This window comes from Procambarus clarkii, unplaced genomic scaffold (genome assembly GCF_040958095.1).
Source record: "Procambarus clarkii isolate CNS0578487 unplaced genomic scaffold, FALCON_Pclarkii_2.0 HiC_scaffold_279, whole genome shotgun sequence".
Lineage (NCBI taxonomy): Eukaryota > Metazoa > Arthropoda > Malacostraca > Decapoda > Cambaridae > Procambarus > Procambarus clarkii.
The window spans coordinates 108,589-252,767 of NW_027189312.1; the positions used below are offsets into that span (position 1 = coordinate 108,589).

The 144,179-nt window shown below is 42.8% G+C and overlaps 1 long non-coding RNA gene across 1 annotated transcript; it reads right to left on the reverse strand.

Annotated features, from left to right (window-relative positions):
* Positions 1 to 6,229: 6,229 nt before the first annotated feature.
* On the reverse strand, positions 6,230 to 99,765 carry LOC138361284 (uncharacterized). The gene is made up of 3 exons (XR_011226901.1): positions 99,446 to 99,765; positions 96,822 to 96,864; positions 6,230 to 6,272 (listed from the first exon to the last, which is right to left on the reverse strand). It is a non-coding gene; the product is annotated as an uncharacterized lncRNA (long non-coding RNA).
* Positions 99,766 to 144,179: the final 44,414 nt, after the last annotated feature.

A 144,179-nucleotide genomic window follows, 5' to 3' on the forward strand; every position in this document is an offset into this window, starting at 1 on the left:
TAATATCAAACTTCGAATACGAGCATAGAGCCAGAATTTGGCTCCAAAATATGACTCAGGCCTCGAAATTGAGAAGTTTGGGATATTTTGAAAACTGCAGGGGAGTTTGGGACAAATATGACCAAATGCCGCTTTCAGTACTTGGGATATGTTGGGTATAAAAAGTCGCAATTTCAAACTGCGAATACGTGCAGAGAGCCAGAATTTGGCCCCAAAATATGGCTCAGGCCTCGAAATTGGGATATTTCGAGAACTGCAGGGGAGTTTGGGACAAATATGACCAAATGCCGCTTTCAGTACTTGGCATATGTTGGGTATAAAAAGTCGTAACTTAAAACTGCGAATACGTGCAGAGAGCCAGAATTTGGCTCCAAAATATGGCTCAGGCCTCGAAATTGGGATATTAGGGATATTTTGAAAACTGCACGGAGGTTTGGGACATATGTGACCAAACACCACTTTCAGTAGTTGGCATATATTGGGTATAAAAAAGTCGCAATTTCAAACTGCGAATACGTGCAGAGAGCCAGAATTTGGCTCCAAAATATGGCTCAGGCCTCGAAATTGGAATATTTGGGATATTTCGAAAACTGCATGGGAGTTTGTGCAAAATGTGACTCATTGCGGCTTTCAGGACTTGGCATATGTTTGGTATAAAAAGTCGTAATATCAAACTGCGAATACGTGCATAGAGCCAGAATTTGGCTCCAAAATATGGCTCAGGCCTCGAAATTGGGATATTTGGGATTTTTCGAAAACTGCAGGGGAGTTTGTGCAAAATGTGACTCATTGCCGCTTTCAGGACTTGGCATATGTTGGGTATAAAAAGTCGTAATATTAAACTGCGAATACGTGCATAGAGCCAGAATTTGGCTCCAAAATATGGCTCAGGCCTCGAAATTGGATTGTTTGGGATATTTTGAAAACTGGAGGGATTTTTGGGACAAATGTGACCAAACGCCGCTTTCAGTACTTGGCATATGTTGGGTATAAAAAGTCGTAATATCAAACTGCGAATACGTACAGAGAGCCTGAATTTGGCTCCAAAATATGGCTCAGGCCTCGAAATTGGGATATTTGGGATATTTCGAAAACTGCAGGGGAGTTTGTGCCAAATGTGTCTCACTGCCGCTTTCAGGACTTGGCATATGTTGGGTATAAAAATTCGTAATTTAAAACTGCGAATACATGCAGAGAGCCAGAATTTGGCTCCAAAATATTGCTCAGGCCTCGAAATTGGGATGTTTGGGATATTTTGAAAACTGCAGGGAAGTTTGTGCAAAATGTGACTCACTGCCGCTTTCAGTACTTGGCATATGTTGGGTATAAAAAGTCGTAATATCAAACTGCGAATACATGTAGAGAGCCAGAATTTGGTTGCAAAATATGGCTCAGGTCTCGAAATTTGGATGTTTGGGATATTTTGAAACCTGGAGGGAGGTTTGGGACAAATGTGACCAAATGCCGCTTTCAGCACTTGGCATATATTGGGTATAAAAAAAGTCGCAATTTCGAACTGCGAATACGTGCAGAGAGTCAGAATTTGGCTCCAAAATATGGCTCAGGCCTCGAAATTGGGATATTTGGCATATTTTGAAAAGTGTAGGGGAGTTTGTGCAAAATGTGACTCACTGCCGCTTTCAGTACTTGGCATATGTTGGGTATAAAATTCGTAATATGAAACTGCGAATACGTGCAGAGAGCCAGAATTTGGCTCCAAAATATGGCTCAGGCCTCAGAATTGGGATGTTTGGGATATTTTGAAAACTGCAGAGGAGTTTGTGCAAAATCTTACTACTTGCCGCTTTCAGGACTTGGCATATGTTGGGTATAAAAAGTCGTAATTTAAAACAGCGAATACGTGCAGAGAGCCAGAATTTGGCTCCAAAATATTTCTCAGGCCTCGAATTTGGGATGTTTGGGATATTTTGAAAACTGCAGGGGAGTTTGTGCAAAATGTGACTCTGCCGCTTACTGGACTTGGCATATGTTGGGTATAAAAAGTCGTAATATCAAACTGCGAATACGTGCATAGAGACAGAATTTGGCTCCAAAATATGGCTCAGGCCTCGAAATTGGGATGTTTGGGATATTTTGAAAACTGGAGGGAGGTTTGGGGCAAATGTGACCAAATGCCGCTTACAGTACTTGGCATATGTTGGGTATAAAAATTCGTAACTTAAAACTGCGAATACGTGCAGAGAGCCAGAATTTAGCTCCAAAATATGGCTCAGGCCTCAAAATTGGGATTTTTGGGATATTTCGAAAACTGCAGGGGAGTTTGTTCAAAATGTGACTCACTGCCGCTTTCAGGACTTGGCATATGTTTGGTATAAAAAGTCGTAATATCAAACTGCGAATACTTGCATAGAGCCAGAATTTGGCTCCAAAATATGACTCAGGCCTCGAAATTGGGATGTTTGGGATATTTTGAAAACTGGAGGGAGGTTTGGGACAAATGTGACCAAACGCCGCTTTCAGTACTTGGCATATGTTGGTTATAAAAAGTCGTAACTTAAAACTGCAAATACGTGCAGAGAGCCAGAATTTGGCTCCAAAATATGGCTCAGGCCTCGAAATTGGGATATTTGGGATTTTTCGAAAACTGCAAAGGAGTTTGTGCAAAATGTGACTCATTGCGGCTTTCAGGACTTGGCATATGTTGGGTATAAAAAGTCGTAATATCAAACTGCGAATACGTGCATAGAGCCAGTATTTGGCTGCAAAATATGGCTCAGGCCTCGAAATTGGGATGTTTTGGTTATTTTGAAAACTGGAGGGATGTTTGGGACAAATGTGACCAAACGCCGCTTTCAGTACTTAGCATATGTTGGGTATAAAAAGTCGTAACTTCAAACTGCGAATACGTACAGAGAGCCTGAATTTGGCTCCAAAATATGGCTCAGGCCTCGAAATTGGTATATTTGAGATATTTCGAAAACTGCAGGGGAGTTTGTGCAAAATGTGACTCACTGCCGCTTTCAGGACTTGGCATATGTTGGGTATAAAAAGTCGTAATATCAAACTGCTAATACATGTAGAGAGCCAGAATTTGGCTCCAAAATATGGTTCAGGCCTCGAAATTGGGATGTTTGTGATATTTTGAAAACTGGAGGGATATTTGGGACAAATGTGACCAAACGCCGCTTTCAGCACTTGGCATATGTTGGGTAAAAAAAAGTCCCAATTTCAAACTGCGAATACGAGCAGAGAGCCAAAATTTGGCTCCAAAATATGGCTCAGGCTTCGAAATTGGGATATTTGGGATATTTCGAAAACTGCAGGGGAGTTTGTGCAAAATGTGACTCACTGCCGCTTTCAGGACTTGGCATATGTTGGGTATAAAAAGTCGTAATATAAAACTGCGAATACGTGCATAGAGCCAGAATTTGGCTCCAAAATATGGCTCAGGCCTCGAAATTGGGATGTTTGGTATATTTTGAAAACTGGAGGGAGGTTTGGGACAAATGTGACCAAACGCTGCTTTCAGTACTTGGCATATGTTGGTTATAAAAAGTCGTAACTTAAAACTGCGAATACGTGCAGAGAGCCAGAATTTGGCTCCAAAATAGGGCTCAGGCCTCGAAATTGGGATATTAGGGATATTTTGAAAACTGCACGGAGGTTTGGGACATATGTGACCAAACACCACTTTCAGTAGTTGGCATATATTGGGTATAAAAAAGTCGCAATTTCAAACTGCGAATACGTACAGAGAGCCAGAATTTGGCTCCAAAATATGGCTAAGGCCTCGAAATTGGAATATTTGGGATATTTCGAAAACTGCATGGGAGTTTGTGCAAAATGTGACTCACTGCCGCTTTCAGGACTTGGCATATGTTGGGTATAAAAAGTCGTAATATCAAACTGCGAAAACGTGCATTGAGCCAGAATTTGGCTCCAAAATATGGCTCAGGCCTCGAAATTGGGATATTAGGGATATTTTGAAAACTGCAGGGAGGTTTGAGACAAATGTGACCAAACGCCGCTTTCAGTAGGTGGCATATGTTGGGTATAAAAAAGTCGCAATTTCAAACTGCGAATACGAGCAGAGAGCCAAAATTTGGCTCCAAAATATGGCTCAGGCCTCGAAATTGGGATATTTGGGATTTTTCGAAAACTGCAAAGGAGTTTGTGCAAAATGTGACTCATTGCGGCTTTCAGGACTTGGGTTATGTTGGGTATAAAAAGTCGTAATATCAAACTGCGAATACGTGCATAGAGCCAGAATTTGGCTCCAAAATATGGCTCAGGCCTCGAAATTGGGATATTTGGGATTTTTCGAGAACTGCAGGGGAGTTTGTGCAAAATGTGACTCATTGCCGCTTTCAGCACTTGGCATATTTTGGGTATAAAAAGTCGTAATATCAAACTGCGAATAAGTGCATAGAGCCAGAATTTGGCTCCAAAATAGGGCGTCCATTAGGGAGGCTCCGGCCTCCCCCGGTGCTGTGAGCCCCAGGGTAGCTGCAGTGAGCACACACTGGCCCAAAAAAGCCAGCTGAATTCAAAGATGAGCTCCAGGCGAGGTGTGGAAAGAAAGTCCAGCCAGGAGCGTTCAATCTGCGCGCCAAGATGGTCGACCTTTCGGGCGGGAATCTCTTCCACAATTAAATCTTTTATTGTAGAGCTGTTGACAACATACTTTTATCTCAACTTAAGTTTTCGCCACGCATAATTTTTTCTCATTTGGAAAATACATTATCATCTTCACTATAAATGACTACTATAGCGTGTCATTTCTGCTCACAGTCATCTCTAAATGAAATGATTACAAATATTTCCCAAGACATAAACTGCCTCATCCAGCCCGCCTCTTCCCTCATTCCAAATCCACAAACCCAACAACAATCCTCCAACTTCATGGGAAGGTCAAGCTTCCCATGACCTTGGAGTCATTGGATATGGGTTTGTGGATGACCTGACCTAGCAGTTTATGCCTTTGGGGAGATCTCCCCCCCCCCCCTGGCATATGCATTAATGATATATAATGCATATGCCAGCCAGTCCAAGTCTGAAGATAATTCTTCTTAAGGTTCTTGAGATAATTCTCCTATCTCTCAATTTATTCTTTACCTACTCTTCACAGCAAGTCTTTGTCACCCACATTGAACAATATTCTAAGTCTTCACTACCCCAAACTTGCCTCACTACCCAGCTTTTTCCTTACCATACATCTTTGCTACCCATCATTTGGTTTGTATTAAACATTCAAGGTTAAATGTTCGCCCTTGATCACCTAGCAGCAATTGAGGATACAGATGTAAGCTGATTGGAGAGTCGCGTTCTGAGTGTAAACTAGTAGAACGTAAGTCAAGAAACTGCAGATGGCCTATTGTCCTGCACGTGGCACTTCCTATTTATATCCACCTACACTCATTCATATACGTCTAACCTAAGCTTCAACCTATCGAAGATTCCTATGCCTATTATGATCCAGTAATATGGATCCAGTGATCCAGTAGTATGAACCACAATCGATTTGAGAATGGTCCAGGACGGACCGAAACGTCGTCGTCCCTTCACCTTCTAGTGTGTGGTCTGGTCAACATACTTCAGCCACGTTATTGTGACTCGTCGTCTGCACAAGATCCAGTAATTTGTTCCACAAATCCACAACCCAGTTACCAAACCAGTATTTACCCAGGTATTTCCTAAATCTGAACTTATCTTCATTTAAAGCTTTATCAATAGCTTCCTTGTTATGCCCATTCATCCACTTGTACTCTTCAATCATGTCAAGTTAAGGTTTTTCCAACATCTCTTTATACGGAAGCTTTCTAATTTACGGGATTAACTTTGTCATCCTAACTGACGTGTTCTAGTGAATTATGTCCATTCTTTAGTATGGCGATCAAAACTGAACTGCATAATCTAAATGGGACCTAAAAACAATACGTTAATAAACCCAGCCGACTTATTGCTAACTCTTCTATAAATAAATCTATGGGAAAGAAAAGCTCTCAGCCTGCTAACAAGAGTGTACAAATCCATAAGGGCCGGGACGAGGATTCAAACCTGCATCCGAGAGCATCCCAGACGCTCCTGTAATCGACTGAGCTACGACATGGTCAAAAGGAGTGGAAACCGAAGTTCTACTGAACTTACTGGGTCCTGCAGCCTCTCCGAGGCGCAAACCAGTGTTAGTGTAACAAGAATGTGAAGTTTTCTACGTCCATCTAGTTCCACCCGCTCCTCCCCAGAACTAGTTGTTAAATAAGCACTTTACCTTGACTCCTCTGATCCAACACTTGTCCACACGTGTCACACTTCTGAAAAAATATTTTTTACATATATTTAGGGCAAGTATAAGTAATTATCAAAAGAATGCACCAAACCAGGAAGGCTATGTAGCACCAGGGTAAGTATAAACAGTTTATTTCAAATACAATCGAGTAGGAAAATATAATTATGAATTTCAAGAACACTGGAACCAATCACTGGAAAAGGTGAAACTGCAATGGAGATTAATTACAGATTGTAACAACAATAGCGAGTAGGCAAGACTGCAATAGCCTAACGGAATACATTTTTGTCTTGGACTCATGAGGCTATGGTAAAGCATCAATGTTCTTTTAAAGTTACATAGAAACACATTATCTTAATAGGGTTTTCCACTAAAAACAAACCTTTAGCTAATCTTAGATAAACGTACTGTGTATTATTCATTTATTTAGCTGTGTATTGGCCTAAATTATATAAACAACATGCTTAAAACCTCTCAAGTACAGTATATGGTCCATGAGCACCAAACCAACGTTAGAAGTCTAGTGGTTACATTGTCAAAAATAAACATTTACAGGTGAAACCATTTTATATCGCAGAGTAAACAAGATGGAAACAATTATCTTCCACATTTATTTGCACAATTGCCATCCTGATATGACCACTCCATCGCCCTAGTCGTTAACACACTAAGTGCAGGCGATGAGTCACAATATCGTGGCTGAAGTAGTTTGACCAGACCACACACTAGCAGGTGAAGGGATGACGACGCTTCGGTCCGTCCTGGACCATTCTCAAGTGGACTTGAGAGTGGTCCAGGACCGAAACGTCGTCGTCAACACACTAAACAATCTAGGGTGACTTGTTGCTAAACATTACAAGTCACCTTTAGCTTAGCTACAAGACACGTTGTGCATATTATCAAACTACCTTTAATGTCATAATGCAGCAGTTTGCGCACTCAAAATACATATAGACAAACTCCTCAGGAACCGTAGGGGAACCTTTGACAAGCCGCCGGCTTCCTGTTGCCGTAGAGGGCACTATGGAGAAATGGTGGCCCTCTGGTAAATTTAAGTCAATATTACCTAGGAGTTATGATGTACCAGCCATTGAACATCTGGGACTCAGTTAATATGAAAACAATCCTTAAGAATAGTTAAACGAATCTTTGACTTAAACGAACAACATTGAATATTCAACTGTACGAGTCTCTGTTGTGGTCCCATCTGGCCTACTGTGTCCTAATATGGAAACTTCACTTCAAAAACACATCAATGATTTTCCGCTTTGGAGAAAGTTCAAGACAGCAACAACAATCATGCCAGAACTTGTTCAACTGTCACTACCACGAATCTTTGAAGGACTAACACTATAAATGTTTAAATTGTTATAGAGTTTGATAGATTACCCTAGAAATTTTCCTAGAAATTACCTCCTTAATATTATCTGTTAGATTAAGGCCCTGCCCGAAGCGCTATGCGTATTAGTGGCTTTACAAGAATGTAAACACATCATGCTATGTACTCTCAGAAACCCAATGTAACTTCTTGTAGATATATAAATAAATAAATAACAGCCGAGGCCTTTGTAATACTATTTTAATGCATTGCTTTATAATTTGTAAAGTCTTTTAGAGAAGTGCTTTGTATTTATAACCTCCAACTTGGTCAGTATTACAAATTAAACAAAAAAAAATGATAATACTGACCAAATTGGAGGCTATTAATACAGACCACTTCTCTAAAATGCAATATTTGACATAGACAGGCTGGACAACAGCTTCAAGCTCAACAAGCCACAACGTAACACAGAAAATAGGTGTGTTGTTCCTCTCATATTGGGGATTAATCCATGAACCCGCTCAACCACTCAAGTCGTAAATGCCGAGTCATTCCTCTTGTTCACAATATACACACGACAAATCTTCAATAAAAATAAGAGGGGGGGGAGTAGGAAGGCTGACCTTTGACAAGGCGCCGCCGTCCTGTCCCCGTCGAGGCCACTGTAGATGGTGGCCCTTAAGTCAATTCATCATACGAGCCCTTCTCCTTCCATCATTCTGAATCATGCTCATCGTACTAACCTGCACTCCCCTAATCCTCCCCCCCCCCACCACCATCTTCACACAATCTGTGGCCAAAATTTCTAGTTTCATTCAGATTTTCATCAAAATATGTCGAAGGTCTCTCTTTGGGTTGTTTTAAGGTGCCTGACAGCCGAGTGGACAGTGCTTCGGATTCGTAATCCTGAGGTTCCGGGTTCGATCCCAGGTGGAGGCTGAAATAAATGGCCACTTTCTTTCACCCTGATGAACCTGTTCACCTATCAGTAAATAAGTACCTGGGAGTTAGGCAGCTGCTACGGGCTGCTTCCTGGGGATGTGTAAGAAAAAGAAGGCCTGGTCGAGGACCGGGCAGCGGGGACGCTAAGCCCCGAAATCATCTAAAGATAACCTCAAGATTGATGGCTAGCTACTGGCATGGCTATTAAGGCCACCACAAGCGCCCTAATGACTTAACTAGCGGGTACACCTATGGCTGCTGCCACCTGACAATCTCCTCTATATTTTGTTTAAATACATAAAATATACAAAATAATAAGGAATAACAACATAAAACATACCCCGAACAATCCTTTCTATATAAAGATATCTGCAACACAAATTTATTTGCACACTAGTAATCAACATGACCCTTGCCAGGCGGCGGCTGGTCGACAACTGAGCCACACGTTAAGAAGCGGGACTCCCAGACGCGCCACTCACCCTTACTTCACCATAATATCTAAACTGTCAACCTCTAATACAGTTAAGCATCTGACCACCAGAGGCGCTACTGCTCCCCTGTTATTACGCCATCCATATAATGATTGCTCTCATTATTCATTGCAACGTTTAAATACATTCATGTTCTGTAGTGACAGTGTCAGACCTCGAAGGAAGAATTGAAACACCCTTCTGAAGATGTATTATTAAATACGAAAATACTTAAGGAAATTCCTGTTTCAATTCTTCCTTCGTGGTCTGACACTGTCACATTTTTCATTACTTTTTAATTGTCGTGATTTACACGCAGATTTTGTAGTGTATATACGACAACTTCAGAAAAGTAATGAGTAGTGGATTTAGTCTAAACAATAATATATGCGTTTTGTTTTTAATGCCAAATTATCTGGCAAATATACATTTGGAGATGTAGCCCAATCCTACCTGTACCCCAATCCTTCCTGTAGCCCAATCCTGCCTGTAGCCCAATCCTTCCTGTAGCCCAATCCTGCCTGTACCCCAATCCTTCCTGTAGCCCAATCCTGCCTGTACCCCAATCCTTCCTGTAGCCCAATCCTGCCTGTACCCCAATCCTTCCTGTAGCCCAATCCTGCCTGTACCCCAATCCTTCCTGTAGCCCAATCCTGCCTGTAGCCCAATCCTTCCTGTAGCCCAATCTTACCTGTAGCCCAATCTTTCCTATAGCCCAATCCTTCCAGTAGCCCAATCTTACCTATAGCCCAATCTTTCCTGTAGCACAATCCTTCCTATAGCCCAATCCTTCCAACATGCCCCCAGCAAACACTCGCTATCCAACATGCCCCCAGCAAACACTCGCTATCCAACATGCCCCCAGCAAACACTCGCTATCCAACATGCCCCCAGCAAACACTCGCTATCCAACATGCACCCAGCAAACACTCGCTATCCAACATGCCCCCAGCAAACACTCGCTATCCAACATGCCCCCAGCAAACACTCTCTATCCAACATGCCCCCAGCAAACACTCGCTATCCAACATGCCCCCAGCAAACACTCGCTATCCAACATGCCCCCAGCAAACACTCGCTATCCAACATGCCCCCAGCAAACACTCGCTATCCAACATGCCCCCAGCAAACACTCGCTATCCAACATGCCCCCAGCAAACACTCGCTATCCAACATGCCCCCAACAAACACTCGCTATCCAACATGCCCCCAGCAAACACTCGCTATCCAACATGCCCCCAGCAAACACTCGCTATCCAACATGCCCCCAGCAAACACTCGCTATCCAACATGCCCCCAGCAAACACTCGCTATCCAACATGCCCCCAGCAAACACTCGCTATCCAACATGCCCCCAGCAAACACTCGCTATCCAACATGCCCCCAGCAAACACTCGCTATCCAACATGCCCCCAGCAAACACTCGCTATCCAACATGCCCCCAGCAAGCACTCGCTATCCAACATGCCCCCAGCAAACACTCGCTATCCAACATGCCCCCAGCAAGCACTCGCTATCCAACATGCCCCAGCAAGCACTCGCTATCCAACATGCCACCAGCAAGCACTCGCTATCCAACATGCCCCCAGCAAGCACTCGCTATCCAACATGCCCCCAGCAAACACTCGCTATCCAACATGCCCCCAGCAAGCACTCGCTATCCAACATGCCCCCAGCAAACACTCGCTATCCAACATGCCCCCAGCAAACACTCGCTATCCAACATGCCCCCAGCAAACACTCGCTATCCAACATGCCCCCAGCAAACACTCGCTATCCAACATGCCCCCAGCAAACACTCGCTATCCAACATGCCCCCAGCAAACACTCGCTATCCAACATGCCCCCAGCAAACACTCGCTATCCAACATGCCCCCAGCAAACACTCGCTATCCAACATGCCCCCAGCAAACACTCGTTATCCAACATGCCCCCAGCAAACACTCGCTATCCAACATGCCCCCAGCAAACACTCGCTATCCAACATGCCCCCAGCAAACACTCGCTATCCAACATGCCCCCAGCAAACACTCGCTATCCAACATGCCCCCAGCAAACACTCGCTATCCAACATGCCCCCAGCAAACACTCGCTATCCAACATGCCCCCAGCAAACACTCGCTATCCAACATGCCCCCAGCAAACACTCGCTATCCAACATGCCCCCAGCAAACACTCGCTATCCAACATGCCCCCAGCAAACACTCGCTATCCAACATGCCCCCAGCAAACACTCGCTATCCAACATGCCCCCAGCAAACACTCGCTATCCAACATGCCCCCAGCAAACACTCGCTATCCAACATGCCCCCAGCAAACACTCGCTATCCAACATGCCCCCAGCAAACACTCGCTATCCAACATGCCCCCAGCAAACACTCGCTATCCAACATGCCCCCAGCAAACACTCGCTATCCAACATGCCCCCAGCAAACACTCGCTATCCAACATGCCCCCAGCAAACACTCGCTATCCAACATGCCCCCAGCAAACACTCGCTATCCAACATGCCCCCAGCAAACACTCGCTATCCAACATGCCCCCAGCAAACACTCGCTATCCAACATGCCCCCAGCAAACACTCGCTATCCAACATGCCCCCAGCAAACACTCGCTATCCAACATGCCCCCAGCAAACACTCGCTATCCAACATGCCCCCAGCAAACACTCGCTATCCAACATGCCCCCAGCAAACACTCGCTATCCAACATGCCCCCAGCAAACACTCGCTATCCAACATGCCCCCAGCAAACACTCGCTATCCAACATGCCCCCAGCAAACACTCGCTATCCAACATGCCCCCAGCAAACACTCGCTATCCAACATGCCCCCAGCAAACACTCGCTATCCAACATGCCCCCAGCAAACACTCGCTATCCAACATGCCCCCAGCAAACACTCGCTATCCAACATGCCCCCAGCAAACACTCTCTATCCAACATGCCCCCAGCAAACACTCGCTATCCAACATGCCCCCAGCAAACACTCGCTATCCAACATGCCCCCAGCAAACACTCGCTATCCAACATGCCCCCAGCAAACACTCGCTATCCAACATGCCCCCAGCAAACACTCGCTATCCAACATGCCCCCAGCAAACACTCGCTATCCAACATGCCCCCAGCAAACACTCGCTATCCAACATGCACCCAGCAAACACTCGCTATCCAACATGCCCCCAGCAAACACTCGCTATCCAACATGCCCCCAGCAAACACTCGCTATCCAACATGCCCCCAGCAAACACTCGCTATCCAACATGCCCCCAGCAAACACTCGCTATCCAACATGCCCCCAGCAAACACTCGCTATCCAACATGCCCCCAGCAAACACTCGCTATCCAACATGCCCCCAGCAAACACTCGCTATCCAACATGCCCCCAGCAAACACTCGCTATCCAACATGCCCCCAGCAAGCACTCGCTATCCAACATGCCCCCAGCAAACACTCGCTATCCAACATGCCCCCAGCAAACACTCGCTATCCAACATGCCCCCAGCAAACACTCGCTATCCAACATGCCCCCAGCAAACACTCGCTATCCAACATGCCCCCAGCAAACACTCGCTATCCAACATGCCCCCAGCAAACACTCGCTATCCAACATGCCCCCAGCAAACACTCGCTATCCAACATGCCCCCAGCAAACACTCGCTATCCAACATGCCCCCAGCAAACACTCGCTATCCAACATGCCCCCAGCAAACACTCGCTATCCAACATGCCCCCAGCAAACACTCGCTATCCAACATGCCCCCAGCAAACACTCGCTATCCAACAGGCCCCCAGCAAACACTCGCTATCCAACAGGCCCCCAGCAAACACTCGCTATCCAACAGGCCCCCAGCAAACACTCGCTATCCAATATGCCCCCAGCAAACACTCGCTATCCAACATGCCCCCAGCAAACACTCGCTATCCAACATGCCCCCAGCAAACACTCGCTATCCAACATGCCCCCAGCAAACACTCGCTATCCAACATGCCCCCAGCAAACACTCGGTATCCAACATGCCCCCAGCAAACACTCGCTATCCAACATGCCCCCAGCAAACACTCGCTATCCAACATGCCCCCAGCAAACACTCGCTATCCAACATGCCCCCAGCAAACACTCGCTATCCAACATGCCCCCAGCAAACACTCGCTATCCAACATGCCCCCAGCAAACACTCGCTATCCAACATGCCCCCAGCAAACACTCGCTATCCAACATGCCCCCAGCAAACACTCGCTATCCAACATGCCCCCAGCAAACACTCGCTATCCAACATGCCCCCAGCAAACACTCGCTATCCAACATGCCCCCAGCAAACACTCGCTATCCAACATGCCCCCAGCAAACACTCGCTATCCAACATGCCCCCAGCAAACACTCGCTATCCAACATGCCCCCAGCAAACACTCGCTATCCAACATGCCCCCAGCAAACACTCGCTATCCAACATGCCCCCAGCAAACACTCGCTATCCAACATGCCCCCAGCAAACACTCGCTATCCAACATGCCCCCAGCAAACACTCGCTATCCAACATGCCCCCAGCAAACACTCGCTATCCAACATGCCCCCAGCAAACACTCGCTATCCAACATGCCCCCAGCAAACACTCGCTATCCAACATGCCCCCAGCAAACACTCGCTATCCAACATGCCCCCAGCAAACACTCGCTATCCAACATGCCCCCCAGCAAACACTTACAATACTATACCAACACCAGCGGACCTTGATATAAGCCTAAATGGAAATAAATAATGGGTCATTCCTGAACTCGTTCAAAAAATATGTGCCAAAAAGGAGAAATAATTAAAAAAGGGAACTAGATGAACGAAACATATAGTTTAATGAGCTTTGATAACTAAGCAAACCCTCTGGAGAAGGTATAAATCTATGAACATCATTGATTATGATATATGACTGAAAACTCACACCCCTAACTCACAGTCGCATATAGTCCTGGGGACCATTCAGGCTTGTTCGCATTATCATATATATATATAAAAGAGCACTAAACTCAGCCACCCAGAAAACCCGAAAATATGCCAATTACTCAAAGCGGCGATGGGTCACATTTTACCCCCGCCCCCCCCCCCCCCCACCTCCAGTTTTCAAAATAACCCAAGCATTCCAAATTCGAGGCCTGAGCCACATTTTGGAGCCAAATTCTGGCTCTCTGCACGTACTCGCAGTTTGAAACTACGACTTTTTATACCGAAGTTTAATGTTTAATGAGGTTAATTATATAGTTGATTGAGGTTTGGTAGCATATTCCTTTTGGTAATCTGACGCCAATTTGACGTTAGATGAGGAAGGAGGAGCATTGAGTGTGGTGATAGTTGTCTGAGGGTGGAGGGCAGAGTGAAGGAGGGGTTACCAGATACGTCTGGTCGCCGTTACAATTTACCATCAAAATCGTTACTAATGTAGTCATTTCATGATCATTTGAGGGTTTATCTAAATATTTACCACTCGTTTCGATATACTTTAAGCGTGAAAACGCCCAAAATTCTTTTAGGACTTTCTTGCAAAGTGGTAGATGGAAACTAACGACTCGAGAACAACCCTTCCAGCAGTTCATTTAGCTCTTAAAACACCTCGAACATATAATTACGTATATTATTCACGCAGTAGCCACACACTGCAACGAATATTAACGTGAAAACTTCACATACAATGGTATAATGTTGAATAGATTAACTGCATGTACTCAGTCATTTTGAATAATTGTGATTTTGTGCAGTTTAACTTCCCCGCTCCTGTGCCAGGTAAGTCCACTACGGGCTCACCATAGCCCGTGCTACTTGGAACTTTTTGTTCCAAGTAGCGAATCTTAAACAACAACAACAAGTTTAACTCTTCTTGATGAATGAACTTTCGTCAGTCATTTGGAAGAGACTAACATTATATGACGTTATTTTAGGTAAGGGAAGACTTTCATTGAGTTGACAAGACGAGAGTAGGGAGGAGATTCACAAGCACCCACTGGTCTGAACAAACACCCACTGGTCTGAACAAGCACCCACTGGTCTGAACAAACACCAACTGGTCTGAACAAGCACCCACTGGTCTGAACAAACACCAACTGGTCTGAACAAGCACCCACTGGTCTGAACAAACACCCACTGGTCTGAACAAACACCCACTGGTCTGAACAAACACCCACTGGTCTGAACAAACACCCACTGGTCTGAACAAGCACCCACTGGTCTGAACAAGCACCCACTGGTCTGAACAAACACCCACTGGTCTGAACAAGCACCAACTGGTCTGAACAAGCACCCACTGGTCTGAACAAACACCCACTGGTCTGAACAAGCACCCACTGGTCTGAACAAGCACCCACTGGTCTGAACAAACACCAACTGGTCTGAACAAGCACCCACTGGTCTGAACAAACACCCACTGGTCTGAACAAACGCCCACTGGTCTGAACAAACACCCACTGGTCTGAACAAGCACCCACTGGTCTGAACAAGCACCCACTGGTCTGACCGAGCACCCACTGGTCTGAACAAACACCAACTGGTCTGAACAAGCACCCACTGGTCTAAACAAGCACCCACTTTTCTGTGGCTCTCTTTGCTATCTCATCAACTACCTCATTCAACAGTATTCCCACAAGTGAAGGGATCCACATGAATCTTACTTTATACCCAGTTTTTTTCTAATTTATTGACATTCTCTCTACACTCTATCATCACAATATTCTGGTATACTGGGTGCCTGCTATTTAAAGACTCTAATGCTCCTCTACTGTCAATAAGAAGCAGGCATTTTTACCGCATTTGACTACTTCTTGTAGCCTACTTCCTGCTAATACACCTTGGAGTTCAGCCTGCGTTGAAGAGACTGTCAGTTAAGCGGCGTCCAATAACAGTATCTACAGTGCCGATGTCAGTGTACTCCCTGATCAAGACTCCACATCCTGCCTTCCCATCCCTAGCTACTGACCCATCACAATATACATGTAGAGTGTTTTCTGTAGGTAATTTTCTAATTATACAATCATATGTTGCCCTCAGCTCTCCTATTTCATACATTTTTTCTTTTGCAAGGGAGTAATTACTACATCTACATTACAATCCTCCCATGGTGGTGTGAATTGTCTCTTGGGCACAGCAATACACTCTGTAATAACATCATACTTTATAACATTAGATCATAAGGTATTCATATATACTCTCTTCTTCATCATACACTGTTCACTACTTCTCACCTTTTGAACCGAGAGGATTAATTCATTAGCTCCCTCACCTCTCATTAATCTAATGGCAGAGGTTACATTTATCTCTACAATTCTATCCCCAATACTCTACAGATTCAACTCCATCCTCATTGTCAACTGCAGGGAGGTTTGGGACATATGTGACCAAACGCCGCTTTCAGTACTTCGCATATGTTGGGTATAAAAAGTCGTAATTTCAAACTGCGAATACGTACAGAGAGCCAGAATTTGGCTCCAAAATATGGCTCAGGCCTCGAAATTGGGATGTTTGGGATATTTTGAAAATTGCATTGGGGATTGGGACAAATGTGACCAAATGCCGCTTTCAGTACTTGGCATATGTTGGGTATAAAAAATTCGTAATTTGAAACTGCGAATACGTGCAGAGAGCCAGAATTTGGCTTCAAAATATGGCTCAGGCCTCGAAATTGTGATATTTGGGATATTTCGAAAACTGCATGAGAGTTTGTGCAAAATGTCACTCACTGCCGCTTTCAGGACTTGGCATATGTTGGGTATAAAAAGTCGTAATTTCAAACTGCGAATACTTGCATTGAGCCAGAATTTGGCTCCAAAATATGGCTCAGGCCTCGAAATTGGGATGTTTTGGATATTTTGAAAACTGCAGGGGGGTTTGGGACAAATGTGACCAAACGCTGCTTTCAGTACTTGGCATATGTTGGGTTTGAAAAGTCGTATTTTCAAACTGCGAATACGTGCAGAGAGCCAGAATTTGGCTCCAAAATATGGCTCAGGCCTCGAAATTGGGATGTTTGGGATATTTTGAAAATTGCATTGGGGATTGGGACAAATGTGACCAAATGCCGCTTTCAGTACTTGGCATATGTTGGGTATAAAAAATTCGTAATATGAAACTGCGAATACGTGCAGAGAGCCAGAATTTGGCTTCAAAATATGGCTCAGGCCTCGAAATTGGGATATTTGGGATATTTCGAAAACTGCAGGAGAGTTTGTGCAAAATGTCACTCACTGCCGCTTTCAGGACTTGGCATATGTTGGGTATAAAAAGTCGTAATTTCAAACTGCGAATACTTGCATAGAGCCAGAAATTGGCTCCAAAATATGGCTCAGGCCTCGAAATTGGGATGTTTTGGATATTTTGAAAACTGCAGGGGGGTTTGGGACAAATGTGACCAAACGCTGCTTTCAGTACTTGGCATATGTTGGGTTTGAAAAGTCGTATTTTCAAACTGCGAATACGTGCAGAGAGCCTGAATTTGGCTCCAAAATATGGCTCTAGCCTCGAAATTGGGATATTTAGGTTATTTTGAAAACTGCAGGGGAGTTTGTGCAAAATGTCACACACTGCCGCTTTCAGGTCTTAGCATATGTTGGGTATAAAAAGTTGTAATTTCAAACTGCGAATACGTGCAGAGAGCCAGAATTTGGCTCCAAAATATGACTCAGGCCTCGAAATTGAGAAGTTTGGGATATTTTGAAAACTGCAGGGGAGTTTGGGACAAATATGACAAAACGCCGCTTTCAGTACTTGGCATATGTTGGGTATAAAAAAGTCCAAATTTCAAACTGCGAATACGTGCAGGGAGCCAGAATTCGGCTCCAAAATATGGCTCAGGCCTCGAAATTGGGATATTTGGGATATTTCGAAAACTGCAGGGGATTTTGTGTAAAATGTCACTCACTGCCACTTTCAGGACATGGCATATGTTGGGAATAAAAAGTCGTAATTTCAAACTGCGAATACATGCATAGAGCCAGAATTTGGCTCCAAAATATGGCTCAGGCCTAGAAATTGTGATGTTTGGGATATTTTGAAAACTGCAGGGGAGTTTAGGACAAATATGACCAAATGCTGCTTTCAGTACTTGGCATATGTTAGGTATAAAAAGTCGTAATTTCAAACTGCGAATACGTGCAGAGAGCCAGAATTTGGCTCCAAAATATGGCTGAGGCCTCGAAATTGAGATGTTTGGGATATTTTGAAAATTGCAGGGGGGATTGGGACAAATATGACCAAATGCTGCTTTCAGTACTTGGCATATGTTAGGTATAAAAAGTCGTAATTTCAAACTGCGAATACGTGCAGAGAGCCTGAATTTGGCTCCCAAATATGGCTCAGGCCTCGAAATTGGGATGTTTGGGATATTTTGAAAACTGCAGGAAGGTTTGGGACAAATGTGACCAAACGCTGCTTTCAGTACTTGGCATATGTTGGGTATAAAAAAGTGTAATTTCATACAGCGAATACGTGCAGAGAGCCAGACTTTGGCTCCAAAATATGGCTCATGCTTCGAAATTAGGATATTTGGGATATTTCGAAAACTGCAGGGGATTTTGTGCAAAATGTCACTCACTGCCGCTTTCAGGACTTGGCATATGTTGGGTATAAAAAGTCGTAATTTCAAACTGCGAATACGTGCATAGAGCAAGAACATGGCTCCAAAATATGGCTCAGGCCTAGATATTTTGATGTTTGGGATATTTTGAAAACTGCAGGGTAGTTTGGGACAAATATGACCAAACCCCGCTTTCAGTACTTGGCATATGTTGGGTATAAAAAGTCGTAATTTCGAACTGCGAATACGTACAGAGAGCCTGAATTTGGCTCCAAAATATATCTCAGTCCTCGAGATTGGGATGTTTAGGATATTTTGAAAACTGCGGGAAGGTTTGGGACAAATATGACCAAACGCCGCTTTCAGTACTTGGCATATGTTGGGTATAAAAAGTCGTAATTTCAAACTGCGAATACGTACAGAGAGCCTGAATTTGGCTCCAAAATATGTCTCAGGCCTCGAAATTGGGATGTTTGGGATATTTAAAAAACTGCAGGGAGGTTTGGGACAAATGTGACCAAACGCTGCTTTCAGTACTTCGCATATGTTGGGTATAAAAAGTCGTAATTTCAAACTGCGAATACGTGCAGAGAGCCAGAATTTGGCTCCAAAATATGGCTCAGGCCTCGAAATTGGGATGTTTGGGATATTTTGAAAATTGCATTGGGGATTGGGACAAATGTGACCAAATTCCGATTTCAGTACTTGGCATATGTTGGGTATAAAAAATTCGTAATTTGAAACTGCGAATACGTGCAGAGAGCCAGAATTTGGCTTCAAAATATGGCTCTGGCCTCGAAATTGGGCTATTTGGGATATTTCGAAAACTGCAGGAGAGTTTGTGCAAAATGTCACTCACTGCCGCTTTCAGGACTTGGCATATGTTGGGAATAAAAAGTCGTAATTTCAAACTGCGAATACGTGCATAGAGCAAGTAAGTAAGTAATTATCAAAAGAAGGCACCAAACCGGGATGGCTATGTAGCACCATCAAATACGCAAAATAATCAGAGGGCGCTAAATATCACCAAGGATGCCAATACGAGAACAAAAACGCATAAGGCGAACGATATCAAAAGTATCCGAGTCACCAAGAATTCTATCGAGGGACAGGTGACCGCGAGGGGCGGTCGGAAAGCAAGACACACGCTCGTCCTGGAAGTCAGGACATTCAAGAAGGACATGCACGACCGTAAGAGGGACAATGCAACTAGGACAATAAGGAGCAGGGCGGCGCTCCATCAAGTGACCATGGGTTAAGCGAGTATGGCCAATACGCAACCTCGCCAGAGCTGTTTCCCACCACCGGTTACGGTGGAAGGAGGACGGCCACGAGGAAACACAACATTTAAGAGTACGTAGCTTGTTACCAGTAACAGACAACCAAGAAGCCTGCCAACGGGTAAGGACTGAGGAATGGATAACTGGGTAAAAGTCGGAATACGGAATGCCTTTACGAGAGATGGGACAAGAGCGGACAGCTTCCTTAGCGGCAGCATCCGCACGCTCATTTAAAGACACACCAATATGGCTGGGAACCCAACAAAACTCAACCGACTTAAATTTACTGTGAACGAGAAACAGCCAATGCTGGATCTCGACAACTACTGGATGAACCGGATTAAAGGACCCGAGAGCCATGAGGGCACTACGAGAGTCAACAACAACCACAAAGGAAGACTGACAACGAGAAAGCAGGAGACGAAGAGCATAGAGAATAGCATAAAGTTCTGCTGTAAAGATGCTAGTCTCCGGAGGCAAGCGACACATATAAGTGCGATCAGGAAAAACAACAGAGTAGCCAACACCGTCCGCTGACTTAGACCCATCGGTGAAGACAGAAACGGAGCGGGAGTGAGAAGAAAAGTGCTCGAGGAAAAGGCGTTTTAGAACCGTAGGAGGGGTAAAAGCTTTAGTGATACGGGTCAAGGAAGTACAAAACCGCGGAAGAGGGACCCTCCACGGGGGCAAAGAAGGAACAACACGAGGAGAAACATCAGAAATACGAACGGAAAGAGAATCCTGTAGGCGAGATAACCGGACAGAAAGAGGGAGGTGGTGAAGAGGAACAGGAACCGCAGGAGGGGTAAAAGTTAAAGCACGACAGAGGCGAGAGGAAGGATGTTGCAAGGACCGCGCAAGATAGCGAAGACAGTAGCGATCACGGCGGTCCTGGAGAGACAGGAAGCCAGTGTCAACATACAAGCTAAGGACGGGAGTCGAACGAAAGGCACCAGAACTGAGGCGCAACCCAGTATGGTGCAAAGCATCAAGACGGCGAAGAGTAGAAGGAGAAGCAGACGAGTAAGTAGGGCAACCATAATCGAGCTTAGACAGGACGAGAGAGGAATGTAAAGCAAGGAGAGTGCGCCTATCTGCCCCCCAAGAAGTATGGGACAAGACCCGAAGGAGGGTAAGGGCCTTAGAGCACTCAACACGGAGGTAAGAGATATGGGGAGACCAAGACAAACGAGTGTCAAGGAATAACCCCAAAAGCTTCGCGGAATCTTTGTTTTCAAGGGGATGACCATAAAGTGACAAAGAGGGACGAAGAACAACCCGTTTCCGCGTAAAAGTCATGGCACAAGTCTTAGAAGTAGAGAACTTGAAGCCATGACCTGTGGCCCAAGACGACACGGCATCAATTGCAAGTTGAAGCCGGCGTTGAAGGAGAGGCGAATCATCACCCTGACAACAAAGGGTAAGATCATCGACATAGAGAGCGGAGAAGACACCAGAAGGAAGAGAGGAAAGAAGACCATTGAGGGCAACCAGAAAAAGAGTAGTGCTCAGAACACTACCCTGGGGCACACCTTCGTATTGCTGAAAAGAGGGAGAGAGAGCGGTACCAAGGCGCACCCGAAAGGAACGACGAGAGAGGAAGCTGCGGAGAAAGAGAGGGAGATGACCACGAAGGCCAAAAGAATGAAGTTGAGATAGGATATGATAACGCCAAGTGGTGTCGTAAGCCTTTTCTAGGTCAAAAAGGACGGCAACAACGGAGGTCTTCGCAGCAAAAGCAGTACGAATAGACCTCCAAGTTCACCAGGACATCTGTCGTGCTGCGGCACTTGCGGAAACCAAATTGAGAAGGGGAGAGGAGGTGATGGTGTTCCAGGAACCACATCAGACGAACGTTAACCATACGTTCAAAGAGTTTGCAGACACAACTTGTGAGAGCAATAGGGCGAAAGTCCTTAGGGGAAGTACCCAGAGACCCCGGTTTGCGAACAGGGAGGACAACGGCATCGAGCCAGTCCTCAGGGACTGACGACGACTCCCAGATCCGATTATACAGACTCAGTAAATACTGAGACGTGCTCGGAGGGAGATGGCGAAGCATCTCATAATGAATACCATCGGAGCCCGCCGCCGTAGAACCGCAGAGGGCCAGGGCAGAACGAAGTTCAGAGAGAGAGAAGGGATCATTATAGGGAAGCTGAAGATGAGTGCAGAAATCTAAAGGACGAGACTCAAGGACAGGTTTACGAAGAAGGAAAGATTGGGGAAGATGAAGACCAGAGCTAACAGAAGAAAAGTGGGAACCCAGTTCGGAAGCGACCTGCAACGGGTCCGCCACAAGATTATCATGGAGGTGAAGGACCGGTGAAACATCGGGAACGATCTTACCCGCTATCTTGCGGATACGCTTCCAGATCTGGGATCGAGGGGTCTCGGACGTAATTGTTGAGACATAAGATGCCCAACATTCACGTTTAGCCGTACGGATGGCCCTACGGGCCACCGCACTCGCTTTCCGAAAGAAAAGAAAAGAATCGGTCGTCTGCCTACGGCGGTGCCTCTTCCAGGCTGCACGCTTTCAGCGGACAGCCCGAGCACAGTCCGCATTCCACCAGGGAACGCACTTCCGTGGACCCCGAGAGGAAGAGCGAGGAATAGAGCGGAGGGCAGCGTTGAAGACAGTGTCATGAAAAAGGAGGAGAGCGCGAGAGAGAGGCAGAAGGGTGAGGTCAGGGAGAGCAGCACTGAGGGTAAATAGGGTCCAGTCTGCCTTGGCAAACTGCCACCTAGGGAAAGAGAGGGAAGGGCGAAAAGAGAAAAAGGAAACAAGGATGGGGAAATGATCACTTCCATGGAGGTCATCAAGAATCTGCCACGTGAAATCTAAGTAAAGAGAAGAAGAGCAGAGAGAAAGATCAAGACAAGAAAGGGTGCGAGTCCGAGAGTCCAAATGAGTGGGCTCACCAGAATTCAGAAGAGACAGGGAAGAAGAGAGGAGAAACGGCTCAAGGAGGCGACCCCGGGTATTCGTCAGAACGTCACCCCAAAGAGAATGACGACAATTGAAGTCACCCAGCAGGAGCACAGGCTCCGGCAAGGAGTCCAGGAGGTGTTTCAAATCAGGAAGAGAGAGCGGGACACTCGGGGGGAGATAAATGGAACAAACTGTGTACCATTTCCCCACAAAGATACGAGCAGCAGAACAATGGAGAGGCGAAGGAAAAAGTAAAGGAACAAAGGGAACATCAGCCCGAATCAAAAGAGCAGAAGAATTAGAAGCCCCAGCAATGGCTGGGGGGGGGGAGAGAAAGGAATAGCCACGAAAACGACCAGGACGAGCACCAAGCGTTGGCTCCTGGAGACAGACACAAAGGGGCGAAAACCGCGAAATCAGAAGTTGGAGTTCGAGGAAATTGGCGTAATAACCTCGAACGTTCCATTGAAGAATGGACAACGACGAGAAGAGAAAGGACAAAAACAGAGAACAAGGAAGAAACAAAGGCGAAAGAGCAACAGAGCACGTTAAAGAATATCAGGGTCGGGATCAGGGTCAGCAAAGTCAGGGTTAGGGGGCATGGGTAAACTGAGCAAAGACGGAGGGAAGGAAACGGGAGAACAGAGCAGAGGTGGGCGGGCAGGGTCTGGAGGAGGAGGAAGAGGAGGAGACAACGGAGAGGAGCCGTCAAGGACAGCAGCAGGAGGAGGGGGAGTAGAAAGAGGGGAGCGCACCCCAGCAAGAGCAGCAACCGAAAGGGAAGCAGGGGCCAAAGAAACCTCCATAGCAGGAACAGGGGGCGCAAGCACTGAAACGGGAGGGGAAGGAGCAACAGAGCCAGAAGGAGGAGCTGAGGAAGAAAGCGAAGCCTTCTTACCCGCCGGGGAAGAGGAAGGAGAGGAGCCAGGCTTACGCTTCTGACTTAAAGAGACCGGTGTCCCAGCAACTACGTACCGGGCAACGGATTCCAGTGTCTCAACAGAAGCCGAACGAGAGCACACACGACGGCCATTAGGAGAGCGATGGACATCCGCCCGCACCGACAGGCGGTGGGGAGAGCCAATAGATAGAGGAAGAGGATGGGAAGGAGGATCGGAGGGGGACGAGGAAGAAGACACAGAAGACACGACAGACCGGGTAGAAGGAAGGGGAACCCCAGACAGAGGACCAGGAGGAGGATCCTTCGGGAGAGAACCCAAAGGAACAGAGGAGGGGGCAGTGGGCGCATCAGGGTCCAAGGCCCGGAAACGGTTGTGAGTCTGAGGAAGGCGGGAAGGACGAGGAGAGGAAGAGCGCAACACGCGAGCATAAGAGATATTAGCATAAGGCGGGAGCCGGCGAACCTGGCGCCTCGCCTCAGGAAAAGATAAACGCTCCCGGTGCTTCAGGTTGAGGACGGCTGCCTCAAGCTTGTAATGGACACACGCACGGGAGAAGGTAGGATGGGCCTCACCGCAGTTGAAGCAACGAGCCTGGGGAGAAGTGCACTCCGACTTAGCCACCACACAAAGGACAGAGAGAGACAGTCCCGGAGCAGCGGAGGGCACCATGCCCAAACCTCCAGCACTTGTTGCAGAGCCGAGGAGAAGGAATGTACTCCTGGACAGAGCACCTGGCACCAGCAAGAATGACAGAGGGTGGAAGGGTCCTACCATCAAAGGTAATCTTCACAACCCGGAGGGGTTGACGGCGACCACCACGAGGGGGACGAGTAAACGTGTCCACCTGGAGAATAGAATGGCCCTGGGCAGCGAGGATATGGCGAATATCGTCGTGGCAGTCGCGCAGGTCCCGAACACCGGTTGCAACATGGGGCGGGAGCAAAATAGTGCCAACACTGGCATTCAACTGAGCGTTCTTCGAGACCCGAACGGGGGTCTCGCCAAGGCAGGATAAGGCAGCCAAGCGGGAAGCAGCATCCTGAGAAGGAGCAGCAACGACACGTGTACCGAGACGAGTGGGGTTGAAAGTAATGGAGGCATCCACGGAATCAATGAGATGTCGATGAAGGGAGAAATCGTCAGGAGGCGCAGAATCAAGAGGGAGGAGATCAAAATATTTGGCCCACGAAGTGGGACCAAACAAGGCTTGATAGGTAGCAGAACTGGAAGGAATCGAGCGAGGGCGGCCGTGACGAGGACGGAGGTGAGAACCCCCAGAGAGAGAGAGGGGTTAAAAGGCGCAGTAGTTACAACTAGAGAAGGAGCCGCGCCAGGGGACGAGGTAGTCACCACTGGGGGCTTGGGGCTCGACCCAACCACAGAGGAGGGAGGGGAGCCAGGGGAAGGAGTCAGAGAGGCCAAAGGAGGAGCAAGGTCGGGGCCCAATGCAGCGGAGGCTACAGAGCCCGGTCTTCCAATACGGACCGACTCGGGGGCTTGGTCGCCCACCCCACGAGCCTGAGAAGGTAAGCCAGAAGCAGCCGAAACAGGGGTTATCATCTTGACGAAATGAAGAATTCACTCACGAATGTGCCCCCACACCCACCATGGAGCCACAATTAGAGGCAGGACACCCAACAAGAAGCTATCGCCGATCTTGTCGGGGCCTCCTAGGGGTGCGTCGTGAGTATACGCCCCACAAACGCCACCTTAAGAAACCGACAGTCCGTCGAGATCGGGTTCAGTAACGAAGTGGAGATTGACAATAAAAGGTTCCCCTCGCTCTCGACGTCGGGTACTGCAGTTCTACGGGTGCATGAGTATGCCTCCTCAAGCACCCGGGCGTCAAAATAGAAGAAGTCTATGGAAGAACCAGAACGAGCAAAAGGTCGGCAGGAAACGGCAAGCAGATAGGAGAAAAGGGGGGAGAAAAACGAAACAGAAGGAAAAGGAAAAGATGCCCAGCAAAATTGGAGAGGACGGCAGCAGGAGCACAAGGCTAGAAAAGGACAGAGGACTGTCCCAAGGAGCATCACATTCCGGCAGCCGCCCACTAAGCCCCCCACACGGCGACAACGAGCTGAGCGGGGAGGGGGTGCATAGAGCAAGAACATGGCTCCAAAATATGGCTCAGGCCTAGAAATTGTGATGTTTGGGATATTTTGAAAACTGCAGGGGAGTTTAGGACAAATATGACCAAATGCTGCTTTCAGTACTTGGCATATGTTAGGTATAAAAAGTCGTAATTTCAAACTGCGAATACGTGCAGAGAGCCAGAATTTGGCTCCAAAATATGGCTGAGGCCTCGAAATTGAGATGTTTGGGATATTTTGAAAATTGCCAAGGGGATTGGGACAAATGTGACCAAACGCCGCTTTCAGTACTTGGCATAAGTTGGGTATAAAACAGTTGTAATTTCAAACAGCGAATACGTGCATTGAGCCAGAATTTGGCTCCAAAATATAGCTCAGGACCCGAAATTGGGATATTTGGGATATTTCGAAAACTGCAGGGGAGTTTGTGCACAAAGTTACTCACTGCCTCTTTTAGGACTTGGCATATGTTGGGTATAAAAAGTCGTAATATCAAACTGCGAAAACGTGCAGAGAGCCAGAATTTGGCTCTAGAATAGGGCTCAGGCCTCGAATTTGGGATGTTTGGGATATTTTGAAAAATGCAGGGGGGATTGGGACAAATGTGACCAAACGCCGCTTTCAGTACTTGGCATATGTTGGGTATAAAAATTCGTAATTTCAAACTGCGAATACGTGCAGAGAGCCAGAATTTGGCTCCAAAATATGGCTCAGGCTTCGAATTTGGGATGTTTGGGATATTTTGAAAACTGCCGGGAGGTTTGGGACAAATGTGACCAAACGCTGCTTTCAGTACTTCGCATATGTTGGGTATAAAAAGTCGTAATTTCAAACTGCGAATACATGCAGAGAGCCAGAATTTGGCTCCAAAATATGGCTCAGGCCTCGAATTTGGGATGTTTGGGATATTTTGAAAAATGCAGGGGGGATTGGGACAAATGTGACCAAACGCCGCTTTCAGTACTTGGCATATGTTGGGTATAAAAAATTCGTAATTTCAAACTGCGAATACGTGCAGAGAGCCAGAATTTGGCTCCAAAATATGGCTCAGGCCTCGAATTTGGGATGTTTGGGATATTTTGAAAAATGCAGGGGGGATTGGGACAAATGTGACCAAACGCAGCTTTCAGGACTTGGCATATGTTGGGTATAAAAAGTCGTAATTTCAAACTGCGAATACTTGAATAGAGCCAGAATTTGGCTCCAAAATATGGCTCAGGCCTCGAATTTGGGATGTTTGGGATATTTTGAAAACGGCAGGGGGGTTTGGGACAAATGTGACCAATTGCCGCTTTCAGTACTTGGCATATGTTGGGTTTGAAAAGTCGTATTTCAAACTGCGAATACGTGCAGAGAGCCTGAATTTGGCTCCAAAATATGGCTCAGGCCTCGAAATTGGGATATTTAGAATATTTTGAAAACTGCAGGGGGGTTTGGGACAAATGTGACCAATTGCCGCTTTCAGTACTTGGCCTATGTTGGGTTTGAAAAGTCGTATTTCAAACTGCGAATACGTGCAGAGAGCCTGAATTTGGCTCCAAAATATGGCTCAGGCCTCGAATTTGGGATGTTTGGGATATTTTGAAAACTGCAGGGGGGTTTGGGACAAATGTGACCAATTGCCGCTTTCAGTACTTGGCATATGTTGGGTATAAAAAAGTCACAATTTCAAACTGCGAATACGTGCAGAGAGCCAGAATTCGGCTCCAAAATAAGGCTCATGGCTCGTAATTGGGATGTTTTGGATATTTTTATAATTGCAGGGGTGATTGGGACAAATGTGACCAAACGCCCCTTTTAGTACTAGGCATATGTTGGGTATAAAAAAGTGTAATTTCAAACAGCGAATACGTGCAGAAAGCCAGAATTTGGCTCCAAAATATGGCTCAGGCCTCGAAATTGGGATATTTCGAAAACTGCAGGGGATTTTGTGCAAAATGTCACTCACTGCCGCTTTTAGGACTTGGAATATGTTGGGTATAAAAAGTCGTAATTTCACACTGCGAATACGTGCATAGAGCAAGAACCTGGCTCCAAAATATGGCTCAGGCCTAGATATTGTGATGTTTGGGATATTTTGAAAACTGCAGGGTAGTTTGGGACAAATATGACCAAACGCCGCTTTCAGTACTTGGCATATGTTGGGTATAAAAAGTCGTAATTTCAAACTGCGAATACGTACAGAGAGCCTGAATTTGGCTCCAAAATATATCTCAGGCCTCGAGATTGGGATGTTTAGGATATTTTGAAAACTTCAGGAAGGTTTGGGACAAATATGACCAAACGCCGCTTTCAGTACTTGGCATATGTTGGGTATAAAAAGTCGTAATTTCAAACTGCGAATGCGTACAGAGAGCCTGAATTTGGCTCCAAAATATGTCTCAGGCCTCGAAATTGGGATGTTTGGGATATATAAAAAACTGCAGGGAGGTTTGGGACAAATGTGACCAAACGCCGCTTTCAGTACTTCGCATATGTTGGGTATAAAAAGTCGTAATTTCAAACTGCGAATACGTGCAGAGAGCCAGAATTTGGCTCCAAAATATGGCTCACGCCTCGAAATTGGGATGTTTGGGATATTTTGAAAATTGCATTGGGGATTGGGACAAATGTGACCAAATGCCGCTTTCAGTACTTGGCATATGTTGGGTATAAAAAATTCGTATTTTGAAACTGCGAATACGTGCAGAGAGCCAGAATTTGGCTTCAAAATATGGCTCAGGCCTCGAAATTGGGATATTTGGGATATTTAAAAAACTGCAGGAGAGTTTGTGCAAAATGTCACTCACTGCCGCTTTCAGGACTTGGCATATGTTGGGCATAAAAAGTCGTAATTTCAAACTGCGAATACTTGCATAGAGCCAGAATTTGGCTCCAAAATATGGCTCAGGCCTTGAAATTGGGATGTTTGGGATATTTTGAAAAATGCAGGGGGGATTGGGACAAATGTGACCAAACGCCGCTTTCAGTACTTGGCATATGTTGGGTATAAAAAATTCGTAATTTCAAACTGCGAATACGTGCAGAGAGCCAGAATTTGGCTCCAAAATATGGCTCAGGCTTCGAATTTGGGATGTTTGGGATATTTTGAAAACTGCCGGGAGGTTTGGGACAAATGTGACCAAACGCTGCTTTCAGTACTTCGCATATGTTGGGTATAAAAAGTCGTAATTTCAAAATGCGAATACATGCAGAGAGCCAGAATTTGGCTCCAAAATATGGCTCAGGCCTCGAATTTGGGATGTTTGGGATATTTTGAAAAATGCAGGGGGGATTGGGACAAATGTGACCAAACGCCGCTTTCAGTACTTGGCATATGTTGGGTATAAAAAAATCGTAATTTCAAACTGCGAATACGTGCAGAGAGCCAGAATTTGGCTCCAAAATATGGCTCAGGCCTCGAATTTGGGATGTTTGGGATATTTTGAAAAATGCAGTGGGGATTGGGACAAATGTGACCAAACGCAGCTTTCAGGACTTGGCATATGTTGGGTATAAAAAGTCGCAATTTCAAACTACGAATACTTGAATAGAGCCAGAATTTGGCTCCAAAATATGGCTCAGGCCTCGAATTTGGGATGTTTGGGATATTTTGAAAACGGCAGGGGGGTTTGGGACAAATGTGACCAATTGCCGCTTTCAGTACTTGGCATATGTTGGGTTTGAAAAGTCGTATTTCAAACTGCGAATACGTGCAGTGAGCCTGAATTTGGCTCCAAAATATGGCTCAGGCCTCGAAATTGGGATATTTAGAATATTTTGAAAACTGCAGGGGGGTTTGGGACAAATGTGACCAATTGCCGCTTTCAGTACTTGGCCTATGTTGGGTTTGAAAAGTCGTATTTCAAACTGCGAATACGTGCAGAGAGCCTGAATTTGGCTCAAAAATATGGCTCAGGCCTCGAATTTGGGATGTTTGGGATATTTTGAAAACTGCAGGGGGGTTTGGGACAAATGTGACCAATTGCCGCTTTCAGTACTTGGCATATGTTGGGTATAAAAAAGTCACAATTTCAAACTGCGAATACGTGCAGAGAGCCAGAATTCGGCTCCAAAATCAGGCTCATGGCTCGTAATTGGGATGTTTTGGATATTTTTATAATTGCAGGGGTGATTGGGACAAATGTGACCAAACGCCCCTTTTAGTACTAGGCATATGTTGGGTATAAAAAGTCGTAATTTCACACTGCGAATACGTGCATAGAGCAAGAACATGGCTCCAAAATATGGCTCAGGCCTAGATATTGTGATGTTTGGGATATTTTGAAAACTGCAGGGTAGTTTGGGACAAATATGACCAAACGCCGCTTTCAGTACTTGGCATATGTTGGGTATAAAAAGTCGTAATTTCAAACTGCGAATACGTACAGAGAGCCTGAATTTGGCTCCAAAATATGTCTCAGGCCTCGAAATTGGGATGTTTGGGATATATAAAAAACTGCAGGGAGGTTTGGGACAAATGTGACCAAACGCCGCTTTCAGTACTTCGCATATGTTGGGTATAAAAAGTCGTAATTTCAAACTGCGAATACGTGCAGAGAGCCAGAATTTGGCTCCAAAATATGGCTCACGCCTCGAAATTGGGATGTTTGGGATATTTTGAAAATTGCATTGGGGATTGGGACAAATGTGACCAAATGCCGCTTTCAGTACTTGGCATATGTTGGGTATAAAAAATTCGTATTTTGAAACTGCGAATACGTGCAGAGAGCCAGAATTTGGCTTCAAAATATGGCTCAGGCCTCGAAATTGGGATATTTGGGATATTTAAAAAACTGCAGGAGAGTTTGTGCAAAATGTCACTCACTGCCGCTTTCAGGACTTGGCATATGTTGGGCATAAAAAGTCGTAATTTCAAACTGCGAATACTTGCATAGAGCCAGAATTTGGCTCCAAAATATGGCTCAGGCCTTGAAATTGGGATGTTTGGGATATTTTGAAAACTGCAGGGGGGTTTGGAACAAATGTGACCAAACGCTGCTTTCAGTACTTGGCATATGTTGGGTTTGAAAAGTCGTATTTTCAAACTGCGAATACGTGCAGAGAGCCTGAATTTGGCTCCAAAATATGGCTCTAGCCTCGAAATTGGGATATTTGGGTTATTTTGAAAACTGCAGGCGAGTTTGTGCAAAATGTCACACGCTGCCGCTTTCAGGTCTTAGCATATGTTGGGTATAAAAAGTTGTAATTTCAAACTGCGAATACGTGCAGAGAGCCAGAATTTGGCTCCAAAATATGACTCAGGCCTCGAAATTGTGAAGTTTGGGATATTTTGAAAGCTGCAGGGGAGTTTGGGACAAATATGACCAAACGTTGCTTTCAGTACTTGGCATATGTTGGGAATAAAAAAGTCACAATTTCAAACTGCGAATACGTGCAGGGAGCCAGAATTCGGCTCCAAAATATGGCTCATGGCTGGAAATTGGGATGTTTTGGTTATTTTGAAAATTGCAGGGGGGATTGGGACAAATGTGACCAAACGCCCCTTTTAGTACTTGGCATATGTTGGGTATAAAAAAGTCGTAATTTAAAACAGCGAATACGTGCAGAGAGCCAGAATTTGGCTCCAAAATATGGCTCAGGCCTCGAAATTGGGATATTTGGGATATTTCGAAAACTGCAGGGGATTTTGTGCAAAATTTCACTCACTGCCGCTTTCAGGACTTGGCATATGTTGGGAATAAAAAGTCGTAATTTCAAACTGCGAATACGTGCATAGAGCAAGAACATGGCTCCAAAATATGGCTCAGGCCTAGAAATTGTGATGTTTGGGATATTTTGAAAACTGCAGGGGAGTTTAGGACAAGTATGACCAAATGCTGCTTTCAGTACTTGGCATATGTTAGGTATAAAAAGTCGAAATTTCAAACTGCAAATACGTGCAGAGTGCCAGAATTTGGCTCCAAAATATGGCTGAGGCCTCGAAATTGAGATGTTTGGGATATTTTGAAAATTGCAGGGGGGATTGGGACAAATGTGACCAAACGCCGCTTTCAGTACTTGGCATAAGTTGGGTATAAAAAAGTTGTAATTTCAAACACCGAATACGTGCAGAGAGCCAGAATTTGGCTCCAAAATATAGCTCAGGCCCCGAAATTGGGATATTTGGGATATTTCGAAAACTGCAGGGGAGTTTGTGCACAAAGTTACTCACTGCCGCTTTTAGGACTTGGCATATGTTGGGTATAAAAAGTCGTAATATCAAACTGCGAAAACGTGCAGAGAGCCAGAATTTGGCTCCAGAATAGGGCTCAGGCCTCGAAATTGGGATGTTTGGGATATTTTGAAAACTGCAGGGAGGTTTGGGACAAATGTGACCAAACGCCGCTTTCAGTACTTGGCATATGTTGGGTATAAAAAGTAGTAATTTCAAACTGCGAATACGTGCAGAGAGCCTGAATTTGGCTACAAAATATGGCTCAGGCCTTGAAATTGGGATTTTAGGGATATTTTGAAAACTGCAGGGAAGTTTGTGCAAAATGTGACTCATTGCCGCTTTCAGTACTTGGCATATGTTGGGTATAATAAGTCGCAATTTCAAACTGCGAATACGTGCAGATAGCCAGAATTTGGCTCCAAAATATGGCTCAGGCCTCGAAATTGAGATGTCTGGGATATTTTGAAAACTGCAGGGGAGTTTGAGACAAATATGACCAAACGCCGCTTTCAGTACTTGGCATATGTTGGGTATATAAAGTCGTAATTTCAAACTGCGAATACGTGCAGAGAGCCTGAATTTGGCTCCCAAATATGGCTCAGGCCTCGAAATTGGGATGTTTGGGATATTTTGAAAACTGCAGGAAGGTTTGAGCCAAATGTGACCAAACGCCGCTTACAGTACTTGGTATATGTTGGGTATAAAAAAGTCGTAATTTAAAACAACGAATTTAGGCCTCGAAATTGGGATGTTTGGAATATTTTGAAAACTGCAAGGGAGTTTGTGCAAAATGTGACTCACTGCCGCTTTCAGGACTTGGCATATGTTGGGTATAAAAATTCGTAATATCAAACTGCGAATACGTGCATAGAGCCAGAATTTGGCTCCAAAATATGGCTCAGGCCTTGAAATTGGGATGTTTGGGATATTTTGAAAACTGCAGGGGACTTTGTGACATATATGACCAAACGCCGCTTTCAGTACTTGGTATATGTTGGGTATAAAAAATTCGCAATTTCAAACTGCGAATACGTACATAGAACCAGAATTTGTCTCCAAAATAAGGCTCAGGCCTCGAAATTGAGATATTTGGGATATTTCGCAAGCTGCAGGGGAGTTTGTGCAAAATATCACTCACTGCCGCTTTCAGGACTTGGCATATGTTGATTATAAAAAGTCGTAATTTCAAACTGCGAATACGTGCAGAGAGCCAGAATTCGGCTCCAAAATATGGCTCAGGCCTGGAAATTGGGATGTTTTGGATATTTTGAAAATTGCATGGGGGATTGGGACAAATGTGACCAAACGCCCCTTTTAGTACTTGGCATATGTTGGGTATAAAAAAGTCGTAATTTAAAACAGCGAATACGTGCAGAGAGCCAGAATTTGGCTCCAAAATATGGCTCAGGCCTCGAAATTGGGATGTTTGGGATATTTTGAAAATTGCAGGGGGGATTGGGACAAATGTGACCAAACGCCCCTTTTAGTACTTGGCATATGTTGGGTATAAAAAATCGTAATTTCAAACTGCGAATGCGTACAGAGAGCCTGAATTTGGCTCCAAAATATGTATCAGGCCTCGAAATTGGGATGTTTGGGATATTTTGAAAACTGCCGGGAGGTTTGGGACAAATGTGACCAAACGCTGCTTTCAGTACTTCGCATATGTTGGGTATAAAAAGTCGTAATTTCAAACTGCGAATACGTGCAGAGAGCCAGAATTTGGCTCCAAAATATGGCTCAGGCCTCGAATTTGGGATGTTTGGGATATTTTGAAAAATGCAGGGGGGATTGGGACAAATGTGACCAAACGCCGCTTTCAGTACTTGGCATATGTTGGGTATAAAAAATTCGTAATTTTAAACTGCAAAATACGTGCTGAGAGCCAGAATTTTGCTCCAAAATATGGCTCAGGCCTCGAAATTAGGATATTTGGGATATTTCGAAACCTGCAGGAGAGTTTGTGCAATATGTCACTCACTGCCGCTTTCAGGACTTGGCATATGTTAGGTATAAAAATTCGTAATTTCAAACTGCGAATACTTGAATAAAGCCAGAATTTGGCTCCAAAATATGGCTCAGGCCTCGAAATTGGGATGTTTGGGATATTTTGAAAACTGCAGAGGGGTTTGGGACAAATGTGACCAATTGCCGCTTTCAGTACTTGGCATATGTTGGGTTTGAAAAGTCGTATTTCAAACTGCGAATACGTGCAGAGAGCCTGAATTTGGCTCCAAAATATGGCTCAGGCCTCGAAATTGGGATATTTAGAATATTTTGAAAATTGCAGGGGAGTTTGGGACAAATATGACTGTTACGACCCTGGGTTCTCCAGTGGAAACCAGAGGTCAAAATTGAGCTATTAAACTTCCTAAGTAGTACAGTTGGCGCATTTCGAATGGAAATTGTTTGTATCTTCCCTGCCAGACGTAAGACTATTATTGTTTCTCAAAGAGCATTTAAAGACTGAGCTGGGGGTTGATTATTAAATAATAACTTAGGCACCAACTTTGCTTACTAATACTTTCTAATCATTCATAAAGTAACAATACGTTGCATAGGGGAAGATCTTTAATGTGCTTAGCTGCACGATCAATTAGGCTCCTTCCGGCACCACGACATGAGGGAGGCCAGGTGGTCGCGAGGAGCTCGCTCTTCTCTTGGCTGGTGGCGTGAGGTTAAGACCTACTCTGTGGCTGTATCCCTACTCTCCTTCCTTCTCCTCTTACTTATTTCCCTTACCTGAAGTTCCTGTACCCTTAAGTTAAGTATTATATGGTGTAAGTGTGCCTACTCTGGTAGTAACGATTGGGGAGACCTGGGGATAGTATTTTGCCAGTGTTTGGGTACCCCTAAGTGTTGTGTTTTGTATTAGGGTCCCACGTGGTTTCACTACCCTAAGCTGCATCCAGCTTCAGTGCTTATCCAGTAGTACTTTACCCTAGCTTGTTATTAGTGTAAACCTTGTATCCTGCCTACGTGGACCAAGGCTTTTAACGTAAGATAGTGTGGTAAAGTTATTATTATTATTGTTATTGGTGTGAGTGTATATGGGGGGTTGTTAACGGGTTAATAAATAAGTACATGAATTACAGAGTATCTCTTCTTCCAAGGTGGGAGCGCAGTGATCAACCCTTAGACGAACATATTTGGTCTTGTAGCAAGTTATTACTACTGTGGATAGTTTATTTTGGGGGCCGGGCCTTTTAGCTCTCCCATATTTGATACTCCTGTCTTCTAACTACCTATACCCCTTAATAGTACCAGTACCCCATAGAAGCCCCACTCATATCATTTATAACAAGTGGGGGCCTGTCCGGGATGAACATTATAAGTGTAAAAAATTAGATTCTTGAGTGCCAAAATTAAAATTTTTTATTTCCGCAGAACGGTTGTGTGCTAGCCTAGGGTCCAGCTCATCTAGCAAAGGACATTCTTGCACTGACTGGACACCTAGCTGGATCCCTTCACGATTAAGGTTAGTGTGGCCTTGTGTTAGGGGCCGTGCAAATTTTTTTTTTCCAATTTTTATTTTTTAATTTTTTCTTTGGCTGGGAGCTAAAATTATTAGTGATGTCTTCTGAAATGCAGAAACTGGCAAGGGAGCCTTCAGTGGTAGAGATAAAGAAACTTAAAAAGTCTAATTTAGTATTGTTAGGCCAGGAATTTGGCCTAGAATTAAATGTCGCAGATAAAAAGTGGACTTTGGTAAATGAAATATTAGAACATTGTATTGATGAACAACTATTGGCAAGTGATACACCTTTATGCCAGCCTAGCCAAGCAGAAAGTGCAACTCATAGGGAAAGTGAATTAGCTTTAGAGTTAGCAAAAATAAAATTAGAGGAGCAAAAACTCAAAACCGAGGAGGCTAGAATTAGAGCGAATGCCACTGGAACTCCACCTGCCGGGGATTCAAACCCCAGGCATTATGAGAAAAAGCATAATTTGCCTGAATTTTCCGAGTCTGACCCTGAAAGGTTTTTCAACCATTTTCAGAGAGTGGCCACGTCCATGAACTGGCCAAAGGAAGAGTGGGTGAAAATCCTACAGGGAAGACTTAGGGGTAAAGCACAAGATATTTTTATAAACATGCCTGACGACGAGTGTTTCGAATATGATAAAGTCAGGGAAGGTATTTTGCGGGCATATGAAATTACTCCTGAAGCTCACCGCCAAGTTTATCGTAACCTTAGGCCTACTCACAACCAACCGCTCACTGAATTTGTGAATGATCAAATTCGATTGTTTGATAGATGGATTCGCTCGGCGAAAGCCGAAACATACGAGGCTCTCAGGAACTTAATTTTAATGGAGCATTTTATAGATGTTATGCCAGAGAACGTATCACAATACATTAAAGGAAGGATAGAGTTAAATTCTAAAATAGGGGATTTGGCCAAGTTGGCAGAAAACTACCAATTGGCGGGCAAAAGGCCCAATAAAAATAATTATACCCCACAGAGTAGCAAACCTTATACCCACAGCCAGTCCAGACCAGCTCATTCTAACCCTTTACCTAATGCACCTTCTGTTTCAGACATAACTAACCCTGTTAAAGTGTCTAGCCCAACGGCACCTAAAGGTGAACCGAAGGGTAATTCTGTTAGTAATGTCTCTTCTCCCCGACGTTTTTGTGGTCACTGTAATCGTCCAAACCACACTATTAGCCGTTGTTGGCAACTGCACCCTGAAAAAAGACCCAATGCTCTAGTTGTGACACAGGGCTTGAGGCTTTCAGAAGGGTTAGGGAGTAAGACCTCCAACCCACAGTGGTTGGACTTGCTTACCCCATTCTTATCGAAAGGGAGACTACTTTTGTCTGAGGGTTCTTCCTGGAAGGACGTGGTGATCTTCCGAGACACCGGTGCCATCCAGACTTTAATTTTAGAGAGTGCGTTGCAAGGTGCCAACACTCTCGACACTGGAGAGGTGGTACTGGTCGAGGGTGTCACTAGTGATACTCGGGCAGTACCCCTCCATAAGGTTACCCTGGAATCTGATTTCCACAAGGGTGTTTGTACAGTCGGAGTCACTCCATACCTACCTTTCCCTAATGTTGATGTAATAGTTGGTAATGATTTAGCAGGGGATAAGGTAGGGGACTCCAGACTGCCTATTATGTTGCCTACCCCTAAGGTTTGCCTGGATCCACCCGCCGCAGAGGATAATGTTGTGTACCCTGCGTGCGCGGTGACCAGGTCTATGGGACTTAAATGTAAGGGCAGCCCTGTGCTTGCCAAGGTGGTAAATCCCGAGGTCACAAGGAGCTTTCCGAGTGGTGAAAACCAAGTGGACCTCGCGGACACATTTATGGCCCGACTCGATGACGTGGCCGAGGACATTGTGGAGAGCCTGCCACCGCCATCTACCGAGAGTAGTGGGGAGGTGGAGAACACTGTTGAGCCTCGGCCAATGGCATCTGACCAAGGCCTAGATGCCTCCTTGAGTGAGTTACAGAAAGCTGACCCCACTCTTGCAGATTGTCATGAAACAGCCGTCTCTATGGAGGAAATTGTAGACGCAGCAACTGGGTACTACTACAATGATCGGATTTTGATGAGAAAATGGAGACCACAGAGTGCTCCCTTGTCAAATGAGTGGGAGGTAGTCCACCAGGTTATGTTGCCGACCTGCTATAGAGAAAGGGTTTTGGCAGCTGCTCATGATGATTCTATGGGGGGACATCAAGGTATTAATATTACGTATCACAAAATTTTAAAGTATTTTTTCTGGCCCAAGCTGAAAAGCGATGTGGCAAAATTTTGTAATGCGTGTATTGTTTGTCAACTGGTTGGGAAACCAAACCAGACTCCACCTAAAGCTCCTCTAAGGCCTATTGTCGTGCCGGAGGAACCATTTTCTCATGTGGTAATGGACTGTGTTGGACCATTACCTAGAACTAAGTCTGGTAATATTTACCTAATCACGATGATGTGTATCACTACTCGTTACCCAGAGGCTTTTGCTGTAAGGAACATCCGAGCAAAAACTGTTGTTGCTCGTATGTTGCAATTTTTTTCCACTTTTGGACTGCCTCGGGTCGTGCAAACTGACAATGGTACTAATTTTAAGTCTGATGTTTTCGAGCAATTTTGTAAGGAACATGGAATAACTCATAAGGTTTCCAGCCCATACCATCCACAGAGTCAGGGGGTAATTGAACGTTTCCATCTAACTCTGAAGCAGATGTTGAAGACATCGTGCGAGAGTTCCCACACCTTCTGGGATGAGAATTTACCGTATGTTTTGTTTGCGGCTAGAGAGGGATTACAAAGTTCACTGGGCTGTTCTCCTTTTGAGTTAGTCTTTGGCCATAAAGTTCGTGGACCCTTGCAAATGTTACAGGAGAATCTGTTAGGGAACGTAACGTTATCCGAAGGTTCGGCTTTCTTTGCGCAACACCACCAGAGACTCAAGGACTGCAAGGCGGCTGCATTAAAGTATCTTGGCAAGGCCCAAGAAAAGATGAAAGAACGTAACGATGCTAAATCTAAGTTACGGGTATTTCAGCCTGGCGACCCTGTCCTGGTATTAAAGCCTCGACTAGGGAACACTATGTCCCACAAGTACGAAGGCCCCTACATTGTGACAGAAAAGACTGGGGACCTCACGTACAAAGTGAGGCACTCTGACAAACGTAACAAACGTCGATTTACATGTAGCTCATACATGTAAATCGACTGAAGAAGTTCCAGGGCCCCAGGCCCATTGCACTAACCAATGTTTCCATTTCCAGTGAGAGAGGGGATGATTGTTCTGGGGACCCAACTAATCTCATTTTTAATAATTCTAGTTCTGTGAATGCTGTGGAGGAACTGTCCCATTTGCAGATGGCCCAACGTGAAGAGGTGCAGTCGTTGGTTGATGAATTCTCCAGTCTGTTCGGGGAGGTCCCGACCCAGACTGATGCCATTTGCCATGATGTCGAGTTGACGGACTACACTCCCATTCGCCTTCAACCCTATCGGATGAGTCCAGAAAAGAAGGCCATCGTACGGAAGGAGGTCGACTTCTTGCTCCAGCACGGCCTCATCCGGCCGAGCCAGGGCTCTTGGTGCTCGCCCTGCCTTTTGGTCCCCAAACCAGACGGCTCCTGGCGATTATGCACCGACTATCGGCAGCTCAACAAGGTGACCATTGTGGATGCCTATCCGCTGCCCCTCCTCGAGGACTGCATTGACGAGTTGGGAAATGCCAAGTACGTTTCGAAATTCGACCTCTCGAGGGGGTATTATCAAATCCCACTCACTGAACGTGCTAAACAGCTCACCGCGTTTGTGACACCCGAGGGTGTTTTTGAGTATCAAGTGTTACCGTTCGGCTTGCGTAATGCCCCTGCCACGTTCCAGAGACTCATGAACTCTCTACTCGCTAAGGTGCCAAATTGTCGGGCGTATTTAGATGATATCGTGCTGTTTGACAGTAATTGGGCTGACCACATAGCTAGGTTACGCCAGTTGTTTGCCATCTTGAAAAGGGCAAATCTTACCTTAAATGCTAAAAAGTGTCATTTTGGCCAAGGCACAGTGACGTACCTCGGTTATGAAGTGGGCCAAGGAAAAGTGTTACCTCGGCAAGATAAAATCAATGCCATTCTGGAGTATCCAGTACTAAAGTCTAAAAAGGACGTTCAAAGATTTATCGGTATGTGTGCGTACTATCGACGTTTTTGTCAGAACTTTTCCAGTGTTGCCACTCCTCTCACAGACTTGTTGCGGAAAGCCGTTAAATTTAAGTGGTCATCAGACTGTGCAGAGGCATTTAAAAATTTGAAATTGATCTTGGCTTCCGCCCCAGTGCTTGCTAGTCCAAGGTTCGACCGACCGTTTAAAATTCATGTTGACGCGTCTGACTCGGGTGCTGGTGCAGTGTTGTTGCAAACTGGGGATGATCAGGTGGAACACCCAGTATATTATTACTCTGTGAAATTCGACAAGGCGCAACGCAATTATTCAGTGGTAGAAAAAGAGGCGTTGGCGCTAGTGTTAACATGTAAAAAGTTCGAAGTTTACCTCACAGGTAATATAGTGGAAGTGTACACGGACCATAACCCACTAGTCTTCCTGACTCAGATGAAGGGTAAGAATAAACGCATCCTCAGGTGGGCGTTGTACCTACAGGACTTCAATCTTTCCATTACCCACCTACCGGGCAGACTCAACGTGATAGCCGACGCTCTGTCCCGGTTGCCTGAATAACATTCATCTGAGCCACAGAAAGCCATTTACCAACTGTCATGCTTTAGTTATTTTTTTTTAGGTTCTCCTGTGACATTAAATATTCCGTGTCCAATTTATTTACTTCCCTGTTCTTTTATTTTTGTTGTGTATGTTTTTTTTTCTTTCAGAGAACTCCTTTGTATTTTTTTTTGCAGAGAAATTGCTTTTGATTGATTTTTTGTTTTTGTCATGTTTTTCTTTTTGTTCTCTGTATACTCTTACAAAAAAAAAATATGACTACTATTCTAGTGGTCACATTTTTTTTTTTCTCTCTGAAGGGGGGAGGAGTGTTACGACCCTGGGTTCTCCAGTGGAAACCAGAGGTCAAAATTGAGCTATTAAACTTCCTAAGTAGTACAGTTGGCGCATTTCGAATGGAAATTGTTTGTATCTTCCCTGCCAGACGTAAGACTATTATTGTTTCTCAAAGAGCATTTAAAGACTGAGCTGGGGGTTGATTATTAAATAATAACATAGGCACCAACTTTGCTTACTAATACTTTCTAATCATTCATAAAGTAACAATACGTTGCATAGGGGAAGATCTTTAATGTGCTTAGCTGCACGATCAATTAGGCTCCTTCCGGCACCACGACATGAGGGAGGCCAGGTGGTCGCGAGGAGCTCGCTCTTCTCTTGGCTGGTGGCGTGAGGTTAAGACCTACTCTGTGGCTGTATCCCTACTCTCCTTCCTTCTCCTCTTACTTATTTCCCTTACCTGAAGTTCCTGTACCCTTAAGTTAAGTATTATATGGTGTAAGTGTGCCTACTCTGGTAGTAACGATTGGGGAGACCTGGGGATAGTATTTTGCCAGTGTTTGGGTACCCCTAAGTGTTGTGTTTTGTATTAGGGTCCCACGTGGTTTCACTACCCTAAGCTGCATCCAGCTTCAGTGCTTATCCAGTAGTACTTTACCCTAGCTTGTTATTAGTGTAAACCTTGTATCCTGCCTACGTGGACCAAGGCTTTTAACGTAAGATAGTGTGGTAAAGTTATTATTATTATTGTTATTGGTGTGAGTGTATATGGGGGGTTGTTAACGGGTTAATAAATAAGTACATGAATTACAGAGTATCTCTTCTTCCAAGGTGGGAGCGCAGTGATCAACCCTTAGACGAACATATTTGGTCTTGTAGCAAGTTATTACTACTGTGGATAGTTTATTTTGGGGGCCGGGCCTTTTAGCTCTCCCATATTTGATACTCCTGTCTTCTAACTACCTATACCCCTTAATAGTACCAGTACCCCATAGAAGCCCCACTCATATCATTTATAACAATGACCAAACGCCTCTTTCAGTACTTGGCATATGTTGGGTATAAAAAAGTCACAATTTCAAACTGCGAATACGTGCAGAGAGCCAGAATTCGGCTCCAAAATATGGCTCAGGCCTCGTAATTGGGATGTTTTGGATATTTTTATAATTGCAAGGGTGATTGGGACAAATGTGACCAAACGCCCCTTTTAGTACTTGGCATATGTTGGGTATAAAAAAGTGTAATTTCAAACAGCGAATACGTGCATAGAGCAAGAACATGGCTCCAAAATATGGCTCAGGCCTAGATATTGTGATGTTTGGGATATTTTGAAAACTGCAGGGTAGTTTGGGATAAATATGACCAAACGCCGCTTTCAGTACTTGGCATATGTTGGGTATAAAAAGTCGTAATTTCAAACTGCGAATACCTACAGAGAGCCTGAATTTGGCTCCAAAATATATCTCAGGCCTCGAGATTGGGATGTTTAGGATATTTTGAAAACTGCAGGAAGGTTTGGGACAAATATGACCAAACGCCGCTTTCAGTACTTGGCATATGTTGGGTATAAAAAGTCGTAATTTCAAACTGCGAATACGTACAGAGAGCCTGAATTTGGCTCCAAAATATGTCTCAGGCCTCGAAATTGGGATGTTTGGGATATTTAAAAAACTACAGGGAGGTTTGGGACAAATGTGACCAAACGCCGCTTTCAGTCCTTGGCATAAGTTGGGTATAAAAAAGTTGTAATTTCAAACAGCGAATACGTGCAGAGAACCAGAATTTGGTTCCAAATAATAGCTCAGGCCCCGAAATTGGGATATTTGGGATATTTCGAAAACTGCAGGGGAGTTTGTGCACAAAGTTACGCACTGCCGCTTTTAGGACTTGGCATATGTTGGGTATAAAAAGTCGTAATATCAAACTGCGAAAACGTGCAGAGAGCCAGAATTTGGCTCCAGAATAGGGCTCAGGCTTCGAAATTGGGATGTTTGGGATATTTTGAAAACTGCAGGGAGGTTTGGGACAAATGTGACCAAACGCCGCTTTCAGTACTTGGCATATGTTGGGTATAAAAAGTCGTAATTTCAAACTGCGAATACGTGCAGAGAGCCTGAGTTTGGCTACAAAATATGGATCAGGCCTTGAAATTGGGATTTTAGGGATATTTTGAAAACTGCAGGGAAGTTTGTGCAAAATGTGACTCATTGCCGCTTTCAGTACTTGGCATATGTTGGGTATAATAATTCGCAATTTCAAACTGCGAATACGTGCAGATAGCCAGAATTTGGCTCCAAAATATGGCTCAGGCCTCGAAATTGAGATATCTGGGATATTTTGAAAACTGCAGGGGAGTTTGAGACAAATATGACCAAACGCCGCTTTCAGTACTTGGCATATGTTGGGTATATAAAGTCGTAATTTCAAACTGCGAATACGTGCAGAGAGCCTGAATTTGACTCCCAAATATGGCTAAGGCCGCGAAATTGGGATGTTTGGGATATTTTGAAAACTGCAGGAAGGTTTGAGCCAAATGTGACCAAATGCCGCTTTCAGTACTTGGCATATGTTGGGTATAAAAAAGTCGTAATTTCAAACAACGAATACGTGCAGAGAGCCAGGATTTGGCTCGAAAATATTGCTCAGTCCTCGAAATTGGGATATTTGGGATATTTCGAAAACTGCAGGGGAGTTTGTGCAAAATGTCACTCTCTGGCGCTTTCAGGACTTGGCATATGTTGGGTATAAAAAGTCGTAATTTCAAACTGCGAATACGTGCATTGAGCCAGAATTTGGCTCCAAAATATGGCTTAGGCCTCGAAATTGGGATGTTTGGAATATTTTGAAAACTGCAAGGGAGTTTGTGCAAAATGTGACTCACTGCCGCTTTCAGGACTTGGCATATGTTGGGTATAAAAATTCGTAATATCAAACTGCGAATACGTGCATAGAGCCAGAATTCGGCTCCAAAATATGGCTCAGGCCTGGAAATTGGGATGTTTTGGATATTTTGAAAATTGCAGGGGGGATTGGGACAAATGTGACCAAACGCCCCTTTAAGTACTTGGCATATGTTGGGTATAAAAAAGTCGTAATTTAAAACAGCGAATACGTGCAGAGAGCCAGAATTTGGCTCGAAAATATGGCTCAGGCCTCGAAATTGGGATGTTTTGGATATTTTGAAAACTGCAGGGGACTTTGTGACATATATGACTAAACGCCGCTTTCAGTACTTGGTATATGTTGGGTATAAAAAAGTCGCAATTTCAAACTGCGAATACGTACATAGAACCAGAATTTGTCTCCAAAATATGGCTCAGGCCTCGAAATTGAGATATTTGGGATATTTCGCAAGCTGCAGGGGAGTTTGTACAAAATATCACTCACTGCCGCTTTCAGGACTTGGCATATGTTGAGTATAAAAAGTCGTAATTTCAAACTGCGAATACGTGCAGAGAGCCAGAATTTGGCTCGAAAATATGGCTCAGGCCTGGAAATTGGGATGTTTGGGATATCTTGAAAATTGCAGGGGGGATTGGGACAAATGTGACCAAACGCCCCTTTTAGTACTTGGCATATGTTGGGTATAAAAAGTCGTAATTTCAAACTGCGAATGCATACAGAGAGCCTGAATTTGGCTCCAAAATATGTCTCAGGCCTCGAAATTGGGATGTTTGGGATATTTTGAAAACTGCCGGGAGGTTTGGGACAAATGTGACCAAACGCTGCTTTCAGTACTTCGCATATGTTGGGTATAAAAAGTCGTAATTTCAAACTGCGAATACGTGCAGAGAGCCAGAATTTGGCTCCAAAATATGGCTCAGGCCTCGAATTTGGGATGTTTGGGATATTTTGAAAAATGCAGGGGGGATTGGGACAAATGTGACCAAACGCCGCTTTCAGTACTTGGCATTTGTTGGGTATAAAAAATTCGTAATTTCAAACTGCGAATACGTGCAGAGAGCCAGAATTTGGCTCCAAAATATGGCTCAGGCCTCGAATTTGGGATGTTTGGGATATTTTGAAAAATGCAGGGGGGATTGGGACAAATGTGACCAAACGCAGCTTTCAGGACTTGGCATATGTTGGGTATAAAAAGTCGTAATTTCAAACTGCGAATACTTGAATAGAGCCAGAATTTGGCTCCAAAATATGGCTCAGGCCTCGAATTTGGGATGTTTGGGATATTTTGAAAACGGCAGGGGGGTTTGGGACAAATGTGACCAATTGCCGCTTTCAGTACTTGGCATATGTTGGGTTTGAAAAGTCGTATTTCAAACTGCGAATACGTGCAGAGAGCCTGAATTTGGCTCCAAAATATGGCTCAGGCCTCGAATTTGGGATGTTTGGGATATTTTGAAAACTACAGGGGGGTTTGGGACAAATGTGACCAACTGCCGCTTTCAGTACTTGGCATATGTTGGGTATAAAAAAGTCACAATTTCAAACTGCGAATACGTGCAGAGAGCCAGAATTCGGCTCCAAAATATGGCTCATGGCTCGTAATTGGGATGTTTTGGATATTTTTATAATTGCAGGGGTGATTGGGACAAATGTGACCAAACGCCCCTTTTAGTACTTGGCATATGTTGGGTATAAAAAAGTGTAATTTCAAACAGCGAATACGTGCAGAAAGCCAGAATTTGGCTCCAAAATATGGCTCAGGCCTCGAAATTGGGATATTTGGGATATTTCGAAAACTGCAGGGGATTTTGTGCAAAATGTCACTCACTGCCGCTTTTAGGACTTGGAATATGTTGGGTATAAAAAGTCCAACCCGTTCTCACACAAGACAGCACATATATGACTTAATGCTTAAAGTCAATATGTTGAATATGAATTAGTAAATATGTGATATATTCCCAGTTACTTTTTTTTCCAAGGCCCAAACTCTTCCTCACGTACCAACTTGCGTCTCACAGTACCCGTCCGTCAACCTAGATAGCAGAATAGTCGTGATTGGTTCAATTATAAGGAAAATTGTACTTTTCAGGTCCCACATGGGTTGTGAAATTTACCTACTATTGTCCATGCTCTTAGAATATTATAGATCAGCTACTTCCTATTGAAGGTTCGTAGTTTTGTTTTGAGAAATATTAGTTGTTCTTAGTAAATTATAATAAGCACTAAAAATTATTACATAGAATAACAGTCCTTCACCAATTAATATTATATACCATAGTTGGTGCTTTACAAATCTTTAAAGGATGTTTTGTAGGAACGCTAACAGAAAACGATGGTTCATTGGAATGTCTATGGGGTAAACTACTCTAAACAGGATGGTATTGTGTCTACTATACCAACTACAGGATCGGTATATTGTCCACTACCACCTGTTAGGTGAGTAAGGGGTGCAATACCACCCACAGGATGGGTATGGCGTCCACTACAACCCACAGGATGGGTATGGGGCTCCAACCACCCATAGAATGGGTATGGGGCTCCAACCACCCATAAAATGGGTATGGGGTCCAATAACACCCACTGGATGTGTATATGGCGTCCATTGCCGCGCGTCGAGCTCGAAAACCGCAGCATTCATCTCAGAACCATGCCTATTTCACGCAGATTCCTTAATAAACGTAAAAGTTTTATATGTCACAAGAAAGATAGAAATATAAGCTTCATTCTAAATACCTTACCATGGGCATATTTAAATTTAAACCGAAGATACGTGTACTTTTATAATAGCCGAGCTCCGACCCCGGACAGATCGATCGACCGAGCAACTCTCTCTCAGAACAATGTTTATTTCACGTGAATTCGTTAGTAAACATATATGTTTTATATGTCTCAAGAAAGACAGACATATAAGCTTCACTTAAACACTTTACTATAGACATATTTAAATTTCTAATGAAGATTATTGTATTTTAAAAATTACGGAGCTCCCACCCCGTACAGACTGAACGACAGAGCAACTCTCTCTCAGATCAATGTTTATTTCACGTAAATTCGTTAATAAACACAAATGTTTTATAAGTCTTAAGCAAGATAGAAATAAGAGCTTCATTTTAAATTCATTACAATAGACATATTTATAGCTCAAGTGAAGATACATATGTTTTTATAGTAGCGCTCAGTAGCTTGTCGGGCATTGAGTGCAGACGCCTACGCACTTGCCGATATATTGTATAATTAACAAAGATACGCTAATAAAGCCTAAAATCTTATATGCCTCCAGAAAGACCGATATATGAACATTATTATAATTGCACCAAATGAAATATATCATGTTCGAGAACAAAGATATATCAATTTTAAATTAAGTTTCGACTCTCTCTCGGGTGAGAGAGATGGGGCGACTCTCGCCCCATCTATTGGAGATTCTGTGCACTAAATACCCAAAGCTACTCAAACCCTCCTAGCATTATTTAAGTAATGAAGTAATATGGTATATTTACTCACTATAATGTGGGTGCTGAATGCAGAACATGAGAAAACATATATTTACTCCAAACTAATATAATTTCATTATGAAATAAGTAGCATCAAAGGAAGTCGACGGTCCAAGCGTCAATGTTGTGGAGCGACTTATCCAAGATATATCGTTGTTTGGAAAGTGTTTGTTGGCATATCCAGTTGTCGCACTTCTCTGCTCAAATTATCACAAATTTAAATTATAATGTTAACAAGTAGAATACGTATTTTTAATAAAATCTAACATAACTAGCCAGAAAACATTTAACATTAATTAAAAAATATATGTTTGGAAGTTAAATCGACTTCATAGGACAATGGTTTTGTTATATATACTCGTTATTCGTTGACATGCGTTCGCTACTTAAACTACCATGTACTGTACCTATGTAAAATCTCCCATGTCTCTTCGCTCATCTCACCGAACCCTACAGGCTCTGTGATATATTGTTTAATTAATTGAGATTCACAAATAAAGCTAATAATTGTATATATTATCAAAAAGGCAGAGCTTAGTTTAGTTCATTTATTATGCACTCCATACCCATCCTATGGACGATAGTGGAGTGTTACAGAGGCGCATAATGGGCTCAGGAAATGAGCCCCACAATTCATATAGCCAAGCAAGTTATAATCTTGATAAGCTAGTTACAAAAGTCAATACACATTGTCACATCAACAATGGGCTCGAGACCGACCACAAGTACAGTTTATAATTTAAGCAACTGACATATATGGAGGGCTAGTGTCACAATTGATATGTTTATCCTACACATAACCCCCTCTCCCCCATCCAATGGGCAGCGGTGGATAGGTTACAATCAAGTTTTTTTTTTGCGTTTTATTCAGAGATTAGGTCTTATTAGGTGAGGAAAGATATTCATATTTTAAAGAAGGCTTCTTGGCTGATGCTCTCCATTGATGGAAAATATACAACCTTTTGAAAATCAATATTAGTTTGATCTAGATATTGTAATTAACGAAAGTATTTATGTCATCAGAAAGGTAGAAATATAGGATACATTTAAAATCCTTTGTCATAAATATAACTGAAGTGAAAACGAAGATATATGCGTTTTGATAGTTACTTGATGGCTTGCTCTGAGAGTGTGAAGCCCTGCACACCAGCCAATAAATTGTATAATTAGTTTCCATAAATTTTAATTAATCTTAAAAATCTATATGTCAGAAGAAAGGAAGATGTAGTCGTTAATGTGACAACATTTAAAAATATATATCTCTTAAGTTAAATAAATAATACCACCTTATCGCCGGTGTCCGGACACATGAAAATTACCTAGGTATCAGTATCCAGCCAGGCGAGGATCACAGGCTGCACAATACTGATAAATTTATGTAATGCACTACTTGTGGTCGATCTCGAACCCATTTATGATGTGACGACTTATAGTGAATTTTGTAACTAGCTCATTAAGATTGTAACTTGCTTAGCTAAATGAATTGTGGGGTTCGGTCCATTCATTTTCTTTCTTTATTATGCACCCCATAATACACATCCCGTATGCGGTGGTGTAAAGGATTACAGAGGCACATAATCGGTTCAGGAACTGAACCCTCTAGTTCGTTTAGCTAAGCAAATAACAATCTTTTGACGCTAGTTACAAAATTATTAATGTACACATACTTATGCATACATGAACATATTCATACGCATACATATATACATTCACATACATATTTAATCACCACCACAAATACACACATCAGTAATCTTTTGTGTCACAAGTGATTCAACAAGAGGCTCACAACAGTCACTATACAAGGCACTTTACATTTATGGTGAGTCACACAGTTACTAGTCTTGCTGCACACCCACCCAACTGGGCGGCAGCTTTACAGTCATGTGCTCCACACCCACCCAACTGGGCGGCAGCTTTACAGTTACCTGGTGTTATTCTTCACCTATATCTTTTTCTGGTTAATCCCTATTTACATTATGCAGTTCAGGTTTCGTCGCCATACTACAGTTTTTAGTTTAGTTAATTTATCACATAATGGGTTCAGGGACTGAACACACAATTTATTTATCTAAGCAAGTTACAATCTTGAGGAGCTAGCCACAAAATTCATAACACATCGTCACATCAACAACATGTGTTCGAGATCGACCACAAGTACAGTTTCTAAATTAAGCAAATGCTATATGTGGAGAGCTAGTGTCACAATTGATATGTTTGTCCTGCACATTTCCACAGTAGTTTGCTTGGGTTTGCTTGGGTACATAGACAAGAGACTGAACTTCAGCACCCACATACAACACATAAAGGGATGCTCTGAGAGAGAGAGAGGGAGAGTAAAAATATCCACTGAGGTCTGATTAAGTCCTTTTGGGGACCTTAATCATTAGGACGTCCAATGATGAACGCAAAGTGAGGCGTATTCAGATGGTATATTGACAACATTCAGCATATCTCATAATGACCTAGTAGTACTTGGTGCACAAATACCTTTTCCAAAGGAATCGCAAAACATAATTAAACACAACTGTACCGTACAGTGTTATATATTTATTTCAGTTTGAACAATTTTTAACATTAAAGAATAAATCCTTTAATTAGTTGAAATTGGTTTTAACATTCGAAATCTAATTTGTTGATGTTAAATAATATAAGGTTCAAATTTATTAAGATACATACTTTAAAAACTATTCTATTTGAAATTTAAATAACATAAAAAGAATACAGAATATAACAAATACCGACTATATAAAAGACCTGACACTTGCAGCACTTAATTATGCTATTGTAACACATTGAAAGTAATAACATTATTTGATTCAGCAAAGCATTTGGTAAGGTTATAATAATAATAATAATAATAATAATAATAATAATAATAATAATAATAATAATAATGTATTAATTAAGTATTTTAAATTATAATTTACAACTTGCTAGCGCACAAAAAACAAATCCACGAATCATCATTACATTCTGTAACACCTACACATGATCCATGGTGCCAAATATTGCAACGTTCACAGCATACCATCAGCTTCAAATCATTTAGCTTTCTGCAAATGCAGTACACTTCCATCGAGCATGACCGGATGATTCGTTTTCTTCTCAGTGTCTGAGCTGCAGGGAATGAGATGAGACACTTTCCTTTAAAGTTCTCTTGAAGATGTTGTCTCATTCTGCATATCATACGAGGTTCACCGGATCTACACCACTTGCAAGTGATGCAGCAAACGCCACAGCATATACCCCACTCATACTTGAGTCCTTGTGTCTGCTGACATTCATTATATTGCATATCAGCTTATCATCCTGGCAATTAGCAAGAGCATACAAGATAACTTCAGTAGATTTGGATGGTAATTTATGCCTGGTGTCGTATATGTTAATTTGTCCAGTTACTCCAATGTTGGAAACGGTGGCCCAGTGACAAGTGACAACCATCAACTTGGATAATTTGAATAAATTCACCAATTGTAACTGGCCAGGAGAGGTCCCGCTACCACGCTGGGTCATGAAGGCCTTCTAGGCTTGGCACAGTTTGTTTGATGAGGTCACATGCAGATTTTATATGAAGGTCAGAGAGCTGTACATTTGTTCCAAAGTTCATTATCTCGTCATTTGTTAAATAATTTAACATTATCGAATGTGAAGCACTGTTATCACTCTCTTTATTGTTGCATTGGTGTGAGGAGTGGCAGTGATTGGTTCAGTTTATTTTTTTTTTTAAATAGGGACATAAATTTGTACTGCAGATACCAGTAACGTTGCACCGTTTCTTTATATATTTTATACTTGGGTTAGCAAGGCGAGACGCTTCTCTTAACGTGATACTGTTGGTATCAAATAGAAATAGTTTTTAAAGTATGTATCTTAATAAATTTGAACCTTATATTATCAACATCAACATATTATATTATTTAACATCAACAAATTAGATTTCGAATGTTAAAACCAATTTCAACCAATTAAAGGATTTATCCTTTTTAAAGGATTTAATTAAAGGATTTGACACAAAAATCAGTATGAAAATTACCTCGGCTGAGGATATTGAAAAACTTCAAGCTGATATTAATAAAGTTTTCGACTGGGCATCAGAAAATAACATGATGTTTAACAGTGATAAATTCCAGGTACTCAGGTACGGTAAAAATGAGGACCTTAAACATAATACAGAGTACAAAACACAATCAAATGTACCCATAGTATTAAAACAGCATGTAATGGATTTGGGAATAATAATGGCTGACGACCTAACGTTTAAGGAGCATAACCAAGCAAATATTGCGACAGCCAGAAAAATGATAGGATAGATTACGAGAACTTTCAAATCCAGGGATCCCATCACAATGGTTGTACTCTTCAAGTCACTTGTGTTGTCCCGTCTTGAGTACTGCTCAGTACTCACTTCCCCCTTCAGAGCAGGAGAGATTGCTGAAATAGAGGGAATACAGAGAACATATACGGCACGCATAGACGCAATAAAGCACCTAAATTATTGGGATCGTCTCAAAGCCCTCCAAATGTACTCACTAGAAAGAAGACGAGAGAGATATCAAATAATATACACCTGGAAGATACTGGAGGGCCAAGTACCAAATCTACACAGTAAAATAACAACGTACTGGAGTGAACGATATGGAAGAAAATGTAGAATAGAACCAGTGAAGAGCAGAGGTGCCATAGGCACAATCAGAGAACACTGTATAAACATCAGAGGTCCGCGGTTGTTCAACGTCCTCCCAGCAAGCATAAGAAATATTGCCGGAACAACCGGGGACATTTTCAAGAGGAAACTAGATTTATTCCTCCAAGGAGTGCCGGACCAACCGGGCTGTGGTGGGTATGTGGGCCTGCGGGCCGCTCCAAGCAACAGCCTAGTGGACCAAACTCTCACAAGTCAAGCCTGGCCTCGGGCCGGGCTTGGGGAGTAGAAGAACTCCCAGAACCCCATCAACCAGGTATCCTTTAATGTTAAAAATTGTTCAAATTGAAATAAATATATAACACTGTACAGTACAGTTGTGTTTGCCTGCCACAGCCTGCCACAGCCTTGAGAGCACGGAGCCTCTCTCTACATTGGCGACCCAGTCTGGCTAAACATTGCGGTACAGTAGAACCTCAAGACATTATCAATACAGAAAAGTATTTGTATCTGGTAACTAGTCGAGCAGAGAGCCATCATCCAACTGCATTTTGCGATCGGCCCCACCCCGTCTGGGTGGGTGTCGGTTCAGGATCTTTGTTTTCTCTACTGAGATGACTAAGCATAGTTCCTGACATGTGGACAATACAGAGTTCAGAACATTTTGGGTGTTGGTATACCCATTGGTGTGGATCAGTATATCATCCACATAGCTAATGATGTGTTCGCTGGACCTTCTAGTTACAAAATTTAAAAGTGCACTGATTAACACATTGAACAGAGTAGGACTGAGGACACCTCCCTGTGGAGTGCCAAGTTCAAAAAATCTCGTTACACTCCTATGCCCATGGAACAGTACAGATGACTTCCTGTTGGATAGATAGCCTCTTATCCACCGTAGAAGCCATCCTCCAACATTTATTTTAGCAAGTTCTCTCAGAATGACGTGTGGGTTAGCAATGTCAAAGGCTGACTTAAGATCTAGGAAAGTGGTGTATGACCTATCAGTATGCAGGGTGAGGAATGTGGTAATACAGTGATGTACACTCTTTCCATGCATAAAGCCATATATCTGGGGAGACAACATATTAATAATTTTGTAAAGGAGACGGTTGAGAACCATCCTCTCAAGACACTTATAGAGACAAGTAGTGAGGGAGATTGGGCGAAAAGCACTCGGCTGGTGAGGTTTAGGAATGGGAATAATAACACTGTTGGTCCATGACTTAGGAAGCTCCCCAGTTACATAGCTCATATTATACAATTGAAGAAAGGTATTCCCTGGAACTAGCAGAAGCATATGCAGTATGCCGTCAGTAACTCCATCCTCCCCGGGTGATGTAGCTTTGCCTTTATGTAGAGCAGAATCTAGTTTGTATTCAGTAAAAAGCATGTCACAGTCATCCTCTTGATGACGCATGAAGTCAAGGAGCCTTGCCCTATCAGTATATCTATTATTTAATTCATTCTTTGAGGGTAGAGGAAGACTGTCAAAGCTGGAAGTCGTGGCCCAAGCATCAACAAGCTCATTTGCTCTGTGCAGAGGATTAGGGTACGAGATCTCTGCAGCATTTTTCCCTTTGATCTTGTTGATATCCTTCCTTGCCCGACTTAGTGGCGTGTGAGAATTGAGACCACGGACAAAAGTTTCCCAGTCTGTCTGTCTCAGCTCCACCATACGTTCCCTGGCCTTAGCCAGAGCCGCTTGAAAGAGCCGAAGCATTTCAGCAGTGCGGGTCCTTCTACAAGCTAGTCCAATTATTCTGGCAGTGCGTTTTAGTGTCTGCAATTTAGAATCATTATAATAAACATAAGTGCTATGACCAGTGTAATTTGTGTTACGTGGCCTGGACGATGGATCAAGTGGTTCTATAAACTGGTTGATAGTACCTGTGAGCTCATTGTTAAAATCTTCAACTGATGAAGGCTCAGATGACTGCACCATTCTGACACATGAGCAACAAGTTTGTCTCGTTGATCGATGGGCACAGCCAGCCTCTTCCGCTTGAACACTCCACCAGGGAGGATAGAGCTGCCAATGCTTACAGTGGCTAATATGGGCAGATGATCAGACGCCATAACTGGCACTATTGACGAGGCGCACACGGTGTGGGAGACGTTGAAACCGAGACATAGATCAGGAATACCTCCGTAGATATGCGTCGGTTCATGGTCACCCACAATCTGTGCATCATCGTGACTACCTAATAGTGGCACCAGTTGGTTGCTGTTACGATTACTGAACTGCGAATTACCAATATTCCTATGTCTAGCGTTATAATCACCTCTAATGATGGTAGGCTCAGTCTGAATACAGATAGGAAGGTCAGCATAATTAAAGTTACAAGGAGTCGATTATTTAGTACATAGTTGTTTTTCTCTTAAACTGGATGATAGAGGGGGAGTCTTTAACGTGATTGGGAATACATACATACATACATACATACATACATCCATACATACATGCATGCGACCTGATCAACCAGGATCAACCAACCAATGCATACATGCATGAATACCTGATCAACCAGGCTGTGACTCATACGTCAGGCTGCGAGCAGCCGCGTCTAACAGCCTGGTTGATCAGTCCAGCAACCAGGAGGCCTGGTCGACGACCGGGCCGCGGGGACACTAAGCCCCGGAAGCACCTCAAGGTAGCCTCAAGGTAAGGTATGCGTACATCCATTCATACATACATACATACATACATACATACATACATACATACATACATACATGCATGCATACATACATACATACATACATACATACATACATGCGTATATAAATACATGCGTATATAAATACATACATACATACATTACATACATACATGCATGCGTACATACATACATCCATCCATCTATCCATACAAACATACATACATATATGCATACATACATACATACATACATACATACATACATACATACATACATACATGCATGCATCCATCCATCTATCCATTCATACATGCATACATACATACATACATACATACATACATGCATGCATACATACATACATACATACATACATACATACATACATACATGCGTACATACATACATACATACATACATACATGCATACATACATACATACATACATACATACATACATACATACATACATACACACATACATACATACATACATACATACATACATACATACATGCGTGCGTACATACATACATACATACATACATACATACATACATACATACATACATACATACATGCGTACATACATGCGTACATACATACATCCATACATACATGCATGCGTACATACATACATCCATCCATCCATCCATCCATACATACATACATACATACATACATACATACATACATACACGTCCAGTCAGCATATAGCTATTTCGGGACAAAATCCAATACAGTTTATATTGGTGAGACGCCACTGTGATGAGGAGTTTAAATATCACAGGAACTGTAGGTTAATGTGTGACATAGGTGAGGTTAGATGAGGCATCTACAAGCATCAGCTGGAGGCTGATGGAATGTTGTGGAGGCTGGTGGTACTATGTCTAGATGTTGGAGGGTGGATTTGACTCTCCCACCCTCCCTCCAACTCCCCCCCCCCCCCACACATTGACCGCAGTACGTCTAAGGTTACTTTCCACTCTCGCTTACCAAGGGTATAACCCCCGCCCCTCCCAACACACACACATGCATCAGATTCTTAACTTACAATATTTATTATTTACCAATTTATGTTACTACACTGACTGTCAATTTCACAATATTGTATAAACTTTGATGAATCGCTCGTCTTTGGGTCATCCAATAATGTTAGCAGACTTCTAGATGTTACCACTGCTAGGTTTAGGCTCAGCTACAAGTACCTCTGGAAGTTTGTAACATCTGATGATGTAGATTTGACTAAATGTAAACTCTGTCAGCAGAACTATTCGCATACTTTGCGTCATTATATAATGGAATGTGAAAAATCGCGGAATTTAAAGATAACAACATCAATAGTGTCCATGAAATGTGTAAGTACTTCATTCATAATGATGTGCTGCTCGAAATCTTAGCGAAGTATCCAAAATTTGCTTACTGTAGGTAATGCATACACATGACTGTAAAGCTGCCGCCCAGTTGGGTGGGTGTGGAGCACATGACTGTAAAGCTGCCGCCCAGTTGGGTGGGTGTGGAGCACATGACTGTAAAGCTGCCGCCCAGTTGGGTGGGTGTGGAGCACATGACTGTAAAGCAGCCGCCCAGTTGGGTGGGTGTGGAGCACATGACTGTAAAGCTGCCGCCCAGTTGGGTGGGTGTGGAGCACATGACTGTAAAGCTGCCGCCCAGTTGGGTGGGTGTGGAGCACATGACTGTAAAGCTGCCGCCCAGTTGGGTGGGTGTGGAGCACATGACTGTAAAGCTGCCGCCCAGTTGGGTGGGTGTGGAGCACATGACTGTAAAGCTGCCGCCCAGTTGGGTGGGTGTGCAGCAAGACTAGTAACTGTGTGACTCACCATAAATGTAAAGTGCCTTGTATAGTGACTGTTGTGAGCCTCTTGTTGAATCACTTGTGACACAAAAGATTACTGATGTGTGTATTTGTGGTGGTGATTAAATATGTATGTGTATGTATATATGTATACGTATGAATATGTACATGTATGCATAAGTATGTGTACATTAATAATTTTGTAACTAGCGTCAAAAGATTGTTATTTACTTAGTTAAACGAACTAGAGGGTTCAGTTCCTGAACCGATTATGTGCCTCTGTAATCCTTTACACCACCGCCCACGGGATGTGTATTATGGGGTGCATAATAAAGAAAGAAAATGAATGGACCGAACCCCACAATTCATTTAGCTAAGCAAGTTACAATCTTAATGAGCTAGTTACAAAATTCACTATAAGTCGTCACATCATAAATGGGTTCGAGATCGACCACAAGTAGTGCATTACATAAATTTATCAGTATTGTGCAGCCTGTGATCCCCGCCTGGCTGGATACTGATACCTAGGTAATTTTCATGTGTCCGGACACCGGCAATAAGGTGGTATTATTTATTTAACTTAAGATATATATATTTTTAAATGTTGTCACATTAACGGCTACATCTTCCTTTCTTCTGACATATAGATTTTTAAGATTAATTAAAATATATGGAAACTAATTATACAATTTATTGGCTGGTGTGCAGGGCTTCACACTCTCAGAGCAAGCCATCAAGTAACTATCAAAACGCATATATCTTCGTTTTCACTTCAGTTGTATTTATGACAAAGGATTTTAAATGTAGCCTATATTTCTACCTTTCAGATGACATAAATACTTTCGTTAATTACAATATCTAGATCAAACTAATATTGATTTTCAAAAGGTTGTATATTTTCCATCAATGGAGAGCATCAGCCAAGAAGCCTTCTTTAAAATATGAATATCTTTCCTCACCCAATAAGATCTAATCTCTGAATAAAACGCAAAAAACGACTTGATTGTAACCTATCCACCGCTGCCCATTGGATGGGGGAGAGGGGGTTATGTGTAGGATAAACATATCAATTGTGACACTAGCCCTCCATATATGTCAGTTGCTTAAATTATAAACTGTACTTGTGGTCGGTCTCAAGCCCATTGTTGATGTGACAATGTGTATTGACTTTTGTAACTAGCTTATCAAGATTATAACTTGCTTGGCTATATGAATTGTGGGGCTCATTTCCTGAGCCCATTATGTGCCTCTGTAACACTCCACTATCGTCCATAGGATGGGTATGGAGTGCATAATAAATGAACTAAACTAAGCTCTGCCTTTTTGATAACATATACAATTATAAGCTTTATTTGTGAATCTCAATTAATTAAACAATATATCACAGAGCCTGTAGGGTTCGGTGAGATGAGCGAAGAGACATGGGAGATTTTACATAAGTACAGTACATGGTAGTTTAAGTAGCGAACGCATGTCAACGAATAACGAGTATATATAACAAAACCATTGTCCTATGAAGTCGATTTAACTTCCAAACATATATTTTTTAATTAATGTTAAATGTTTTCTGGCTAGTTATGTTAGATTTTATTAAAAATACGTATTCTACTTGTTAACATTATAATTTAAATTTGTGATAATTTGAGCAGAGAAGTGCGACAACTGGATATGCCAACAAACACTTTCCAAACAACGATATATCTTGAATAAGTCGCTCCACAACATTGCTGCTTGGACCATCGACTTCCTTTGATGCTACTTATTTCATAATGAAATTATATTAGTTTGGAGTAAATATATGTTTTCTCATGTTCTGCATTCAGCACCCACATTATAGTGAGTAAATATACCATATTACTTCATTACTTAAATAATGCTAGGAGGGTTTGAGTAGCTTTGGGTATTTAGTGCACAGAATCTCCAATAGATGGGGCGAGAGTCGCCCCATCTCTCGCACCCGAGAGAGAGTCGAAACTTAATTTAAAATTGATATATCTTTGTTCTAGAACATGATATATTTCATTTGGTGCAATTATAATAATGTTCATATATCGGTCTTTCTGGAGGCATATAAGATTTTAGGCTTTATTAGCGTATCTTTGTTAATTATACAATATATCGGCAAGTGCGTAGGCGTCTGCACTCCATGCCCGACAAGCTACTGAGCGCTACTATAAAAACATATGTATCTTCACTTGAGCTATAAATATGTCTATTGTAATGTATTTAAAATGAAGCTCTTATTTCTATCTTGCTTAAGACTTATAAAACATTTGTGTTTATTAACGAATTTACGTGAAATAAACATTGATCTGAGAGAGAGTTGCTCTGTCGTTCAGTCTGTACGGGGTGGGAGCTCCGTAATTTTTAAAATACAATAATCTTCATTAGAAATTTAAATATGTCTATAGTAAAGTGTTTAAAGTGAAGCTTATATGTCTGTCTTTCTTGAGACATATAAAACATATATGTTTACTAACGAATTCACGTGAAATAAACATTGTTCTGAGAGAGAGTTGCTCGGTCGATCGATCTGTCCGGGGTCGGAGCTCGGCTATTATAAAAGTACACGTATCTTCGGTTTAAATTTAAATATGCCCATGGTAAGGTATTTAGAATGAAGCTTATATTTCTATCTTTCTTGTGACATATAAAACTTTTACGTTTATTAAGGAATCTGCGTGAAATAGGCATGGTTCTGAGATGAATGCTGCGGTTTTCGAGCTCGACGCGCGGCAATGGACGCCATATACACATCCAGTGGGTGTTATTGGACCCCATACCCATTTTATGGGTGGTTGGAGCCCCATACCCATTCTATGGGTGGTTGGAGCCCCATACCCATCCTGTGGGTTGTAGTGGACGCCATACTCATCCTGTGGGTGGTATTGGACCCCATACCCTTCCTGTGGGTGGATGTGATCCCCATACTCATCCTCTGGGTGGATGTGACCCTCATACCCATCCTGTGGGTGGTATTGCACCCCTTACTCACCTAACAGGTAGTAGTGGACAATATACCGATCCTGTAGTTGGTATAGTAGACACAATACCATCCTGTTTAGAGTAGTTTACCCCATAGACATTCCAATGAACCATCGTTTTCTGTTAGCGTTCCTACACAACATCCTTTAAAGATTTGTAAGGCACCAACTATGGTATATAATATTGATTGGTGAAGGACTGTTATTCTATGTAATAATTTTTAGTGCTTATTATAATTTACTAAGAACAACTAATATTTCTCAAAACAAAACTACGAACCTTCAATAGGAAGTAGCTGATCTATAATATTCTAAGAGCATGGACAATAGTAGGTAAATTTCACAACCCATGTGGGACCTGAAAAGTACAATTTTCCTTATAATTGAACCAATCACGACTATTCTGCTATCTAGGTTGACGGACGGGTACTGTGAGACGCAAGTTGGTACGTGAGGAAGAGTTTGGGCCTTGGAAAAAAAAGTAACTGGGAATATATCACATATTTACTAATTCATATTCAACATATTGACTTTAAGCATTAAGTCATATATGTGCTGTCTTGTGTGAGAACGGGTTGAAAAAGTCGTAATTTCACACTGCGAATACGTGCATAGAGCAAGAACATGGCTCCAAAATATGGCTCAGGCCTAGATATTGTGATGTTTGGGATATTTTGAAAACTGCAGGGTAGTTTGGGACAAATATGACCAAACGCCGCTTTCAGTACTTGGCATATGTTGGGTATAAAAAGTCGTAATTTCAAACTGCGAATACGTACAGAGAGCCTGAATTTGGCTCCAAAATATATCTCAGGCCTCGAGATTGGGATGTTTAGGATATTTTGAAAACTGCTGGAAGGTTTGGGACAAATATGACCAAACGCCGCTTTCAGTACTTGGCATATGTTGGGTATAAAAAGTCGTAATTTCAAACTGCGAATGCGTACAGAGAGCCTGAATTTGGCTCCAAAATATGTCTCAGGCCTCGAATGATGGATGTTTAGGATATTTTGAAAATTGCATTGGGGATTGGGACAAATGTGACCAAATGCCGCTTTCAGTACTTGGCATATGTTGGGTAAAAAAATTCGTAATTTGAAACTGCGAATACGTGCAGAGAGCCAGAATTTGGCTTCAAAATATGGCTCACGCCTCGAAATTGGGATATTTGGGATATTTAAAAAACTGCAGGAGAGTTTGTGCAAAATGTCACTCACTGCCGCTTTCAGGACTTGGCATATGTTGGGCATAAAAAGTCGTAATTTCAAACTGCGAATACTTGCATAGAGCCAGAATTTGGCTCCAAAATATGGCTCAGGCCTCGAAATTGGGATGTTTGGGATATTTTGAAAACTGCAGGGGGGTTTGGAACAAATGTGACCAAACGCTGCTTTCAGTACTTGGCATATGTTGGGTTTGAAAAGTCGTATTTTCAAACTGCGAATACGTGCAGAGAGCCTGAATTTGGCTCCAAAATATGGCTCTAGCCTCGAAATTGGGATATTTGGGTTATTTTGAAAACTGCAGGGGAGTTTGTGCAAAATGTCACACGAAGCCGCTTTCAGGTCTTAGCATATGTTGGGTATAAAAAGTTGTAATTTCAAACTGCGAATACGTGCAGAGAGCCAGAATTTGGCTCCAAAATATGACTCAGGCCTCGAAATTGAGAAGTTTGGGATATTTTGAAAGCTGCAGGGGAGTTTGGGACAAATATGACCAAACGCCGCTTTCAGTACTTGGCATATGTTGGGAATAAAAAATTCACAATTTCAAACTGCGAATACGTGCAGGGAGCCAGAATTCGGCTCCAAAATATGGCTCATGGCTGGAAATTGGGATGTTTTGGATATTTTGAAAATTGCAGGGGGGATTGGGACAAATGTGACCAAACGCCCCTTTTAGTACTTGGCATATGTTGGGTATAAAAAAGTCGTAATTTAAAACAGCGAATACGTGCAGAGAGCCAGAATTTGGCTCCAAAATATGGCTCAGGCCTCGAAATTGGGATATTTGGGATATTTCGAAAACTGCAGGGGATTTTGTGCAAAATTTCACTCACTGCCGCTTTCAGGACTTGGCATATGTTGGGAATAAAAAGTCGTAATTTCAAACTGCGAATACGTGCATAGAGCAAGAACATGGCTCCAAAATATGTCTCAGGCCTAGAAATTGTGATGTTTGGGATATTTTGAAAACTGCAGGGGAGTTTAGGACAAGTATGACCAAATGCTGCTTTCAGTACTTGGCATATGTTAGGTATAAAAAGTCGAAATTTCAAACTGCGAATACGTGCAGAGTGCCAGAATTTGGCTCCAAAATATGGCTGAGGCCTCGAAATTGAGATGTTTGGGATATTTTGAAAATTGCAGGGGGGATTGGGACAAATGTGACCAAACGCCGCTTTCAGTACTTGGCATAAGTTGGGTATAAAAAAGTTGTAATTTCAAACAGCGAATACGTGCAGAGAGCCAGAATTTGGCTCCAAAATATAGCTCAGGCCCCGAAATTGGGATATTTGGGATATTTCGAAAACTGCAGGGGAGTTTGTGTAAAAAATTTCTCACTGTCGCTTTTAGGACTTGGCATATGTTGGGTATAAAAAGTCGTAATATCAAACTGCGAAAACGTGCAGAGAGCCAGAATTTGGCTCCAGAATAGGGCTCAGGCCTCGAAATTGGGATGTTTGGGATATTTTGAAAACTGCAGGGAGGTTTGGGACAAATGTGACCAAACGCCGCTTTCAGTACTTGGCATATGTTGGGTATAAAAAGTAGTAATTTCAAACTGCGAATACGTGCAGAGAGCCTGAATTTGGCTACAAAATATGGCTCAGGCCTTGAAATTGGGATTTTAGGGATATTTTGAAACTGCAGGGAAGTTTGTGCAAAATGTGACTCATTGCCGCTTTCAGTACTTGGCATATGTTGGGTATAATAAGTCGCAATTTCAAACTGCGAATACGTGCAGATAGCCAGAATTTGGCTCCAAAATATGGCTCTGGCCTCGAAATTGAGATGTCTGGGAAATTTTGAAAACTGCAGGGGAGTTTGAGACATATATGACCAAACGCCGCTTTCAGTACTTGGCATATGTTGGGTATATAAAGTCGTAATTTCAAACTGTGAATACGTGCAGAGAGCCTGAATTTGGCTCCCAAATATGGCTCAGGCCTCGAAATTGGGATGTTTGGGATATTTTGAAAACTGCAGGAAGGTTTGAGCCAAATGTGACCAAACGCCGCTTACAGTACTTGGTATATGTTGGGTATAAAAAAGTCGTAATTTAAAACAACGAATTTAGGCCTCGAAATTGGGATGTTTGGAATATTTTGAAAACTGCAAGGGAGTTTGTGCAAAATGTGACTCACTGCCGCTTTCAGGACTTGGCATATGTTGGGTATAAAAATTCGTAATATCAAACTGCGAATACGTGCATAGAGCCAGAATTTGGCTCCAAAATATGGCTCAGGCCTTGAAATTGGGATGTTTGGGATATTTTGAAAACTGCAGGGGACTTTGTGACATATATGACTAAACGCCGCTTTCAGTACTTGGTATATGTTGGGTATAAAAAAGTCGCAATTTCAAACTGCGAATACGTACATAGAACCAGAATTTGTCTCAAAATAAGGCTCAGGCCTCGAAATTGAGATATTTGGGATATTTCGCAAGCTGCAGGGGAGTTTGTGCAAAATATCACACACTGCCGCTTTCAGGACTTGGCATATGTTGATTATAAAAAGTCGTAATTTCAAACTGCGAATACGTGCAGAGAGCCAGAATTCGGCTCCAAAATATGGCTCAGGCCTGGAAATTGGGATGTTTTGGATATTTTGAAAATTGCAGGGGGGATTGGGACAAATGTGACCAAACGCCCCTTTTAGTACTTGGCATATGTTGGGTATAAAAAAGTCGTAATTTAAAACAGCGAATACGTGCAGAGAGCCAGAATTTGGCTCCAAAATATGGCTCAGGCCTCGAAATTGGGATGTTTGGGATATTTTGAAAATTGCAGGGGGGATTGGGACAAATGTGACCAAACGCCCCTTTTAGTACTTGGCATATGTTGGGTATAAAAAATCGTAATTTCAAACTGCGAATGCGTACAGAGAGCCTGAATTTGGCTCCAAAATATGTCTCAGGCCTCGAAATTGGGATATTTGGGATATTTTGAAAACTGCCGGGAGGTTTGGGACAAATGTGACCAAACGCTGCTTTCAGTACTTCGCATATGTTGGGTATAAAAAGTTGTAATTTCAAACTGCGAATACGTGCAGAGAGCCAGAATTTGGCTCCAAAATATGGCTCAGGCCTCGAATTTGGGATGTTTGGGATATTTTGAAAAATGCAGGGGGGATTGGGACAAATGTGACCAAACGCCGCTTTCAGTACTTGGCATATGTTGGGTATAAAAAATTCGTAATTTTAAACTGCAAAATACGTGCTGAGAGCCAGAATTTTGCTCCAAAATAGGGCTCAGGCCTCGAAATTAGGATATTTGGGATATTTCGAAACCTGCAGGAGAGTTTGTGCAATATGTCACTCACTGCCGCTTTCAGGACTTGGCATATGTTGGGTATAAAAATTCGTAATTTCAAACTGCGAATACTTGAATAGAGCCAGAATTTGGCTCCAAAATATGGCTCAGGCCTCGAAATTGGGATGTTTGGGATATTTTGAAAACTACAGGGGGGTTTGGGACAAATGTGACCAATTGCCGCTTTCAGTACTTTGCATATGTTGGGTTTGAAAAGTCGTATTTCAAACTGCGAATACGTGCAGAGAGCCTGAATTTGGCTCCAAAATATGGCTCAGGCCTCGAAATTGGGATATTTAGAATATTTTGAAAATTGCAGGGGAGTTTGGGACAAATATGACCAAACGCCGCTTTCAGTACTTGGCATATGTTGGGTATAAAAAAGTCACAATTTCAAACTGCGAATACGTGCAGAGAGCCAGAATTCGGCTCCAAAATATGGCTCAGGCCTCGTAATTGGGATGTTTTGGATATTTTTATAATTGCAAGGGTGATTGGGACAAATGTGACCAAACGCCCCTTTTAGTACTTCACATATGTTGGTATAAAAAGTCGTAATTTCAAACTGCGAATACGCACAGAGAGCCTGAATTTGGCTCCAAAATATGTCTCAGGCCTCGAAATTGGGATGTTTGGGATATTTAAAAAACTACAGGGAGGTTTGGGACAAATGTGACCAAACGCCGCTTTCAGTACTTCACATATGTTGGGTATAAAAAGTCGTAATTTCAAACTGCGAATACGTGCAGAGAGCCAGAATTTGGCTCCAAAATATGGCTCAGGCCTCGAAATTGGGATGTTTGGAATATTTTGAAAATTGCATTGGGGATTGGGACAAATGTGACCAAATGCCGCTTTCAGTACTTGGCATATGTTGGGTATAAAAAAGTCGTAATTTAAAACAGCGAATACATGCAGAGAGCCAAAATTTGGCTCCAAAATAGGGCTCAGGCCTCGAAATTGGGATATTTGGGATATTTCGAAAACTGCAGGGGATTTTGTGCAAAATGTCACTCACTGCCGCTTTCAGGACTTGGCATATGTTGGGAATAAAAAGTCGTAATTTCAAACTGCGAATACGTGCATAGAGCAAGAACATGGCTCCAAAATATGGCTCAGGCCTAGAAATTGTGATGTTTGGGATATTTTGAAAACTGCAGGGGAGTTTAGGACAAATATGACCAAATGCTGCTTTCAGTACTTGGCATATGTTAGGTATAAAAAGTCGAAATTTCAAACTGTGAATACGTGCAGAGAGCCAGAATTTGGCTCCAAAATATGGCTGAGGCCTCGAAATTGAGATGTTTGGGATATTTTGAAAATTGCAGGGGGGATTGGGACAAATGTGACCAAACGCCGCTTTCAGTCCTTGGCATAAGTTGGGTATAAAAAAGTTGTAATTTCAAACAGCGAATACGTGCAGAGAACCAGAATTTGGTTCCAAATAATAGCTCAGGCCCCGAAATTGGGATATTTGGGATATTTCGAAAACTGCAGGGGAGTTTGTGCACAAAGTTACTCACTGCCGCTTTTAGGACTTGGCATATGTTGGGTATAAAAAGTCGTAATATCAAACTGCGAAAACGTGAAGAGAGCCAGAATTTGGCTCCAGAATAGGGCTCAGGCTTCGAAATTGGGATGTTTGGGATATTTTGAAAACTGCAGGAATGTTTGGGACAAATGTGACCAAACGCCGCTTTCAGTACTTGGCATATGTTGGGTATAAAAAGTCGTAATTTCAAACTGCGAATACGTGCAGAGAGCCTGAGTTTGGCTACAAAATATGGCTCAGGCCTTGAAATTGGGATTTTAGGGATATTTTGAAAACTGCAGGGATGTTTGTGCAAAATGTGACTCATTGCCGCTTTCAGTACTTGGCATATGTTGGGTATAATAAGTCGCAATTTCAAACTGCGAATACGTGCAGATAGCCAGAATTTGGCTCCATAATATGGCTCAGGCCTCGAAATTGGGATATTTGGGATATTTTGAAAACTGCAGGGGAGTTTGAGCAAAATGTGACTCACTGCCGCTTCAGGACTTGGCATATGTTTGGTATAAAAAGTCGTAATATCAAACTGCGAATACGTGCATAGAGCCAGAATTTGGCTCCAAAATATGGCTCAGGCCTCGATATTGGGATGTTTGGGACATTTTGAAACCTGCAGGAATGTTTGGGACAAATGTGACCAAACGCCGCTTTCAGTACTTCGCATATGTTGGGTATAAAAAAGTCGTAATTTCAAACTGCGAATACGTGCAAAGAGCCAGAATTTGTTTCCAAAATAAGGCTCAGGCCTCGAAATTGGGATGTTTGGAATATTTTGAAAATTGCAGGGGAGTTTGTGCAAAATGTGACTCACTGCTGCGTCCAATACTTTGCATATGTTGGGTATAAAAAGTCGTAATATCAAACTGCGAATACGTGCAGAGAGCCAGAATTTGGCTCCAAAACATGGCTCCGGGCTCGAAATTGGGATTTTAGGGATATTTTGAAAACTGCAGGGAGGTTTGGTACAATTGTGACCAAACGCCGCTTTCTGTAGTTGGCATATGTTGGGTATAAAAACGTCGCAATTTCAAACTGCGAATACGTGCAGAGAGCAAGAATTTGGCTCCAAAATATGGCTCAGGCCTCGAAATTGGGATATTTGGGATATTTCGAAAACTGCAGGGAAGTTTGTGCAAATGTGACTCACTGCCGCTTTCAGTACTTGGCATATGTTGGGTATAAAAATTCGTAATATCAAACTGCGAATACATGTAGAGAGCCAGAATTTGGTTGCAAAATATGGCTCAGGCCTCGAAATTGGGATGTTTGGGATATTTTGAAACCTGGAGGGAGGTTTGGGACAAATATGACCAAACGCCGCTTTCAGCACTTGGCATATATTGGGTATAAAAAGTCATAACTTAAAACTGCGAATACGTACAGAGAGCCTGAATTTGGCTCCAAAATATGGCTCAGGCCTCGAAATTGGGATATTTGGGATATTTCGAAAACTGCAGGGGAGTTTGTGCAAAATGTGACTCACTGCCGCTTTCAGGACTTGGCATATGTTTGGTATAAAAAGTCGTAATATCAAACTGCGAATACTTGCATAGAGCCAGAATTTGGCTCCAAAATATGACTCAGGCCTCGAAATTGGGATGTTTGGGATATTTTGAAAACTGGAGGGAGGTTTGGGACAAATGTGACCAAACGCCGCTTTCAGTACTTGGCATATGTTGGGTATAAAAAGTCGTAACTTAAAACTGCGAATACGTGCAGAGAGCCAGAATTTGGATCCAAAATATGGCTCAGGCCTCGAAATTGGGATATTTGGGATTTTTCGAAAACTGCAAAGGAGTTTGTGCAAAATGTGACTCACTGCCGCTTTCAGTACTTGGCATATGTTGGGTATAAAATTCGTAATATGAAACTGCGAATACGTGCAGAGAGCCAGAATTTGGCTCCAAAATATGGCTCAGGCCTCGAAATTGGGATGTTTGGGATATTTTGAAAACTGCAGAGGAGTTTGTGCAAATCTTACTACTTGCCGCTTTCAGGACTTGGCATATGTTGGGTATAAAAAGTCGTAATTTAAAACAGCGAATACGTGCAGAGAGCCAGAATTTGGCTCCAAAATATTGCTCAGGCCTCGAATTTGGGATGTTTGGGATATTTTGAAAACTGCAGGGGAGTTTGTGCAAAATGTGACTCACTGCCGCTTACGGGACTTGGCATATGTTGGGTATAAAAAGTCGTAATATCAAACTGCGAATACGTGCATAGAGACAGAATTTGGCTCCAAAATATGGCTCAGGCCTCGAAATTGGGATGTTTGAGATATTTTGAAAACTGGAGGGAGGTTTGGGGCAAATGTGACCAAACGCCGCTTTCAGTACTTGGCATATGTTGGGTATAAAAAGTCGTAACTTAAAACTGCGAATACGTGCAGAGAGCCAGAATTTAGCTCCAAAATATGGCTCAGGCCTCAAAATTGGGATATTTGGGATATTTCGAAAACTGCAGGGGAGTTTGTGCAAAATGTGACTCACTGCCGCTTTCAGGACTTGGCATATGTTTGGTATAAAAGTCGTAATATCAAACTGCGAATACTTGCATAGAGCCAGAATTTGGCTCCAAAATATGACTCAGGCCTCGAAATTGGGATGTTTGGGATATTTTGAAAACTGGAGGGAGGTTTTGGACAAATGTGACCAAACGCCGCTTTCAGTACTTGGCATATGTTGGGTATAAAAAGTCGTAACTTACAACTGCGAATACGTGCAGAGAGCCAGAATTTGGCTCCAAAATATGGCTCAGGCCTCGAAATTGGGATATTTGGGATTTTTCGAAAACTGCAAAGGAGTTTGTGCAAAATGTGACTCATTGCGGCTTTCAGGACTTGGCATATGTTGGGTATAAAAAGTCGTAATATCAAACTGCGAATACGTGCATAGAGCCAGAATTTGGCTCCAAAATATGGCTCAGGCCTCGAAATTGGGATGTTTTGGATATTTTGAAAACTGGAGGGAGGTTTGGGACAAATGTGACCAAACGCCGCTTTCAGTACTTCGCATATGTTGGGTATAAAAAGTCGTAACTTCAAACTGCGAATACGTAGAGAGAGCCTGAATTTGGCTCCAGAATATGGCTCAGGCCTCGAAATTGGTATATTTGGGATATTTCGAAAACTGCAGGGGAGTTTGTGCAAAATGTGACTCACTGCCGCTTTCAGGACTTGGCATATGTTGGGTATAAAAAGTCGTTATATCAAACTGCGAATACATGTAGAGAGCCAGAATTTGGCTCCAAAATATGGCTCAGGCCTCGAAATTGGGATGTTTGTGATATTTTGAAAACTGGAGGGATATTTGGGACAAATGTGACCAAACGCCGCTTTCAGCACTTGGCATATGTTGGGTAAAAAAAAGTCCCAATTTCAAACTGCGAATACGAGCAGAGAGCCAAAATTTGGATCCAAAATATGGCTCAGGCCTCGAAATTGGGATATTTGGGATATTTCGAAAACTGCAGGGGAGTTTGTGCAAAATGTGACTCACTGCCGCTTTCAGGACTTGGCATATGTTGGGTATAAAAAGTCGTAATATAAAACTGCGAATACGTGCATAGAGCCAGAATTTGTCTCCAAAATATGGCTCAGGCCTGGAAATTGGGATGTTTGGGATATTTTGAAAACTGGAGGGAGGTTTGGGACAAATGTGACCAAACGCCGCTTTCAAAACTTGGCATATGTTGGGTATAAAAAGTCGTAACTTAAAACTGCGAATACGTGCAGAGAGCCAGAATTTGGCTCCAAAATATGGCTCAGGCCTCGAAATTGGGATATTAGGGATATTTTGAAAACTGCACGGAGGTTTGGGACATATGTGACCAAACACCACTTTCAGTAGTTGGCATATACTGGGTATAAAAAAGTCGCAATTTCAAACTGCGAATACGTGCAGAGAGCCAGAATTTGGCTCCAAAATATGGCTCAGGCCTCGAAATCGGAATATTTGGGATATTTCGAAAACTGCATGGGAGTTTGTGCAAAATGTGACTCACTGCCGCTTTCAGGACTTGGCATATGTTGGGTATAAAAAGTCGTAATATCAAACTGCGAAAACGTGCATTGAGCCAGAATTTGGCTCCAAAATATGGCTCAGGCTTCGAAATTGGGATGTTTGGGATATTTTGAAAACTGGAGGGAGGTTTGGGACAAATGTGACCAAACGCCGCTTTCAGTATTTGGAATATGTTGGGGATAAAAAGCCGTAATTTCAAACTGCGAATACGTAAAGAGAGCCTGAATTTGGCTCCAAAATATGGCTCAGGCCTCGAAATTGGGATATTAGGGATATTTTGAAAACTGCAGGGAGGTTTGAGACAAATGTGACCAAACGCCGCTTTCAGTAGTTGGCATATGTTGGGTATAAAAAAGTCGCAATTTCAAACTGCGAATACGAGCAGAGAGCCAAAATTTGGCTCCAAAATATGGCTCAGGCCTCGAAATTGGGATATTTGGGATTTTTCGAAAACTGCAAAGGAGTTTGTGCAAAATGTGACTCATTGCGGCTTTCAGGACTTAGCATATGTTGGGTATAAAAAGTCGTAATATCAAACTGCGAATACGTGCATAGAGCCAGAATTTGGCTCCAAAATATGGCTCAGGCCTCGAAATTGGGATATTTGGGATTTTTCGAAAACTGCAGGGGAGTTTGTGCAAAATGTGACTCATTGCCGCTTTCAGGACTTGGCATATGTTGGGTATAAAAAGTCGTAATATCAAACTGCGAATACGTGCACAGAGCCAGAATTTGGCTCCAAAATATGGCTCAGGCCTCGAAATTGGGATGTTTGGGATATTTTGAAAACTGGAGGGAGGTTTGGGACAAATGTGACCAAACGCCGCTTTCAGTACTTGGCATATGTTGGGTATAAAAAGTCGTAATATCAATCTGCGAATACGTACAGAGAGCCTGAATTTGGCTCCAAAATATGGCTCAGGCCTCGAAATTGGGATATTTGGGATATTTTGAAAACTGCAGGGGAGTTTGTGCAAATCTTACTACTTGCCGCTTTCAGGACTTGGCATATGTTGGGTATAAAAAGTCGTAATTTAAAACAGCGAATTCGTGTAGAGAGCCAGAATTTGGCTCCAAAATATTGCTCAGGCCTCGAATTTGGGATGTTTGGGATATTTTGAAAACTGCAGGGGAGTTTGTGCAAAATGTGACTCACTGCCGCTTACGGGACTTGGCATATGTTATGTATAAAAAGTCGTAATATCAAACTGCGAATACTTGCATAGAGCCAGAATTTGGCTCCAAAATATGGCTCAGGCCTCGAAATTGGGATGTTTGGGATATTTTGAAAACTGCAGAGGAGTTTGTGCAAATCTTACTACTTGCCGCTTTCAGGACTTGGCATATGTTGGGTATAAAAATTCGTAATTTAAAACAGCGAATACGTGCAGAGAGCCAGAATTTGGCTCCAAAATATTGCTCAGGCCTCGAATTTGGGATAATGGGGATATTTTGAAAACTGCAGGGGAGTTTGTGCAAAATGTGACTCACTGCCGCTTACGGGACTTGGCATATGTTTGGTATAAAAAGTCGTAATATCAAACTGCGAATACGTGCATAGAGACAGAATTTGGCTCCAAAATATGGCTCAGGCCTCGAAATTGGGATGTTTGGGATATTTTGAAAACTGGAGGGAGGTTTGGGGCAAATGTGACCAAACGCCGCTTTCAGTACTTGGCATATGTTGGGTATAAAAAGTCGTAACTTAAAACTGCGAATACGTGCAGAGAGCCAGAATTTAGCTCCAAAATATGGCTCAGGCCTCAAAATTGGGATATTTGGGATATTTCGAAAACTGCAGGGGAGTTTGTGCAAAATGTGACTCACTGCCGCTTTCAGGACTTGGCATATGTTTGGTATAAAAAGTCGTAATATCAAACTGCGAATACTTGCATAGAGCCAGAATTTGGCTCCAAAATATGACTCAGGCCTCGAAATTGGGATGTTTGGGATATTTTGAAAACTGGAGGGAGGTTTGGGACAAATGTGACCAAACGCCGCTTTCAGTACTTGGCATATGTTGGGTATAAAAAGTCGTAACTTAAAACTGCGAATACGTGCAGAGAGCCAGAATTTGGCTCCAAAATATGGCTCAGGCCTCGAAATTGGGATATTAGGGATATTTTGAAAACTGCACGGAGGTTTGGGACATATGTGACCAAACACCACTTTCAGTAGTTGGCATATATTGGGTATAAAAAAGTCGCAATTTCAAACTGCGAATACGTGCAGAGAGCCAGAATTTGGCTCCAAAATATGGCTCAGGCCTCGAAATCGGAATATTTGGGATATTTCGAAAACTGCATGGGAGTTTGTGCAAAATGTGACTCACTGCCGCTTTCAGGACTTGGCATATGTTGGGTATAAAAAGTCGTAATATCAAACTGCGAAAACGTGCATTGAGCCAGAATTTGGCTCCAAAATATGGCTCAGGCTTCGAAATTGGGATGTTTGGGATATTTTGAAAACTGGAGGGAGGTTTGGGACAAATGTGACCAAACGCCGCTTTCAGTATTTGGAATATGTTGGGGATAAAAAGCCGTAATTTCAAACTGCGAATACGTAAAGAGAGCCTGAATTTGGCTCCAAAATATGGCTCAGGCCTCGAAATTGGGATATTAGGGATATTTTGAAAACTGCAGGGAGGTTTGAGACAAATGTGACCAAACGCCGCTTTCAGTAGTTGGCATATGTTGGGTATAAAAAAGTCGCAATTTCAAACTGCGAATACGAGCAGAGAGCCAAAATTTGGCTCCAAAATATGGCTCAGGCCTCGAAATTGGGATATTTGGGATTTTTCGAAAACTGCAAAGGAGTTTGTGCAAAATGTGACTCATTGCGGCTTTCAGGACTTAGCATATGTTGGGTATAAAAAGTCGTAATATCAAACTGCGAATACGTGCATAGAGCCAGAATTTGGCTCCAAAATATGGCTCAGGCCTCGAAATTGGGATATTTGGGATTTTTCGAAAACTGCAGGGGAGTTTGTGCAAAATGTGACTCATTGCCGCTTTCAGGACTTGGCATATGTTGGGTATAAAAAATCGTAATATCAAACTGCGAATACGTGCACAGAGCCAGAATTTGGCTCCAAAATATGGCTCAGGCCTCGAAATTGGGATGTTTGGGATATTTTGAAAACTGGAGGGAGGTTTGGGACAAATGTGACCAAACGCCGCTTTCAGTACTTGGCATATGTTGGGTATAAAAAGTCGTAATATCAATCTGCGAATACGTACAGAGAGCCTGAATTTGGCTCCAAAATATGGCTCAGGCCTCGAAATTGGGATATTTGGGATATTTTGAAAACTGCAGGGGAGTTTGTGCAAATCTTACTACTTGCCGCTTTCAGGACTTGGCATATGTTGGGTATAAAAAGTCGTAATTTAAAACAGCGAATACGTGCAGAGAGCCAGAATTTGGCTCCAAAATATTGCTCAGGCCTCGAATTTGGGATGTTTGGGATATTTTGAAAACTGCAGGGGAGTTTGTGCAAAATGTGACTCACTGCCGCTTACGGGACTTGGCATATGTTATGTATAAAAAGTCGTAATATCAAACTGCGAATACTTGCATAGAGCCAGAATTTGGCTCCAAAATATGGCTCAGGCCTCGAAATTGGGATGTTTGGGATATTTTGAAAACTGCAGAGGAGTTTGTGCAAATCTTACTACTTGCCGCTTTCAGGACTTGGCATATGTTGGGTATAAAAATTCGTAATTTAAAACAGCGAATATGTGCAGAGAGCCAGAATTTGGCTCCAAAATATTGCTCAGGTCTCGAATTTGGGATAATTGGGATATTTTGAAAACTGCAGGGGAGTTTGTGCAAAATGTGACTCACTGCCGCTTACGGGACTTGGCATATGTTTGGTATAAAAAGTCGTAATATCAAACTGCGAATACGTGCATAGAGACAGAATTTGGCTCCAAAATATGGCTCAGGCCTCGAAATTGGGATGTTTGGGATATTTTGAAAACTGGAGGGAGGTTTGGGGCAAATGTGACCAAACGCCGCTTTCAGTACTTGGCATATGTTGGGTATAAAAAGTCGTAACTTAAAACTGCGAATACGTGCAGAGAGCCAGAATTTAGCTCCAAAATATGGCTCAGGCCTCAAAATTGGGATATTTGGGATATTTCGAAAACTGCAGGGGAGTTTGTGCAAAATGTGACTCACTGCCGCTTTCAGGACTTGGCATATGTTTGGTATAAAAAGTCGTAATATCAAACTGCGAATACTTGCATAGAGCCAGAATTTGGCTCCAAAATATGACTCAGGCCTCGAAATTGGGATGTTTGGGATATTTTGAAAACTGGAGGGAGGTTTGGGACAAATGTGACCAAACGCCGCTTTCAGTACTTGGCATATGTTGGGTATAAAAAGTCGTAACTTAAAACTGCGAATACGTGCAGAGAGCCAGAATTTGGCTCCAAAATATGGCTCAGGCCTCGAAATTGGGATATTTGGGATTTTTCGAAAACTGCAAAGGAGTTTGTGCAAAATGTGACTCATTGCGGCTTTCAGGACTTGGCATATGTTGGGTATAAAAAGTCGTAATATCAAACTGCGAATACGTGCATAGAGCCAGAATTTGGCTCTAAAATATGGCTCAGGCCTCGAAATTGGGATGTTTTGGATATTTTGAAAACTGGAGGGAGGTTTGGGACAAATGTGACCAAACGCCGCTTTCAGTACTTCGCATATGTTGGGTAAAAAAAGTCGTAACTTCAAACTGCGAATACGTACAGAGAGCCTGAATTTGGCTCCAGAATATGGCTCAGGCCTCGAAATTGGTATATTTGGGATATTTCGAAAACTGCAGGGGAGTTTGTGCAAAATGTGACTCACTGCCGCTTACGGGACTTGGCATATGTTGGGTATAAAAAGTCGTAATATCAAACTGCGAATACATGTAGAGAGCCAGAATTTGGCTCCAATATATGGCTCAGGCCTCGAAATTGGGATGTTTGTGATATTTTGAAAACTGGAGGGATATTTGGGACAAATGTGACCAAACGCCGCTTTCAGCACTTGGCATATGTTGGGTAAAAAAAAGTCCCAATTTCAAACTGCGAATACGAGCAGAGAGCCAAAATTTGGCTCCAAAATATGGCTCAGGCCTCGAAATTGGGATATTTGGGATATTTCGAAAACTGCAGGGGAGTTTGTGCAAAATGTGACTCACTGCCGCTTTCAGGACTTGGCATATGTTGGGTATAAAAAGTCGTAATATAAAACTGCGAATACGTGCATAGAGCCAGAATTTGGCTCCAAAATATGGCTCAGGCCTGGAAATTGGGATGTTTGGGATATTTTGAAAACTGGAGGGAGGTTTGGGACAAATGTGACCAAACGCCGCTTTCAATACTTGGCATATGTTGGGTATAAAAAGTCGTAACTTAAAACTGCGAATATGTGCAGAGAGCCAGAATTTGGCTCCAAAATATGGCTCAGGCCTCGAAATTGGGATATTAGGGATATTTTGAAAACTGCACGGAGGTTTGGGACATATGTGACCAAACACCACTTTCAGTAGTTGGCATATATTGGGTATAAAAAAGTCGCAATTTCAAACTGCGAATACGTGCAGAGAGCCAGAATTTGGCTCCAAAATATAGCTCAGGCCTCGAAATCGGAATATTTGGGATATTTCGAAAACTGCATGGGAGTTTGTGCAAAATGTGACTCACTGCCGCTTTCAGGACTTGGCATATGTTGGGTATAAAAAGTCGTAATATCAAACTGCGAAAACGTGCATTGAGCCAGAATTTGGCTCCAAAATATGGCTCAGGCTTCGAAATTGGGATGTTTGGGATATTTTGAAAACTGGGGGGAGGTTTGGGACAAATGTGACCAAACGCCGCTTTCAGTATTTGGAATATGTTGGGGATAAAAAGCCGTAATTTCAAACTGCGAATACGTAAAGAGAGCCTGAATTTGGCTCCAAAATATGGCTCAGGCCTCGAAATTGGGATATTAGGGATATTTTGAAAACTGCAGGGAGGTTTGAGACAAATGTGACCAAACGCCGCTTTCAGTAGTTGGCATATGTTGGGTATAAAAAAGTCGCAATTTCAAACTGCGAATACGAGCAGAGAGCCAAAATTTGGCTCCAAAATATGGCTCAGGCCTCGAAATTGGGATATTTGGGATTTTTCGAAAACTGCAAAGGAGTTTGTGCAAAATGTGACTCATTGCGGCTTTCAGGACTTGGCATATGTTGGGTATAAAAAGTCGTAATATCAAACTGCGAATACGTGCATAGAGCCAGAATTTGGCTCCAAAATATGGCTCAGGCCTCGAAATTGGGATATTTGGGATTTTTCGAAAACTGCAGGGGAGTTTGTGCAAAATGTGACTCATTGCCGCTTTCAGGACTTGGCATATGTTGGGTATAAAAAGTCGTAATATCAAACTGCGAATACTTGCATAGAGCCAGAATTTGGCTCCAAAATATGACTCAGGCCTCGAAATTGGGATGTTTGGGATATTTTGAAAACTGGAGGGAGGTTTGGGACAAATGTGACCAAACGCCGCTTTCAGTACTTGGCATATGTTGGGTATAAAAAGTCGTAACTTAAAACTGCGAATACGTGCAGAGAGCCAGAATTTAGCTCCAAAATATGGCTCAGGCCTCGAAATTGGGATATTTGGGATTTTTCGAAAACTGCAAAGGAGTTTGTGCAAAATGTGACTCACTGCCGCTTTCAGTACTTGGCATATGTTGGGTATAAAATTCGTAATATGAAACTGCAAATACGTGCAGAGAGCCAGAATTTGGCTCCAAAATATGGCTCAGGCCTCGAAATTGGGATGTTTGGGATATTTTGAAAACTGCAGAGGAGTTTGTGCAAATCTTACTACTTGCCGCTTTCAGGACTTGGAATATGTTGGGTATAAAAAGTCGTAATTTAAAACAGCGAATACGTGCAGAGAGCCAGAATTTGGCTCCAAAATATTGCTCAGGCCTCGAATTTGGGATGTTTGGGATATTTTGAAAACTGCAGGGGAGTTTGTGCAAAATGTGACTCACTGCCGCTTACGGGACTTGGCATATGTTGGGTATAAAAAGTAGTAATATCAAACTGCGAATACGTGCATAGAGACAGAATTTGGCTCCAAAATATGGCTCAGGCCTCGAAATTGGGATGTTTGGGATATTTTGAAAACTGGAGGGAGGTTTGGGGCAAATGTGACCAAACGCCACTTTCAGTACTTGGCATATGTTGGGTATAAAAAGTCGTAACTTAAAAATGCGAATACGTGCAGAGAGCCAGAATTTAGCTCCAAAATATGGCTCAGGCCTCGAAATTGGGATATTAGGGATATTTTGAAAACTGCACGGAGGTTTGGGACATATGTGACCAAACACCACTTTCAGTAGTTGGCATATATTGGGTATAAAAAAGTCGCAATTTCAAACTGCGAATACGTGCAGAGAGCCAGAATTTGGCTCCAAAATATGGCTCAGGCCTCGAAATCGGAATATTTGGGATATTTCGAAAACTGCATGGGAGTTTGTGCAAAATGTGACTCACTGCCGCTTTCAGGACTTGGCATATGTTGGGTATAAAAAGTCGTAATATCAAACTGCGAAAACGTGCATTGAGCCAGAATTTGGCTCCAAAATATGGCTCAGGCTTCGAAATTGGGATGTTTGGGATATTTTGAAAACTGGAGGGAGGTTTGGGACAAATGTGACCAAACGCCGCTTTCAGTATTTGGAATATGTTGGGGATAAAAAGCCGTAATTTCAAACTGCGAATACGTAAAGAGAGCCTGAATTTGGCTCCAAAATATGGCTCAGGCCTCGAAATTGGGATATTAGGGATATTTTGAAAACTGCAGGGAGGTTTGAGACAAATGTGACCAAACGCCGCTTTCAGTAGTTGGCATATGTTGGGTATAAAAAAGTCGCAATTTCAAACTGCGAATACGAGCAGAGAGCCAAAATTTGGCTCCAAAATATGGCTCAGGCCTCGAAATTGGGATATTTGGGATTTTTCGAAAACTGCAAAGGAGTTTGTGCAAAATGTGACTCATTGCGGCTTTCAGGACTTGGCATATGTTGGGTATAAAAAGTCGTAATATCAAACTGCGAATACGTGCACAGAGCCAGAATTTGGCTCCAAAATATGGCTCAGGCCTCGAAATTGGGATATTTGGGATTTTTCGAAAACTGCAGGGGAGTTTGTGCAAAATGTGACTCATTGCCGCTTTCAGGACTTGGCATATGTTGGGTATAAAAAGTCGTAATATCAAACTGCGAATACGTGCACAGAGCCAGAATTTGGCTCCAAAATATGGCTCAGGCCTCGAAATTGGGATGTTTGGGATATTTTGAAAACTGGAGGGAGGTTTGGGACAAATGTGACCAAACGCCGCTTTCAGTACTTGGCATATGTTGGGTATAAAAAGTCGTAATATCAAACTGCGAATACGTACAGAGAGCCTGAATTTGGCTCCAAAATATGGCTCAGGCCTCGAAATTGGGATATTTGGGATATTTTGAAAACTGCAGGGGAGTTTGTGCAAATCTTACTACTTGCCGCTTTCAGGACTTGGCATATGTTGGGTATAAAAAGTCGTAATTTAAAACAGCGAATACGTGCAGAGAGCCAGAATTTGGCTCCAAAATATTGCTCAGGCCTCGAATTTGGGATGTTTGGGATATTTTGAAAACTGCAGGGGAGTTTGTGCAAAATGTGACTCACTGCCTCTTACGGGACTTGGCATATGTTTGGTATAAAAAGTCGTAATATCAAACTGCGAATACTTGCATAGAGCCAGAATTTGGCTCCAAAATATGGCTCAGGCCTCGAAATTGGGATGTTTGGGATATTTTGAAAACTGCAGAGGAGTTTGTGCAAATCTTACTACTTGCCGCTTTCAGGACTTGGCATATGTTGGGTATAAAAAGTCGTAATTTAAAACAGCGAATACGTGCAGAGAGCCAGAATTTGGCTCCAAAATATTGCTCAGGCCTCGAATTTGGGATGTTTGGGATATTTTGAAAACTGCAGGGGAGTTTGTGCAAAATGTGACTCACTGCCGCTTACGGGACTTGGCATATGTTGGGTATAAAAAGTCGTAATATCAAACTGCGAATACGTGCATAGAGACAGAATTTGGCTCCAAAATATGGCTCAGGCCTCGAAATTGGGATGTTTGGGATATTTTGAAAACTGGAGGGAGGTTTGGGGCAAATGTGACCAAACGCCGCTTTCAGTACTTGGCATATGTTGGGTATAAAAAGTCGTAACTTAAAACTGCGAATACGTTCAGAGAGATAGAATTTAGCTCCAAAATATGGCTCAGGCCTCAAAATTGGGATATTTGGGATATTTCGAAAACTGCTGGGGAGTTTGTGCAAAATGTGACTCACTGCCGCTTTCAGGACTTGGCATATGTTTGGTATAAAAAGTCGTAATATCAAACTGCGAATACTTGCATAGAGCCAGAATTTGGCTCCAAAATATGACTCAGGCCTCGAAATTGGGATGTTTGGGATATTTTGAAAACTGGAGGGAGGTTTGGGACAAATGTGACCAAACGCCGCTTTCAGTACTTGGCATATGTTGGGTATAAAAAGTCGTAACTTAAAACTGCGAATACGTGCAGAGAGCCAGAATTTGGCTCCAAAATATGGCTCAGGCCTCGAAATTGGGATATTTGGGATTTTTCGAAAACTGCAAAGGAGTTTGTGCAAAATGTGACTCATTGCGGCTTTCAGGACTTGGCATATGTTGGGTATAAAAAGTCGTAATATCAAACTGCGAATACGTGCATAGAGCCAGAATTTGGCTCCAAAATATGGCTCAGGCCTCGAAATTGGGATGTTTTGGATATTTTGAAAACTGGAGGGAGGTTTGGGACAAATGTGACCAAACGCCGCTTTCAGTACTTCGCATATGTTGGGTATAAAAAGTCGTAACTTCAAACTGCGAATACGTACAGAGAGCCTGAATTTGGCTCCAGAATATGGCTCAGGCCTCGAAATTGGTATATTTGGGATATTTCGAAAACTGCAGGGGAGTTTGTGCAAAATGTGACTCACTGCCGCTTTCAGGACATGGCATATGTTGGGTATAAAAAGTCGTAATATCAAACTGCGAATACATGTAGAGAGCCAGAATTTGGCTCCAATATATGGCTCAGGCCTCGAAATTGGGATGTTTGTGATATTTGAAAACTGGAGGGATATTTGGGACAAATGTGACCAAACGATGCTTTCAGCACTTGGCATATGTTGGGTAAAAAAAAGTCCCAATTTCAAACTGCGAATACGAGCAGAGAGCCAAAATTTGGCTCCAAAATATGGCTCAGGCCTCGAAATTGGGATATTTGGGATATTTCGAAAACTGCAGGGGAGTTTGTGCAAAATGTGACTCACTGCCGCTTTCAGGACTTGGCATATGTTGGGTATAAAAAGTCGTAATATAAAACTGCGAATACGTGCATAGAGCCAGAATTTGGCTCCAAAATATGGCTCAGGCCTGGAAATTGGGATGTTTGGGATATTTTGAAAACTGGAGGGAGGTTTGGGACAAATGTGACCAAACGCCGCTTTCAATACTTGGCATATGTTGGGTATAAAAAGTCGTAACTTAAAACTGCGAATACGTGCAGAGAGCCAGAATTTGGCTCCAAAATATGGCTCAGGCCTCGAAATTGGGATATTAGGGATATTTTGAAAACTGCACGGAGGTTTGGGACATATGTGACCAAACACCACTTTCAGTAGTTGGCATATATTGGGTATAAAAAAGTCGCAATTTCAAACTGCGAATACGTGCAGAGCCAGAATTTGGCTCCAAAATATGGCTCAGGCCTCGAAATCGGAATATTTGGGATATTTCGAAAACTGCATGGGAGTTTGTGCAAAATGTGACTCACTGCCGCTTTCAGGACTTGGCATATGTTGGGTATAAAAAGTCGTAATATCAAACTGCGAAAACGTGCATTGAGCCAGAATTTGGCTCCAAAATATGGCTCAGGCCTCGAAATTGGGATATTAGGGATATTTTGAAAACTGCAGGGAGGTTTGAGACAAATGTGACCAAACGCCGCTTTCAGTAGTTGGCATATGTTGGGTATAAAAAAGTCGCAATTTCAAACTGCGAATACGAGCAGAGAGCCAAAATTTGGCTCCAAAATATGGCTCAGGCCTCGAAATTGGGATATTTGGGATTTTTCGAAAACTGCAAAGGAGTTTGTGCAAAATGTGACTCATTGCGGCTTTCAGGACTTGGCATATGTTGGGTATAAAAAGTCGTAATATCAAACTGCGAATACGTGCATAGAGCCAGAATTTGGCTCCAAAATATGGCTCAGGCCTCGAAATTGGGATATTTGGGATTTTTCGAAAACTGCAGGGGAGTTTGTGCAAAATGTGACTCATTGCCGCTTTCAGTACTTGGCATATGTTGGGTATAAAAAGTCGTAATATCAAACTGCGAATACATACAGAGAGCCTGAATTTGGCTCCAAAATATGGCTCAGGCCTCGAAATTGGGATATTTGGGATATTTTGAAACCTGCAGGGGAGTTTGTGCAAATCTTACTACTTGCCGCTTTCAGGACTTGGCATATGTTGGGTATAAAAAGTCGTAATTTAAAACAGCGAATACGTGCAGAGAGCCAGAATTTGGCTCCAAAATATTGCTCAGGCCTCGAATTTGGGATGTTTGGGATATTTTGAAAACTGCAGGGGAGTTTGTGCAAAATGTGACTCACTGCCGCTTACGGGACTTGGCATATGTTTGGTATAAAAAGTCGTAATATCAAACTGCGAATACTTGCATAGAGCCAGAATTTGGCTCCAAAATATGGCTCAGGCCTCGAAATTGGGATGTTTGGGATATTTTGAAAACTGCAGAGGAGTTTGTGCAAATCTTACTACTTGCCGCTTTCAGGACTTGGCATATGTTGGGTATAAAAAGTCGTAATTTAAAACAGCGAATACGTGCAGAGAGCCAGAATTTGGCTCCAAAATATTGCTCAGGCCTCGAATTTTGGATGTTTGGGATATTTTGAAAACTGCAGGGGAGTTTGTGCAAAATGTGACTCACTGCCGCTTACGGGACTTGGCATATGTTGGGTATAAAAAGTCGTAATATCAAACTGCGAATACGTGCATAGAGACAGAATTTGGCTCCAAAATATGGCTCAGGCCTCAAAATTGGGATGTTTGGGATATTTTGAAAACTGGAGGGAGGTTTGGGACAAATGTGACCAAACGCCGCTTTCAGTACTTGGCATATGTTGGGTATAAAAAGTCGTAACTTAATGTGACTCACTGCCGCTGTCAGGCATATGAGTTTGGCATATGTTTGGTATAAAAAGTCGTAATATCAAACTGCGAATACTTGCATAGAGCCAGAATTTGGCGCCAAAATATGACTCAGGCCTCGAAATTGGGATGTTTGGGATATTTTGAAAACTGGAGGGAGGTTTGGGACAAATGTGACCAAACGCCGCTTTCAGTACTTTTCATATGTTGGGTATAAAAAGTCGTAACTTAAAACTGCGAATACGTGCAGAGAGCCAGAATTTGGCTCCAAAATATGGCTCAGGCCTCGAAATTGGGATATTTGGGATTTTTCGAAAACTGCAAAGGAGTTTGTGCAAAATGTGACTCACTGCCGCTTTCAGTACTTGGCATATGTTGGGTATAAAATTTGTAATATGAAACTGCAAATACGTGCAGAGAGCCAGAATTTGGCTCCAAAATATGGCTCAGGCCTCGAAATTGGGATGTTTGGGATATTTTGAAAACTGCAGAGGAGTTTGTGCAAATCTTACTACTTGCCGCTTTCAGGACTTGGCATATGTTGGGAATAAAAAGTCGTAATTTAAAACAGCGAATACGTGCAGAGAGCCAGAATTTGGCTCCAAAATATTGCTCAGGCCTCGAATTTGGGATGTTTGGGATATTTTGAAAACTGCAGGGGAGTTTGTGCAAAATGTGACTCACTGCCGCTTACGGGACTTGGCATATGTTGGGTATAAAAAGTAGTAATATCAAACTGCGAATACGTGCATAGAGACAGAATTTGGCTCCAAAATATGGCTCAGGCCTCGAAATTGGGATGTTTGGGATATTTTGAAAACTGGAGGGAGGTTTGGGGCAAATGTGACCAAACGCCACTTTCAGTACTTGGCATATGTTGGGTATAAAAAGTCGTAACTTAAAACTGCGAATACGTGCAGAGAGCCAGAATTTAGCTCCAAAATATGGCTCAGGCCTCAAAATTGGGATATTTGGGATATTTCGAAAACTGCAGGGGAGTTTGTGCAAAATGTGACTCACTGCCGCTTTCAGGACTTGGCATATGTTTGGTATAAAAAGTCGTAATATCAAACTGCGAATACTTGCATAGAGCCAGAATTTGGCTCCAAAATATGACTCAGGCCTCGAAATTGGGATGTTTGGGATATTTTGAAAACTGGAGGGAGGTTTGGGACAAATGTGACCAAACGCCGCTTTCAGTACTTGGCATATGTTGGGTATAAAAAGTCGTAACTTAAAACTGCGAATACGTGCAGAGAGCCAGAATTTGGCTCCAAAATATGGCTCAGGCCTCGAAATTGGGATATTTGGGATTTTTCGAAAACTGCAAAGGAGTTTGTGCAAAATGTGACTCATTGCGGCTTTCAGGACTTGGCATATGTTGGGTATAAAAAGTCGTAATATCAAACTGCGAATACCTGCATAGAGCCTGAATTTGGCTCCAAAATATGGCTCAGGCCTCGAAATTGGGATGTTTGGGATATTTTGAAAACTGGAGGGAGGTTTGGGACAAATGTGACCAAACGCCGCTTTCTGTACATAGCATATGTTGGGTATAAAAAGTTGTAACTTCAAACTGCGAATACGTACAGAGAGCCTGAATTTGGCTCCAAAATATGGCTCAGGCCTCGAAATTGGGATATTTGGGATATTTCGAAAACTGCAGGGGAGTTTGTGCAAAATGTGACTCACTGCCACTTTCAGGACTTGGCATATGTTGGGTATAAAAAGTCGTAATATCAAACTGCGAAAACATGTAGAGAGCCAGAATTTGGCTCCAAAATATGGCTCAGGCCTCGAAATTGGGATGTTTGTGATATTTTGAAAACTGGAGGGAGATTTGGGACAAATGTGACCAAATGCCGCTTTCAGCACTTGGCATATATTGGGTATAAAAAAGTCGCATTTCAAACTGCAAATACGTGCAGAGAGCCAGAATTTGGCTCCAAAATATGGCTCAGGCCTCGAAATTGGGATGTTTGGGATATTTTGAAAACTGCAGGGGAGTTTGGGACAAATATGACCAAAGGCCCTTTCAGTACTTGGCATATGTTGGATATAAAAAGTCGAAATTTCAAACTGCGAATAGGTGCAGAGAGCCAGAATTTGGCTCCAAAATATGACTCAGGCCTCGAAATTGGGATATTAGGGATATTTTGAAAACTGCACGGAGGTTTGGGACAAATGTGACCAAACGCCGCTTTCAGTATTTGGCATATGTTTGGTATAAAAAGTCGTAATTTCAAACTGCGAATACGTATAGAGAGCCTGAATTTGGCTCCAAAATATGGCTCAGGCCTCGAAATTGGGATATTAGGGATATTTTGAAAAATGCAGGGAGGTTTGAGACAAATGTGACCAAACGCCGCTTTCAGTACTTGGCATATGTTGGGTATAAAAAAGTCGCAATTTCAAACTGCGAATACTTGCAGAGAGCCAGAATTTGGCTCCAAAATATGGCTCAGGCCTCGAAATTGGAATATTTGGGATATTTTGAAAACTGTAGGGGAGTTTGTGCAAAATGTGACTCACTGTCCTTTTCAGTACTTGGCATATGTTGGGTATAAAATTCGTAATATGAAACTGCGAATACGTGCAGAGAGCCAAAATTTGGCTCCAAAATATGGCTCAGGCCTCGAAATTGGGATGTTAGGGATATTTTGAAAACTGCAGAGGAGTTCGAGCAAAATCTTACTAATTGCCGCTTTCGGGACTTGGCATATGTTGGGTATAAAAATTCGTAATTTAAAACAGCGAATACGTGCAGAGAGCCAGAATTTGGCTCCAAAATATTGCTCAGGCCTCGAAATTGGGATGTTTGGGATATTTTGAAAACTGCAGGGGAGTTTGTGCAAAATGTGACTCACTGCCGCGTCCAGTACTTGGCATATGTTGGGTATAAAAGGTAGTAATATCAAACTGCGAATACGTGCATAGAGCCAGAATTTGGCTCCAAAATATGGCTCAGGCTTCGAAATTGGGATGTTTGGGATATTTTGAAAACTGGAGGGAGGTTTGGGACAAATGTGACCAAACGCCGCTTTCAGTACTTGGCATATGTTGAGTATAAAAAGTTGTAATTTTCAACTGCGAATACGTGCAGAGAGCCAGAATTTGTTTCCAAAATATGGCTCAGGCCTCGAAATTGGGATATTTGGGATATTTTGAAAACTGCAGGGAGGTTTGGGACAAATGTGACCAAACGCTGCTTTCAGTACTTGGCATATGTTGGGTATAAAAAGTCGTAATTTCAAACTGCGAATACGTACAGAGAGCCTGAATTTGGCTCCAAAATATGGCTCAGGCCTCGAAATTGGGATGTTTGGGATATTTTGAAAACTGCAGGGGAGTTTGTGCAAAATGTGAATCACTGCCGCTTTCAGGACTTGGCATATGTTAGGTATAAAAAGTCATAATTTCAAACTGCGAATACATGCAGAGAGCCAGAATTTGGCTCCAAAATATGACTCAGGCCTCGAAATTGGGAAGTTTGGGATATTTTGAAAACTGCAGGGGAGTTTGGGACAAATATGACTAAACGCCGCTTTCAGTACTTGGCATATGATGGGTTTAAAAAGTCGTAACTTAAAACTGCGAATACGTGCAGAGAGCCAGAATTTGGCTCCAAAATATGGCTCAGGCTTCGAAATTGGGCTGTTTGGGATATTTTGAAAACTGGAGGGAGGTTTGGGACAAATGTGACCAAACGCCGCTTTCAGTATTTGGCATATGTTGGGTTTAAAAAGTCGTAATTTCAAACTGGGAATACGTATAGAGAGCCTGAATTTGGCTCCAAAATATGGCTCAGGCCTCGAAATTGGGATATTAGGGATATTTTGAAAACTGCAGGGAGGTTTGAGACAAATGTGACCAAACGCCGCTTTCAGTAGTTGGCATATGTTGGGTATAAAAAAGATGCAATTTCAAACTGCGAATACGAGCAGAGAGCCAAAATTTGGCTCCAAAATATGGCTCAGGCCTCGAAATTGGGATATTTGGGATTTTTCGAAAACAGCAAAGGAGTTTGTGCAAAATGTGACTCATTGCGGCTTTCAGGACTTGGCATATGTTGGGTATAAAAAGTCGTAATATCAAACTGCGAATACGTGCATAGAGCCAGAATTTGGCTCCAAAATATGGCTCAGGCCTCGAAATTGGGATATTTGGGATTTTTCGAAAACTGCAGGGGAGTTTGTGCAAAATGTGAATCACTGCCGCTTTCAGGACTTGGCATATGTTAGGTATAAAAAGTCATAATTTCAAACTGCGAATACATGCAGAGAGCCAGAATTTGGCTCCAAAATATGACTCAGGCCTCGAAATTGGGAAGTTTGGGATATTTTGAAAACTGCAGGGGAGTTTGGGACAAATATGACCAAACGCCGCTTTCAGTACTTGGCATATGATGGGTTTAAAAAGTCGTAACTTAAAACTGCGAATACGTGCAGAGAGCCAGAATTTGGCTCCAAAATATGGCTCAGGCTTCGAAATTGGGCTGTTTGGGATATTTTGAAAACTGGAGGGAGGTTTGGGACAAATGTGACCAAACGCCGCTCTCAGTATTTGGCATATGTTGGGTATAAAAAGTCGTAATTTCAAACTGGGAATACGTATAGAGAGCCTGAATTTGGCTCCAAAATATGGCTCACACCTCGAAATTGGGATGTTTGGGATATTTTGAAAACTGGAGGGAGGTTTGGGACAAATGTGACCAAACACCGCTTTCAGTACTTAGCATATGTTGGGTATAAAAAGTCGTAACTTCAAACTGCGAATACGTACAGAGAGCCTGAATTTGGCTCCAAAATATGGCTCACACCTCGAAATTGGGATGTTTGGGATATTTTGAAAACTGGAGGGAGGTTTGGGACAAATGTGACCAAACGCCGCTTTCAGTACTTGGCATATGTTGGGTATAAAAAGTCGTAACTTAAAACTGCGAATACGTGCAGAGAACCAGAATTTGGCTCCAAAATATGGCTCAGGCCTCGAAATTTGGATATTTGGGATTTTTCGAAAACTGCAAAGAAGTTTGTGCAAAATGTGACTCTCTGCCGCTTTCAGTACTTGGCATATGTTGGGTATAAAATTCGTAATATGAAACTGCAAATACGTGCAGAGAGCCAAAATTTGGCTCAAAAATATGGCTCAGGCCTCGAAATTGGGATGTTAGGGATATTTTGAAAACTGCAGAGGAGTTCGAGCAAAATCTTACTAATTGCCGCTTTCGGGACTTGGCATATGTTGGGTATAAAAATTCGTAATTTAAAACAGCGAATACGTGCAGAGAGCCAGAATTTGGCTCCAAAATATTGCTCAGGCCTCGAAATTGGGATGTTTGGGATATTTTGAAAACTGCAGGGGAGTTTGTGCAAAATGTGACTCACTGCCGCGTATGTTGTATACTTGGCATATGTTGGGTATAAAAGGTAGTAATATCAAACTGCGAATACGTGCATAGAGCCAGAATTTGGCTCCAAAATATGGCTCAGGCTTCGAAATTGGGATGTTTGGGATATTTTGAAAACTGGAGGGAGGTTTGGGAAAAATGTGACCAAACGCCGCTTTCAGTACTTGGCATATGTTGAGTATAAAAAGTTGTAATTTTCAACTGCGAATACGTGCAGAGAGCCAGAATTTGTTTCCAAAATATGGCTCAGGCCTCGAAATTGGGATATTTGGGATATTTTGAAAACTGCAGGGAGGTTTGGGACAAATGTGACCAAACGCTGCTTTCAGTACTTGGCATATGTTGGGTATAAAAAGTCGTAATTTCAAACTGCGAATACGTACAGAGAGCCTGAATTTGGCTCCAAAATATGGCTCAGGCCTCGAAATTGGGATGTTTGGGATATTTTGAAAACTGCAGGGGAGTTTGTGCAAAATGTGAATCACTGCCGCTTTCAGGACTTGGCATATGTTAGGTATAAAAAGTCATAATTTCAAACTGCGAATACATGCAGAGAGCCAGAATTTGGCTCCAAAATATGACTCAGGCCTCGAAATTGGGAAGTTTGGGATATTTTGAAAACTGCAGGGGAGTTTGGGACAAATATGACCAAACGCCGCTTTCAGTACTTGGCATATGATGGGTTTAAAAAGTCGTAACTTAAAACTGCGAATACGTGCAGAGAGCCAGAATTTGGCTCCAAAATATGGCTCAGGCTTCGAAATTGGGCTGTTTGGGATATTTTGAAAACTGGAGGGAGGTTTGGGACAAATATGACCAAACGCCGCTTTCAGTATTTGGCATATGTTGGGTATAAAAAGTCGTAATTTCAAACTGGGAATACGTATAGAGAGCCTGAATTTGGCTCCAAAATATGGCTCAGGCCTCGAAATTGGGATATTAGGGATATTTTGAAAACTGCAGGGAGGTATGAGACAAATGTGACCAAACGCCGCTATCAGTAGTTGGCATATGTTGGGTATAAAAAAGATGCAATTTCAAACTGCGAATACGAGCAGAGAGCCAAAATTTGGCTCCAAAATATGGCTCAGGCCTCGAAATTGGGATATTTGGGATTTTTCGAAAACTGCAAAGGAGTTTGTGCAAAATGTGACTCATTGCGGCTTTCAGGACTTGGCATATGTTGGGTATAAAAAGTAGTAATATCAAACTGCGAATACGTGCATAGAGCCAGAATTTGGCTCCAAAATATGGCTCAGGCCTCGAAATTGGGATATTTGGGATTTTTCGAAAACTGCAGGGGAGTTTGTGCAAAATGTGACTCATTGCGGCTTTCAGGACTTGGCATATGTTGGGTATAAAAAGTCGTAATATCAAACTGCGAATACGTGCATAGAGCCAGAATTTGGCTCCAAAATATGGCTCAGGCCTCGAAATTGGGATGTTTGGGATATTTTGAAAACTGGAGGGAGGTTTGGGACAAATGTGACCAAACGCCGCTTTCAGTACTTGGCATATGTTGGGTATAAAAAGTCGTAATATCAAACTGCGAATACGTACAGAGAGCCTGAATTTGGCTCCAAAATATGGCTCAGGCCTCGAAATTGGGATATTTAGGATATTTCGAAAACTGCAGGGGAGTTTGTGCAAAATGTGTCTCACTGCCGCTTTTAGGACTTGGCATATGTTGGGTATAAAAATTCGTAATTTAAAACTGCGAATACATGCAGAGAGCCAGAATTTGGTTGCAAAATATGGCTCAGGCCTCGAAATTTGGATGTTTGGGATATTTTGAAAACTGCAGGGAAGTTTGTGCAAATGTGACTCACTGCCGCTTACGGGACATGGCATATGTTGGGTATAAAAAGTCGTAATATCAAACTGCGAATACGTGAATAGAGACAGAATTTGGCTCCAAAATATGGCTCAGGCCTCGAAATTGGGATGTTTGTGATATTTTGAAAACTGGAGGGAGGTTTGGGACAAATGTGACCAAACGCCGCTTTCAGTACTTGGCATATGTTGGGTATAAAAAGTCGTAACTTAAAACTGCGAATACGTGCAGAGAGCCAGAATTTGGCTCCAAAATATGGCTCAGGCATCAAAATTGGGATATTTGGGATATTTCGAAAACTGCATGGGAGTTTGTGCAAAATGTGACTCACTGCCGCTTACGGGACATGGCATATGTTGGGTATAAAAAGTCGTAATATCAAACTGCGAATACGTGAATAGAGACAGAATTTGGCTCCAAAATATGGCTCAGGCCTCGAAATTGGGATGTTTGGGATATTTTGAAAACTTTAGGGAGGTTTGGGACAAATGTGACCAAACGCCGCTTTCAGTACTTGGCATATGTTGGGTATAAAAAGTCGTAACTTAAAACTGCGAATACGTGCAGAGAGCCAGAATTTGGCTCCAAAATATAGCTCAGGCCTCGAAATTGGGATATTTGGGATTTTTCGAAAACTGCAAAGGAGTTTGTGCAAAATGTGACTCATTGCGGCTTTCAGGACTTGGCATATGTTGGGTATAAAAAGTCGTAATATCAAACTGCGAATACCTGCATAGAGCCTGAATTTGGCTCCAAAATATGGCTCAGGCCTCGAAATTGGGATGTTTGGGATATTTTGAAAACTGGAGGGAGGTTTGGGACAAATGTGACCAAACACCGCTTTCAGTACTTAGCATATGTTGGGTATAAAAAGTCGTAACTTCAAACTGCGAATACGTACAGAGAGCCTGAATTTGGCTCCAAAATATGGCTCAGGCCTCGAAATTGGGATATTTGGGATATTTCGAAAACTGCAGGGGAGTTTGTGCAAAATGTGACTCACTGCCGCTTTCAGGACTTGGCATATGTTGGGTATAAGAAGTCGTAATATCAAACCGCGAATACATGTAGAGAGCCAGAATTTGGCTCCAAAATATGGCTCAGGCCTCGAAATTGGGATGTTTGGGATATTTTGAAAACTTTAGGGAGGTTTGGGACAAATGTGACCAAACGCCGCTTTCAGTACTTGGCATATGTTGGGTATAAAAAGTCGTAACTTAAAACTGGGAATACGTGCAGAGAGCCAGAATTTAGCTCCAAAATATGGCTCAGGCCTCAAAATTGGGATATTTGGGATATTTCAAAAACTGCAGGGGAGTTTGTGCAAAATGTGACTCACTGCCGCTTTCAGGACTTGGCATATGTTTGGTATAAAAAGTCGTAATATCAAACTGCGAATACGTGCATAGAGCCAGAATTCGGCTCCAAAATATGGCTCAGGCCTCGAAATTGGGATGTTTGGGATATTTTAAAAACTGGAGGGAGGTTTGGGACAAATGTGACCAAACGCCGCTTTCAGTACTTGGCATATGTTGGGTATAAAAAGTCGTAATTTCAAACTGTGAATACGTATAGAGAGCCTGAATTTGGCTCCAAAATATGGCTTAGGCCACGAAATTGGGATATTAGGCATATTTTGAAAACTGCAGGGAGGTTTGTTACAAATGTGACCAAACACCACTTTCAGTAGTTGGCATATATTGGGTATAAAAAAGTCGCAATTTCAAACTGCGAATACGTGCATAGAGCCAGAATTTTGCTCCAAAATATGGCTCAGGCCTCGAAATTGAAATATTTGGGATATTTCGATAACTGCTTGGGAGTTTGTGCAAAATTTGACTCACTGCCGCTTTCAGGACTTGGCATATGTTTGGTATAAAAAGTCGTAATATCTAATATCAAACTGCGAATACGTGCATAGAGCCAGAATTTGGCTCCCAAATATGGCTCAGGCCTCGAAATTGGGATGTTTGGGATATTTTGAAAACTGGAGGGAGGTTTGGGACAAATGTGACCAAACGCCGCTTTCAGTACTTGGCATATGTTGGGTATAAAAAGTCGTAACTTAAAACGGCGAATACGTACAGAGAGCCTGAATTTGGCTCCAAAATATGGCTCAGGCCTCGAAATTGGGATATTTGGGATATTTTGAAAACTGCAGGGGAGTTTGTGCAAAATGTGACTCATTGCCGCTTTCAGGACTTGGCATATGTTGGGTATAAAAAGTCGTAATTTAAAACTGCGAATACGTGCAGAGAGCCAAATTTTTCTCCAAAATATGCCTCAGGCCTCGAAATTGGGATGTTTGCGATATTTTGAAAACTGCAAAGGAGTTTGTGCAAAATGTGACCAAACGCCGCTTTCAGTACTTAGCATATGTTGGGTCTAAAATGTCGTAATATCAAACTGCGAATACATGCAGAGAGAGAGAATTTGGCTCCAAAATATGGCTCAGGCCTTGATATTGGGATGTTTGGAATATTTTGAAAACTGCAAGGGAGTTTGTGCAAAATGTGACAAAACGCCGCTTTCAGTACTTCGCATATGTTGGGTAAAAAAAAGTCGTAATTTTAAACTGCGAATACGTGCAGAGAGCCAGAACTTGGCACCAAAATATGGCTTAGGCCTCAAAATTGGGATGTTTGGGATATTTTGAAAACTGCAGGGGTGATTGGGACAAATGTGACCAAACGCTGCTTTCAGTACTTGGCATATGTTGGGTATAAAAAGTCGTAATATCAATCTGCGAATACGTGCAGAGAGCCAGAATTTGGCTCCAAAATATGGCTCAGGCCTCGATATTTGGATGTTTGTGATATTTTGAAAACTACAGGGGAGTTTGTGCAAAATGTGACCAAACGCCGCTTTCAGTACTCCGCATATGTTGGGTATAAAAAAGTCGTAATTTCAAATTGCAAATATGTGCAGATAGCAAGAATTTGGCTGCAAAATATGGCTCAGGCCTCGAAATAGGGATATTTGGGATATTTTGAAAACTGCAAGGGACTTTGGGACAATTATGAGCAAACGCCGCTTTCAGGACTTGGCATATGTTGGGTATAAAAATTCGTAATTTAAAACTGCGAATACATGCAGAGAGCCAGAATTTGGCTCCAAAATATTGCTCAGGCCTCGAAATTGGGATGTTTGGGATATTTTGAAAACTGCAGGAGAGTTTGTGCAAAATGTGACTCACTGCCGCTTTCAGTACTTGGCTATGTTGGGTATAAAAAGTCGTAATGTCAAACTGCGAATACTTGCATAGAGACAGAATTTGGCTCCAAAATATGACTCAGGCCTCGAAATTGGGATGTTTGGGATATTTTGAAAACTGGAGGGAGGTTTGGGACAAATGTGACCAAACGCCGCTTTCAGTACTTGGCATATGTTGGGTATAAAAAGTTGTAACTTAAACCTGCGAATAAGTGCAGAGAGCCAGAATTTGGCTCCAAAATATGGCTCAGGCCTCGAAATTGGGATATTTGGGATTTTTCGAAAACTGCATAGGAGTTTGTGCAAAATGTGACTCATTGCGGCTTTCAGGACTTGGCATATGTTGGGTATAAAAAGTCGTAATATCAAACTGCGAATACGTGCATAGAGCCAGAATTTGGCTCCAAAATATGGCTCAGGCCTCGAAATTGGGATGTTTGGGATATTTTGAAAACTGGAGGGAGGTTTGCGACAAATGTGACCAAACGCCGCTTTCAGTACTTGGCATATGTTGGGTATAAAAAGTCGTAACTTAAAACTGCGAATACGTGCAGAGAGCCAGAATTTGGCTCCAAAATATGGCTCAGGCCTCAAAATTGGGATATTTGGGATATTTCGAAAACTGCAGGGGAGTTTGTGCAAAATGTGACTCACTGCCGCTATCAGGACTTGGCATATGTTTGGTATAAAAAGTCGTAATATCAAACTGCGAATACTTGCATAGAGCCAGAATTTGGCTCCAAAATATGACTCAGGCCTCGAAATTGGGATGTTTGGGATATTTTGAAAACTGGAGGGAGGTTTGGGACAAATGTGACCAAACGCCGCTTTCAGTACTTGGCATATGTTGGGTATAAAAATTCGTAACTTAAAACTGCGAATAAGTGCAGAGAGCCAGAATTTGACTCCAAAATATGGCTCAGGCCTCGAAATTGGGATATTTGGGATTTTTCGAAAACTGCAAAGGAGTTTGTGCAAAATGTGACTCATTGCGGCTTTCAGGACTTGGCATATGTTGGGTATAAAAAGTCGTAATATATAACTGCGATAACGTGCATAGAGCCAGAATTTGGCTCCAAAATATGGCTCAGGCCTCGAAATTGGGATGTTTGGGATATTTTGAAAACTGGAGGGAGGTTTGGGACAAATGTGACCAAACGCCGCCTTCAGTACTTAGCATATGTTGGGTATAAAAAGTCGTAACTTCAAACTGCGAATACGAACAGAGAGCCTGAATTTGGCTCCAAAATATGGCTCAGGCCTCGAAATTGGGATATTTGAGATATTTCGAAAACTGCAGGGGAGTTTGTGCAAAATGTGACTCACTGCCGCTTTCAGGACTTGGCATATGTTGGGTATAAAAAGTCGTAATATCAAACTGCGAATACATGTAGAGAGCCAGAATTTGGCTCCAAAATATGGCTCAGGCCTCGAAATTGGGATGTTTGTGATATTTTGAATACTGGAGGGAGATTTGGGACAAATGTGACCAAACGCCGCTTTCAGCACTTGGCATATATTGGGTATAAAAAAGTCGCAATTTCAAACTGCGAATACTTGCAGAGAGCCAGAATTTGGCTCCAAAATATGGCTCAGGCCTCGAAATTAGGATATTTGGGATATTTTGAAAACTGTAGGGGAGTTTGTGCAAAATGTGACTCACTGCCGTTTTCAGTACTTGGCATATGTTGGGTATAAAATTCCTAATATGAAACTGCGAATACGTGCAGAGAGCCAAAATTTGGCTCCAAAATATGGCTCAGGCCTCGAAATTGGGATGCTAGGGATATTTTGAAAACTGCAGAGGAGTTTGTGCAAAATCTTACTAATTGCTGCTTTCAGGACTTGGCATATGTTGGGTATAAAATTCGTAATATGAAACTGCGAATACGTACAGAGAGCCAGAATTTGGCTCCAAAATACTGCTCAGGCCTCGAAATTGGGATGTTTGGGATATTTTGAAAACTGCAGGGGAGTTTGTGCAAAATGTGACTCACTGCCGTGTCCAGTACTTGGCATATGTTGGGTATAAAAGGTAGTAATATCAAACTGCGAATACGTGCATAGAGCCAGAATTTGGCTCCAAAATATGGCTCAGGCCTCGAAATTGGGATGTTTGGGATATTTTGAAAACTGCAGGGGGGACTGGGACAAATGTGACCAAACGCCGCTTTCCGTACTTGCCATATGTTGGGTATAAAAAGTCGTAATTTCAAACTGCGAATACGTACAGAGAGCCTGAATTTGGCTCCAAAATATGGCTCAGGCCTCGAAATTGGGATGTTTGGGATATTTTGAAAACTGCAGGGGAGTTTGTGCAAAATGTCTCTCTGCCGCTTTTAGTACTTGGCATATGTTGCGTATAAAAAGTCGGAATTTCGAACTGCGAATACGTGCACAGAGCCAGAATTTGGCTCCAAAATATTGCTCAGGCCTCGAAATTGGGATGTTTGGGATATTTTGAAAACTGCAGGGGAGTTTGTGCAAAATGTGACTCACTGCCGTGTCCAGTACTTGGCATATGTTGGGTATAAAAGGTAGTAATATCAAACTGCGAATACGTGCATAGAGCCAGAATTTGGCTCCAAAATATGGCTCAGGCCTCGAAATTGGGATGTTTGGGATATTTTGAAAACTGGAGGGAGGTTTCGGAAAAATGTGACCAAACGCCGCTTTCAGTACTTGGCATATGTTGGGTATAAAAAGTTGTAATTTTAAACTGCGAATACGTGCAGAGAGCCAGAACCTGTTTCCAAAATATGGCTCAGGCCTCGAAATTGGGATATTTGGGATATTTTGAAAACTGCAGGGAGGTTTGGGACAAATGTGACCAAACGCCGCTTTCAGTACTTGGCATATGTTGGGTATATAAGTCGTAATTTCAAACTGTGAATACGTACAGAGAGCCTGAATTTGGCTCCAAAATATGGCTCAGGCCTCGAAATTGGGATGTTTGGGATATTTTGAAAACTGCAGGGGAGTTTGTGCAAAATGTCTCTCTGCCGCTTTCAGTACTTGGCATATGTTGCGTATAAAAAGTCGGAATTTCGAACTGCGAATACGTGCAGAGAGCCTGAATTTGGCTCCAAAATATGGCTTAAGACTCGAAACTGGGATTGTTTGGGATATTTTGAAAACTGCATGGGGGATTGGGACAAATGTGCCCAAACGCCGCTTTCAGCACTTGGCATATTTTGGGTATAAAAAGTCGTAATATCAAACTGCGAATAAGTGCATAGAGCCAGAATTTGGCTCCAAAATAGGGCGTCCATTAGGGAGGCTCCGGCCTCCCCCGGTGCTGTGAGCCCCAGGGTAGCTGCAGTGAGCACACACTGGCCCAAAAAAGCCAGCTGAATTCAAAGACGAGCTCCAGGCGAGGTGTGGAAAGAAAGTCCAGCCAGGAGCGTTCAATCTGCGCGCCAAGATGGCCGACCTTTCGGGCGGGAATCTCTTCCACAATTAAATCTTTTATTGTAGAGCTGTTGACAACATACTTTTATCTCAACTTAAGTTTTCGCCACGCATAATTTTTTCTCATTTGGAAAATACATTATCATCTTCACTATAAATGACTACTATAGCGTGTCATTTCTGCTCACAGTCATCTCTAAATGAAATGATTACAAATATTTCCCAAGACATAAACTGCCTCATCCAGCCCGCCTCTTCCCTCATTCCAAATCCACAAACCCAACAACAATCCTCCAACTTCATGGGAAGGTCAAGCTTCCCATGACCTTGGAGTCATTGGATATGGGTTTGTGGATGACCTGACCTAGCAGTTTATGCCTTTGGGGTGATCTCCCCCCCCCCTGGCATATGCATTAATGAGATATAATGCATATGCCAGCCAGTCCAAGTCTGAAGATGATTCTTCTTAAGGTTCTTGAGATAATTCTCCTATCTCTCAATTTATTCTTTACCTACTCTTCACAGCAAGTCTTTGTCACCCACATTGAACAATATTCTAAGTCTTCACTACCCCAAAACTTGCCTCACTACCCAGCTTTTTCCTTACCATACATCTTTGCTACCCATCATTTGGTTTGTATTAAACATTCAAGGTTAAATGTTCGCCCTTGATCACCTAGCAGCAATTGAGGATACAGATGTAAGCTGATTGGAGAGTCGCGTTCTGAGTGTAAACTAGTAGAACGTAAGTCAAGAAACTGCAGATGGCCTATTGTCCTGCACGTGGCACTTCCTATTTATATCCACCTACACTCATTCATATACGTCTAACCTAAGCTTCAACCTATCGAAGATTCCTATGCCTATTATGATCCAGTAATATGGATCCAGTGATCCAGTAGTATGAACCACAATCGATTTGAGAATGGTCCAGGACGGACCGAAACGTCGTCGTCCCTTCACCTTCTAGTGTGTGGTCTGGTCAACATACTTCAGCCACGTTATTGTGACTCGTCGTCTGCACAAGATCCAGTAATTTGTTCCACAAATCCACAACCCAGTTACCAAACCAGTATTTACCCAGGTATTTCCTAAATCTGAACTTATCTTCATTTAAAGCTTTATCAATAGCTTCCTTGTTATGCCCATTCATCCACTTGTACTCTTCAATCATGTCAAGTTAAGGTTTTTCCAACATCTCTTTATACGGAAGCTTTCTAATTTACGGGATTAACTTTGTCATCCTAACTGACGTGTTCTAGTGAATTATGTCCATTCTTTAGTATGGCGATCAAAACTGAACTGCATAATCTAAATGGGACCTAAAAACAATACGTTAATAAACCCAGCCGACTTATTGCTAACTCTTCTATAAATAAATCTATGGGAAAGAAAAGCTCTCAGCCTGCTAACAAGAGTGTACAAATCCATAAGGGCCGGGACGAGGATTCAAACCTGCATCCGAGAGCATCCCAGACGCTCCTGTAATCGACTGAGCTACGACATGGTCAAAAGGAGTTGAAACCGAAGTTCTACTGAACTTACTGGGTCCTGCAGCCTCTCCGAGGCGCAAACCAGTGTTAATGTAACAAGAATGTGAAGTTTTCTACGTCCATCTAGTTCCACCCGCTCCTCCCCAGAACTAGTTGTTAAATAAGCACTTTACCTTGACTCCTCTGATCCAACACTTGTCCACACGTGTCACACTTCTGAAAAAATATTTTTTACATATATTTAGGGCAAGTATAAGTAATTATCAAAAGAATGCACCAAACCAGGAAGGCTATGTAGCACCAGGGTAAGTATAAACAGTTTATTTCAAATACAATCGAGTAGGAAAATATAATTATGAATTTCAAGAACACTGGAACCAATCACTGGAAAAGGTGAAACTGCAATGGAGATTAATTACAGATTGTAACAACAATAGCGAGTAGGCAAGACTGCAATAGCCTAACGGAATACATTTTTGTCTTGGACTCATGAGGCTATGGTAAATCATCAATGTTCTTTTAAAGTTACATAGAAACACATTATCTTAATAGGGTTTTCCACTAAAAACAAACCTTTAGCTAATCTTAGATAAACGTACTGTGTATTATTCATTTATTTAGCTGTGTATTGGCCTAAATTATATAAACAACATGCTTAAAACCTCTCAAGTACAGTATATGGTCCATGAGCACCAAACCAACGTTAGAAGTCTAGTGGTTACATTGTCAAAAATAAACATTTACAGGTGAAACCATTTTATATCGCAGAGTAAACAAGATGGAAACAATTATCTTCCACATTTATTTGCACAATTGCCATCCTGATATGACCACTCCATCGCCCTAGTCGTTAACACACTAAGTGCAGGCGATGAGTCACAATATCGTGGCTGAAGTAGTTTGACCAGACCACACACTAGCAGGTGAAGGGATGACGACGCTTCGGTCCGTCCTGGACCATTCTCAAGTGGACTTGAGAGTGGTCCAGGACCGAAACGTCGTCGTCAACACACTAAACAATCTAGGGTGACTTGTTGCTAAACATTACAAGTCACCTTTAGCTTAGCTACAAGACACGTTGTGCATATTATCAAACTACCTTTAATGTCATAATGCAGCAGTTTGCGCACTCAAAATACATATAGACAAACTCCTCAGGAACCGTAGGGGAACCTTTGACAAGCCGCCGGCTTCCTGTTGCCGTAGAGGGCACTATGGAGAAATGGTGGCCCTCTGGTAAATTTAAGTCAATATTACCTAGGAGTTATGATGTACCAGCCATTGAACATCTGGGACTCAGTTAATATGAAAACAATCCTTAAGAATAGTTAAACGAATCTTTGACTTAAACGAACAACATTGAATATTCAACTGTACGAGTCTCTGTTGTGGTCCCATCTGGCCTACTGTGTCCTAATATGGAAACTTCACTTCAAAAACACATCAATGATTTTCCGCTTTGGAGAAAGTTCAAGACAGCAACAACAATCATGCCAGAACTTGTTCAACTGTCACTACCACGAATCTTTGAAGGACTAACACTATAAATGTTTAAATTGTTATAGAGTTTGATAGATTACCCTAGAAATTTTCCTAGAAATTACCTCCTTAATATTATCTGTTAGATTAAGGCCCTGCCCGAAGCGCTATGCGTATTAGTGGCTTTACAAGAATGTAAACACATCATGCTATGTACTCTCAGAAACCCAATGTAACTTCTTGTAGATATATAAATAAATAAATAACAGCCGAGGCCTTTGTAATACTATTTTAATGCATTGCTTTATAATTTGTAAAGTCTTTTAGAGAAGTGCTTTGTATTTATAACCTCCAACTTGGTCAGTATTACAAATTAAACAAAAAAAAATGATAATACTGACCAAATTGGAGGCTATTAATACAGACCACTTCTCTAAAATGCAATATTTGACATAGACAGGCTGGACAACAGCTTCAAGCTCAACAAGCCACAACGTAACACAGAAAATAGGTGTGTTGTTCCTCTCATATTGGGGATTAATCCATGAACCCGCTCAACCACTCAAGTCGTAAATGCCGAGTCATTCCTCTTGTTCACAATATACACACGACAAATCTTCAATAAAAATAAGAGGGGGGGGGGAGTAGGAAGGCTGACCTTTGACAAGGCGCCGCCGTCCTGTCCCCGTCGAGGCCACTGTAGATGGTGGCCCTTAAGTCAATTCATCATACGAGCCCTTCTCCTTCCATCATTCTGAATCATGCTCATCGTACTAACCTGCACTCCCCTAATCCTCCCCCCCCCCCCCCACCATCTTCACACAATCTGTGGCCAAAATTTCTAGTTTCATTCAGATTTTCATCAAAATATGTCGAAGGTCTCTCTTTGGGTTGTTTTAAGGTGCCTGACAGCCGAGTGGACAGTGCTTCGGATTCGTAATCCTGAGGTTCCGGGTTCGATCCCAGGTGGAGGCTGAAATAAATGGCCACTTTCTTTCACCCTGATGAACCTGTTCACCTATCAGTAAATAAGTACCTGGGAGTTAGGCAGCTGCTACGGGCTGCTTCCTGGGGATGTGTAAGAAAAAGAAGGCCTGGTCGAGGACCGGGCAGCGGGGACGCTAAGCCCCGAAATCATCTAAAGATAACCTCAAGATTGATGGCTAGCTACTGGCATGGCTATTAAGGCCACCACAAGCGCCCTAATGACTTAACTAGCGGGTACACCTATGGCTGCTGCCACCTGACAATCTCCTCTATATTTTGTTTAAATACATAAAATATACAAAATAATAAGGAATAACAACATAAAACATACCCCGAACAATCCTTTCTATATAAAGATATCTGCAACACAAATTTATTTGCACACTAGTAATCAACATGACCCTTGCCAGGCGGCGGCTGGTCGACAACTGAGCCACACGTTAAGAAGCGGGACTCCCAGACGCGCCACTCACCCTTACTTCACCATAATATCTAAACTGTCAACCTCTAATACAGTTAAGCATCTGACCACCAGAGGCGCTACTGCTCCCCTGTTATTACGCCATCCATATAATGATTGCTCTCATTATTCATTGCAACGTTTAAATACATTCATGTTCTGTAGTGACAGTGTCAGACCTCGAAGGAAGAATTGAAACACCCTTCTGAAGATGTATTATTAAATACGAAAATACTTAAGGAAATTCCTGTTTCAATTCTTCCTTCGTGGTCTGACACTGTCACATTTTTCATTACTTTTTAATTGTCGTGATTTACACGCAGATTTTGTAGTGTATATACGACAACTTCAGAAAAGTAATGAGTAGTGGATTTAGTCTAAACAATAATATATGCGTTTTGTTTTTAATGCCAAATTATCTGGCAAATATACATTTGGAGATGTAGCCCAATCCTACCTGTACCCCAATCCTTCCTGTAGCCCAATCCTGCCTGTAGCCCAATCCTTCCTGTAGCCCAATCCTGCCTGTACCCCAATCCTTCCTGTAGCCCAATCCTGCCTGTACCCCAATCCTTCCTGTAGCCCAATCCTGCCTGTAGCCCAATCCTTCCTGTAGCCCAATCTTACCTGTAGCCCAATCCTTCCTATAGCCCAATCCTTCCAGTAGCCCAATCTTACCTATAGCCCAATCTTTCCTGTAGCACAATCCTTCCTATAGCCCAATCCTTCCAACATGCCCCCAGCAAACACTCGCTATCCAACATGCCCCCAGCAAACACTCGCTATCCAACATGCCCCCAGCAAACACTCGCTATCCAACATGCCCCCAGCAAACACTCGCTATCCAACATGCCCCCAGCAAACACTCGCTATCCAACATGCACCCAGCAAACACTCGCTATCCAACATGCCCCCAGCAAACACTCGCTATCCAACATGCCCCCAGCTAACACTCTCTATCCAACATGCCCCCAGCAAACACTCGCTATCCAACATGCCCCCAGCAAACACTCGCTATCCAACATGCCCCCAGCAAACACTCGCTATCCAACATGCCCCCAGCAAACACTCGCTATCCAACATGCCCCCAGCAAACACTCGCTATCCAACATGCCCCCAGCAAACACTCGCTATCCAACATGCCCCCAGCAAACACTCGCTATCCAACATGCCCCCAGCAAACACTCGCTATCCAACATGCCCCCAGCAAACACTCGCTATCCAACATGCCCCCAGCAAACACTCGCTATCCAACATGCCCCCAGCAAACACTCGCTATCCAACATGCCCCCAGCAAACACTCGCTATCCAACATGCCCCCAGCAAACACTCGCTATCCAACATGCCCCCAGCAAACACTCGCTATCCAACATGCCCCCAGCAAACACTCGCTATCCAACATGCCCCCAGCAAACACTCGCTATCCAACATGCCCCCAGCAAACACTCGCTATCCAACATGCCCCCAGCAAGCACTCGCTATCCAACATGCCCCCAGCAAACACTCGCTATCCAACATGCCCCCAGCAAGCACTCGCTATCCAACATGCCCCCAGCAAGCACTCGCTATCCAACATGCCCCCAGCAAGCACTCGCTATCCAACATGCCCCCAGCAAGCACTCGCTATCCAACATGCCCCCAGCAAACACTCGCTATCCAACATGCCCCCAGCAAGCACTCGCTATCCAACATGCCCCCAGCAAACATTTGCTATCCAACATGCCCCCAGCAAACACTCGCTATCCAACATGCCCCCAGCAAACACTCGCTATCCAACATGCCCCCAGCAAACACTCGCTATCCAACATGCCCCCAGCAAACACTCGCTATCCAACATGCCCCCAGCAAACACTCGCTATCCAACATGCCCCCAGCAAACACTCGCTATCCAACATGCCCCCAGCAAACACTCGCTATCCAACATGCCCCCAGCAAACACTCGCTATCCAACATGCCCCCAGCAAACACTCGCTATCCAACATGCCCCCAGCAAACACTCGCTATCCAACATGCCCCCAGCAAACACTCGCTATCCAACATGCCCCCAGCAAACACTCGCTATCCAACATGCCCCCAGCAAACACTCGCTATCCAACATGCCCCCAGCAAACACTCGCTATCCAACATGCACCCAACAAACACTCGCTATCCAACATGCCCCCAGCAAACACTCGCTATCCAACATGCCCCCAGCAAACACTCGCTATCCAACATGCCCCCAGCAAACACTCGCTATCCAACATGCCCCCAGCAAACACTCGCTATCCAACATGCCCCCAGCAAACACTCGCTATCCAACATGCCCCCTGCAAACACTCGCTATCCAACATGCCCCCAGCAAGCACTCGCTATCCAACATGCCCCCAGCAAACACTCGCTATCCAACATGCCCCCAGCAAACACTCGCTATCCAACATGCCCCCAGCAAACACTCGCTATCCAACATGCCCCCAGCAAACACTCGCTATCCAACATGCCCCCAGCAAACACTCGCTATCCAACATGCCCCCAGCAAACACTCGCTATCCAACATGCCCCCAGCAAACACTCGCTATCCAACATGCCCCCAGCAAACACTCGCTATCCAACATGCCCCCAGCAAACACTCGCTATCCAACATGCCCCCAGCAAACACTCGCTATCCAACATGCCCCCAGCAAACACTCGCTATCCAACATGCCCCCAGCAAACACTCGCTATCCAACATGCCCCCAGCAAACACTCGCTATCCAACATGCCCCCAGCAAACACTCGCTATCCAACATGCCCCCAGCAAACACTCGCTATCCAACATGCCCCCAGCAAACACTCGCTATCCAACATGCCCCCAGCAAACACTCGCTATCCAACATGCCCCCAGCAAACACTCGCTATCCAACATGCCCCCAGCAAACACTCGCTATCCAACATGCCCCCAGCAAACACTCGCTATCCAACATGCCCCCAGCAAACACTCGCTATCCAACATGCCCCCAGCAAACACTCGCTATCCAACATGCCCCCAGCAAACACTCGCTATCCAACATGCCCCCCAGCAAACACTTACAATACTATACCAACACCAGCGGACCTTGATATAAGCCTAAATGGAAATAAATAATGGGTCATTCCTGAACTCGTTCAAAAAATATGTGCCAAAAAGGAGAAATAAATAAAAAAGGGAACTAGATGAACGAAACATATAGTTTAATGAGCTTTGATAACTAAGCAAACCCTCTGGAGAAGGTATAAATCTATGAACATCATTGATTATGATATATGACTGAAAACTCACACCCCTAACTCACAGTCGCATATAGTCCTGGGGACCATTCAGGCTTGTTCGCATTATCATATATATATATAAAAGAGCACTAAACTCAGCCACCCAGAAAACCCGAAAATATGCCAATTACTCAAAGCGGCGATGGGTCACATTTTACCCCCCCCCCCCCCCCACCTCCAGTTTTCAAAATAACCCAAGCATTCCAAATTCGAGGCCTGAGCCACATTTTGGAGCCAAATTCTGGCTCTCTGCACGTACTCGCAGTTTGAAACTACGACTTTTTATACCGAAGTTTAATGTTTAATGAGGTTAATTATATAGTTGATTGAGGTTTGGTAGCATATTCCTTTTGGTAATCTGACGCCAATTTGACGTTAGATGAGGAAGGAGGAGCATTGAGTGTGGTGATAGTTGTCTGAGGGTGGAGGGCAGAGTGAAGGAGGGGTTACCAGATACGTCTGGTCGCCGTTACAATTTACCATCAAAATCGTTACTAATGTAGTCATTTCATGATCATTTGAGGGTTTATCTAAATATTTACCACTCGTTTCGATATACTTTAAGCGTGAAAACGCCCAAAATTCTTTTAGGACTTTCTTGCAAAGTGGTAGATGGCAACTAACGACTCGAGAACAACCCTTCCAGCAGTTCATTTAGCTCTTAAAACACCTCGAACATATAATTACGTATATTATTCACGCAGTAGCCACACACTGCAACGAATATTAACGTGAAAACTTCACATACAATGGTATAATGTTGAATAGATTAACTGCATGTACTCAGTCATTTTGAATAATTGTGATTTTGTGCAGTTTAACTTCCCCGCTCCTGTGCCAGGTAAGTCCACTACGGGCTCACCATAGCCCGTGCTACTTGGAACTTTTTGTTCCAAGTAGCGAATCTTAAACAACAACAACAAGTTTAACTCTTCTTGATGAATGAACTTTCGTCAGTCATTTGGAAGAGACTAACATTATATGACGTTATTTTAGGTAAGGGAAGACTTTCATTGAGTTGACAAGACGAGAGTAGGGAGGAGATTCACAAGCACCCACTGGTCTGAACAAACACCCACTGGTCTGAACAAGCACCCACTGGTCTGAACAAACACCAACTGGTCTGAACAAGCACCCACTGGTCTGAACAAACACCAACTGGTCTGAACAAGCACCCACTGGTCTGAACAAACACCCACTGGTCTGAACAAACACCCACTGGTCTGAACAAACACCCACTGGTCTGAACAAACACCCACTGGTCTGAACAAGCACCCACTGGTCTGAACAAGCACCCACTGGTCTGAACAAACACCCACTGGTCTGAACAAGCACCCACTGGTCTGAACAATCACCAACTGGTCTGAACAAGCACCCACTGGTCTGAACAAACACCCACTGGTCTGAACAAACGCCCACTGGTCTGAACAAACACCCACTGGTCTGAACAAGCACCCACTGGTCTGAACAAGCACCCACTGGTCTGAACAAACACCAACTGGTCTGAACAAGCACCCACTGGTCTGAACAAACACCCACTGGTCTGAACAAACGCCCACTGGTCTGAACAAACACCCACTGGTCTGAACAAGCACCCACTGGTCTGAACAAGCACCCACTGGTCTGACCGAGCACCCACTGGTCTGAACAAACACCAACTGGTCTGAACAAGCACCCACTGGTCTAAACAAGCACCCACTTTTCTGTGGCTCTCTTTGCTATCTCATCAACTACCTCATTCAACAGTATTCCCACAAGTGAAGGGATCCACATGAATCTTACTTTATACCCAGTTTTTTTCTAATTTATTGACATTCTCTCTACACTCTATCATCACAATATTCTGGTATACTGGGTGCCTGCTATTTAAAGACTCTAATGCTCCTCTACTGTCAATAAGAAGCAGGCATTTTTACCGCATTTGACAACTTCTTGTAGCCTACTTCCTGCTAATACACCTTGGAGTTCAGCCTGCGTTGAAGAGACTGTCAGTTAAGCGGCGTCCAATAACAGTATATACAGTGCCGATGTCAGTGTACTCCCTGATCAAGACTCCACATCCTGCCTTCCCATCCCTAGCTACTGACCCATCACAATATACATGTAGAGTGTTTTCTGTAGGTAATTTTCTAATTATACAATCATATGTTGCCCTCAGCTCTCCTATTTCATACATTTTTTCTTTTGCAAGGGAGTAATTACTACATCTACATTACAATCCTCCCATGGTGGTGTGAATTGTCTCTTGGGCACAGCAATACACTCTGTAATAACATCATACTTTATAACATTAGATCATAAGGTATTCATATATACTCTCTTCTTCATCATACACTGTTCACTACTTCTCACCTTTTGAACCGAGAGGATTAATTCATTAGCTCCCTCACCTCTCATTAATCTAATGGCAGAGGTTACATTTATCTCTACAATTCTATCCCCAATACTCTACAGATTCAACTCCATCCTCATTGTCAACTGCAGGGAGGTTTGGGACAAATGTGACCAAACGCCGCTTTCAGTACTTCGCATATGTTGGGTATAAAAAGTCGTAATTTCAAACTGCGAATACGTACAGAGAGCCAGAATTTGGCTCCAAAATATGGCTCAGGCCTCGAAATTGGGATGTTTGGGATATTTTGAAAATTGCATTGGGGATTGGGACAAATGTGACCAAACGCTGCTTTCAGTACTTGGCATATGTTGGGTTTGAAAAGTCGTATTTTCAAACTGCGAATACGTGCAGAGAGCCAGCATTTGGCTCCAAAATATGGCTCAGGCCTCGAAATTGGGATGTTTGGGATATTTTGAAAATTGCATTGGGGATTGGGACAAATGTGACCAAATGCCGCTTTCAGTACTTGGCATATGTTGGGTATAAAAAATTCGTAATTTGAAACTGCGAATACGTGCAGAGAGCCAGAATTTGGCTTCAAAATATGGCTCAGGCCTCGAAATTGGGATATTTGGGATATTTCGAAAACTGCAGGAGAGTTTGTGCAAAATGTCACTCACTGCCGCTTTCAGGACTTGGCATATGTTGGGTATAAAAAGTCGTAATTTCAAACTGCGAATACATGCATAGAGCCAGAATTTGGCTCCAAAATATGGCTCAGGCCTCGAAATTGGGATGTTTTGGATATTTTGAAAACTGCAGGGGGGTTTGGGACAAATGTGACCAAACGCTGCTTTCAGTACTTGGCATATGTTGGGTTTGAAAAGTCGTATTTTCAAACTGCGAATACGTGCAGAGAGCCTGAATTTGGCTCCAAAATATGGCTCTAGCCTCGAAATTGGGATATTTAGGTTATTTTGAAAACTGCAGGGGAGTTTGTGCAAAATGTCACACACTGCCGCTTTCAGGTCTTAGCATATGTTGGGTATAAAAAGTTGTAATTTCAAACTGCGAATACGTGCAGAGAGCCAGAATTTGGCTCCAAAATATGACTCAGGCCTCGAAATTGAGAAGTTTGGGATATTTTGAAAACTGCAGGGGAGTTTGGGACAAATATGACAAAACGCCGCTTTCAGTACTTGGCATATGTTGGGTATAAAAAAGTCCAAATTTCAAACTGCGAATACGTGCAGGGAGCCAGAATTCGGCTCCAAAATATGGCTCAGGCCTCGAAATTGGGATATTTCGAAAACTGCAGGGGATTTTGTGTAAAATGTCACTCACTGCCACTTTCAGGACATGGCATATGTTGGGAATAAAAAGTCGTAATTTCAAACTGCGAATACATGCATAGAGCCAGAATTTGGCTCCAAAATATGGCTCAGGCCTAGAAATTGTGATGTTTGGGATATTTTGAAAACTGCAGGGGAGTTTAGGACAAATATGACCAAATGCTGCTTTCAGTACTTGGCATATGTTAGGTATAAAAAGTCGTAATTTCAAACTGCGAATACGTGCAGAGAGCCAGAATTTGGCTCCAAAATATGGCTGAGGCCTCGAAATTGAGATGTTTGGGATATTTTGAAAATTGCAGGGGGGATTGGGACAAATATGACCAAATGCTGCTTTCAGTACTTGGCATATGTTAGGTATAAAAAGTCGTAATTTCAAACTGCGAATACGTGCAGAGAGCCTGAATTTGGCTCCCAAATATGGCTCAGGCCTCGAAATTGGGATGTTTGGGATATTATGAAAACTGCAGGAAGGTTTGGGACAAATGTGACCAAACGCTGCTTTCAGTACTTGGCATATGTTGGGTATAAAAAAGTGTAATTTCATACAGCGAATACGTGCAGAGAGCCAGACTTTGGCTCCAAAATATGGCTCATGCTTCGAAATTAGGATATTTGGGATATTTCGAAAACTGCAGGGGATTTTGTGCAAAATGTCACTCACTGCCGCTTTCAGGACTTGGCATATGTTGGGTATAAAAAGTCGTAATTTCAAACTGCGAATACGTGCATAGAGCAAGAACATGGCTCCAAAATATGGCTCAGGCCTAGATATTGTGATGTTTGGGATATTTTGAAAACTGCAGGGTAGTTTGGGACAAATATGACCAAACCCCGCTTTCAGTACTTGGCATATGTTGGGTATAAAAAGTCGTAATTTCGAACTGCGAATACGTACAGAGAGCCTGAATTTGGCTCCAAAATATATCTCAGTCCTCGAGATTGGGATGTTTAGGATATTTTGAAAACTGCGGGAAGGTTTGGGACAAATATGACCAAACGCCGCTTTCAGTACTTGGCATATGTTGGGTATAAAAAGTCGTAATTTCAAACTGCGAATACGTACAGAGAGCCTGAATTTGGCTCCAAAATATGTCTCAGGCCTCGAACTTGGGATGTTTGGGATATTTAAAAAACTGCAGGGAGGTTTGGGACAAATGTGACCAAACGCTGCTTTCAGTACTTCGCATATGTTGGGTATAAAAAGTCGTAATTTCAAACTGCGAATACGTGCAGAGAGCCAGAATTTGGCTCCAAAATATGGCTCAGGCCTCGAAATTGGGATGTTTGGGATATTTTGAAAATTGCATTGGGGATTGGGACAAATGTGACCAAATTCCGATTTCAGTACTTGGCATATGTTGGGTATAAAAAATTCGTAATTTGAAACTGCGAATACGTGCAGAGAGCCAGAATTTGGCTTCAAAATATGGCTCTGGCCTCGAAATTGGGCTATTTGGGATATTTCGAAAACTGCAGGAGAGTTTGTGCAAAATGTCACTCACTGCCGCTTTCAGGACTTGGCATATGTTGGGTACAAAAGGTCGTAATTTCAAACTGCGAATACTTTTATAGAGCCAGAATTTGGCTCCAAAATATGGCTCAGGCCTCGAAATTGGGATGTTTGGGATATTTTGAAAACTGCAGGGGGGTTTGGGACAAATGTGACCAAACTCTGCTTTCAGTACTTGGCATTTGTTGGGTTTGAAAAGTCGTATTTTCAAACTGCGAATACGTGCAGAGAGCCTGAATTTGGCTCCAAAATATGGCTCTAGCCTCGAAATAGGGATATTTGGGTTATTTTGAAAACTGCAAGGGAGTTTGTGCAAAATGTCACACACTGCCGCTTTCAGGTCTTAGCATATGTTGGGTTTAAAAAGTTGTAATTTCAAACTGCGAATACGTGCAGAGAGCCAGAATTTGGCTCCAAAATATGACTCAGGCGTCGAAATTGAGAAGTTTGGGATATTTTGAAAACTGCAGGGGAGTTTGGGACAAATATGACCAAACACCGCTTTCAGTACTTGGCATATGTTGGGTATAAAAAAGTCACAATTTCAAACTGCGAATACGTGCAGGGAGCAAGAATTCGGCTCCAAAATATGGCTCATGGCTGGAAATTGGGATGTTTTGGATATTTTGAAAATTGCAGGGGGAATTGGGACAAATGTGACCAAACGCCCCTTTTAGTACTTGGCATATGTTGGGTATAAAAAAGTCGTAATTTAAAACAGCGAATACGTGCAGAGAGCCACAATTTGGCTCCAAAATATGGCTCAGGCCTCGAAATTGGGATTTGGGATATTTCGAAAACTGCAGGGGATTTTGTGCAAAATGTCACTCACTGCCGCTTTCAGGACTTGGCATATGTTGGGAATAAAAAGTCGTAATTTCAAACTGCGAATACGTGTATAGAGCAAGTAAGTAAGTAATTATCAAAAGAAGGCACCAAACCGGGAAGGCTATGTAGCACCATCAAATACGCAAAATAATCAGAGGGCGCTAAATATCACCAAGGATGCCAATACGAGAACAAAAACGCATAAGGCGAACGATATCAAAAGTATCCGAGTCACCAAGAATTCTATCGAGGGACAGGTGACCGCGAGGGGCGGTCGGAAAGCAAGACACACGCTCGTCCTGGAAGTCAGGACATTCAAGAAGGACATGCACGACCGTAAGAGGGACAATGCAACTAGGACAATAAGGAGCAGGGCGGCGCTCCATCAAGTGACCATGGGTTAAGCGAGTATGGCCAATACGCAACCTCGCCAGAGCTGTTTCCCACCGCCGGTTACGGTGGAAGGAGGACGGCCACGAGGAAACACAACATTTAAGAGTACGTAGCTTGTTACCAGTAACAGACAACCAAGAAGCCTGCCAACGGGTAAGGACTGAGGAATGGATAACTGGGTAAAAGTCGGAATACGGAATGCCTTTACGAGAGATGGGACAAGAGCGGACAGCTTCCTTAGCGGCAGCATCCGCACGCTCATTTAAAGACACACCAATATGGCTGGGAACCCAACAAAACTCAACCGACTTAAATTTACTGTGAACGAGAAACAGCCAATGCTGGATCTCGACAACTACTGGATGAACCGGATTAAAGGACCCGAGAGCCATGAGGGCACTACGAGAGTCAACAACAACCACAAAGGAAGACTGACAACGAGAAAGCAGGAGACGAAGAGCATAGAGAATAGCATAAAGTTCTGCTGTAAAGATGCTAGTCTCCGGAGGCAAGCGACACATATAAGTGCGATCAGGAAAAACAACAGAGTAGCCAACACCGTCCGCTGACTTAGACCCATCGGTGAAGACAGAAACGGAGCGGGAGTGAGAAGAAAAGTGCTCGAGGAAAAGGCGTTTTAGAACCGTAGGAGGGGTAAAAGCTTTAGTGATACGGGTCAAGGAAGTACAAAACCGCGGAAGAGGGACCCTCCACGGGGGCAAAGAAGGAACAACACGAGGAGAAACATCAGAAATACGAACGGAAAGAGAATCCTGTAGGCGAGATAACCGGACAGAAAGAGGGAGGTGGTGAAGAGGAACAGGAACCGCAGGAGGGGTAAAAGTTAAAGCACGACAGAGGCGAGAGGAAGGATGTTGCAAGGACCGCGCAAGATAGCGAAGACAGTAGCGATCACGGCGGTCCTGGAGAGACAGGAAGCCAGTGTCAACATACAAGCTAAGGACGGGAGTCGAACGAAAGGCACCAGAACTGAGGCGCAACCCAGTATGGTGCAAAGCATCAAGACGGCGAAGAGTAGAAGGAGAAGCAGACGAGTAAGTAGGGCAACCATAATCGAGCTTAGACAGGACGAGAGAGGAATGTAAAGCAAGGAGAGTGCGCCTATCTGCCCCCCAAGAAGTATGGGACAAGACCCGAAGGAGGGTAAGGGCCTTAGAGCACTCAACACGGAGGTAAGAGATATGGGGAGACCAAGACAAACGAGTGTCAAGGAATAACCCCAAAAGCTTCGCGGAATCTTTGTTTTCAAGGGGATGACCATAAAGTGACAAAGAGGGACGAAGAACAACCCGTTTCCGCGTAAAAGTCATGGCACAAGTCTTAGAAGTAGAGAACTTGAAGCCATGACCTGTGGCCCAAGACGACACGGCATCAATTGCAAGTTGAAGCTGGCGTTGAAGGAGAGGCGAATCATCACCCTGACAACAAAGGGTAAGATCATCGACATAGAGAGCGGAGAAGACACCAGAAGGAAGAGAGGAAAGAAGACCATTGAGGGCAACCAGAAAAAGAGTAGTGCTCAGAACACTACCCTGGGGCACACCTTCGTATTGCTGAAAAGAGGGAGAGAGAGCGGTACCAAGGCGCACCCGAAAGGAACGACGAGAGAGGAAGCTGCGGAGAAAGAGAGGGAGATGACCACGAAGGCCAAAAGAATGAAGTTGAGATAGGATATGATAACGCCAAGTGGTGTCGTAAGCCTTTTCTAGGTCAAAAAGGACGGCAACAACGGAGGTCTTCGCAGCAAAAGCAGTACGAATAGACCTCCAAGTTCACCAGGACATCTGTCGTGCTGCGGCACTTGCGGAAACCAAATTGAGAAGGGGAGAGGAGGTGATGGTGTTCCAGGAACCACATCAGACGAACGTTAACCATACGTTCAAAGAGTTTGCAGACACAACTTGTGAGAGCAATAGGGCGAAAGTCCTTAGGGGAAGTACCCAGAGACCCCGGTTTGCGAACAGGGAGGACAACGGCATCGAGCCAGTCCTCAGGGACTGACGACGACTCCCAGATCCGATTATACAGACTCAGTAAATACTGAGACGTGCTCGGAGGGAGATGGCGAAGCATCTCATAATGAATACCATCGGAGCCCGCCGCCGTAGAACCGCAGAGGGCCAGGGCAGAACGAAGTTCAGAGAGAGAGAAGGGATCATTATAGGGAAGCTGAAGATGAGTGCAGAAATCTAAAGGACGAGACTCAAGGACAGGTTTACGAAGAAGGAAAGATTGGGGAAGATGAAGACCAGAGCTAACAGAAGAAAAGTGGGAACCCAGTTCGGAAGCGACCTGCAACGGGTCCGCCACAAGAGTATCATGGAGGTGAAGGACCGGTGAAACATCGGGAACGAACTTACCCGCTATCTTGCGGATACGCTTCCAGATCTGGGATCGAGGGGTCTCGGACGTAATTGTTGAGACATAAGATGCCCAACATTCACGTTTAGCCGTACGGATGGCCCTACGGGCCACCGCACTCGCTTTCCGAAAGAAAAGAAAAGAATCGGTCGTCTGCCTACGGCGGTGCCTCTTCCAGGCTGCACGCTTACAGCGGACAGCCCGAGCACAGTCCGCATTCCACCAGGGAACGCACTTCCGTGGACCCCGAGAGGAAGAGCGAGGAATAGAGCGGAGGGCAGCGTTGAAGACAGTGTCATGAAAAAGGAGGAGAGCGCGAGAGAGAGGCAGAAGGGTGAGGTCAGGGAGAGCAGCACTGAGGGTAAATAGGGTCCAGTCTGCCTTAGCAAACTGCCACCTAGGGAAAGAGAGGGAAGGGCGAAAAGAGAAAAAGGAAACAAGGATGGGGAAATGATCACTTCCATGGAGGTCATCAAGAACCTGCCACGTGAAATCTAAGTAAAGAGAAGAAGAGCAGAGAGAAAGATCAAGACAAGAAAGGGTGCGAGTCCGAGAGTCCAAATGAGTGGGCTCACCAGAATTCAGAAGAGACAGGGAAGAAGAGAGGAGAAACGGCTCAAGGAGGCGACCCCGGGTATTCGTCAGAACGTCACCCCAAAGAGAATGACGACAATTGAAGTCACCCAGCAGGAGCACAGGCTCCGGCAAGGAGTCCAGGAGGTGTTTCAAATCAGGAAGAGAGAGCGGGACACTCGGGGGGAGATAAATGGAACAAACTGTGTACCATTTCCCCACAAAGATACGAGCAGCAGAACAATGGAGAGGCGAAGGAAAAAGTAAAGGAACAAAGGGAACATCAGCCCGAATCAAAAGAGCAGAAGAATTAGAAGCCCCAGCAATGGCTGGGGGGGGGGGGGAGAGAAAGGAATAGCCACGAAAACGACCAGGACGAGCACCAAGCGTTGGCTCCTGGAGACAGACACAAAGGGGCGAAAACCGCGAAATCAGAAGTTGGAGTTCGAGGAAATTGGCGTAATAACCTCGAACGTTCCATTGAAGAATGGACAACGACGAGAAGAGAAAGGACAAAAACAGAGAACAAGGAAGAAACAAAGGCGAAAGAGCAACAGAGCACGTTAAAGAATATCAGGGTCGGGATCAGGGTCAGCAAAGTCAGGGTTAGGGGGCATGGGTAAACTGAGCAAAGACGGAGGGAAGGAAACGGGAGAACAGAGCAGAGGTGGGCGGGCAGGGTCTGGAGGAGGAGGAAGAGGAGGAGACAACGGAGAGGAGCCGTCAAGGACAGCAGCAGGAGGAGGGGGAGTAGAAAGAGGGGAGCGCACCCCAGCAAGAGCAGCAACCGAAAGGGAAGCAGGGGCCAAAGAAACCTCCATAGCAGGAACAGGGGGCGCAAGCACTGAAACGGGAGGGGATGGAGCAACAGAGCCAGAAGGAGGAGCTGAGGAAGAAAGCGAAGCCTTCTTACCCGCCGGGGAAGAGGAAGGAGAGGAGCCAGGCTTACGCTTCTGACTTAAAGAGACCGGTGTCCCAGCAACTACGTACCGGGCAACGGATTCCAGTGTCTCAACAGAAGCCGAACGAGAGCACAAACGACGGCCGTTAGGAGAGCGATGGACATCCGCCCGCACCGACAGGCGGTGGGGAGAGCCAATAGATAGAGGAAGAGGATGGGAAGGAGGATCGGAGGGGGACGAGGAAGAAGACACAGAAGACACGACAGACCGGGTAGAAGGAAGGGGAACCCCAGACAGAGGACCAGGAGGAGGATCCTTCGGGAGAGAACCCAAAGGAACAGAGGAGGGGGCAGTGGGCGCATCAGGGTCCAAGGCCCGGAAACGGTTGTGAGTCTGAGGAAGGCGGGAAGGACGAGGAGAGGAAGAGCGCAACACGCGAGCATAAGAGATATTAGCATAAGGCGGGAGCCGGCGAACCTGGCGCCTCGCCTCAGGAAAAGATAAACGCTCCCGGTGCTTCAGGTTGAGGACGGCTGCCACAAGCTTGTAATGGACACACGCACGGGAGAAGGTAGGATGGGCCTCACCGCAGTTGAAGCAACGAGCCTGGGGAGAAGTGCACTCCGACTTAGAGTGACCTTCGCCACCACACAAAGGACAGAGAGAGACAGTCCCGGAGCAGCGGAGGGCACCATGCCCAAACCTCCAGCACTTGTTGCAGAGCCGAGGAGAAGGAATGTACTCCTGGACAGAGCACCTGGCACCAGCAAGAATGACAGAGGGTGGAAGGGTCCTACCATCAAAGGTAATCTTCACAACCCGGAGGGGTTGACGGCGACCACCACGAGGGGGACGAGTAAACGTGTCCACCTGGAGAATAGAATGGCCCTGGGCAGCGAGGATATGGCGAATATCGTCGTGGCAGTCGCGCAGGTCCCGAACACCGGTTGCAACATGGGGCGGGAGCAAAATAGTGCCAACACTGGCATTCAACTGAGCGTTCTTCGAGACCCGAACGGGGGTCTCGCCAAGGCAGGATAAGGCAGCCAAGCGGGAAGCAGCATCCTGAGAAGGAGCAGCAACGACACGTGTACCGAGACGAGTGGGGTTGAAAGTAATGGAGGCATCCACGGAATCAATGAGATGTCGATGAAGGGAGAAATCGTCAGGAGGCGCAGAATCAAGAGGGAGGAGATCAAAATATTTGGCCCACGAAGTGGGACCAAACAAGGCTTGATAGGTAGCAGAACTGGAAGGAATCGAGCGAGGGCGGCCGTGACGAGGACGGCGGTGAGAACCCCCAGAGAGAGAGAGAGGGGTTAAAAGGCGCAGTAGTTACAACTAGAGAAGGAGCCGCGCCAGGGGACGAGGTAGTCACCACTGGGGGCTTGGGGCTCGACCCAACCACAGAGGAGGGAGGGGAGCCAGGGGAAGGAGTCAGAGAGGCCAAAGGAGGAGCAAGGTCGGGGCCCAATGCAGCGGAGGCTACAGAGCCCGGTCTTCCAATACGGACCGACTCGGGGGCTTGGTCGCCCACCCCACGAGCCTGAGAAGGTAAGCCAGAAGCAGCCGAAACAGGGGTTATCATCTTGACGAAATGAAGAATTCACTCACGAATGTGCCCCCACACCCACCATGGAGCCACAATTAGAGGCAGGACACCCAACAAGAAGCTATCGCCGATCTTGTCGGGGCCTCCTAGGGGTGCGTCGTGAGTATACGCCCCACAAACGCCACCTTAAGAAACCGACAGTCCGTCGAGATCGGGTTCAGTGACGAAGTGGAGATTGACAATAAAAGGTTCCCCTCGCTCTCGACGTCGGGTACTGCAGTTCTACGGGTGCATGAGTATGCCTCCTCAAGCACCCGGGCGTCAAAATAGAAGAAGTCTATGGAAGAACCAGAACGAGCAAAAGGTCGGCAGGAAACGGCAAGCAGATAGGAGAAAAGGGGGGAGAAAAACGAAACAGAAGGAAAAGGAAAAGATGCCCAGCAAAATTGGAGAGGACGGCAGCAGGAGCACAAGGCTAGAAAAGGACAGAGGACTGTCCCAAGGAGCATCACATTCCGGCAGCCGCCCACTAAGCCCCCCACACGGCGACAACGAGCTGAGCGGGGAGGGGGTGCATAGAGCAAGAACATGGCTCCAAAATATGGCTCAGGCCTAGAAATTGTGATGTTTGGGATATTTTGAAAACTGCAGGGGAGTTTAGGACAAATATGACCAAATGCTGCTTTCAGTACTTGGCATATGTTAGGTATAAAAAGTCGTAATTTCAAACTGCGAATACGTGCAGAGAGCCAGAATTTGGCTCCAAAATATGGCTGAGGCCTCGAAATTGAGATGTTTGGGATATTTTGAAAATTGCCGGGGGGATTGGGACAAATGTGACCAAACGCCGCTTTCAGTACTTGGCATAAGTTGGGTATAAAAAGTCGTAATTTCAAACTGCGAATACGTGCAGAGAGCCTGAATTTGGCTACAAAATATGGCTAATGCCTTGAAATTGGGATTTTAGGGATATTTTGAAAACTGCAGGGAAGTTTGTGCAAAATGTGACTCATTGATGCTTTCAGTACTTGGCATATGTTGGGTATAATAAGTCGCAATTTCAAACTGCGAATACGTGCAGATAGCCAGAATTTGGCTCCAAAATATGGCTCAGGCCTCGAAATTGAGATATCTGGGATATTTTGAAAACTGCAGGGGAGTTTGAGACAAATATGACCAAACGCCGCTTTCAGTACTTGGCATATGTTGGGTATATAAAGTCGTAATTTCAAACTGCGAATACGTGCAGAGAGCCTGAATTTGGCTCCCAAATATGGCTCAGGCCTCGAAATTGGGATGTTTGGGATATTTTGAAAACTGCAGGAAGGTTTGAGCCAAATGTGACCAAATGCCGCTTACAGTACTTGGCACATGTTGGGTATAAAAAAGTCGTAATTTCAAACAACGAATACGTGCAGAGAGCCAGGATTTGGCTCGAAAATATTGCTCAGTCCTCGAAATTGGGATATTTGGGATATTTCGAAAACTGCAGGGGAGTTTGTGCAAAATGTCACTCTCTGGCGCTTTCAGGACTTGGCATATGTTGGGTATAAAAAGTCGTAATTTCAAACTGCGAATACGTGCATTGAGCCAGAATTTGGCTCCAAAATATGGCTTAGGCCTCGAAATTGGGATGTTTGGAATATTTTGAAAACTGCAAGGGAGTTTGTGCAAAATGTGACTCACTGCCGCTTTCAGGACTTGGCATATGTTGGGTATAAAAATTCGTAATATCAAACTGCGAATACGTGCATAGAGCCAGAATTCGGCTCCAAAATATGGCTCAGGCCTGGAAATTGGGATGTTTTGGATATTTTGAAAATTGCAGGGGGGATTGGGACAAATGTGACCAAACGCCCCTTTAAGTACTTGGCATATGTTGGGTATAAAAAAGTCGTAATTTAAAACAGCGAATACGTGCAGAGAGCCAGAATTTGGCTCGAAAATATGGCTCAGGCCTCGAAATTGGGATGTTTTGGATATTTTGAAAACTGCCGGGGACTTTGTGACATATATGACTAAACGCCGCTTTCAGTACTTGGTATATGTTGGGTATAAAAAAGTCGCAATTTCAAACTGCGAATACGTACATAGAACCAGAATTTGTCTCCAAAATATGGCTCAGGCCTCGAAATTGAGATATTTGGGATATTTCGCAAGCTGCAGGGGAGTTTGTACAAAATATCACTCACTGCCGCTTTCAGGACTTGGCATATGTTGAGTATAAAAAGTCGTAATTTCAAACTGCGAATACGTGCAGAGAGCCAGATTTTGGCTCGAAAATATGGCTCAGGCCTCGAAATTGGGATGTTTGGGATATCTTGAAAATTGCAGGGGGGATTGGGACAAATGTGACCAAACGCCCCTTTTAGTTCTTGGCATGTGTAGGGTATAAAAAGTCGTAATTTCAAACTGCGAATGCATACAGAGAGCCTGAATTTGGCTCCAAAATATGTCTCAGGCCTCGAAATTGGGATGTTTGGGATATTTTGAAAACTGCCGGGAGGTTTGGGACAAATGTGACCAAACGCTGCTTTCAGTACTTCGCATATGTTGGGTATAAAAAGTCGTAATTTCAAACTGCGAATACGTGCAGAGAGCCAGAATTTGGCTCCAAAATATGGCTCAGGCCTCGAATTTGGGATGTTTGGGATATTTTGAAAAATGCAGGGGGGATTGGGACAAATGTGACCAAACGCCGCTTTCAGTACTTGGCATATGTTGGGTATAAAAAATTCGTAATTTCAAACTGCGAATACGTGCAGTGAGCCAGAATTTGGCTCCAAAATATGGCTCAGGCCTCGAATTTGGGATGTTTGGGATATTTTGAAAACTGCCGGGAGGTTTGGGACAAATGTGACCAAACGCTGCTTTCAGTACTTCGCATATGTTGGGTATAAAAATTCGTAATTTCAAACTGCGAATACATGCAGAGAGCCAGAATTTGGCTCCAAAATATGGCTCAGGCCTCGAATTTGGGATGTTTGGGATATTTTGAAAAATGCAGGGGGGATTGGGACAAATGTGACCAAACGCCGCTTTCAGTACTTGGCATATGTTGGGTATAAAAAATTCGTAATTTCAAACTGCGAATACGTGCAGAGAGCCAGAATTTGGCTCCAAAATATGGCTCAGGCCTCGAATTTGGGATGTTTGGGATATTTTGAAAAATTCAGGGGGGATTGGGACAAATGTGACCAAACGCAGCTTTCAGGACTCGGCATATGTTGGGTATAAAAAGTCGTAATTTCAAACTGCGAATACTTGAATAGAGCCAGAATTTGGCTCCAAAATATGGCTCAGGCCTCGAATTTGGGATGTTTGGGATATTTTGAAAACGGCAGGGGGGTTTGGGACAAATGTGACCAATTGCCGCTTTCAGTACTTGGCATATGTTGGGTATATAAAGTCGTAATTTCAAACTGCGAATACGTGCAGAGAGCCTGAATTTGGCTCCCAAATATGGCTCAGGCCTCGAAATTGGGATGTTTGGGATATTTTGAAAACTGCAGGAAGGTTTGAGCCAAATGTGACCAAATGCCGCTTTCAGTACTTGGCATATGTTGGGTATAAAAAAGTCGTAATTTCAAACAACGAATACGTGCAGAGAGCCAGGATTTGGCTCGAAAATATTGCTCAGTCCTCGAAATTGGGATATTTGGAATATTTCGAAAACTGCAGGGGAGTTTGTGCAAAATGTCACTCTCTGGCGCTTTCAGGACTTGGCATATGTTGGGTATAAAAAGTCGTAATTTCAAACTGCGAATACGTGCATTGAGCCAGAATTTGGCTCCAAAATATGGCTTAGGCCTCGAAATTGGGATGTTTGGAATATTTTGAAAACTGCAAGGGAGTTTGTGCAAAATGTGACTCACTGCCGCTTTCAGGACTTGGCATATGTTGGGTATAAAAATTCGTAATATCAAACTGCGAATACGTGCATAGAGCCAGAATTCGGCTCCAAAATATGGCTCAGGCCTGGAAATTGGGATGTTTTGGATATTTTGAAAATTGCAGGGGGGATTGGGACAAATGTGACCAAACGCCCCTTTTAGTACTTGGCATATGTTGGGTATAAAAAAGTCGTAATTTAAAACAGCAAATACGTGCAGAGAGCCAGAATTTGGCTCGAAAATATGGCTCAGGCCTCGAAATTGGGATGTTTTGGATATTTTGAAAACTGCAGGGGACTTTGTGACATATATGACTAAACGCCGCTTTCAGTACTTGGTATATGTTGGGTATAAAAAAGTCGCAATTTCAAACTGCGAATACGTACATAGAACCAGAATTTGTCTCCAAAATATGGCTCAGGCCTCGAAATTGAGATATTTGGGATATTTCGCAAGCTGCAGGGGAGTTTGTACAAAATATCACTCACTGCCGCTTTCAGGACTTGCCATATGTTGAGTATAAAAAGTCGTAATTTCAAACTGCGAATACGTGCAGAGAGCCAGAATTTGGCTCGAAAATATGGCTCAGGCCTCGAAATTGGGATGTTTGGGATATCTTGAAAATTGCAGGGGGGATTGGGACAAATGTGACCAAACGCCCCTTTTAGTACTTGGCATATGTTGGGTATAAAAAGTCGTAATTTCAAACTGCGAATGCATACAGAGAGCCTGAATTTGGCTCCAAAATATGTCTCAGGCCTCGAAATTGAGATGTTTGGGATATTTTGAAAACTGCCGGGAGGTTTGGGACAAATGTGACCAAACGCTGCTTTCAGTACTTCGCATATGTTGGGTATAAAAAGTCGTAATTTCAAACTGCGAATACATGCAGAGAGCCAGAATTTGGCTCCAAAATATGGCTCAGGCCTCGAATTTGGGATGTTTGGGATATTTTGAAAAATGCAGGGGGGATTGGGACAAATGTGACCAAACGCCGCTTTCAGTACTTGGCATATGTTGGGTATAAAAAATTCGTAATTTCAAACTGCGAATACGTGCAGAGAGCCAGAATTTGGCTCCAAAATATGGCTCAGGCCTCGAATTTGGGATGTTTGGGATATTTTGAAAAATGCAGGGGGGATTGGGACAAATGTGACCAAACGCAGCTTTCAGGACTTGGCATATGTTGGGTATAAAAAGTCGTAATTTCAAACTGCGAATACTTGAATAGAGCCAGAATTTGGCTCCAAAATATGGCTCAGGCCTCGAATTTGGGATGTTTTGGATATTTTGAAAATGGCAGGGGGGTTTGGGACAAATGTGACCAATTGCCGCTTTCAGTAGTTGGCATATGTTGGGTTTGAAAAGTCGTATTTCAAACTGCGAATACGTGCAGAGAGCCTGAATTTGGCTCCAAAATATGGCTCAGGCCTCGAAATTGGGATATTTAGAATATTTTGAAAACTGCAGGGGGGTTTGGGACAAATGTGACCAATTGCCGCTTTCAGTACTTGGCCTATGTTGGGTTTGAAAAGTCGTATTTCAAACTGCGAATACGTGCAGAGAGCCTGAATTTGGCTCCAAAATATGGCTCAGGCCTAGATATTGTGATGTTTGGGATATTTTGAAAACTGCAGGGTAGTTTGGGACAAATGTGACCAAACGCCGCTTTCAGTACTTCGCATATGTTGGGTATAAAAAGTCGTAATTTCAAACTGCGAATACGTGCAGAGAGCCAGAATTTGGCTCCAAAATATGGCTCACGCCTCGAAATTGGGATGTTTGGGATATTTTGAAAATTGCATTCGGGATTGGGACAAATGTGACCAAATGCCGCTTTCAGTACTTGGCATATGTTGGGTATAAAAAATTCGTATTTTGAAACTGCGAATACGTGCAGAGAGCCAGAATTTGGCTTCAAAATATGGCTCAGGCCTCGAAATTGGGATATTTGGGATATTTAAAAAACTGCAGGAGAGTTTGTGCAAAATGTCACTCACTGCCGCTTTCAGGACTTGGCATATGTTGGGCATAAAAAGTCGTAATTTCAAACTGCGAATACTTGCATAGAGCCAGAATTTGGCTCCAAAATATGGCTCAGGCCTTGAAATTGGGATGTTTGGGATATTTTGAAAAATGCAGGGGGGATTGGGACAAATGTGACCAAACGCCGCTTTCAGTACTTGGCATATGTTGGGTATAAAAAAATCGTAATTTCAAACTGCGAATACGTGCAGAGAGCCAGAATTTGGCTCCAAAATATGGCTCAGGCTTCGAATTTGGGATGTTTGGGATATTTTGAAAACTGCCGGGAGGTTTGGGACAAATGTGACCAAACGCTGCTTTCAGTACTTCGCATATGTTGGGTATAAAAAGTCGTAATTTCAAACTGCGAATACATGCAGAGAGCCAGAATTTAGCTCCAAAATATGGCTCAGGCCTCGAATTTGGGATGTTTGGGATATTTTGAAAAATGCAGGGGGGATTGGGACAAATGTGACCAAACGCCGCTTTCAGTACTTGGCATATGTTGGGTATAAAAAATTCGTAATTTCAAACTGCGAATACGTGCAGAGAGCCAGAATTTGGCTCCAAAATAAGGCTCAGGCCTCGAATTTGGGATGTTTGGGATATTTTGAAAAATGCAGGGGGGATTGGGACAAATGTGACCAAACGCAGCTTTCAGGACTTGGCATATGTTGGGTATAAAAAGTCGTAATTTCAAACTGCGAATACTTGAATAGAGCCAGAATTTGGCTCCAAAATATGGCTCAGGCCTCGAATTTGGGATGTTTGGGATATTTTGAAAACGGCAGGGGGGTTTGGGACAAATGTGACCAATTGCCGCTTTCAGTACTTGGCATATGTTGGGTTTGAAAAGTCGTATTTCAAACTGCGAATACGTGCAGAGAGCCTGAATTTGGCTCCAAAATATGGCTCAGGCCTCGAAATTGGGATATTTAGAATATTTTGAAAACTGCAGGGGGGTTTGGGACAAATGTGACCAATTGCCGCTTTCAGTACTTGGCCTATGTTGGGTTTGAAAAGTCGTATTTCAAACTGCGAATACGTGCAGAGAGCCTGAATTTGGCTCCAAAATATGGCTCAGGCCTCGAATTTGGGATGTTTGGGATATTTTGAAAACTGCAGGGGGGTTTGGGACAAATGTGACCAATTGCCGCTTTCAGTACTTGGCATATGTTGGGTATAAAAAAGTCACAATTTCAAACTGCGAATACGTGCAGAGAGCCTGAATTTGGCTCCAAAATATGGCTCAGGCCTAGATATTGTGATGTTTGGGATATTTTGAAAACTGCAGGGTAGTTTGGGACAAATATGACCAAACGCCGCTTTCAGTACTTGGCATATGTTGGGTATAAAAAGTCGTAATTTCAAACTGCGAATACGTACAGAGAGCCTGAATTTGGCTCCAAAATATATCTCAGGCCTCGAGATTGGGATGTTTAGGATATTTTGAAAACTGCAGGAAGGTTTGGGACAAATATGACCAAACGCCGCTTTCAGTACTTGGCATATGTTGGGTATAAAAAGTCGTAATTTCAAACTGCGAATGCGTACAGAGAGCCTGAATTTGGCTCCAAAATATGTCTCAGGCCTCTAAATTGGGATGTTTGGGATATATAAAAAACTGCAGGGAGGTTTGGGACAAATGTGACCAAACGCCGCTTTCAGTACTTCGCATATGTTGGGTATAAAAAGTCGTAATTTCAAACTGCGAATACGTGCAGAGAGCCAGAATTTGGCTCCAAAATATGGCTCACGCCTCGAAATTGGGATGTTTGGGATATTTTGAAAATTGCATTCGGGATTGGGACAAATGTGACCAAATGCCGCTTTCAGTACTTGGCATATGTTGGGTATAAAAAAATCGTATTTTGAAACTGCGAATACGTGCAGAGAGCCAGAATTTGGCTTCAAAATATGGCTCAGGCCTCGAAATTGGGATATTTGGGATATTTAAAAAACTGCAGGAGAGTTTGTGCAAAATGTCACTCACTGCCGCTTTCAGGACTTGGCATATGTTGGGCATAAAAAGTCGTAATTTCAAACTGCGAATACTTGCATAGAGCCAGAATTTGGCTCCAAAATATGGCTCAGGCCTTGAAATTGGGATGTTTGGGATATTTTGAAAAATGCAGGGGGGATTGGGACAAATGTGACCAAACGCCGCTTTCAGTACTTGGCATATGTTGGGTATAAAAAATTCGTAATTTCAAACTGCGAATACGTGCAGAGAGCCAGAATTTGGCTCCAAAATATGGCTCAGGCTTCGAATTTGGGATGTTTGGGATATTTTGAAAACTGCCGGGAGGTTTGGGACAAATGTGACCAAACGCTGCTTTCAGTACTTCGCATATGTTGGGTATAAAAAGTCGTAATTTCAAACTGCGAATACATGCAGAGAGCCAGAATTTGGCTCCAAAATATGGCTCAGGCCTCGAATTTGGGATGTTTGGGATATTTTGAAAAATGCAGGGGGGATTGGGACAAATGTGACCAAACGCCGCTTTCAGTACTTGGCATATGTTGGGTATAAAAAATTCGTAATTTCAAACTGCGAATACGTGCAGAGAGCCAGAATTTGGCTCCAAAATATGGCTCAGGCCTCGAATTTGGGATGTTTGGGATATTTTGAAAAATGCAGGGGGGATTGGGACAAATGTGACCAAACGCAGCTTTCAGGACTTGGCATATGTTGGGTATAAAAAGTCGTAATTTCAAACTGCGAATACTTGAATAGAGCCAGAATTTGGCTCCAAAATATGGCTCAGGCCTCGAATTTGGGATGTTTGGAATATTTTGAAAACGGCAGGGGGGTTTGGGACAAATGTGACCAATTGCCGCTTTCAGTACTTGGCATATGTTGGGTTTGAAAAGTCGTATTTCAAACTGCGAATACGTGCAGAGAGCCTGAATTTGGCTCCAAAATATGGCTCAGGCCTCGAAATTGGGATATTTAGAATATTTTGAAAACTGCAGGGGGGTTTGGGACAAATGTGACCAATTGCCGCTTTCAGTACTTGGCCTATGTTGGGTTTGAAAAGTCGTATTTCAAACTGCGAATACGTGCAGAGAGCCTGAATTTGGCTCCAAAATATGGCTCAGGCCTCGAATTTGGGATGTTTGGGATATTTTGAAAACTGCAGGGGGGTTTGGGACAAATGTGACCAATTGCCGCTTTCAGTACTTGGCATATGTTGGGTATAAAAAAGTCACAATTTCAAACTGCGAATACGTGCAGAGAGCCAGAATTTGGCTCCAAAATATGGCTCACGCCTCGAAATTGGGATGTTTGGGATATTTTGAAAATTGCATTGGGGATTGGGACAAATGTGACCAAATGCCGCTTTCAGTACTTGGCATATGTTGGGTATAAAAAATTCGTATTTTGAAACTGCGAATACGTGCAGAGAGCCAGAATTTGGCTTCAAAATTTGGCTCAGGCCTCGAAATTGGGATATTTGGGATATTTAAAAAACTGCAGGAGAGTTTGTGCAAAATGTCACTCACTGCCGCTTTCAGGACTTGGCATATGTTGGGCATAAAAAGTCGTAATTTCAAACTGCGAATACTTGCATAGAGCCAGAATTTGGTTCCAAAATATGGCTCAGGCCTTGAAATTGGGATGTTTGGGATATTTTGAAAACTGCAGGGGGGTTTGGAACAAATGTGACCAAACGCTGCTTTCAGTACTTGGCATATGTTGGGTTTGAAAAGTCGTATTTTCAAACTGCGAATACGTGCAGAGAGCCTGAATTTGGCTCCAAAATATGGCTCTAGCCTCGAAATTGGGATATTTGGGTTATTTTGAAAACTGCAGGGGAGTTTGTGCAAAATGTCACACGCTGCCGCTTTCAGGTCTTAGCATATGTTGGGTATAAAAAGTTGTAATTTCAAACTGCGAATACGTTCAGAGAGCCAGAATTTGGCTCCAAAATATGACTCAGGCCTCGAAATTGAGAAGTTTGGGATATTTTGAAAGCTGCAGGGGAGTTTGGGACAAATATGACCAAACGCCGCTTTCAGTACTTGGCATATGTTGGGAATAAAAAAGTCACAATTTCAAACTGCGAATACGTGCAGGGAGCCAGAATTCGGCTCCAAAATATGGCTCATGGCTGGAAATTGGGATGTTTTGGTTATTTTGAAAATTGCAGGGGGGATTGGGACAAATGTGACCAAACGCCCCTTTTAGTACTTGGCATATGTTGGGTATAAAAAAGTCGTAATTTAAAACAGCGAATACGTGCAGAGAGCCAGAATTTGGCTCCAAAATATGGCTCAGGCCTCGAAATTGGGATATTTGGGATATTTCGAAAACTGCAGGGGATTTTGTGCAAAATTTCACTCACTGCCGCTTTCAGGACTTGGCATATGTTGGGAATAAAAAGTCGTAATTTCAAACTGCGAATACGTGCATAGAGCAAGAACATGGCTCCAAAATATGGCTCAGGCCTAGAAATTGTGATGTTTGGGATATTTTGAAAACTGCAGGGGAGTTTAGGACAAGTATGACCAAATGCTGCTTTCAGTACTTGGCATATGTTAGGTATAAAAAGTCGAAATTTCAAACTGCGAATACGTGCAGAGTGCCAGAATTTGGCTCCAAAATATGGCTGAGGCCTCGAAATTGAGATGTTTGGGATATTTTGAAAATTGCAGGGGGGGATTGGGACAAATGTGACCAAACGCCGCTTTCAGTACTTGGCATAAGTTGGGTATAAAAAAGTTGTAATTTCAAACACCGAATACGTGCAAAGAGCCAGAATTTGGCTCCAAAATATAGCTCAGGCCCCGAAATTGGGATATTTGGGATATTTCGAAAACTGCAGGGGAGTTTGTGCACAAAGTTACTCACTGCCGCTTTTAGGACTTGGCATATGTTGGGTATAAAAAGTCGTAATATCAAACTGCGAAAACGTGCAGAGAGCCAGAATTTGGCTCCAGAATAGGGCTCAGGCCTCGAAATTGGGATGTTTGGGATATTTTGAAAACTGCAGGGAGGTTTGGGACAAATGTGACCAAACGCCACTTTCAGTACTTGGCATATGTTGGGTATAAAAAGTAGTAATTTCAAACTGCGAATACGTGCAGAGAGCCTGAATTTGGCTACAAAATATGGCTCAGGCCTTGAAATTGGGATTTTAGGGATATTTTGAAAACTGCAGGGAAGTTTGTGCAAAATGTGACTCATTGCCGCTTTCAGTACTTGGCATATGTTGGGTATAATAAGTCGCAATTTCAAACTGCGAATACGTGCAGATAGCCAGAATTTGGCTCCAAAATATGGCTCAGGCCTCGAAATTGAGATGTCTGGGATATTTTGAAAACTGCAGGGGAGTTTGAGACAAATATGACCAAACGCCGCTTTCAGTACTTGGCATATGTTGGGTATATAAAGTCGTAATTTCAAACTGCGAATACGTGCAGAGAGCCTGAATTTGGCTTCCAAATATGGCTCAGGCCTCGAAATTGGGATGTTTGGGATATTTTGAAAACTGCAGGAAGGTTTGAGCCAAATGTGACCAAACGCCGCTTACAGTACTTGGTATATGTTGGGTATAAAAAAGTCGTAATTTAAAACAACGAATTTAGACCTCGAAATTGGGATGTTTGGAATATTTTGAAAACTGCAAGGGAGTTTGTGCAAAATGTGACTCACTGCCGCTTTCAGGACTTGGCATATGTTGGGTATAAAAATTCGTAATATCAAACTGCGAATACGTGCATAGAGCCAGAATTTGGCTCCAAAATATGGCTCAGGCCTTGAAATTGGGATGTTTGGGATATTTTGAAAACTGCAGGGGACTTTGTGACATATATGACCAAACGCCGCTTTCAGTACTTGGTATATGTTGGGTATAAAAAAGTCGCAATTTCAAACTGCGAATACGTACATAGAACCAGAATTTGTCTCCAAAATAAGGCTCAGGCCTCGAAATTGAGATATTTGGGATATTTCGCAAGCTGCAGGGGAGTTTGTGCAAAATATCACTCACTGCCGCTTTCAGGACTTGGCATATGTTGATTATAAAAAGTCGTAATTTCAAACTGCGAATACGTGCAGAGAGCCAGAATTCGGCTCCAAAATATGGCTCAGGCCTGGAAATTGGGATGTTTTGGATATTTTGAAAATTGCATGGGGGATTGGGACAAATGTGACCAAACGCCCCTTTTAGTACTTGGCATATGTTGGGTATAAAAAAGTCGTAATTTAAAACAGCGAATACGTGCAGAGAGCCAGAATTTGGCTCCAAAATATGGCTCAGGCCTCGAAATTGGGATGTTTGGGATATTTTGAAAATTGCGGGGGGGATTGGGACAAATGAGACCAAACGCCCCTTTTAGTACTTGGCATATGTTGGGTATAAAAAATCGTAATTTCAAACTGCGAATGCGTACAGAGAGCCTGAATTTGGCTCCAAAATATGTATCAGGCCTCGAAATTGGGATGTTTGGGATATTTTGAAAACTGCCGGGAGGTTTGGGACAAATGTGACCAAACGCTGCTTTCAGTACTTCGCATATGTTGGGTATAAAAAGTCGTAATTTCAAACTGCGAATACGTGCAGAGAGCCAGAATTTGGCTCCAAAATATGGCTCAGGCTTCGAATTTGGGATGTTTGGGATATTTTGAAAAATGCAGGGGGGATTGGGACAAATGTGACCAAACGCCGCTTTCAGTACTTGGCATATGTTGGGTATAAAAAATTCGTAATTTTAAACTGCAAAATACGTGCTGAGAGCCAGAATTTTGCTCCAAAATATGGCTCAGGCCTCGAAATTAGGATATTTGGGATATTTCGAAACCTGCAGGAGAGTTTGTGCAATATGTCACTCACTGCCGCTTTCAGGACTTGGCATATGTTGGGTATAAAAATTCGTAATTTCAAACTGCGAATACTTGAATAGAGCCAGAATTTGGCTCCAAAATATGGCTCAGGCCTCGAAATTGGGATGTTTGGGATATTTTGAAAACTGCAGGGGGGTTTGGGACAAATGTGACCAATTGCCGCTTTCAGTACTTGGCATATGTTGGGTTTGAAAAGTCGTATTTCAAACTGCGAATACGTGCAGAGAGCCTGAATTTGGCTCCAAAATATGGCTCAGGCCTCGAAATTGGGATATTTAGAATATTTTGAAAATTGCAGGGGAGTTTGGGACAAATATGACCAAACGCCTCTTTCAGTACTTGGCATATGTTGGGTATAAAAAAGTCACAATTTCAAACTGCGAATACGTGCAGAGAGCCAGAATTCGGCTCCAAAATATGGCTCAGGCCTCGTAATTGGGATGTTTTGGATATTTTTATAATTGCAAGGGTGATTGGGACAAATGTGACCAAACGCCCCTTTTAGTACTTGGCATATGTTGGGTATAAAAAAGTGTAATTTCAAACAGCGAATACGTGCATAGAGCAAGAACATGGCTCCAAAATATGGCTCAGGCCTAGATATTGTGATGTTTGGGATATTTTGAAAACTGCAGGGTAGTTTGGGATAAATATGACCAAACGCCGCTTTCAGTACTTGGCATATGTTGGGTATAAAAAGTCGTAATTTCAAACTGCGAATACCTACAGAGAGCCTGAATTTGGCTCCAAAATATATCTCAGGCCTCGAGATTGGGATGTTTAGGATATTTTGAAAACTGCAGGAAGGTTTGGGACAAATATGACCAAACGCCGCTTTCAGTACTTGGCATATGTTGGGTATAAAAAGTCGTAATTTCAAACTGCGAATACGTACAGAGAGCCTGAATTTGGCTCCAAAATATGTCTCAGGCCTCGAAATTGGGATGTTTGGGATATTTAAAAAACTACAGGGAGGTTTGGGACAAATGTGACCAAACGCCGCTTTCAGTACTTCACATATGTTGGGTATAAAAAGTCGTAATTTCAAACTGCGAATACGTGCAGTGAGCCAGAATTTGGCTCCAAAATATGGCTCAGGCCTCGAAATTGGGATGTTTGGAATATTTTGAAAATTGCATTGGGGATTGGGACAAATGTGACCAAATGCCGCTTTCAGTACTTGGCATATGTTGGGTATAAAAAAGTCGTAATTTAAAACAGCGAATACATGCAGAGAGCCAAAATTTGGCTCCGAAATAGGGCTCAGGCCTCGAAATTGGGATATTTGGGATATTTCGAAAACTGCAGGGGATTTTGTGCAAAATGTCACTCACTGCCGCTTTCAGGACTTGGCATATGTTGGGAATAAAAAGTCGTAATTTCAAACTGCGAATACGTGCATAGAGCAAGAACATGGCTCCAAAATATGGCTCAGGCCTAGAAATTGTGATGTTTGGGATATTTTGAAAACTGCAGGGGAGTTTAGGACAAATATGACCAAATGCTGCTTTCAGTACTTGGCATATGTTAGGTATAAAAAGTCGAAATTTCAAACTGTGAATACGTGCAGAGAGCCAGAATTTGGCTCCAAAATATGGCTGAGGCCTCGAAATTGAGATGTTTGGGATATTTTGAAAATTGCAGGGGGGATTGGGACAAATGTGACCAAACGCCGCTTTCAGTCCTTGGCATAAGTTGGGTATAAAAAAGTTGTAATTTCAAACAGCGAATACGTGCAGAGAACCAGAATTTGGTTCCAAATAATAGCTCAGGCCCCGAAATTGGGATATTTGGGATATTTCGAAAACTGCAGGGGAGTTTGTGCACAAAGTTACTCACTGCCGCTTTTAGGACTTGGCATATGTTGGGTATAAAAAGTCGTAATATCAAACTGCGAAAACGTGCAGAGAGCCAGAATTTGGCTCCAGAATAGGGCTCAGGCTTCGAAATTGGGATGTTTGGGATATTTTGAAAACTGCAGGGAGGTTTGGGACAAATGTGACCAAACGCCGCTTTCAGTACTTGGCATATGTTGGGTATAAAAAGTCGTAATTTCAAACTGCGAATACGTGCAGAGAGCCTGAGTTTGGCTACAAAATATGGATCAGGCCTTGAAATTGGGATTTTAGGGATATTTTGAAAACTGCAGGGAAGTTTGTGCAAAATGTGACTCATTGCCGCTTTCAGTACTTGGCATATGTTGGGTATAATAAGTCGCAATTTCAAACTGCGAATACGTGCAGATAGCCAGAATTTGGCTCCAAAATATGGCTCAGGCCTCGAAATTGAGATATCTGGGATATTTTGAAAACTGCAGGGGAGTTTGAGACAAATATGACCAAACGCCGCTTTCAGTACTTGGCATATGTTGGGTATATAAAGTCGTAATTTCAAACTGCGAATACGTGCAGAGAGCCTGAATTTGGCTCCCAAATATGGCTCAGGCCTCGAAATTGGGATGTTTGGGATATTTTGAAAACTGCAGGAAGGTTTGAGCCAAATGTGACCAAATGCCGCTTTCAGTACTTGGCATATGTTGGGTATAAAAAAGTCGTAATTTCAAACAACGAATACGTGCAGAGAGCCAGGATTTGGCTCGAAAATATTGCTCAGTCCTCGAAATTGGGATATTTGGGATATTTCGAAAACTGCAGGGGAGTTTGTGCAAAATGTCACTCTCTGGCGCTTTCAGGACTTGGCATATGTTGGGTATAAAAAGTCGTAATTTCAAACTGCGAATACGTGCATTGAGCCAGAATTTGGCTCCAAAATATGGCTTAGGCCTCGAAATTGGGATGTTTGGAATATTTTGAAAACTGCAAGGGAGTTTGTGCAAAATGTGACTCACTGCCGCTTTCAGGACTTGGCATATGTTGGGTATAAAAATTCGTAATATCAAACTGCCAATACGTGCATAGAGCCAGAATTCGGCTCCAAAATATGGCTCAGGCCTGGAAATTGGGATGTTTTGGATATTTTGAAAATTGCAGGGGGGATTGGGACAAATGTGACCAAACGCCCCTTTAAGTACTTGGCATATGTTGGGTATAAAAATGTCGTAATTTAAAACAGCGAATACGTGCAGAGAGCCAGAATTTGGCTCGAAAATATGGCTCAGGCCTCGAAATTGGGATGTTTTGGATATTTTGAAAACTGCCGGGGACTTTGTGACATATATGACTAAACGCCGCTTTCAGTACTTGGTATATGTTGGGTATAAAAAAGTCGCAATTTCAAACTGCGAATACGTACATAGAACCAGAATTTGTCTCCAAAATATGGCTCAGGCCTCGAAATTGAGATATTTGGGATATTTCGCAAGCTGCAGGGGAGTTTGTACAAAATATCACTCACTGCCGCTTTCAGGACTTGGCATCTGTTGAGTATAAAAAGTCGTAATTTCAAACTGCGAATACGTGCAGAGAGCCAAAATTTGGCTCGAAAATATGGCTCAGGCCTCGAAATTGGGATGTTTGGGATATCTTGAAAATTGCAGGTGGGATTGGGACAAATGTGACCAAACGCCCCTTTTAGTACTTGGCATATGTTGGGTATAAAAAGTCGTAATTTCAAACTGCGAATGCATACAGAGAGCCTGAATTTGGCTCCAAAATATGTCTCAGGCCTCGAAATTGGGATGTTTGGGATATTTTGAAAACTGCAGGGAGGTTTGGGACAAATGTGACCAAACGCTGCATTCAGTACTTCGCATATGTTGGGTATAAAAAGTTGTAATTTCAAACTGCGAATACGTGCAGAGAGCCAGAATTTGGCTCCAAAATATGGCTCAGGCCTCGAATTTGGGATGTTTGGGATATTTTGAAAAATGCAGGGGGGATTGGGACAAATGTGACCAAACGCCGCTTTCAGTACTTGGCATATGTTGGGTATAAAAAATTCGTAATTTCAAACTGCGAATACGTGCAGAGAGCCAGAATTTGGCTCCAAAATATGGCTCAGGCCTCGAATTTGGGATGTTTGGGATATTTTGAAAACTGCCGGGAGGTTTGGGACAAATGTGACCAAACGCTGCTTTCAGTACTTCGCATATGTTGGGTATAAAAAGTCGTAATTTCAAACTGCGAATACATGCAGAGAGCCAGAATTTGGCTCCAAAATATGGCTCAGGCCTCGAATTTGGGATGTTTGGGATATTTTGAAAAATGCAGGGGGGATTGGGACAAATGTGACCAAACGCCGCTTTCAGTACTTGGCATATGTTGGGTATAAAAAATTCGTAATTTCAAACTGCGAATACGTGCAGAGAGCCAGAATTTGGCTCCAAAATATGGCTCAGGCCTCGAATTTGGGATGTTTGGGATATTTTGAAAAATGCAGGGGGGATTGGGACAAATGTGACCAAACGCAGCTTTCAGGACTTGGCATATGTTGGGTATAAAAAGTCGTAATTTCAAACTGCGAATACTTGAATAGAGCCAGAATTTGGCTCCAAAATATGGCTCAGGCCTCGAATTTGGGATGTTTGGGATATTTTGAAAACGGCAGGGGGGTTTGGGACAAATGTGACCAATTGCCGCTTTCAGTACTTGGCATATGTTGGGTATATAAAGTCGTAATTTCAAACTGCGAATACGTGCAGAGAGCCTGAATTTGGCTCCCAAATATGGCTCAGGCCTCGAAATTGGGATGTTTGGGAGATTTTGAAAACTGCAGGAAGGTTTGAGCCAAATGTGACCAAATGCCGCTTTCAGTACTTGGCATATGTTGGGTATAAAAAAGTCGTAATTTCAAACAACGAATACGTGCAGAGAGCCAGGATTTGGCTCGAAAATATTGCTCAGTCCTCGAAATTGGGATATTTGGGATATTTCGAAAACTGCAGGGGAGTTTGTGCAAAATGTCACTCTCTGGCGCTTTCAGGACTTGGCATATGTTGGGTATAAAAAGTCGTAATTTCAAACTGCGAATACGTGCATTGAGCCAGAATTTGGCTCCAAAATATGGCTTAGGCCTCGAAATTGGGATGTTTGGAATATTTTGAAAACTGCAAGGGAGTTTGTGCAAAATGTGACTCACTGCCGCTTTCAGGACTTGGCATATGTTGGGTATAAAAATTCGTAATATCAAACTGCGAATACGTGCATAGAGCCAGAATTCGGCTCCAAAATATGGCTCAGGCCTTGAAATTGGGATGTTTTGGATATTTTGAAAATTGCAGGGGGGATTGGGACAAATGTGACCAAACGCCCCTTTTAGTACTTGGCATATGTTGGGTATAAAAAAGTCGTAATTTAAAACAGCGAATACGTGCAGAGAGCCAGAATTTGGCTCGAAAATATGGCTCAGGCCTCGAAATTGGGATGTTTTGGATATTTTGAAAACTGCAGGGGACTTTGTGACATATATGACTAAACGCTGCTTTCAGTACTTGGTATATGTTGGGTATAAAAAAGTCGCAATTTCAAACTGCGAATACGTACATAGAACCAGAATTTGTCTCCAAAATATGGCTCAGGCCTCGAAATTGAGATATTTGGGATATTTCGCAAGCTGCAGGGGAGTTTGTACAAAATATCACTCACTGCCGCTTTCAGGACTTGGCATATGTTGAGTATAAAAAGTCGTAATTTCAAACTGCGAATACGTGCAGAGAGCCAGAATTTGGCTCGAAAATATGGCTCAGGCCTCGAAATTGGGATGTTTGGGATATCTTGAAAATTGCAGGGGGGATTGGGACAAATGTGACCAAACGCCCCTTTTAGTACTTGGCATATGTTGGGTATAAAAAGTCGTAATTTCAAACTGCGAATGCATACAGAGAGCCTGAATTTGGCTCCAAAATATGTCTCAGGCCTCGAAATTGGGATGTTTGGGATATTTTGAAAACTGCCGGGAGGTTTGGGACAAATGTGACCAAACGCTGCTTTCAGTACTTCGCATATGTTGGGTATAAAAAGTCGTAATTTCAAACTGCGAATACGTGCAGAGAGCCAGAATTTGGCTCCAAAATATGGCTCAGGCCTCGAATTTGGGATGTTTGGTATATTTTGAAAAATGCAGCGGGGATTGGGACAAATGTGACCAAACGCAGCTTTCAGTACTTGGCATATGTTGGGTATAAAAAATTCGTAATTTCAAACTGCGAATACATGCAGAGAGCCAGAATTTGGCTCCAAAATATGGCTCAGGCTTCGAATTTGGGATGTTTGGGATATTTTGAAAACTGCCGGGAGGTTTGGGACAAATGTGACCAAACGCTGCTTTCAGTACTTCGCATATGTTGGGTATAAAAAGTCGTAATTTCAAACTGCGAATACATGCAGAGAGCCAGAATTTGGCTCCAAAATATGGCTCAGGCCTCGAATTTGGGATGTTTGGGATATTTTGAAAAATGCAGGGGGGATTGGGACAAATATGACCAAACGCAGCTTTCAGGACTTGGCATATGTTGGGTATAAAAAGTCGTAATTTCAAACTGCGAATACTTGAATAGAGCCAGAATTTGGCTCCAAAATATGGCTCAGGCCTCGAATTTGGGATGTTTGGGATATTTTGAAAACGGCAGGGGGGTTTGGGACAAATGTGACCAATTGCCGCTTTCAGTACTTGGCATATGTTGGGTTTGAAAAGTCGTATTTCAAACTGCGAATACGTGCAGAGAGCCTGAATTTGGCTCCAAAATATGGCTCAGGCCTCGAAATTGGGATATTTAGAATATTTTGAAAACTGCAGGGGGGTTTGGGACAAATGTGACCAATTGCCGCTTTCAGTACTTGGCCTATGTTGGGTTTGAAAAGTCGTATTTCAAACTGCGAATACGTGCAGAGAGCCTGAATTTGGCTCCAAAATATGGCTCAGGCCTCGAATTTGGGATGTTTGGGATATTTTGAAAACTGCAGGGGGGTTTGGGACAAATGTGACCAATTGCCGCTTTCAGTACTTGGCATATGTTGGGTATAAAAAAGTCACAATTTCAAACTGCGAATACGTGCAGAGAGCCAGAATTCGGCTCCAAAATATGGCTCATGGCTCGTAATTGGGATGTTTTGGATATTTTTATAATTGCAGGGGTGATTGGGACAAATGTGACCAAACGCCCCTTTTAGTACTTGGCATATGTTGGGTATAAAAAAGTGTAATTTCAAACAGCGAATACGTGCAGAAAGCCAGAATTTGGCTCCAAAATATGGCTCAGGCCTCGAAATTGGGATATTTGGGATATTTCGAAAACTGCAGGGGATTTTGTGCAAAATGTCACTCACTGCCGCTTTTAGGACTTGGAATATGTTGGGTATAAAAAGTCCAACCCGTTCTCACACAAGACAGCACATATATGACTTAATGCTTAAAGTCAATATGTTGAATATGAATTAGTAAATATGTGATATATTCCCAGTTACTTTTTTTTCCAAGGCCCAAACTCTTCCTCACGTACCAACTTGCGTCTCACAGTACCCGTCCGTCAACCTAGATAGCAGAATAGTCGTGATTGGTTCAATTATAAGGAAAATTGTACTTTTCAGGTCCCACATGGGTTGTGAAATTTACCTACTATTGTCCATGCTCTTAGAATATTATAGATCAGCTACTTCCTATTGAAGGTTCGTAGTTTTGTTTTGAGAAATATTAGTTGTTCTTAGTAAATTATAATAAGCACTAAAAATTATTACATAGAATAACAGTCCTTCACCAATCAATTTTATATACCATAGTTGGTGCTTTACAAATCTTTAAAGGATGTTTTGTAGGAACGCTAACAGAAAACGATGGTTCATTGGAATGTCTATGGGGTAAACTACTCTAAACAGGATGGTATTGTGTCTACTATACCAACTACAGGATCGGTATATTGTCCACTACCACCTGTTAGGTGAGTAAGGGGTGCAATACCACCCACAGGATGGGTATGGCGTCCACTACAACCCACAGGATGGGTATGGGGCTCCAACCACCCATAGAATGGGTATGGGGCTCCAACCACCCATAAAATGGGTATGGGGTCCAATAACACCCACTGGATGTGTATATGGCGTCCATTGCCGCGCGTCGAGCTCGAAAACCGCAGCATTCATCTCAGAACCATGCCTATTTCACGCAGATTCCTTAATAAACGTAAAAGTTTTATATGTCACAAGAAAGATAGAAATATAAGCTTCATTCTAAATACCTTACCATGAGCATATTTAAATTTAAACCGAAGATACGTGTACTTTTATAATAGCCGAGCTCCGACCCCGGACAGATCGATCGACCGAGCATCTCTCTCTCAGAACAATGTTTATTTCACGTGAATTCGTTAGTAAACATATATGTTTTATATGTCTCAAGAAAGACAGACATATAAGCTTCACTTAAACACTTTACTATAGACATATTTAAATTTCTAATGAAGATTATTGTATTTTAAAAATTACGGAGCTCCCACCCCGTACAGACTGAACGACAGAGCAACTCTCTCTCAGATCAATGTTTATTTCACGTAAATTCGTTAATAAACACAAATGTTTTATAAGTCTTAAGCAAGATAGAAATAAGAGCTTCATTTTAAATTCATTACAATAGACATATTTATAGCTCAAGTGAAGATACATATGTTTTTATAGTAGCGCTCAGTAGCTTGTCGGGCATGGAGTGCAGACGCCTACGCACTTGCCGATATATTGTATAATTAACAAAGATACGCTAATAAAGCCTAAAATCTTATATGCCTCCAGAAAGACCGATATATAAACATTATTATAATTGCACCAAATGAAATATATCATGTTCGAGAACAAAGATATATCAATTTTAAATTAAGTTTCGACTCTCTCTCGGGTGAGAGAGATGGGGCGACTCTCGCCCCATCTATTGGAGATTCTGTGCACTAAATACCCAAAGCTACTCAAACCCTCCTAGCATTATTTAAGTAATGAAGTAATATGGTATATTTACTCACTATAATGTGGGTGCTGAATGCAGAACATGAGAAAACATATATTTACTCCAAACTAATATAATTTCATTATGAAATAAGTAGCATCAAAGGAAGTCGACGGTCCAAGCGTCAATGTTGTGGAGCGACTTATCCAAGATATATCGTTGTTTGGAAAGTGTTTGTTGGCATATCCAGTTGTCGCACTTCTCTGCTCAAATTATCACAAATTTAAATTATAATGTTAACAAGTAGAATACGTATTTTTAATAAAATCTAACATAACTAGCCAGAAAATATTTAACATTAATTAAAAAATATATGTTTGGAAGTTAAATCGACTTCATAGGACAATGGTTTTGTTATATATACTCGTTATTCGTTGACATGCGTTCGCTACTTAAACTACCATGTACTGTACTTATGTAAAATCTCCCATGTCTCTTCGCTCATCTCACCGAACCCTACAGGCTCTGTGATATATTGTTTAATTAATTGAGATTCACAAATAAAGCTAATAATTGTATATATTATCAAAAAGGCAGAGCTTACTTTAGTTCATTTATTATGCACTCCATACCCATCCTATGGACGATAGTGGAGTGTTACAGAGGCGCATAATGGGCTCAGGAAATGAGCCCCACAATTCATATAGCCAAGCAAGTTATAATCTTGATAAGCTAGTTACAAAAGTCAATACACATTGTCACATCAACAATGGGCTCGAGACCGACCACAAGTACAGTTTATAATTTAAGCAACTGACATATATGGAGGGCTAGTGTCACAATTGATATGTTTATCCTACACATAACCCCCTCTCCCCCATCCAATGGGCAGCGGTGGATAGGTTACAATCAAGTTTTTTTTTGCGTTTTATTCAGAGATTAGGTCTTATTAGGTGAGGAAAGATATTCATATTTTAAAGAAGGCTTCTTGGCTGATGCTCTCCATTGATGGAAAATATACAACCTTTTGAAAATCAATATTAGTTTGATCTAGATATTGTAATTAACGAAAGTATTTATGTCATCAGAAAGGTAGAAATATAGGATACATTTAAAATCCTTTGTCATAAATATAACTGAAGTGAAAACGAAGATATATGCGTTTTGATAGTTACTTGATGGCTTGCTCTGAGAGTGTGAAGCCCTGCACACCAGCCAATAAATTGTATAATTAGTTTCCATAAATTTTAATTAATCTTAAAAATCTATATGTCAGAAGAAAGGAAGATGTAGTCGTTAATGTGACAACATTTAAAAATATATATCTCTTAAGTTAAATAAATAATACCACCTTATCGCCGGTGTCCGGACACATGAAAATTACCTAGGTATCAGTATCCAGCCAGGCGAGGATCACAGGCTGCACAATACTGATAAATTTATGTAATGCACTACTTGTGGTCGATCTCGAACCCATTTATGATGTGACGACTTATAGTGAATTTTGTAACTAGCTCATTAAGATTGTAACTTGCTTAGCTAAATGAATTGTGGGGTTCGGTCCATTCATTTTCTTTCTTTATTATGCACCCCATAATACACATCCCGTATGCGGTGGTGTAAAGGATTACAGAGGCACATAATCGGTTCAGGAACTGAACCCTCTAGTTCGTTTAGCTAAGCAAATAACAATCTTTTGACGCTAGTTACAAAATTATTAATGTACACATACTTATGCATACATGTACATATTCATACGCATACATATATACATTCACATACATATTTAATCACCACCACAAATACACACATCAGTAATCTTTTGTGTCACAAGTGATTCAACAAGAGGCTCACAACAGTCACTATACAAGGCACTTTACATTTATGGTGAGTCACACAGTTACTAGTCTTGCTGCACACCCACCCAACTGGGCGGCAGCTTTACAGTCATGTGCTCCACACCCACCCAACTGGGCGGCAGCTTTACAGTTACCTGGTGTTATTCTTCACCTATATCTTTTTCTGGTTAATCCCTATTTACATTATGCAGTTCAGGTTTCGTCGCCATACTACAGTTTTTAGTTTAGTTAATTTATCACATAATGGGTTCAGGGACTGAACACACAATTTATTTATCTAAGCAAGTTACAATCTTGAGGAGCTAGCCACAAAATTCATAACACATCGTCACATCAACAACATGTGTTCGAGATCGACCACAAGTACAGTTTCTAAATTAAGCAAATGCTATATGTGGAGAGCTAGTGTCACAATTGATATGTTTGTCCTGCACATTTCCACAGTAGTTTGCTTGGGTTTGCTTGGGTACATAGACAAGAGACTGAACTTCAGCACCCACATACAACACATAAAGGGATGCTCTGAGAGAGAGAGAGAGAGGGAGAGTAAAAATATCCACTGAGGTCTGATTAAGTCCTTTTGGGGACCTTAATCATTAGGACGTCCAATGATGAACGCAAAGTGAGGCGTATTCAGATGGTATATTGACAACATTCAGCATATCTCATAATGACCTAGTAGTACTTGGTGCACAAATACCTTTTCCAAAGGAATCGCAAAACATAATTAAACACAACTGTACCGTACAGTGTTATATATTTATTTCAGTTTGAACAATTTTTAACATTAAAGAATAAATCCTTTAATTGGTTGAAATTGGTTTTAACATTCGAAATCTAATTTGTTGATGTTAAATAATATAAGGTTCAAATTTATTAAGATACATACTTTAAAAACTATTCTATTTGAAATTTAAATAACATAAAAAGAGTACAGAATATAACAAATACCGACTATATAAAAGACCTGACACTTGCAGCACTTAATTATGCTATTGTAACACATTGAAAGTAATAACATTATTTGATTCAGCAAAGCATTTGGTAAGGTTATAATAATAATAATAATAATAATAATAATAATAATAATAATAATAATAATGTATTAATTAAGTATTTTAAATTATAATTTACAACTTGCTAGCGCACAAAAAACAAATCCACGAATCATCATTACATTCTGTAACACCTACACATGATCCATGGTGCCAAATATTGCAACGTTCACAGCATACCATCAGCTTCAAATCATTTAGCTTTCTGCAAATGCAGTACACTTCCATCGAGCATGACCGGATGATTCGTTTTCTTCTCAGTGTCTGAGCTGCAGGGAATGAGATGAGACACTTTCCTTTAAAGTTCTCTTGAAGATGTTGTCTCATTCTGCATATCATACGAGGTTCACCGGATCTACACCACTTGCAAGTGATGCAGCAAACGCCACAGCATATACCCCACTCATACTTGAGTCCTTGTGTCTGCTGACATTCATTATATTGCATATCAGCTTATCATCCTGGCAATTAGCAAGAGCATACAAGATAACTTCAGTAGATTTGGATGGTAATTTATGCCTGGTGTCGTATATGTTAATTTGTCCAGTTACTCCAATGTTGGAAACGGTGGCCCAGTGACAAGTGACAACCATCAACTTGGATAATTTGAATAAATTCACCAATTGTAACTGGCCAGGAGAGGTCCCGCTACCACGCTGGGTCATGAAGGCCTTCTAGGCTTGGCACAGTTTGTTTGATGAGGTCACATGCAGATTTTATATGAAGGTCAGAGAGCTGTACATTTGTTCCAAAGTTCATTATCTCGTCATTTGTTAAATAATTTAACATTATCGAATGTGAAGCACTGTTATCACTCTCTTTATTGTTGCATTGGTGTGAGGAGTGGCAGTGATTGGTTCAGTTTATTTTTTTTTTTTAAATAGGGACATAAATTTGTACTGCAGATACCAGTACAGTTGCACCGTTTCTTTATATATTTTATACTTGGGTTAGCAAGGCGAGACGCTTCTCTTAACGTGATACTGTTGGTATCAAATAGAAATAGTTTTTAAAGTATGTATCTTAATAAATTTGAACCTTATATTATCAACATCAACATATTATATTATTTAACATCAACAAATTAGATTTCGAATGTTAAAACCAATTTCAACCAATTAAAGGATTTATCCTTTTTAAAGGATTTAATTAAAGGATTTGACACAAAAATCAGTATGAAAATTACCTCGGCTGAGGATATTGAAAAACTTCAAGCTGATATTAATAAAGTTTTCGACTGGGCATCAGAAAATAACATGATGTTTAACAGTGATAAATTCCAGGTACTCAGGTACGGTAAAAATGAGGACCTTAAACATAATACAGAGTACAAAACACAATCAAATGTACCCATAGTATTAAAACAGCATGTAATGGATTTGGGAATAATAATGGCTGACGACCTAACGTTTAAGGAGCATAACCAAGCAAATATTGCGACAGCCAGAAAAATGATAGGATAGATTACGAGAACTTTCAAATCCAGGGATCCCATCACAATGGTTGTACTCTTCAAGTCACTTGTGTTGTCCCGTCTTGAGTACTGCTCAGTACTCACTTCCCCCTTCAGAGCAGGAGAGATTGCTGAAATAGAGGGAATACAGAGAACATATACGGCACGCATAGACGCAATAAAGCACCTAAATTATTGGGATCGTCTCAAAGCCCTCCAAATGTACTCACTAGAAAGAAGACGAGAGAGATATCAAATAATATACACCTGGAAGATACTGGAGGGCCAAGTACCAAATCTACACAGTAAAATAACAACGTACTGGAGTGAACGATATGGAAGAAAATGTAGAATAGAACCAGTGAAGAGCAGAGGTGCCATAGGCACAATCAGAGAACACTGTATAAACATCAGAGGTCCGCGGTTGTTCAACGTCCTCCCAGCAAGCATAAGAAATATTGCCGGAACAACCGGGGACATTTTCAAGAGGAAACTAGATTTATTCCTCCAAGGAGTGCCGGACCAACCGGGCTGTGGTGGGTATGTGGGCCTGCGGGCCGCTCCAAGCAACAGCCTAGTGGACCAAACTCTCACAAGTCAAGCCTGGCCTCGGGCCGGGCTTGGGGAGTAGAAGAACTCCCAGAACCCCATCAACCAGGTATCCTTTAATGTTAAAAATTGTTCAAATTGAAATAAATATATAACACTGTACAGTACAGTTGTGTTTGCCTGCCACAGCCTGCCACAGCCTTGAGAGCACGGAGCCTCTCTCTACATTGGCGACCCAGTCTGGCTAAACATTGCGGTACAGTAGAACCTCAAGACATTATCAATACAGAAAAGTATTTGTATCTGGTAACTAGTCGAGCAGAGAGCCATCATCCAACTGCATTTTGCGATCGGCCCCACCCCGTCTGGGTGGGTGTCGGTTCAGGATCTTTGTTTTCTCTACTGAGATGACTAAGCATAGTTCCTGACATGTGGACAATACAGAGTTCAGAACATTTTGGGTGTTGGTATACCCATTGGTGTGGATCAGTATATCATCCACATAGCTAATGATGTGTTCGCTGGACCTTCTAGTTACAAAATTTAAAAGTGCACTGATTAACACATTGAACAGAGTAGGACTGAGGACACCTCCCTGTGGAGTGCCAAGTTCAAAAAATCTCGTTACACTCCTATGCCCATGGAACAGTACAGATGACTTCCTGTTGGATAGATAGCCTCTTATCCACCGTAGAAGCCATCCTCCAACATTTATTTTAGCAAGTTCTCTCAGAATGACGTGTGGGTTAGCAATGTCAAAGGCTGACTTAAGATCTAGGAAAGTGGTGTATGACCTATCAGTATGCAGGGTGAGGAATGTGGTAATACAGTGATGTACACTCTTTCCATGCATAAAGCCATATATCTGGGGAGACAACATATTAATAATTTTGTAAAGGAGACGGTTGAGAACCATCCTCTCAAGACACTTATAGAGACAACTAGTGAGGGAGATTGGGCGAAAAGCACTCGGCTGGTGAGGTTTAGGAATGGGAATAATAACACTGTTGGTCCATGACTTAGGAAGCTCCCCAGTTACATAGCTCATATTATACAATTGAAGAAAGGTATTCCCTGGAACTAGCAGAAGCATATGCAGTATGCCGTCAGTAACTCCATCCTCCCCGGGTGATGTAGCTTTGCCTTTATGTAGAGCAGAATCTAGTTTGTATTCAGTAAAAAGCATGTCACAGTCATCCTCTTGATGACGCATGAAGTCAAGGAGCCTTGCCCTATCAGTATATCTATTATTTAATTCATTCTTTGAGGGTAGAGGAAGACTGTCAAAGCTGGAAGTCGTGGCCCAAGCATCAACAAGCTCATTTGCTCAGTGCAGAGGATAATTACGAGATCTCTGCAGCATTTTTCCCTTTGATCTTGTTGATATCCTTCCTTGCCCGACTTAGTGGCGTGTGAGAATTGAGACCACGGACAAAAGTTTCCCAGTCTGTCTGCCTCAGCTCCACCATACGTTCCCTGGCCTTAGCCAGAGCCGCTTGAAAGAGCCGAAGCATTTCAGCAGTGCGGGTCCTTCTACAAGCTAGTCCAATTATTCTGGCAGTGCGTTTTAGTGTCTGCAATTTAGAATCATTATAATAAACATAAGTGCTATGACCAGTGTAATTTGGGTTACGTGGCCTGGACGATGGATCAAGTGGTTCTATAAACTGGTTGATAGTACCTGTGAGCTCATTGTTAAAATCTTCAACTGATGAAGGCTCAGATGACTGCACCATTCTGACACATGAGCAACAAGATTGTCTCGTTGATCGATGGGCACAGCCAGCCTCTTCCGCTTGAACACTCCACCAGGGAGGATAGAGCTGCCAATGCTTACAGTGGCTAATATGGGCAGATGATCAGACGCCATAACTGGCACTATTGACGAGGCGCACACGGTGTGGGAGACGTTGAAACCGAGACATAGATCAGGAATACCTCCGTAGATATGCGTCGGTTCAAGGTCACCCACAATCTGTGCATCATCGTGACTACCTAATAGTGACACCAGTTGGTTGCTGTTACGATTACTGAACTGCGAATTACCAATATTCCTATGTCTAGCGTTATAATCACCTCTAATGATGGTAGGCTCAGTCTGAATACAGATAGGAAGGTCAGCATAATTAAAGTTACAAGGAGTCGATTATTTAGTACATAGTTGTTTTTCTCTTAAACTGGATGATAGAGGGGGAGTCTTTAACGTGATTGGGAATACATACATACATACATACATACATACATACATACATACATCCATACATACATGCATGCGACCTGATCAACCAGGATCAACCAACCAATGCATACATGCATGAATACCTGATCAACCAGGCTGTGACTCATACGTCAGGCTGCGAGCAGCCGCGTCTAACAGCCTGGTTGATCAGTCCAGCAACCAGGAGGCCTGGTCGACGACCGGGCCGCGGGGACACTAAGCCCCGGAAGCACCTCAAGGTAGCCTCAAGGTAAGGTATGCGTACATCCATTCATACATACATACATACATACATACATACATACATACATACATACATGCATGCATGCATACATACATACATACATGCGTATATAAATACATGCGTATATACATGCGTATATAAATACATACATACATACATTACATACAAACATACATACATGCATGCGTACATACATACATCCATCCATCTATCCATACATACATACATACATATATGCATACATACATACATACATACATACATACATACATACATACATACATACATACATGCATGCATACATCCATCCATCTATCCATTCATACATGCATACATACATACATACATACATACATACATACATGCATGCATACATACATACATACATACATACATACATACATACATGCGTACATACATACATACATACATACATACATACATACATACATACATGCATACATACATACATACATACATACATACATACATACATACATACACACATACATACATACATACATACATACATACATACATAC